Source organism: Euleptes europaea, chromosome 3 (genome assembly GCF_029931775.1).
Source record: "Euleptes europaea isolate rEulEur1 chromosome 3, rEulEur1.hap1, whole genome shotgun sequence".
In the NCBI taxonomy this organism is placed as follows: Eukaryota; Metazoa; Chordata; class Lepidosauria; order Squamata; family Sphaerodactylidae; genus Euleptes; species Euleptes europaea.
In genome coordinates, this window is record NC_079314.1 from 116822379 (window position 1) to 116966557 (window position 144179).

At 46.4% G+C, this 144179-nt stretch overlaps 1 protein-coding gene across 1 annotated transcript; it reads left to right on the top strand.

Moving 5' to 3' along the window:
• Nucleotides 1-40604: 40604 nt before the first annotated feature.
• On the top strand, nt 40605-106433 carry SFMBT2 (Scm like with four mbt domains 2). Its single transcript, XM_056846616.1, has 19 exons — nt 40605-40686; nt 42820-43060; nt 57368-57456; nt 59300-59546; nt 64024-64121; nt 74890-74991; nt 75159-75306; nt 78925-79007; nt 80742-80868; nt 84462-84575; nt 89246-89288; nt 90664-90734; nt 91952-92091; nt 96568-96677; nt 100091-100266; nt 100772-100950; nt 102651-102917; nt 104406-104531; nt 106290-106433. Exons 2-19 carry the CDS (start codon nt 42856-42858, stop codon nt 106428-106430), a joined length of 2466 nt encoding a protein of 821 aa, XP_056702594.1. The 5' UTR covers nt 40605-40686; nt 42820-42855; the 3' UTR covers nt 106431-106433.
• The last annotated feature ends 37746 nt before the right edge of the window (nt 106434-144179 follow it).

The window sequence follows — 144179 nt, forward strand, 5'->3', positions numbered from 1 at the left end:
CGAAAGGAAACATCTAAACCGAGATAACAGCCTGACAGTTTGTTTAGTTTGGAGAAGGTTGAGGGGTGACATGATAGCCATGTTTAAATATTTGAAGGGATGTCATGTTGAACTAGCTTGTTCTCTGTTGCTCCAGAGACTAGGACACGGAGTAATGGATTTAAACTAAGAGAAAAGCGATTCTACCTGAACATTAGTAAGAACGTTCTGACGGTGAGGGCTGTTCGACGGTGGAATGTGCTGCCTTGGAGGTTGGTGGAGGTCTTTGGAGGTCTTTAAGCAGAGGCTGGATGGCCATCTGTCGGGAGTGCTTTGATTATGGGATCCTGCATGGCAAGGGGAGGGTTGGAGTCACTGGGGGTGTGGGGGGAGGTAGTTGTTAATTTCCTGCATTGTGTAGGGGGTTGGACTAGATGACCCTGGTGGTCCCTTCCAACTCTATGATTCTATGACCCTATCTGGAGACCCTAACTGCAACAACTCCATCTAGGGTTTCCAGGCCTGCTGATTGTCGTAGAGGGAGAAAGTTGGGGGAGGGGTGTTGTATCCTAACCTAGAAGTGACATCACTTCCAAGCAACACTCTGAGAACCCCCATCCCAATCTCTATGGTAGAGACCACAGAGATTTGGGTTTATTCCTAGAGTGTCGCCCAATCCCTTTCTGACTTTCTACCACGTCGACAATCAGCCAGCAAGCTTCCATGGCTGAGCAGGGATTTGAACCTGGGTCTTCCCAGTCCTGGTGTTGTTGACACCCAAACCACTATGTTGCGCCAGCATAACTCTGAATAAAGCAGTTTCCTGTTCATTGAGTCTGTGCTTGTCGATCACACCACAGATCTCTAATGCTTGTCTGCCTAGGGTTGGCAATTTTGGGTTGGGAAATACCTGGAGATTTTGGGGGTGGAGCTTGAGGAGGGCGTGGTTTGGGGAAGGGAGGGACTTCAGTGTGGTATAATGCCTTAGAGGTCAGCCTCCAAAGCAGCCATTTTATTCCGGTGAACAGATCTCTGTCGCCTGGAGTAATCCTGGGAGATCTGCAGCCACCACCTGGAGGTTGGCAACCCTAAATTGGTGTCAGGCTGTTATCTCGGTTTAGATGTTTCTTTCGTTTCTCTGCTGAACCGTCCAGACTTCAAGGACGGCTTCACATACCAAAGCCTGGGAACGCCACTCCTGGGAAATAATGCTCTGTTTATGCTTTGTAATCTCCCGCCGTTTCTCTGCCTTATATTTCCAAATAACAGGCAAGACAACTCATAGCTGTCATCTTATCCTCAATGCACTGTATTGCCTATTTGACCAGTAAAGCCATCTGCTTGGATTCTGATTGTCTCTGTGGTGATTTCTGGTTCGATGGGTCAAGAGCTCACATTATGACAGCTAAAGAAGGCGGTGAGGGGTTCGTCCCCCTCACGGATACGGACGCGGTAGTAGGCTTCCACTAGGTCCAATTTGGAGAATATACGTCCCTCTTGCAGTTGTCCCAAAATATCTGAAATGAGCGGAATAGGATAGGCGTTGGCTTGAGTAACTGCATTGAGTTTTCGGAAGTTAATGCAGAGACGTAGGTCGCCCTCCTTTTTTCGGACGAAAAACGCGGGGGCTGAGTTGGGAGCATTCAACGGGTGAATAAACCCTCTGGCAAGGTTTTTGTCGAGAAAGTCCCGTAGTACAGTGCGCTCGGAAGTGCTCATAGGGTAGATCTTACTCTTGGTTAATGTGCAGTCTTTCACCACTTCAATTACTCTTGGTTAATGTGCAGTCTTTCACCAGTAAAGCCATCTGCTTGGATTCTGATTGTCTCTGTGGTGATTTCTGGTTCGATGGGTCAAGAGCTCACAATTGGCAGGAGGGAATCTAGAAGCAGGAGACAGCTGGGGCGGGGCTCCTCAAACATCTCTGGACTCTGGAAAATGCCCAATCCCGCCACACGCCAGAGATGGAGGAGATAAGCACCTGGCCAAGAAATGCAAGAGACAGTATGACTGAAATCCCCCGTCGATTTGACATAAACCAGGTCTTTGCCTCAACGCCTGCAGTCAGCCTTCGCTGCAAATGTAAAAACCGACATTTTAGCGTGCACTACGGTTGCCACCAGCAGGAAGTTTTTGGGGTTGAGCCTGAGGAGGGCAGGGTTTAGGGAGAGCCAGCGTGGTGTAGTGGTTAAGAGCGATGGTTTGGAGCGGTGGACTCTGATCTGGAGAACCGGGTTGGATTCCCCCACTCCTCCACATGAGCGACGGAGGCTCATCTGGTGAACTGGATTTGTTTCCACACTTCTACACACGAAGCCAGCTGCGTGACCTTGGGCTAGTCACAGCTCTCTCAGCCCCACCTACCTCACAGGGTGTCTCTTGTGGGGAGGGGAAGGGAAGGTGATTGTAAGCTGGTTTGAGTTTCCCTTAAGTGGTAGAGAAAGTCGGCATATAAAAACAAACTCCTCTTCTTCTTCTTCTTCTTCTTCTTCTTCTTCTTCTTCTTCTTCTTCTTCTTCTTCTTCTTCTTCTTCTTCTTCTTCTTCTATGCCATAGAGTCCAGTTGCCAAAGCGGCCATTTTCTCCAGGGGAACTACTCTATCAGCTGGAGATCAGCCGTAATAGCAGGAGATCTCTAGCTAGTACCTGGAGGTTGGCAACCCTAACATCCCCTCCCCAGTATGAGAAGTGAACGTCTCGTACAAACCATTTTCCCCACCTTTGCGTGGAGGTGGGACAAATGGCCGGCTTCCTTTCTGCGCAAACTTTCCTTTCCTTTTGGCTTGCACCATACTTGCAGCTGGTGTGGAGTGACCCTGGGAGAGAGATTAGTCAGCAAGGGGAAAAAAAACAAAGAAACCCTTAGCAGCCTTTAAAGGTTCCCCCAGCTGCTCCAGCTTCATTGTGGAAACGCAGGCTTGCTAATGATTTCCAGACCCGGCCACAATCTTGGATGTCGCTGATGAGATCCTTGTAACCACCCACCTGCCGCCGCCAACCGGTTCTCGACCTCGGAGCGCCCGCTGGGACCTGACAGGCTCATCCACGGTTCTCTCTCGCCACGATGGACCCTGTCAAGAAAAGCCAACTCTTCCCTGCCTCGTCGGAAAGATCTGGAGCTCCAAACTCCTCAAGAACGAGATGGATAAATGAATGGCGACTTGAAGGGCAGGTTTCTCCGAGGACGTGAACGCAGCAAGGGGAAAGTGAGGGTCGGGCCAAGCCGAGACCCTGAGTGAACATCGGCCAAAGGCTTTCTGGCTCTTGAAAACAGAGGTTATAAATGAAGTGTTTCTGGGGGAAAATACAGGCTTGCATCCAAGGAACTATGTACCCTAAGGCGACCTGGGTCTTGTGTTTCTGTAACAGCCTACACCAGTGGTGGCGAACCTATGGCACGGGTGCCAAAGGTGGCACTCAGAGCCCTCTCTGTGGGCACGCATGCCGTCGCCCCAGCACAGAGTTCGCCTGAGTTTGTTCCCCCGGCTGAGGAGGCTGGGGACCAGCGGTGCCTTCCCGGCTCCTCCGGGAAGCACTGGGCTCCTTCCCAGCGCCTTCTCCGCAGTTGCTGGCTGCGCGCTCCGGATGTGAAGACAATGACGAGCCTTCTGCCGAAGACTGGAAGAGGTGGAGCAGGGACGGGGCTGGACCGGGAGTGGGACGCCTGGGTGGCCATCTGTGGCAGGCTGGTTGGTGAATGCAGCGCGGGGGATTGGCGATGAGGGCCGAACGGGGGCCCGCCTGGCGCTTGTGCTGGAGCCGAGCCCTTTGCTTAGCTCGGATTTCCACTCTGCTCGTTCATGCAACCAAAGGTGCCTCTGAGCGTGTGCTGTGCCCACCATCAGCCCCCCACCCACATAACAGTCTTTTTAAATTCGTATGAAGATAACAGTTGGGAAAAGAACCAAACTGAAGGGGTGGGGGCTATGCTTCAGCTGCTTTCCTTCCCCCTCTCAGCCGCCCATGCAGGGTTGCCAACCTCCAGGTAGTGGGTAATCAAAAACTGGCTCCAAGTACACAAGGAAGGCAAGGAATCAAAATAATGCACTTGTATAGCTAACAATAAAAGCTCAGACTCAAACTGAAATGCAATTAGGTCTATTCAAAGGAACAACCTTAATTATAAGAATAAATACGTGCTCAAAGAGCAAAAGACAAAAATCAAACAAAATTCACAGTTACAGTATCCCAAAGTATCCCAAAGGTAAGTATAAGTATACTCTAAAAGGTAAGTCGAGGTATAATAGGCCAAAAGTCCAAACATCCAACTGGTAAGTATGCACAGGCAACGGAGTAGTTATAAACCGCAATGGGCTTCCGGTAAAGTCCCCATTTCATATTCTTTTTTCAAGCTTCAAATGTTTCCGTGTGCCAATAACCTAAAAGCTGTTGGCACTTTGCGATAAATAAGTGGGTTTTGGGTTGCAGTTTGGGTACTTGGTTGCCAGGTCCCTTTTCGCCACCGGTGGGAGGTTTTTGGGGCGGAGCCTGAGGAGGGGTGGGCTTGGGGAGGGGAGGGACTTCAATGCCATAGCGTCCAATTGCCAAAGCTATTTTCTCCGAGGCCCTTCCGAGGGCAAGGAAATGCTCAAGAGCCAGCGTGGTGTAGTGGTTAAGAGCGGTGGTTTGGAGCAGCGGAGTCTGATCTGGAGAACTAGGTTTGATTCCCCGCTCCTCCACGTGAGCGGCGGAGGCTAATCTGGTGAACTGGATTTGTTTGCCTGCTCCTACACACGAAGCCAGCTGGGTGACCATGGGCTAGTCACCGTTCTCTCAGCCTCACCTACCTCACAGGGTGTCTGTTGTGGGGAGGGGAAGGGAAGGAGATTGTAAGCCAGTTTGATTCTCCCTTAAGTGGCAGAGAAAGTTGGGATATAAAAACCAACTCTTCTTCTTCTTCTTTGAGAGAGAGGAGGGACTTCAATGACATAGAGTCCAATTGCCAGAGCGGCCATTTTCTCCAGGTGATCTGATCTCTATCAGCTGGAGATCAGTCGTCATAGCAGGAGATCTCCAGCTAGTACCTGGAGGTTGGCAGCCCTAGTTTAAGAGCGCCTCCCATTTTGATTCCAAAGAAAGTACACGTCATCCGTCTACAGGTTTAGAAAAACTCTGGGGTAAGTGTTAAGTTTCCCTGCCCCAAGAGAATCAGCTGTAAGTGTTTCTGGAGCCATTTTTAGCCCGGCTCAACTGCAATCTGTTGATTAACTTTTGACTGAATTATTTCTGGATGCAATGCAGAGAGATAATTCCAGAGGGAAAACACACACATGGAGAGGGAAGCTGACTCAGCAAATGGGTTCCAGTTTTTTAGCAGGGCTGCCTGTATTCTATATCCAGTTTACTCTTTTTTTGTTTTAAAAAAACTAAATGTACATCCCTTCGAAATCAGAGATGCCGTCTCATGCCAGAATCCAACCCATCCTGTTCCTTCAACTCGGCCAGGAGGATGCAGACATGTCAGAAGCTGGCTCCGGCTAAAAGGAAGCCCGAGGTAACGGCATGTTTTTCTCATTTGACAGACCGAGAGAGCCAAAAAAGGGTCACGGCTCCCCAAAGGTTGCACGTGCCTCAACCGGGAGCTTGCAAGACAGAAAGACAGAAGGTTGTTTAGCAACGAGGGCAAACTAGGAAGGGAATTGCAAGCAAGAGGCGGGACGGCTAGGGTTGCAGGTCCCTCTTCGACACCGGCGGGAGGTTTTTGGGGTGGAGCCCGAGGAGGGAAGGGTTTGGGAAAGGGAAGGACTTCAATGCCATAGAGTCCAATTGTCAAAGCGGCCATTTTCCCCAGGGGAAATTATCTCCATTGGCTGGAGATCACTTGTAATAACAGGAGATCTCCAGCTAGTACGTGGAGGTTGGCAACCCTAGAGACGGCCAAGGGGAGCTCAGGTTGCAAAATGCAGTCACTGCTTTAAGGTAGGCTAAAGAACAGAAGAATGTATGAAAAGCCACGCTGAATCAAACCAAGACCCATAAAGTCCAGCAGCCTGTTCACACAGTGGCCAACCAGGTGCCTCTAGGAAGCCCACAAACAAGACAGCTGCAGCAGCCATTCTCCTGCCTGTGTTCCACAGCACCTAATATAATAGACATGCTCCTCTGATACTTAGGATTGCCAACCTCCAGGTGGTAGCTGGAGATCTGCTGCTGTTACAACTGATCTCCAGCTGATAGAGATCAGTTCTCCTGGAGAAAATGGCCGTTTTGGCAATTGGACTCTATGGCATTGAAATCCCTCCCCTCTCCAAACCCCGCCCTCCTCAGGCTCCACCCCAAACCTCCTGCAGGTGGTGAAGAGGGACCTGGCAACTAGGGTTGCCAACTGCCAGTTACAAGCCAATTACTTGTAACTGTAACTGTAACAGTTACTGCCAATTACAAGTGATCTCCAGACGATAAAGATCAGTTCACCTGGAGAAAATAGCCGCTTGGGCAATTGAACTCTATGGCATTGAAGTCCCTCCCCAAACCCCGCCCTCCTCAAGCTCCACCCCTAAAACCTCCCACCGGTGGTGAGGAGGGACCTGGCAACCCTACTGGCAACCCTACAAAGAATCCACCCTCCAAAGCAGCCATTTTCTGCAAGGGAACTGATCTCTGTTGTCCAGAGATCAGCTGTAATTCCAGGAGATTTTCAGGCCCAGCTTGCTGGTCAGCAACCCTACATACAAGGAAGGCAGAGAAAGAGTTAGCATCATAAAATGATGAGGCAGAAATTTCATGCCATAGAGTCCAGTTGCCAAAGCGGCCATTTTCTCCAGGGGAACTGATCTTTATCAGCAGGAGATCAGTTGTAATAGCAGGAGCTCTCCAACTAGTACCTGGAGGTTAAGGCCCTTGAGTTTACCTATCAAAGACTTAAGTTCTACATCCACTGGTTTCAAGCTTACATTACGTCAGTTCTCCAATTGTTCTTCGAAACGTGTTGTTTATGGGATACTTTGCCCATGCAGAAAATTGTTTATTGGGAGCACCCTTAGAGCAATATGACTACATATTGGAGAACATCGATCAGGTATCCGGGCAAAAGTGTTTGGAAATGGGCCACAGTGAAGATGATTTCTCATTCTTTGTATTATGGCAGTACCTGGAAGTTGGCAACCCTAATTCTTTGACATTATACCACGGAAGTCCCTCTCTTCCCCAACCCCACCCTCCCCACGCTCCACCCCCAATCTCCAGGAATGTCCCAAACTGGTATTGGCAACCCTGCCCGTTTCTCAGACTCCAGCTTTGCAGGGCACGGAAGACTCTTGGCAGGCTGGGGAATCAAAATGCCTGAGAAGGGAGGGTGTTTTTGGCTCTGAGTGGCTCTTGTATACAGTGGGATTACTTTTAATCCATGCCAATTCCAATGTCCTGAGCTGGCAGAATCTCTCCCATATTACGGAAGCCGCGCAGAACATCACGTAACTCCCCAAACACACGCTGAGAAAGGACAGTGGCATTTTCGAGAGTGAACCAGAAGCCCAAAAATCCCGCGGTGGATAATTTCACTCGACTTCAGAAGCCTGGCTGAAAGTTCATTTCCATTTAAAGCGAAGATATTTTCCTTGACAATCCCCCCACAGGAAAAAAAAACGAAGGGGGAGGGAATGAAGAGAGTATGAGAGATTTATCACACCCTCCTTCTACATCACACACACACAGAGAGAGAGAGAGAAGGTGCACACGTTAACAAAGTAAAGGAATATTAATATCAGTATTAAACATTAAATCTCAGGAGGCTGAATGGATTAATCAGTCAATTAATTAAGTCTGAATATGTTTGCATATGGGTAAAAGAAAATAGCATCCATTTCTGTATTATCAAATCTACAGTGACCATGTCTTAGAAGAATTTCCCTCAGGGGCAGCAGGAGAAGAGGCCCCCCAACCCCACTGCAAAATATCGGCTAAGTAGGGGTGTTTTTTTGTTTTTTTTAAGCAAGAGGGAGACACACAAGATCTTTGCCAAGTTTGCAGATGACACCAAATTATTTTGGGTGGTTAAAACAAAACTGGGCTGTGAAGGATCTCTTCAGACTGGAGGAATGGGCATTAAAATGGCAAAAGAGATTCAATGTGAGCAAGTGTAAAGTGATGCATATTGGGGCAAAAAATCCCAAATTCACATATACACTCCTGGGATCTGTGCTGGCAGCGACAGACCAGGAAAGGGATCTTGGGGTGGTAGTGGATAGCTCGATGAAGATGTCAAGCCAGTGTGCGGCTGCTGTGAAAAAGGCAAATTCCATGCTGGCCATAATTAGACGAGAAATAGAGAATAAAACTGCTGCTATCATACTGCCCTTGTACAAATCTGTGGTGAGACCACACTTGGAATATTGTGTACGGTTCTGGTCACCACACCTAAAAAAGGATATTGCAGAGCTTGAGAAGGTGCAGAAAAGAGCAACCAAAAGGATCAGGGGACTAGAGCAACAGCCCTATGAGGAATGGTTAAAACCCTTAATTTGATTAACTCCAAAGTAAAAAAGGATCCTTCCTTTTGTTTACTGGGAATACCTAAAGATAAAATGGATAGAAGTGATAGAGTCATATGTCAATATAGTTTTGCAGCAGCAAGAATTATAATAGCTAAAACCTGGAAGCAAGTAAATAAACCTTCAATTATTGACTGGAGAGAGAAACTATGGATGTATATGCGGATGGCCAAATTAACAGATTCTTTACATGGAAAGGATATGGAAGAATTTAAGAAAACATAGTCAAAGGCCGTCGCATTTTGGACAAACTGGTGAAAATGAATTTTACTAATTTAGTAGTTAGTATACTAATTTTTAAAACTGTTATAACACTTCTCCGGAAGTTCACTGTGGTGATGGGACACTGTATTAAGGTGGGTGGTGGGTTTTCAGGGCGCTGTGAACTTTGTAATTTTTTACTATATTATGTAGTTTTAACAGATTTGTAAGTGCTCTTTTGTATTTTCTTTTTTATTTTTATTTGTTTGTTTTGTTTTTTACTATAAAAATAATAAAAATTTATTAAAAAAATAAAACCCTTAGGGCTGTTTAGAATCATAGAGTTGGGACCACCAGGGTCATCTAGTGCAACCCCCTGCACAATGCAGGAAATTCACAACTACCTCCCCCTCCACACCCCCAGTGACCCCTCCTCCATGCCCAGAAGATGACCAAGGTGCCCTCCCTCTCATCATCTGCCTAAGGTCATAGAATCAGCATTGCTGACAGATGGCCATCTAAACTCTTCTTAAAAACCTCCAGGGAAGGAAAACCCACCACCTCCCAAGGAAGCCTGTTCCACTGAGGAACCGCTCTGTCAGAAAGTTCTTCCTAATGTCTAGACGGAAACTCTTTTGATTAGCTTAGAAAGAAGGCAGTTAAGGGGAGACATGATAGAGGTCTATAAAATGATGCATGGTATGGAGAGTGGATAGGGAGAAGCTTTTCTCCCTCTCTCATAATACTAGAACGTGGGGTCATCTGCAGAAGCTGGAAGATGAGAGATTCAAAACAGACCAAAGGAAGTATTTCTTCACACCACGCATAGTTAAATTGTGGAACTCCCTGCCCCAGGATGTGGTGATGGCTGCCAACTTGGAAGGCTTTCAGAGGGGAGCGGACATGAAGGAGAGGGGTATTCACGGCTACTAGTCAAATGGATACTAGTCATGATGCATTCCTATTCTCTCCAGGCTCAAGAGCATGCCTACTATATTAGGTGCTGTGGATCACAGGCAGGATAATTCTGCTGCAGTCGTCTTGTTTGGGGGCTTCGTAGAGGCACCTGGTTGGCCATTGTGTGAACAGACTGCTGGAGTCGATGGGCCTGGTGTCACTTCTGGGGAAAACCCAGAAGTGACGTCATGCCTCTCTAAGAAATTGCCTTTCCAGTGAAACCGTAGCATTTTTGGCAATTTCTAGAGAGGTGTGGTGTCAGCCTGTTGGGCTTTTAAATTCTTTCCCCCCTCTCATCGTTGCTCTAAGCGACAGCAGGAAAGAGGAGCTGGAGGTGGGGCATTCCCTAGCTCCCCTAGCTGGAGCTAGCTCCCATTCCCTAGCTCCCTAGCTGGAGCTGGGGCATTCCCTAGCCCCACAGAGGGTCTGGCAACCCTATCAGTTCCCCTGGAGAAAAAGGCAGGTTCGGAGGGCGGACTCTATGGTATACCATAGCGTCTAGGACAGTGGTTCCCAGCCTTTTTTTGACCAGGGACCACTAGGACTTTTTTGTTTGGTGCAGGGACCCCAAGGTTCAAAATAAAAATTCAGAGAATTTGAAAATAAACTTTAATCATAACTGTTAGTTAAACATTAAACTTAGAATAATATTTGAATATGGTTTTTTTATAACAGAGAACTTTTAATTGAAAAGATTAATTTATTATGGGTTTATAACTTTGTTTCGCGGACCTTAATTTAGTTCTCGCGGACCCCTGGGGGTCCGTGGACCCCCGGTTGGCAACCAGTGGTCTAGGAGAAGCAGAAGACTCTCTCCAGGTACTGTCCCCATATCTTCAGGAATTTCCCTAGCCAGAGCTGGCAACCCTATCATTTTAATGTTTTGTTTCCACAGTGAGGCAAGTGCTTCCGTATCAGTGTTTCTCCACCAAGAAGGGAGTGGCAGCGCATTTTAGAAATCAAAACAAGGAGCTGCTCTGTCTGCTCCAAGAAATGGGGATGTTTGTGATGGAAATGTTTGGACCCCGCCATGACAACGAGGCCAGAAACCAACCCACACAGGGGACCTCGCTTAAAATTCAGCAGCTGACACAAAGAGTTTGTGTTCCCTGAAGCTAAGCTGGATCAGCCCACATGCAACTCGTCCACAGGACGTTCTGGGAAGTGTTTTTAATCCAAACCTAGGCAATGTTCTAGGGTTGCCAACTCTGGGTTGGGAAATACCTGGAGTTTGGGGGTGGAACCTGAGGAGGGCGGGGTTGGGTGAGGGGAGGGACTTCAATGGGGCGGGACTTCAATGCCATATGGGTGAGGGGAGGGACTTCAGTGCCATAGAGTCCACCTTCCAAAGCGGCCGTTTTCTCCAGGCGAATTGATCTCCGTTGCTTTTGTAATGGCTGAAGATCTCCAGCTACCGCCTGGAGGTTGAGTCCAGTTTTTTCAAATGCGACTGAAGAAAGATTATTTCATGAAATAAGAAATACCAGATTCCTCTCTCGCGGTGGACTGTTTGTGGCATATAGCCATCAGACTATTTTGACCACTCAGTGGTTTGGATTTGGATTTGTAGTTATGAACTGTTGAAAGCTTATATATAAGTAATATTGTAGTAGTTGTAGAGTGTATTTGGATTGCTTTGGTTGTAATAGGTATACAGTTTATTTGGATTGTTTGATTGAATATATTTTGATAGTGGAATTGTTTGGTCATAGTGCTGCTGTTTTGGTTAACCACCTGGAGGTTGGCAACCCTACTTCTGTAGCACCTGTCCCCACAACCACCAAACCTTAAGTTCCACTGAGTTGACACCTGGTTGGCTTTAAAAGCACAGTCGAATCGTTCTGAATCCGGCACAAAGTATCAGCATTTCCAGAGCAGGACAGTTTGCACGTATTTGTGCATCGCTCACCGTCAACGGAACGTATCTGAAGAAGTGAGCTGTGGCTCACGAAAGCTCATACCCTGCCGGAAATTTTGTTAGTCTTTAAGGTGCTACTGGACTCTTGCTCTTTTCGACTGCTAATGACAGACTAACACGGCTACCCATCGTGATCAGTCAACGGAATGGACTTGCCTCCTGCCACAGCAATAAAGACAGTTCTTAGTTTTCATTGGTTACAGAACAAGGTAGGTTTGTGGGTTTTTACCATCCTAGAATTTGGCCCAGTAGTGTGGGCTTTGCTCTGAAGCAACAGCGCCAACAGGCCCGGGGACTCCGAAAAGGCCCCGTCCCTTTAACCTAAGGCTTAATGTATGGAAATAGGCAGCTTTTCATGGCATGGAGGTCTAATATTAACCCCATGGTAAACCACTTGCTATTAAAACCTCCTTCTATGGAGGCTTTTAAGCAGAGGCTAGATGGTCATCTGATGATTCTGTGAACTTAGGCAGATCATGAGAGGGAGGACAGGAAGAGTTGTGTCAATGTTTGGCTCTCGTGGCCCTTTCTTACATGCCCAGGGTAATGCTGATCAAAACCTTGGGGTCAGGAAGCAACGTTCCTCCAGGCCAGACTGGCCAGGGATCCTGGAGGGGCTTTTTTGCCATCTTCGGGGCCTGGAGTAGGGGTCACTGAAAAAGCTTTTTTAGGTTTATCAACAAACAGAGAATCATGTTTTTCTGAGTTTTTGGGACGCACCATTTATTTGATACCAGGCAAAACTCATACTTTGGTAGCAATTTTTCAGCATTTGGTAGGCACGACTGCCCCCTTGTGGAACTACGCATGGAAAACAGATTTTCAGATTCCCAAGACATGATGGAGGTTCACGGTTCTCTGTCAGTCAATAAAAAGTAAATCTTACTCATGTCCAGCTGTGATTTGGACTGAATAACAATTAAGGGGTGTGTGTCAGGTACTAATGTGTGAAACAAACCACAATGGTTCCACATTAACATACCACACCCTCATTAGCACATTATCTTGATACTTACAGGACAATGGTTAGCACTTTACCTTTGATACTTTTTGCAGGACAATGATTCAGCTCAACCCAACCCCTTTCTGACTATATATTACTCTTCCAACACACTTGGCACTGAGAGACACTGTCCTTCAGTGTTACTCCTCTGAAGATGCCTGCCACAGCTGCCGGAGAAACGTCATGAAAGAAAATACCAAGACCACGGTCACACAGCCCGGATAACCTACAAGAACCAATAAACCATATATCAGCTGGTACTAGGGTTGCCAATCTCCAGGTACTAATCAAAGAAATCACCAATATTGAACAGTGGGTCAACAAAAATACCAGTATAAGACTCAGAATAATGTATAAATAACAATTCATTCACTGATAGTGAAAATATTACAAAGCTAATTTACTAATAAACCACAGCTGACAAACACAATGTAGACCACAATGAGCAAACAATATACAATAATGATGTGAAACATACAAGAAGAGCCTTCTTCAAAGGTAAGTCCAAAATGAGTTCATATCAAATTGATATTTCAAAAAGTTCTCTGCTTTGTCTACTTTTTTGTTTCTTTTCTTTTTTGTAGATATCTCCGTGGATTACGACATGCTGACAGACAATATCTTCATCAAGTTAGGCGTGGTAATATGGAAATTTTCTCCGGATTAATACTCACGCTTTCACCACTAAAGTGACTTCTTCAGCCAAAAAACTTTTATGCTATGAAAAGGAGGTTCCACGGGAACGCAGTCTGAGGAGGGTGGGGTTTGGGGAGGGGAGGGACTTCAATGCCATAGAGTCCAATGGCCAAAGCGGCCATTTTGTCCAGGTGAACTGATCTCTATCAGCTGGAGGTCCGTTGTAATAGCAGGAGATCTCCAGCAAGTACCTGGAGGTTGGCTACCCTAGTTGTAATAGTGTGCAGTTCTGGTCACTGTATCTCAAAAAGAACATTGCAGAACTGGGAGAAGAACAGAAGAAGGTAACCAAGATGATTAGGGGGTTGCAGCACGTTCCCTATGAAGAAAGACTGAAGAGAGTGTGTCTTCGTACCCCCCTAAGGTCACTCTTCTCCTTGAGCCCTGCCCTTCCCAGCTCCACCCCCAAATCTCCAGAAATTTCCCAACCTGGACTTGGCAACTCTACCCCTCCCTCTTCTCCAGGCGAAACACGTTGAGTTTGGTCATCCTTGCCCTGTAGGTCTGTTTTTCCAGATTCCTGACTGTATTCACGGCTCTCCTCTGAAGAGTGCCAATTTTTCTACATCCTTCTTAAAACGCACCGCCAAAATGAGATCCGGTATTCCAGACAGGCGTGCAACCGAGTACAATTATTCTTTCTTGCCACTTGGATTAATGTAGCCTCACAGGTACAGATCTAACATTCCCCGTTACATTCTAGGTCAACCCAAATGAAACAGACCCATCCCTGTGGCGGGGAGCGGGGGAAGCCTGGGTAATCTTGTTCCCAGCTCTCCTCTTCAGATCGGTCCCTGAATTAATGCCCTATTAAGTAGTTAATTATCTCCCTATCACGCTGGCTTTTATCTCTTAATACAGCCCTTTTACTGCCTGTGATAATTGCCCTGTCTCTGATAACTCCCTTAAATCTAATGAGGCTTGACAAGGCCTACTTGACAACAACTCTTCACATCATTAAGCTTTTCCCCTTTTTAAGTTGTCATCACACTCGCCAACTGTGGGTCTAGCTTCAGCAGCTCAGGGCCCATAATGTGTCATTTTCCATTGAGCGATAATAAAAAATTATCCACAGATCACCTGTCAAGTCAAAACTTGTCTGCTTCCCTTACAGGCAGAAGAAGCAGAAGAAGAAGGAGAAGAAGGAGAAGAAGAAGAAGAAGAAGAAGAAGAAGAAGAAGAAGAAGAGTTGGTTTTTATATGCTGATTATCTCAATCTTTTAAGGAGAATCAAACCAGCTTACAGTCTCTTTCCCTTCCTCTTCCTAAAACATACACCTTGTGCAGTAGGTGAGTCTAAGAGAGTTTGGAGAGAACTGTGACTAGCCCAAGGTCACCCAGCTGGCTTCATGTATAGGAGTGGGGAAACCAACCCGGTTCGCCAGATTAGAGTCCGCAGTCCGCTGCTCATATGGAGGAGTGGAGAATCAAAAAAGAAGAAGAAGAAGAGCTGGTTTTTATATGCCGATTTGAAATGTCTTCCTTGTTGTTATTGGCAAGAGGCTGGTCAGTAGGACAGGTTGCCATGGTTTCTTCCAGAAAAATAAGATGTCTCCATTTAGTTTGGGGCACAAAGCAAGCATTTATTATTTACTTCATTTCTCCCCAGTGGGGACTCTGAGTAGCTTATATCATACTCCTCTCCTTAGGTTTGCCTGCCTCCAGGTAGGAGCTGGAGCTTTCTTGGGATTACAAAATTATTTCTTGGGATGGCTGCATTGGAAGGTGAACTCTATGGCATTATACCCCATTAAAGCCCCTCCCCTCCCCAAACCCCGTCCTCTTCTGGCTCCACCTCCAAAATCTCCAGGTATTTCCCAACCCAGAGCTGGCAACCCTACCTCTCTTCTATCTTATCCTCTCAACAACCTTGTGAGGTAGGTTAGTCTGAGGTAGGGTTGCCAGGTCCCTTTTCACCACCGGTGGGAGGTTTTTGGGGCGGAGCCTGAGGAGGGCAGGGTTTGGGGAGGGGAATTCAATGCCATAGAGTCCAATTGCCAAAGCGGCCATTTTCTCCAGGTGAACTGATCTCAATCTCCTGGACATCAGTTGTAATAGCAGGAGATCTCCAGCTAGTACATGGAGATTGCCAAATAAATAATCAGCCTGCTGTAATGTTAGTTACAAACTTATAAACACAGCAGCATAAGACAACAAAACACATAAATCATACTATGCAAAGAGTGCTATATTCTATGTACAGTAGTCAAATACAGTGAATAAATATATACAGTGATGTTAGCTAAACAAACAGAACTATATAGGAGAACTTTGAGTTCCCTCTACCATAAGAGCAGACATATTAACTGCCTTGAACATATTCTGATATATTCTGATGAAGACCTCGGGTCGAAACTGGGGGTTAATCCGGACCCCTGTAATACACCTTGGACTGTGACATTTGTATGACCCCAGCTTCATATTGTCAGTGCAATCAACAGGATACAACTCCGTAATGCACTTCCAAATGTGGCAACCTTGAAAGGATTACTGATGGACAATGACTCCAAAGACACTGGTTCTAAAAAAGAACGTTTAACTTTTGTATATAGTTCTATTTGTTTAGCTAACATCACTGTATATATTTATTCACTGTATTTGACTACTGCACATAGAATATAGCACTCTTTGCATAGTATGATTTATGTGTTTTGTTGTCTTATGCTGCTGTGTTTATAAGTTAATACCTGGAGATTGGCAAGTCCAGTTTGAAGCCATGTGACTGGCCTGAGGTCACCCAGCAAGCTTCCATACCAGAGTGGGGATTTGAACCTGGGTTTATTTATATACTTCATTTATAGTGTAATGCCTTATTAACTTAATTTATGGGGAAAACATATATTCTTTCACACACATCTATATTTATGCTTATGTACAGATCTAGAATCACTATGCATGATGGGTAAAGTAGCAATCTTTGGTCAAAGAGATTCACTATTGTGAGGCCTAGGTCAGGTTGACCCAGCAAGCAGTTTGCAAGTCAGCTGATCTCACTTGGTACAGGCAGGTTCCCAAATTAAGCCTGGAGCTTTGATTTAAGACAAGAAGTGTCATCCTGGAATGTAAACTTGTGTTTCCTCATTAACCATTAGGGAACGCCTTGAAGAGCATTTTCTATTGGATATGCAAATAGTTGCTTATACGTCTATAAGGGTTTATTGGGCAGTTGAGTCTTACGTGTGTATTATGCCTCTGTAACCACCCATTACCAAAGTCTATATTCATGCGTGCAACCCTTTGATGTGGTGTGAATTGCCCGCGCTTTAGGCAATTTTCACCAGGCTTTTTGTATATTGGCCAAATAAACAAACTGCTTTGAATCATCAACTTCCGACTGTTTTATTGTGATTGAATATTGATACGATGAGACAGGCTTATCATTTTGGCGCCCAGCGTGTGTTTCTCAGGGCAACGGTCTCCTGGCCGGATCCCGCCAGAACTTTTAGCTTGTCTTTCTCCCCATTAGGGATCTTAAGCAGATCATCGCTTTCTTCTGCCCTCCTCCATTTTCTCCTCACAACAAACTTGTGAGGCAGGTTAGGCTGAGAGTGTATGTGACTGGCCCAAAGTCCCCCAGCAAGCCAGTGTGGTGTAGTGGTTAAGAGCGGTGGTTTGGAGCGGTGGCCTCTGTCCTGGAGAACTGGGTTTGATTCCCCACTCCTCCACATGAGCGGCGGATAGGGTTGCCAGGTCCCTCTTTGCAACCAGCGGGAGATTTTGGGGGTGGAGTCTGAAGAGGGCAGGGTTTGAGGAGTGGAGGGACTTCAATGCCATAGAGTTCAATTGCCAAAGTGGCCATTTTTCTCCAGGTGATCAGATGATCTCTTTCGGCTGGAGATCAGTTGAATTAGCAGGAGACCTCCTGCTACTACCAGGCAGTTGGCAACCCTAGCAGCGGAGGCTAATCTGGTGAACCGGATGTGTTTCCTCACTCCTCCACACAAAGCCAGCTGGGTGACCTTGGGCTAGTCACAGCTCTCTTGGAGCTCTCTCAGCCCCACCTACCTCACAGGGTGTCTGTTGTGGGGAGGGGAAGGGAAGATGATTGTAAGCTGGTTTGAGTCTCCCTTAAGTGGTAGCGAAAGTTGGCATATAAAGGTTCCACTCTCAAATCACCCAGAACTTCCCAACTCACAGTTGGCAACCCAAACTCAGAAGGAAATTTTATTGAGTTCCATAGGACTTCCTCCCTAGGACGTAGGGTTGCCAGGTCCCTCTTTGCCACCGGTGGGAGGCTTTTGGGGCGGAGCATGAGGAGGACAGAGTTTGGGGAGGGGAGGGACTTCAATGCCATAGAGTCCAATTGCCAAAGCGGCCATTTTCTCCAGGGGAACTGATCTCTATCGGCTGGAGATCAGTTGTAATAGCAGGAGATCTCCAGCTAGTACCTGGAGGTTGGCAACCCTACTAGAACGTGTATTTAGGGTGGCCGCAGACTTAATTTGACAGGATGGCTTGGATCTGTGTTGCCAGACTCCAATCTCTAGTTGATAGGGTTGCCAACCTCCAGGTGGTAAGCCAAAATCAACACCTCTGCACTAATACCAAAGGTAAGGAAGGTAGTGCAGGAATCTTAGGCAATAACTAATATAACACAGACTGGTGAAACATCAAGGTGTATTCAGTGCATATACAAGTGAAAGAGGACTAACAAATAAACAATTATGTACAAAAATATTCTAATAGTCCACAATGGTACACACAATAATGTTCCAATAGTCCACAAAGGTACACTGATCCAAAGAAGACTAATACCGGTAACTGGTTGTGAGAACTCAGCAGATATGTAGAAAATAATTATAAAAAGGAAGACGATCGTTTCTTTCTTCATCAGTTCCATTCCTATGTCAAAAATCATTTCATTAAAATAATGCTAGTATGCATAATGGATCAATACATTGAAAAATACATATACTTACCATTCATGTAATTCAATATGCACACAATGTGTTCAAAAATTCATTTCTTCCCATTTGGGATAGATCCTTCAACTATATCCATTTACAATTGCAGCATTCCATGTGGATTATAATATATAGAGGATATAGTTAAAATAAACAGACGTCGTTGCAAAAGTAGCCGTTCCCCAACCTCCAGGTGGTGGCTGGACATCTCCTGCTATTACAACTGATCTCCAGGTGAGAGAAATTAGTTCCCCTGAAGAAAATGGCTGTTTGGCAATTGGACTCTATGGCATTGAAGTTCCTCCCCTCTCCAAACCTCACCCTCTTCAGACTCCACCTACAAAATCTCCAGGTATTTCCCAACCCGGAGCTAGCAACCCTACCATGAAATATCATGATACTGCATACCAATAAGAAGAGCAGTTTATTTATAACTTCTCTGTATAAGCTTACAAGAAATTTATAGATCTGCTTATGAAAATACTGTTGAAAGCAGTAAGTAATTGCCTGTTATGGGGATATTAAATATTGCCTCATTTTATCCTGGCAGATCTAGATCTAGCCATCCTTCCACAAATCTCAGTTTTTCATAATCGGCATTTCTTTGGAAACCATTTCTTCAATCTGGTCTTCTCATAAGGTTTTGGGAGTGAATGTATGTGTGTGTTTGGGGAGGGGAGGGTCTTCAATGCCATACAGTCCAATTGCCAAAGCAGCCATTTTCTCCAGGGGAAATAGGAGAACCCTATTAGAAGGCCTGAATGATGAAAAGCTGGAGAACTCTCATTTCTGGTTATTTACAGAACATCTCTTTTCCAAATGTAAGGAAAGCATTGACAGAACTGAGATTCTAACAGCTACCTGCATCACATTTGGAGGGCAGATATCAGAATATTCCTACTAAAGGAAGACTGAGTATATGTCACAGTGGTTGTATCGAACTTCTAGTCCATTATTTATTGTACAGCCAACTGTATGATTCCCCCCCAAGAGGGAAATCTTTTGTCTTTTCATCTTTCGCAAAGTATTCATCATCACGGGATAGAATTATTTATCTGTTGTCTGATAACGATAAAAGTGCATCATATCATAAGACAGCCAGCGTGGTGTAGTGGTCAAGGTGTCTGACTAGGATCTGGGAAACCCAGGTTCGAATCCCCACTCTGCCATGGACGCTTGCTGGGTGACATTGGGCCAGCCACACACTCTCAGCCTGGACCCCGGGTAGTATTTGGATGGGAGACCTCCAAGGAATACCAGGGTCAAGATGCAGAGGCAGGCAATGGCAAATCACCTCTGAATGTTTCTTGTCTTGAAATCTCTATGGGGTTGCCAGAAGTCAGCTGTGACTTGACAGCAATATATATATATATATATATATATATATTGACAGCAACGCATCACATCATATCTGCCATCGCACCAAAGAAAACTGGAGCGAGATATGCATTTGTGTGTTAAGGGCCATGAAGTTGCTCTCAACGTCATAGAATCACAGAATCATAGGATTGGAAGGGACCACCAGGGTCATCTAGTCCAACCCCCTGCACAATGCAGGAAACTCACAACTACCTCCCACACACACACCCAGTGACCCCTACTCCACGCCCAGAAGATGGCCAAGGTGCCCTCCCTCTCATGAACTGCCTAAGATCATAGAATCAGAATTGCTGACAGATGGCCATCTAGCCTCTGCTTAAAACCCCCCAGCAAAGGAGCACTTACCACCTCCCGAGGAAGCCTGTTCCACTGAGGAACCACTCTGTTAGAAAATTCTTCCTAATGTTTAGATGCAAACTCTTTTGATCTAATTTCAACCCATTGGTTCTGGTCTGACCTTCTGGAGCAACAGAAACAACTCGGCACCCTCCTCTCTATGACAGCCCTTCAAGTACTTGAAGATGGTTATCATATCACCTCTCATTCTTCTCCTCTTCAGGCTAAACATACCCAGCTCCTTCAACCTTCCCTCATAGGACTTGGTCTCCAGACCCCTCACCATCTTTGTTGCCCTCCTCTGGACACGGTTCAGCTTGTCTACATCCTTCTTAAATTGTGGTGGCCCAAACTGAACACAATACTGTAGGTGAAGTCTAAACAAAGCAGAATAAAGCAATTGACTTAGGGCGACCCTATGAATTAACAACCTCCAGAATGTCTTATCACTGACAGCTTTGCTCAGATCTTGCAAACGGCAGTCTGCAGCAAGATGCAGATATCTAAAAATACAGGTTGTAAGTGATCTCTTTTGACTGATATGTTAGACTGTATTTTATGATATTACAAACACCGTTTGAGCCAGCCCAGACAAGGTCAATTTTCTCATGATTTTTAAAAAAATGAATGTAAAGTTGAGCTGGATAGCTCCAGGCTAGCCCGATCTCGTCAGATCTCGGAAGTTAAGCAGGGTTGGCCCTGGCTAGTATTTGGATGGGAGATCTCCAAGGAATACCAGGGTCGTGATGCAGAGGCAGGCAATAGCAAACAACCTCTGAACATCTCTTGCCCTGAAAAACCTACGGGGTTACCATTAGTCAGCTGTGACTTGACTGCAAAAAAAAAATTGCTATCTTTTCCACTAAGTTTTAGGCCCCAGGATTTTTTTAAAAAAATCATTCTCGACTTTTAATAAGATACTTCTTCTGCATCTGTATGTATACATGGCTGGTTTATTTCACTCCTCGGATCCCTCAGGTTTTATTGCTGTGAAATTAATGGCATGTTTATTTATCTCCTGCTGTTTTATCTGCTGCCATACTGCAGCCTTTTAAAATATTAACCGGTATTTTAATTTTGCATTTGCAATTGATTTTATTCGACAGTGGCTGTATGGATTTATTTACCCTAGTATGCTGCTTCGAGATATTTATGGGTTGCCAGGTGGCCTGTAGATGATTCGGATAAAGAAACACCTGAGCCTCGAGTGCCTCCTGAGCATGTGAAGAGTGCATTTCCCTTTTAGGCTGGTGCTATAAACCTGCAATCCTACATCCCTCCTTATCACTATACCACCCACATCTCCATCTTCTTTCCATTTGTCAAGGTCCCATGATAGAATGCTCATTGATATCTCAAAGCAAAAAACCTAAGCAGTTCTCCTCAGCAACCTACTTAGGCTTATTCAATGGGCCTTACTCCCAGGAAAGTGTCCTTAGGATCGCACTGTTACAGTGCAATCCGGGGAGGGGGGAAGGCCTTTGGAGGCGGCGTGACTGATCCCTGCCCTGGCATAAGTGCTACTTGTGCCCTCCATATGGGCACTTACGCTGGCACCAGGGAGCAGTGCACGGCACGGGTGCCGGCACAACCTCAGCAGCAGTGTTCCTCCGGCACGAGGGCTCAGTGGTAAAGCCTTGGCATGCAGAAGGTCTCAGGTTCAATCCCCGGCATCTCCAGTTAAAGGGAATAGGCAGGTTGGTGATGTGAAAGACCCCAGCCTGAGACTCTGGAGAGCCATGGAGAGGGGCCGTGGCTCAGTGGCAGAGCATCAGCTTGGCATGCAGAAGGTCCCAGGTTCAATCCCCGGCATCTCCAGTTAAAGGGACTAGGCAGGTTGGTGATAGGAAAGACCTCTGCCTGAGACCCTGGAGATCTGCTGCTGGTCTGAACAGACAACACTGACTTTGATGGACCAAGGGTCTGGTTCAGTATAAGGCAGCTTCATGTGTTCAGCAGGGTGTTCCCGGGGGGCAGGGCTGGCTATAGTCAGCTCCCTGAGCCCTCTTGCCCCGGGAAGGCCCCCTTTTGCTGGCGCAAACTTGCACCTGCAGAAATTGTGGCGCAGCCACATTAAACTTTATGAGAAGTTTCACAGGTTTTGGAGAAAATTCAATTTTCGGCTTTCTGCACTGGACCCGCATGCCACTCAGGAGGTGACTCAGCTGCGCCTTCCCTGGTGAGCCTCAACTACCACCCCTTTAGGATTGCCTGTTAGTCATGCAAACTCCCACCCTGGCTTGCCAGCTCATAGACCTTAAAGATAGATAAACAGTTGTGGTCTAAAGATTCTACTCTAAATCACAGTTTCAGAGGGTGGCCGTGTTGGTCGGCAGTAGAGCCAGCGAGATGTAGTAGTTAAGATCAACGGACTCTAATCTGGAGAACCGGGTTCGATTCCCTACTCCTCCACATGAGTAGCGGACGCTAATGTGGTGAACCGGGTTGGTTTCCCCGCTTCTCCCCATGAAGTCAGCTGGGTGACCTTGAGCTAGTCACAGTTCTCTATGAACCCTCTCAGCCCCACTGACCTCACAAGGTGCCTGTTGTGCAGAGAGGAAGGGAAGGCGATGGTGAGCCGGTTTGAGACTCCTTAATGTAGAGAAAATCGGGGTATTAAAAACCACTTCTTCTTCGTCCAGTAGCACCTTAGAGACCCACAAGAATTTCAGGGTATAATCTTTCGAGAGTCAAAGCTCATGTCTGACGAAGGGAACTTTAACTCTCGAAAGCTTATACCCTGAAACTCTTGTTGGTCTCTCAGGCGCTGCACGACTCGAATCTAACCACTCTGCAGTAGAACAGTTAGGGTCCAGTAGCACTATTGCCCACTATTCTCAGCCCCTATGCCATCAAAGCCCCCAGTTATGTACGAGATGCTCCAGACTTTCTTTGGTCTCTGTGGTACTACTGGACCAAAATCTAACTCCTCTAAATCAGAAGCTTCTTCCAGAAGGTGGCACTGTAATGTCAGCAATTGAAGGACAGGTCTGCTCTCTCTCTCTCTCTCTCTCTCTCTGGATTTAGGTTTGATGACTGTGCTGGTCATTGACTGTAATAAAATTTCTATTCTAGGTTCGATGAGGCCCTAAGCTATTGAAGGTAATGGGGCCCTTTCTATGTCCAGCTGTCCTTTGTCAACCACAAATTGTCGCTGTTTTTTTGTGTTGAATATACGCTATATGGTAATTGATGGACCTAATAGGTCTCTAAAGCCTATTTGCACACAACAAGATATGTATTTTATCAAAGTAATTGTTGAACTGAAATACAATTAAGAAGAAGTATATTAATAGTGAAATAATTATTAAGCTCTAACTTAAAGTGATTTTTTTAATTCATAACAAACTTAATAATGCAAACACATTGGCATTTGGCAAAAACAAATTTTGGAAATGTACATCCAGTTTTTTTTTCCTTTAAATTTTTTTGGGGGGCCCAAGAGAGTGTGGCCCTAAGCTATAGCTTGTTTAGCTTACACGTAAATCCGGCACTGCTCTCTCTCTGTCTCTCCATCCACTGTTTAAGACACTGGTTCCCAACCAGGGGTCCATGGACCACCAGGGGTCCGCGAGAACTAAATTAAGGTCCGCAAAACAAAGTTCTAAACCCATAATAAATTAATATTTTCAATTAAAAGTTCTCTATTATAAAAATATATATATTCAAATATTATTCTAAGTTTAATGTTTAACTAACAGTTATGATTAAAGTTTATTTTCAAATTGTTGGAATTTTTATTTTGAACCTTGGGGTCCCTGCACCGAACAAAAAAGTCCTAGTGGTCCCTGGTCAAAAAAAGGTTGGGAACCACTGGTTTAAGAAATGAAGAAGATTCCACAAAATAGGGGTTTGGAAACTGCCCTGGTTCCCAGCAGCAATTGAATTGCACTCTCTGTAGCACAGGGTGAAAAGGACTCACGATAATGGGTTTAAATTGCGGGCGGAAAGGTACCTGCTGGATATTCGGTGGGGTATAAATGAATGAAATAAAATAAGGAAGGGAAACCTCAAATTAGCCTTGTGCAGAGCTGACTTCTTCTGCAAGCTCACAGAATTGTTCGCGTTTTCCTTTCACTGTACATTTAAAAATATGTTTAAACATTGCACAAGAATTCATCCCCATATGCACGCACATATACAATTAAAACACATTATCCTTATCACACCATTATTCTCATTAGCCCGTTTCTTTTAAAGTTAAACGATTATGGTATGGATCATTCCCCCTACAATTATAATAAGATGAATCACTATAATAGTCTATAATCATGTTTATATCTGTGAAGCTGTGTTTAATGTGGGCTTTGCCCTATTCTAAAAAAAATAAGTGTTTTCTTTAATTTCCCATTTTGGGAAAAAACGGTTTGTACCCTGAGCCCAGACCAGTACTGCGTATGTCTGTAACTAATTTCTATGCCACCTCCCCAGGGGGAAATTAAGGCTGTAATTAACATCTGCGAATGTTTAGGCTGTGTTCATTGATTCGATCCATATGTAAGTATGCTTGAAATGTTTTGCTACACTGCTTTTGGGTGTATTGTAGTGTTGTACGTATGTATAATTTAAAATCACAAATATTCGGGATAAAACAAAAAATTCAAATATTTAAAACCATAGACATTACTAAAATAATCAATACAGAAAAAATTGCATAGGGTTAATACAAAATAACAATCTATAAGGTTCCAACCAATATTCATCCCATACTTCCATAGCTATTGTATAGATTTGATCCAGCTCTGTCTTATTTTTATTGCTAACCTGGCAAATCTAGCAACTCCGTTGGTTAAAACCTCACTTGTATCTGACAGTAATAATTTAAGGTGCTATATTGTATGGAGCATCCTGACCTGGATGGGCCAGGCTAGCCCAATCTTGTCAGATCCTTGCTGCAGGGTCCGCCCTGTGAATTTGGGTGGGAGACCCCCAAGTAGGGTTGCCAACTGCCAGGTAGTAGCAGGAGATCTCCTGCTAATTCAACTGATCTCCAGTCGATAGAGATCAGATCACCTGGAGAAAAATGGCCGCTTTGGCAATTGAACTCTATGGCATTGAAGCCCCTCCCCTCCACAAACCCCACCCTCTTCAGGCTCCACCCCCAAAATCTCCTGCCAGTTGTGAAGAGGGACCTGGTAACCCTACCCCCAAGGAAGTCCAGAGTCGGAGGCCTTTTATGCATGGCTGTTTCCCTCGCGGTCACCCTTCTGACAACCTTCGGGTCTTTGTTTTATGCATGCCGTTTCCAACCGTCAGAGGTCACCTCGCTCTCCCCCTGCGCCTACCCTCGTCTGGCCCGTGATTTCAGATACCTGTTTTATCTTGAATTTGAAAACGCAGGGAAAACACGGGAAAACGCAGGGGGAAAGCGAGGCGACCTCTGACAGTCGGAAATGACATGCATAATCAAAAGGAGGACCTGAAGTCGTCCGAGGGGGTGACCACAAGGGAAACAGCCAAGCATAAGAGGATGGAGAGGTAGGCAATGGCAAACTATCTCTGAACGTCTTTTTCCTTGAAATCCCTATAGGGTCGGAGGAAGAGGAAGAAGAGGAGGAGGAGGAGGAGGAAGAGGAAGAAGAGAAGAAGAAGAAGAATTGGTTTTTATATGCCGACTTTCTCTACCACTTAAGGGAGACTCAAACCAGCTTACAATCCCCTTTCCCTCCCCACAACAGATACCCTGTGAGGTAGGTGTGGCTGAGAGAGCTCTAAGAGAGCTGTGACTAGCCCAAGGTCACCCAGCTGGCTTGGTGTGTAGGCGTGGGGAAACAAATCGAGTTCACCAGATTAGCCTCCGCTGCTCATGTGGAGGAGTGGGGAGGGGCCGTGGCATGCAGAAGGCCCCAGTTCCAATCCCCGGCATCTCCCGTTAAAGGGACTGGGCAAGTAGGTGATGTGAACGACCTCTGCCTGAGACCCTGGAGAGCCACTGCCAGTCAGAGTGGAGAATACTGACTTTGACGGACCGAGGGTCTGATTCAGTATAAGGCAGCTTCATGTGCTCAGTTCAGTACTCTAAGAGGTCTGCAGAAAACTGTGGATGGATGATAAGAATCAAACCCGGTTCTCCAGATCAGACTCCACCGCTCCAAACCACCGCTCTTAACCACTACACCCCATTGGCCGTGACTTGACAGCACTTTCCAGCAGTTTCCCCCTACCTCCCCAGGCCTAAAACACAACCCCAACCACTGCACCACACGGAATTTACTGTCTGCCCTGACCTTAGGGTTGCTAACCTCCAGGTGGCACCTGGAGATCTCCCGCTATTACACCTGATCTCCAGGCAGCCAAGATCAGTTCCCCTGGAGAAAATGGCTGCTTTGGAGGGTGGATACAATGGCATTCTATCCTGCTGAGGTCCTTCCTCTCCCCAAACCCCACCCTCCCTGTATCCTTCCTTCATAGAGAGCAGCTTATAAGGTCCCTTCTCTCTTTCACCCACACAACAACCCTGCAAGGTAAGTTGAGAGAGAAAGAGAGAGAGAGAGACCGTCCAACGGTCTCCCAGTGATCTTCATGGAAGAGTGGGGATTTGAATCCCTAATCTGTCCAGTACTCTAACCACTATACGGCACCATCTCATTTGAATGCCACTTCTGAATTCAAAAATAGCTTCCCGTACCATAATGGCTCACCAGACACAGAATCCTCTCCGCTAAGTACCAGAAAACCTCTGGGATCTCTCCCGGATCTTGTTGCGTAAGATTACGCCAGGGTCACCTGTTGAAGCTGGACGGTGACAGATTCAAAATAGATAAAAGGAAGTATTTCTTCACACAACACATCGTTAAATTGTGGAACTCCCTGCCCCAGGATGTGGTGACGGCTGCCAACTTGGAAGGCTTGAAGAGGGGAGTGGACACGTTCATGGAGGAGAGGGCTATCCATGGCTACTAGCCAAAATGGATACTTGTCCTGATGCACACCTATTCTTTCCAGGATCAGAGGAGCAGGCCTATTATATTATGTTCTTATGACCTTCTGAATGCAAAGCATGTGCACTCTCCCTGACCAATGGGGTCTTCCTGCCATAACAGAGCCTTGATTTTTGGAAAGGATCCTGAAAAACATTCAAATATATTTGGGCTATGTGACAGTTCCATCCATTGTCAATTACTGAATTTTTAGACTTCATCTCAACGGTTATTTTTAAGTAAAATATATTCAGCTTTGGGAAGTAAATTCTCATTGAGCTCAGTGGATTCTACTTGGCCATAAACACATCGACAATTTCACAAACACAAATATCAGCCATGTTTATTCAGAGATTTAGTGGATTTAGGTGGGATTTACTACTTAGGCTGATATACATTCTTGGAAGCAGCTCGAATGTAATTACTTTTATTACCATCCACTACATATCACGGGCAAAGTTTAGACTGCCATAGAACTCTTCTTCAGGCTGAACGCTCACCACGGAACACAGAAGAAGGGCGGTGGCTCAGGGGAAGAGCATCAGCTTCGCATGCAGAAGGTCCCAGGTTCAATCCCCGGCATCTCCCGTTAAAAGGATCAGGTCGTAGGTGATGTGGAAGTCTTCAGCCGGAGACCGTTGTAGAGTCACTGCCGGTCGAAGTAGAAAAGACCAACTTTGATAGACCAAGGGGCTGACTCAGGATAAGACAGCTTTGTGTGAATGGGTGCTGAAAACAAAAACCCAGAGGAGGGGAGGGGAGCGCAAACACCAAGAGTATAGCTGGTGCTGGGTGCAAATTAGGGTTGCCAACTCTGGGATGGGAAATTCCTGGAGATTTGGGGGTTGAGCTTTGGGAAGGCTGGGTTTGGGAAGGGGAGGAAACGCAGCATGGTATAGTGCCATGGAGTCCACCCACCAAAACATACATTTTCTCCAGGGGAACTGATCTCTCTGAAGACCAGTTGTAATTCTGGGAGATCTCCAGGCCGCACTTGGAAGTTAGCAAAAAAAAAAAAAACAGGCACTGATAGTAATGATAGTTTATGGAAAGCAATAAAGTAGGCAAAGCAGAACGACAAAAATACTTGGAAGTTGGCAACCCTAGTGCAAAACAGGGCTTCAAGTTTTATTATCATTACTACAGCTACTACTACTATCAAGCCTGAACTCTTCCTAGAAGCTGAAATGACTAAACGAAGGCTATCGTACTTTGGTCACATTATGAGAAGACAGGAGTCACTGGGAAAGACAATAATGCTAGGAAAAGTTGAAGGCAGCAGGAAAAGAGGAAGACCCAACATGAGATGGATTGACTCAAGCAAGGAAGCCATGGGCCTCAGTTTGCAAGACCTGAGCAAGGCTGTTAAAGAGAGGATGTTTTGGAGGACATTAATTCATAGGGTCGCCATAAGTCAGAAGCAACTTGACTACACATACACACACTACTACTATTATGTTGTGTGTGTGTGCTGTCAAGTCACAGCTGACTTATGGCGATCCCGTAGGGTTTTCAAGGCAAGAGATGCCAAAGGTGGTTTGCTGTTGCTTGCCTCCGCGTGGGCTGAGAGAGTTTGGAGAGAACTGTGACTGGCCCAGGGTCACCCATCAGGCTTCATGTGGATGAGTGGGGAATCGAACCCGGTTCTCCAGATTAGAGTCCGCCGCTCTTAATCACTACACCATGCTGGTTCTTGTGCTGAAACTTTACTGTGTGTATGTGTGGTTTGCCAGCGTGGTGTTTTATTTTTCTATGAATTTACACACTTGATACTGTTACATTGACCGTTGTTCACAATTGTAGGCTTGTTACAATATTGTTTTCATACTGTGGGTTCAGGTAATGTCTTTTTTATAGGGTTGCCAGCCTCCAGATGGGTCATGGAGATCTGGAATCTCCAGACAGCAGAGATTGGTTCCCCTGGAGAAAATGGCTGCTTTGGGCGGGGGGTGGACTCGATGGTGATATACCCCACTGCGGTCCCTCCTCTCCCAAAATCCTGCCCTTCTCAGGGTCCCCCCCACAACCTCCAGGAATTTCCCAACTGGGAGTTGGCAACGCTAATGTACACCCCTGTTTTTGATATACCTTCTTGTCCCTGCGTCATTGGCTTTTGAAGACCTATGGATACCATCCTGGGATTTAAGAAAATGCACACAACATAAAAAAACTGCTAGGGTAAACTCAATGGGGGCTCGTGAACAACCATGTCTGGGGGCAGCAATATGGTTGCCAGCTCTGGGTTGGGAAACACCTGGAGAATTTGGGGGTGGAACCTGGGGGTTGGGGTTGGGGAGGGACTTCAGCAGGGTACAATGCCATAGGGTCCACCCTCCAAGGAAGCCATTTTCTGCAGGGAACTCATTTAGGTCATCTGGGGATTGCCAGCGGCAACCCTGTGTGCTGTAGGGGGGCTAACCTCCAGGTGGCAATGGAAATCACAGGCACTTATGGCAAAAAATGCAGACTCAATATGCTGTTACAAGAAATGTAATGTGAACATAACATGAACACATGCAAACAAAAACATCCGGTTAATACAATCCGGTTGAAACTATAAACATGATAATACATGTATAAAATCCATCTGGAATTGCAGAAACAGTCCTTTCAGCTTAGAATCCTGAAAGCTGTATAGTGAACGCCAAAATAGGTCTCCGGTAAGTGTCCTATTTCGCTAATGCTTTGTCATCATTGGCAGTCCACAAGAACAATTTCCTCCCTGTAGTAGTGGATGGCGTATCTGCGTCATCTCAAGTCTCAAAAGTCTCAAAAGTACATCTATGAGTAGTCTTCATAGAAGAATGACATATTTGGATACTTGTACCTTCATGGGACTATTTATTACATTCCCTTGTCATTCTTCTATGAAGACTACTGATAGATGTACTTTTGAGACTTGTACCCTTTAGGATTGTTAACATAGGATTGTATATAGATTTGTGTGTTGTTTGTCTTTCACTGCACCTAATACACTTTGTTATAATTTTGTGATTGATTATAGATTGTGATTGACTTGAGATCGTTAGCCTTTCTTGTACTCAGTACCTGGAGGTTGGCAGCCCCATTTATATGATGTGATCTGCCCTGAACCTGGCTTTGGCCAGGATAGAGAGGGGGATAAATAAATATATATAATTTCAAAAACAAAACAAAAATAAATAAAATAAACGGGAATAGCAGGGGATCTCCAGGTGCCACCAGGAGCCTGGCAACGCTAGGAACCCCCCAAGCTCGTTCTTAAGGGCTGGGATCCTTTCTTGGAAGTCAGCTGCATTGCACTGGGGGGGGGGGTCCTCAGCGCTCCTAGCGCGAGAGCGTTTCACAAGTGCGGGTGGGGGGAGCACAGACTTTTCAAGACTTTTTTCTTTTTTCTTTCCTTTATATGATATTATTAACTATTAATCTTTTTTCCCTTTGAAAAATATAAATGTCAAAGAGATCGACAAATATTAACAACAGTATCAGGATTAGAATTCTGTGCAAAAGCGATTACTAATGTATCACAAGATGAAGGGAGGTGCAGGGGAAGTCAATAATTCTTGATTATATATAAATATTTGTTAACAATGTTACCTATTTGTTTTTACTTTTTACTGTTGATGTTATTGTTAAACTATGTGATTAATAATTTTGGAAAAATAATATATATATATATATATATAATTTTTCCAAAATTATTAATTTTATATATATATATATAAAGACTTTTCAAGGAGGCGAGACACCCGCGCACGCATACACACCCAGCCAGAAAGAGAAGAGGGAGAGGAAGAGAAAGTAAAAAATTGAGAGTCGGGCATGCGCACTGGGAGGATGCCATATTGGAACGAGTGTGCCTGTAGTCAGCGAGCCGGAGACAGAAGAGAGGCGAGAGGGTCGCCGGTTCGCGGCCGGACTCGGCGCTTTCGACGCGGGGGAGGGGAAAGGGGGCGAATCCGGGCAGGTAAGAGAGGGCGCGCGCGCCTGGCAGCCTTGGCGGCCAGCGGTTCGAGCCCCGGGCTGGGCGAGGGTGGGGTGGGGTTTTTTTTTTCCCCCTCGCGGGGTGGGATGGAGAGATCGGGGGTCCCTTCCCCCGCTCTCTTTTTTTGGGCGGGGGCAGGTTTAGCCGCAGGCGGAGGGGTGGGGAGCCCTTGTGCGTTTTTCGCAACAACAACCCCTCTCCCCCCCCACCCAAAAAAAATTGCAAGTTTATTGCCAAGTGTTTTCCGCCTGCGCGCTCTCCGCGGCTCCCTCGCGCGCCCCGCCGCCCGATCCCCCCCCCCGGCGCGTGTTACACGGGAGTAAGCCGCACCGAGCGGAACGGGGCTGGCCGCGGATCTGGAGCCGCGGGCGCGCAGCCTGATCCTGGCCACGCGCCTCCTCGGAAGTAAGACTGCTGCGGCTTTCCTCCCCGTAAGGAGCGCCTGCAAAATATTATTATTATTATTATTATTATTATTATTATTATTGCTATTGCTATTGCTATTGCTATTATTATTGCTATTATTATTGCTATTATTATTGCTATTACTATTGCTACTATTGCTATTGCTATTGCTATTATTATTGCTGTTGTTATTATTGCTGCTATTATTGCTGCTATTTTATTGCTATTGTTGCTATTATTGCTGCTATTATTATTTCTATGGTTGTTGTTGCTATTGTTGTTGCTGCTGTTATTATTATTATTGTTGTTGTTGCTAAATGATGGGGGCCAGAGGCGAGGCTCGCTCTGCGCGGGATCGCGGGCTGCGGACCGAGGCACGCTTACCCGCGAGGAAGCTCCGCGGAGCACAGCGGGGCTTGCTTCGGAGTAGAGGGGTTCACATGAGTGGGATCGGGGGGGGGGAGGTGTTGCCCGTTTGCACGCCTTGCGTTGGCTACTCCGAATTTACAAGAGGGGTGGGTGGGGGTGGGAATGCGCCGGGGGCCATTGATGCCTGGGAGGTTTGGCCTTGGATGCGCCGCTCTCTAGAGGCACCTTTCCCCCATCTGAATTCTCAAAACTCTGCATTGGGGGAGGGAGGTTATTTTTTTGAGTTTTGAGAATCCGGATGGGGAAAAGGTGCATCTAGAGAGCGGCGGATCCAAGGCCAAACCTCCCAGGCATCAATGGCCCCGCAGTAAAGAAGAGGCGCTTTTTTTTCTTTTCTTTTTTCTTTTCTTTTTTTTCTTTTCTTTTGGACGCGTCCCTCTTTTACATCATCTCATGTGATCGTGGTTCCGAATTGCAAAGGCTGATGTGTGCCTTTTGAAAGAGTTTACTGGAGTCGGGAGGGTGGCGAGAGATCTGGAGACGGCAAGCCACGCGCTTCCAGCAGCGCTTTAAAAGATGCTCCGACCCGCCCCGGCCGTCCCCTTTTAACTCCATTAAATTGCATTTCTTTAATTGGGGCCAATGGCTTATTTAAAGAGCTTGTCGGTTTCAACGGGGCGGGTTCTGGAGTCAGGGGAAATGAAACCCCCGGCGGAGCAGATCCGCGCGATCCTAAAGGCTTCCGCGCGCCGACTGGGAAGGAATGTCCCCCGCTGGAGATTTACTTGAGAGTAAGCACGTTTAGGATCGGGACGGGCGAAGCTGGAGGGCAGCTCTGCCATCCCAAAGCCCCCCCCCCCCCCAAAAAAAACAACCCTGCCTCCAGCATATTTACTGGGAGGTAAAAACCCCAGTAAGACTTCAATATAATTTACTCACAAGTAGTAAATAGGCTGGCGGAGGGAAGGAGAGGCAGCGGGGTTCCGAATAAGCCGTGCGCAGGATTTGATTCCAGGTCCCCATGCAAATACACGGGTGTGCGGCCCGGATGTTTACTCGGAAGTAAACCCTCTGTGTTCAGTCCGACTTCAGCGTTCGCAAGATTGCAGAAGCGGGATGCTGGGGGGAAGGTTAAAAATCAAATTTTCTTTTTCCGGGAGTGGATGTGGCTTACATGGGAAGGTTGCGATCCTGTGCGCTTTGGCTTAGGATGGGGGGGGGGAGCCGAGTAAATGTGGATTGCACATGCTTTTCTGCTGGATCTAACGCCCCAAAGCGGGTGCTGCCCTGTGCACAGCGGGGTTTTGTGGACTTCGGATCGCAAACGGCAAACCCGGATTGTGCAGAAATCATATTTGATGCGCTGGTTTTTGGTGCTTCTGGCAACTGCCAGCTGGAAAGATGCCAAGAGCAGGTGGTGGGATTTGGATCCAAGCATGCTTCCCCGCCCTCTGGTGCCTGCATTTGTCCGCCCAAGAGCCCTGTGCACACGGTCTGTTGAACACTGGTACTACTCGGGACCAGTACATGGATCAGTGTTGGGTTTCGATAGCTCGTTCAGCTGCACATGCCCTGAACATAAACGTGTGAATTAATCAAAATGTGTGTCGACTGTGAGGCCAGTTCACAAGTTACCGTGAATCCGCATATGTTCTGTGTCCCGTGTGCGCTTGATTTTTCTTGACAGGTGGATGGAGGAATTGTCATGTTATGATCCACGCATGTACAGGTGAACATGTGTACTGTTCCCGAGCTTCATTTGTACAGTGAACAGGTCTTGGCTCTTTCCAACAAACAGGTCGAATGTATGTTCAGTGTAACACATGAAGCTGCCTTATACTGAATCAGACCCTTGGTCCATGAAAGTCAGTATTGTCTACTCAGACGGGCAGCGACTCTCCAGGGTCTCAGGCAGAGGTCTTGCACAACACCTTCTTGCCTGGTCCCTTTAACTGGAGATGCCGGGGCTTGAACCTGGGCCCTTTTGCATACCAAGCAGATGCTCTACCACGGAGCCACAGCCCCTCCCCAATGTGTGGACAGGGGCTGCATGTACAGGTGGAGGTGTGAGAACACAGGGTGGGCAGCCCCATCGAAGAAGCTAGCCCGTGCCTCATATCACATTTAGATCTTGCCGTTTTCCTCCCGGGAGCTCAGGCCAGTGTGCATGGCTCTCTGCTACTCAAGAGTAAACGCTTCTGCATTCAAAGGGGTTTGCTTCCAGTTCAGCTGGTCCTATGATGACCGCCTTGCAGCGGGATCCTGATCCTAACTCAGTTGCAGGCCGACTCACGAGTCAACCCGATTTTTCTTCTGCTGCTGTAGTCCGATGCAAACGTGATGCCCTCCCACCAGAGAATGCGCTGGGCTTTCACAGCTAAGCGGAGCCCAGGCGTGGTTTTTACTTAGAAGGTAAAGGAGAAAAAAATGCCCTCTCCCTTTAAGGTAAAGGTAAAGGTCCCCTGTTCAAGCACCGGGTCATTCCTGACCCATGGGGTGACGTCACATCCCCACGTTTACTAGGCAGGCTTTGTTTAAGGGGTGGTTTGCCAGTGCCTTCCCCCAGTCATCTACATTTTACCGCCAGCAAGCTGGGTACTCGTTTTAGCGACCTCGGGAGGATGGAAGGCTGAGTCAACCTTGAGCAGGTCATTGGTAAATCCTGCTAGCTTCAGAGTGGCTTTCAAAGAAGCATTGCTGGGATCGGGCCTGCCCCTTTCCTGGGCGTCGGAGGGGCAGCCCCGCTTTGCACAAGGTTGCAAAGACTTTAGACACCCGCCTCCCTCCTTTGGCGTTCTTACGCACACTTACTTAGGACTAAGTAGTGACACATAGCGGGATTTTGGAAGTAAGCAGGCCTAGGAGAATAGGGATTAGGGGGCTGGCATTGGGAGGGCCTCGAAAGAGGTTCATTTTTCTATTTATTTTTTTGCAAGACTTCGAGAGGTGGGAGGTGGTCGTTGGAAAGGAACCTTTGCGCTTTCTGACCCGCGAATGGGTGCAAGACCGCTTGGGCCGTTTGCTTGTGAGAAAGCAGGCGGGAAGAGGGGATGGGGGGGGGAGGCTTATAGGTCTCCTTGGGGTGGAAAAGAGTCATAGGAACATAAGAAAAGCCCTGCTGGATCAGACCGAGGCCCATCAAGTCCAGCAGTCTGTTCACACAGGGGCCAACCAGGGGCCTCTAGGAAGCCCACAGACAAGACGACTGCAGCAGCACCTATGAATATTGTGTTTCAATAATAGCATTAAAAGGATGGTTTGATAAGCCCAACTGTCCATCATTTTGAAAAGAGGCCTCCAGAACTTCAAAAAGGATGTGGACAGAATAGAGTGGGGGCAGAGGAGAGCGATAAGGATAATCAGGGGCCTGGAGACCAAGGCCTACGAAGGGAGGGCGTAGGGATTTGGGATTGCTCAGTCTGGAAAAGAGAAGTTGAGGGGGGACGTGAGGGCTCTTTTTAAGTATTTGAAGGGCTGTCACTTAGAGGAGGGCAGGGAGCTGTTCCTGTTGGCAGCAGAGGGTAGGACTCGCAATAATGGGTTTAAATTGCGGGAGGAAAAGGTACCGGCTGGATATTAGGAAATGGATACTAGTAAAAAGTCATGATGCATACCTGTTCTCTCCAGGATCAGAGGAGCATACCTAGTATATTAGGTGCTGTGGCAGGACAGTGCTGCTGCAGTCGTCTTGTTTGTGGCTTCCTAGAGGCACCTGGTTGGCCACTGTGTGAACAGACTGCTGGAGTTGAGGGGCCTTGGTCTGATTGAGCATGGTCTTTCTTATATTCTTATGTTTGTGTGTTTTACGGTAAGAGTCGTTCAGCAGTGGAATTGGTTCCTAGGGAGGTGATGAGGCTCCCTGCCCCAGGATGTGGTGATGGCTGCCAACTTGGAGGGCTTTAAGAGGGGAGTGGACATGTTCATGGAGGAGAGGGGTATTCATGGCTACTAGTAAAAATGGATACTGGTCATGATGCATACCTATTCTCTCCAGGATCAGAGGAGCATGTCTGCTATGTTGGGTGCTTTGGAACACAGGCAGGATAATGCTGCTGCAGTTGTCTTGCTTGTGGGCTTCCAAGAGGTCCCCGGTTGGCCACCGTGTGAACAGACTGCTGGACATGATGGGCTTTAGTCTGATCCAGCAGGGCTTTTCTTATGTTCTTATGTTGAGTTTTACTGTATTTGATATCATGTTGCTAGCTGCCCCTGAGCCTGGCTTTGGCGAGAGATTGAGGGGTGGGAGGGTAGAAATATAAATACATAAACTTGCATGGAATCCCTGGGGTGCAATTTGTGGCTCCCTCTGGCTGATTCAGGTTGGGAAACCCCTGTGAGGGGAAGGGTTAAGCCCCCTGTCCCCATGGGCTACAGCGCCAATCTGAATCAGGCCTATGTTTGCCTGAGAATTAGGTTCTGAGCATGGAATTACCGGAGAACGACCGATTAACCTGATCTGTGGCAGCCACATGAAAGATAGGAAGACTTTGTAATGTGTGAATGGGCTTAGGAGCTGGACTGGGGGGGGGAGTGAGAGAGGAGCCAGTGCGGTGGTGTAGTGGTAAAGAGTGTCAGACGAGTATCTAGGAGACCAGGATTCGAATCCGCACTCGTGCCATCGGAACCCACTGGGTGACCTTCGGCCAGTCCTGCTCTCGCGTCCTGACCTGCCTCACAGGGGCGTTGTAAGGATAAAGTGGAGGAGAAAAGAACAATGTAATCCCCAATGGTGAGAAAGATGGGGTATAAATGAATTAAATAAATAAATGTTGCCTTGCGCCAGTAACTCAGGGCCTGTAGGGACTGTGACTCACATAGGCCAATTTCAGTCTACTTTGCTGCTGGATTTTCTTGTGGGAAACGGCAAAATCCCCTTGCAAACTATCACTAAAGTGCATTGAATTTGGACTGTAAAGGCATTAAGTAAAACAATGAAATAATTTTTGATAAAGCGCTTATTCATTTCTAAATATAGTTTAGCAGCACTTCCTTGATTACATCTTACTATGCATACCTGGGCGGATACTAAATGATTATATTTGTATTTGAAATTTTATATGTGCAAAATGTGTTATATTAGACCACTGAGGAAGGCCTGGGGGGCGAAATACGTTCGGGCATATGGTTTTAGTTATCAACCCTATATCCATTGCCATTTGGCCTTGTTTATAGTATATAGATGGTGAACTAAGCCTGGGCAGGATGAAGTCAGAGGATGCTCTGGTGGAGGTCAGTAGCGGTTAGGGTTGCCAGGTCCCTCTTCGCAACCAGCGGGAGGTTTTAGGGGTGGAGCCTGGGGAGGGCGGGGTTTGGGGAGGGGAGGGACTTCTATGCCATAGAGTCCGATTGCCAAAGGCGGCCATTTTCTCCAGGTGAACTGATCTCTATCAGCCGGAGATCAGTTGTAATGGCAGGAGATCTCCTGCTGCTACCTAGAGGTTACCACAAAAATAGGAACCTTGGTTGTTAAGGAGCTTACAATTAAACAAAATAAACAACCTGATATTTGCTTATGCCAATTATTTCTTATTCAACATCACTAAACATTCCTATAAAGTTCCTACAACATTCCTACAAGGTAACACACTCTGCAATATCTAAATATACATTCAAACTAATCTAAACAACCAAATATGAATTATACATTATACATATACCACATACAAACTTTGCCATTCCCTATGCATCTCCCAGTGGAGGAAGCGCCCCTGTATATTGTAGGTAAAGTCCGTGGCAGGTTGTCTTGTCTTTTCTCAAGATCAGGGTCCAAAGTCAACAAGTGTCAAATTGTGTTAATGTAGAGAGGACCATGTTTATCTCCTGAATGAAGAGTTCCTTCGAAACAGGAACAAACCGGCAGCCAGTAAAGAAACAAGAAAAAGATGAGAAAAGTTAAATACTACACATGGAATCCACCAACTACTACATGTTGACTATGGACACTTACCTTGAGAAAAGACATGACTGTCTTCTCCAGTGACTCTTGCCTTCTCATAATATGACCAAAATACGATAGTTTAGTCATTTTAGCTTCTAGGGTCAGTTCAGGCTTGATTTGATCTAGAACCCACTGATTTGTTTTTTGGGCAGTCCAGGGTATCCGTAACCATCTCCCCCAACACCACATTTCAAAGGAGTCTACTTTCTTCCTGTCAGCTTTCTTCATAGTCCAGCTTTCACACCCATACATAGTAATAGGGAATACGATGGCCTGAATTAACCTGATCTTGGTGGCCAGTGACACATCCTGACACTTCAGAATCTTTTCTAGCTCCTTCATGGCTGCCCTTCCCAGTCTGATTTCTTGGCTGCAGTCTCCCTTTTGGTTGATGGAGGAGCCAAGGAACAGAGTCTTCAACCATTTCAATTTCCTCATTGTCAACCTTAAAGTTGTGTAATTCTCCTGTAGTCATTACTTTTGTCTTCTTAATGTTCAGCTGCAGTCCTGCTTTGGCACTTTCTCTTTTAACTTTCAGCTAAACTTACAACTTTTATTATTAGTTGTATTAAGGTAAAGGTCCCCTGTGCAAGCACCGGGTCATTCCTGACCCATGGGGTGACGTCACATCCCGACGTTCCCTAGGCAGACTTTGTTTACGGCACTGGTTCTCTATTATAAAAATATATATTCAAATATTATTCTAAGTTTAATGTTTAACTAACAGTTATGATTAAGTTTATTTTCAAATTCTCAGAATTTTTATTTTGAACCTTGGGGTCCCTGCACCGAACAAAAAAGTCCTAGTGGTCCCTGGTCAAAAAAAGGTTGGGAACCACTGGTTTACGGGGTGGTTTACCAGTGCCTTCCCCAGTCATCTTCCCTTTACCCCCAGCAAGCTGGGTACCCATTTTACCGACCTCGGAAGGATGGAAGGCTGAGTCAACCTTGAGCCGGCTACCTGAAACCAACTTCCATCGGGATCGAACTCAGGTCGTGAGCAGAGCTTTTGACTGCAGTACTGCAGCTTACCACTCTGCGCCACGGGACTCTTCTTGTATTAGTTGCATTGGTGCACAGTAAATTGTCAATTTCATATATATGGCCAGTGTTGCTGTTCATTTGGGATTGTTTATAGAATATGCATGCTTTATAATAAATATATTTCCTTGTTTTATTTAGGCCTTGTTTCACCCAACCTTTTGGGTACCCAACTTTTGTTTTTAGGTTGGATCTTTTTTCTGCCTTTTTTTCCCTCCCTGTTTCATCTGAAAGTGCATTATTCAGCATGCATGTCTCAGATCTAAGGGATGTGAAAGAAAGCTGGAGGAACGTGTTCCCAGCAGTCAAAGAGTCTTCTCAGTTTCTTCTCTCTCCCTGCACAGGAAAATCTTTGTGCCCAAAGATGAATTAGGAAACGGAGAGCCTTTTCACTGCGTGATGGAGACCAGGGCGTCTGTGATCTTCAATGTGCGCGAAACTGAGCACCTTTCAGAGGAGAAGACTCCAAGCCCAGCCAACGGGAACGCAGAAGAGTTTGAATCAGGTGGGCAGAACATGGTGTCTGCTTGTGTTGTATATTCATAGAGTCACACAATCATAGAATCATAGAGTTGGAAGGGGCCATACAGGCCATCTAGTCCAACCCCCTGCTTAATGCAGGATCAGCCTAGAGCATCCCTGACAAGTGCTTGTCCAGCCTCTGCTTCAAGACTGCCAGTGAGGGTGAGCTCACCACCTCCCTAGGGAGCTGATTCCACTGTCGAACAACTCTGACTGTAAAAAAAAAAAAAATCCCCCCTAATATCCAGCCAGTACCTTTTCTCCCGCAATTTAAACCCATTGTTGCGAGTCCTATCCTCTGCTGCCAACAGGAACAGCCCCCTGCCCTCCTCTCAGTGACAGCCCTTCAAGTACTTTTAAGAGAGCAATCATGTCCCCCCTCAACCTCCTCTCCTCCAAGCTAAACGTTCCCAAGTCCCTCAGCCTTTCCTTGTAGGCTTTGGTCTCCAGGCCCCTGATCGTCCTCGTCACTCTCCTCTGCCCCCACTCTATTCTGTCCACATCCTTTTTGAAGTGAGTCCTCCAGAACAGCACACAATACTCCAGGCGTGGCCTGACCAATGCAGTGTACAGCAGAACTATGACATCTTGGGATTTGGATGTTATGCCTCTGTTGATGCACCCCAAGATTGCATTAGCCTTTTTTGTCACTGCATCACACTGGCTGCTCATATTTAACTTACGGTCCACCCATGCCCCAAGATCCACCCATGCCCCAAGATCATGTTCACGCACACTGCTGCTCAGAAGTGTATCCCCCAATCCAGTATGCATGTCCCTCATTTCTGTTACCCAGATGTAGAACTCGGCACTTACCCTTGTTGAATTGCATCCTGTTCACATCTGTCCACTTTTCCAGTGTGTTCTGATGTCGTTGAATTCTGTCTCTATCTTCTGGGGTGTTCGCTGCTCCTCCCAATTCGTGTCAACTATAACTGCTATGGTGCCATCCGAGGCAGAGTTATTCCAGTGTTTCAGTGAGTTTAATCTGGAATAACTGTGTAAGATTGCACGGGTTTTGGTCTGAGGTTATGATTCATGGAGGGGCCCATAACTTTGCTGTTTGTTTATTTATTTGTTTTGAATATTTATCAGCCACCTTTTTCCACCAAACACCCTCAAGATGCTTGATGTAAGGCATTTTATTTATTTATTTATTTTAAATGTATTCAGGTCTCTAGATACATTTAAAAAGCTTATTTGTAACAAAACCATCTAAAAGGAAACTGGGGGTAAAAACGCATGGTTGCTTTAGCTTCCTTTATTTCCTGTTTCAGCCAGGATTCAGCTAGGATCAAACACACATTCAGCGAAACGCATGCGTTCAATCCTGGCTGAACCCTGGCTGAAACAGGGAATAAAGGAGGCTAAAGCGACCGTGCGTTTTTGCCCTGGGTTGCACATATATGTCAACCACCAATCTTCCTGGGTCTTGAAAATGCAGAGAGAACCTTTTAGATGCAGCTGAGGACGGCGATTAAAATTTGCATTTTGGTCCTTAATGAGCATCGCTGCCTGGTACAGGAGACATAAATGCTTGCAGTATTGTCTGTTTTGTGTGGTTTTTAGACGCCAGCTCAAATTCCGAGGATGTTGATTTCAACTGGGATGAATACTTGGAAGAAACGGGATCTAGCGCCGCCCCTCACAATTCCTTTAAGCATGTATGTACTTTGCTGGGTTTTTTCACTATTCAAGAACAGAGTTTGAAAACTAAAAGGGCAGAGTGCGACAGAGGCTCAGAAAGGGAACCTGTTTGCTGTGGGGGGGGGTGAGGGTTTGGAAATTTGAGGAGGGGTAAATCTTGTTTTTTTTTTTCTTTTTCTGTTGAATCCAGAAGCTTTTTAAGTTGATGAGGGGTGGGTGGTGGAGTGATGAGAGTGTCACTAGGGCCTGGAGCGACCCAGGTTCAAGTCCCTACTTGGCCCTGAAACTCATCAGGTGACCTTCGACCGGTCAGTCTTTCTCTTAGCCAAATCCATTAACAGATGAGAGGGGCAAGGAAAATGAAACAGAAAATTTCAGGGAGTTATTTTCTTATCCCCCTGCCCCGGTCCCCTAAACACTTATGGTATAGTGGTTAAGAGTGTTGGACTAGTTATCTGGGAGAGCTGGGTTCAAATCCAAACTCGTGCCATGGAAGCTCACCGAGTGACCTTGGGCCAGTCTTACTCTCTCAGCCTTACCTACCTCACAGGGCTGTTATGAGGATAAATGGAGGACAGGATAAAGGTGTAAGCCACTTTGGGCCCCATGGGGGAGAAAGGCAGGGTGCAAATGAAATAAATTAATTAATTTTAAAATTCCAGTGCAGAAATGAAATTTTGGAGAGAGCGGAGAATAAAGCTCCTCTGAAATATTTTCTCTTTGAGAGTAAGCAAAATGTTTTTTTTGGGGGGGGGGGTTGAGGCTTGGTTTTACACACTCAAGATGTGTTATAGGAAGATTTTTATATAGGACACCCAGCGTTACAGAATGACAGTTCCTGTGTACACTTATGTTTGTGCACAACTCTCGAACTCAAGACGCCTGTTTTTGCATCTAGAGGGGCTTGACTGTGATTCTGAAGGCAGCAAATAATGCTTCTCATGCCTTTCTTTTGGGCTGATGTTTAAAACTAAGGTATGTGCTAAGGTCACTTATAAGGTGCTTGCAGTTTTCATCTGTCTATTATTGGGTGTATTTCCAGCTTTGCTTGCGGAAAACTAAGGCCTTTATACTTTAAAATTTCATAAATACGCCAAACGGTATAATTGTACGTGTGAATCCTGTTGCAAATGATGTCTTTTATGTTAAAGCAGTAAAATAAGTTGAGGGGTGATAATAAAAGTATTGCATATATTTCAGTTCCCGCCCCCTCCCGAAAAATTGTGTCGATTCAGAAATTTTGAAACCATTCCCCCCCCCCCCCATTAAATCATATTTCTCTAAACCAGGGATCAGAAGCCTTGCTGGGCAAAAGCCCTACCTGGCCCCACCCTCTTCCTAAAAACATTTCACAGGTCCAGAAAAGATGTTGGTTGGCACCGCGTTGAGGATCCCTGCTCTGATCTCTTACTTCACACGGTGGTTGTAAAGAAAAAAGGGTGTGTGTGGTGGAGAACCATCTGAACGTAAGAAAGGCCCTGCTGGATCAGACCAAGGTCCATCAAGGTCCAGCAGTCTGTTCACACAGTGGCCAACCAGGTGCCTCTAGGATACCCACAAATAGGATGACTGCAGCAGCACCATCCTGCCTGTGTTCCTTTACAGCACCTCATATAATGGGCATGCTCCTCTGATACTGGAGAGAATAGGTATGCATCACGACTAGTAGCCATGGATAGCCCTCTCCATGAATATGTCCACTCCCCTCTTCAAGCCTTCCAAGTTGGCAGCCATCACCACATCCTGGGGTAGGGAGTTCCGCAATTTAACTATGTGTCGTGTGAAGAAATACTTTATCTGTTTTGAATCTCTCACCCTCCAGTTTTGGCAGATGACCCCACGTTCTAGTATTGTCAGAGAGGGAATAAAGCTTCTCCCTGTCCACTCTCTCCATACCATGTACATCATTCTGAGCTTCTTAGAGAAACGCCAGGATAAAAAAAAAAATACAACAGTTAACCTTAGCACAGAATCCGTGCCTGAGATCCCTCCACTCCCCAGTTTGACCCACTGGAGACGGGAGACCCAGCAGGGCCATCGCTTAGATTGGCCGCGTCCCATTTTCACCATGCTGTAGCCCCGCTCTTCCAAGGAGCTTCCATCCGGTTCCTTAACAGTAGTAATCCCCCATTCCTTTCTCGTTACCTAAGGTGGAAACCAGTCTCCAGAGCAGCTTCCAGCCAGGGATGAAGCTCGAGGTGGCCAACAAGCATCATCCGGACACCTACTGGGTGGCGACCATCATCACCACGTGTGGCCAGCTCTTGCTGTTGCGTTACTGTGGTTACGGGGACGACCGCCGGACCGATTTCTGGTGTGACGTGATGACAGCAGACCTCCACCCCGTGGGCTGGTGCACCCAGAATGGCAAAGGGTTGATGCCTCCTAATGGTGAGCGTGGCACTTCCTTCCGAAGTTGGGCCAAAGTCCTTGAGGTCTTTTGATTAGAGTTCAGTGACCTAATAGAGAACTGTGTAAGGAGCCAGCGTGGTGTAGTGGATAAGAGCAGTGGTTTGGACCGGTGGACTCTGGTCTGAAGAACCGGGTTTGATTCCCTACTCCTCCACATGAGTGGCAGACTCTAATCTGGTGAACCAGGTTGGTTTCCCCACTCCTGCACAAGAAGCCAGCTGGGTGACCTTGGACTAGTCACAGCTCTCTTAGAGCTCTCTCAGCCTCACCTACCTCACTTGGTGTCTGTTGTGGGGAAGGGAAGGTGATTGCAAGCCAGTTTGAGACTCCCTTAAGTGGTAGAGAAAGTGGTCATATAAAAGCCAACTCTTCTTCAAACAGGCTTTCTATGGCTGCTACTGAGCAATAAAAGCACGCAGGCGATTCAGTGAAGGATCTTGAACACACGAACCTGCCTTATATGGAGTGAGACCCTTGGTCCATCAAAGTCAGTGTTGTCTGCTCAGGCTGGCAGCAGCTCTCCAGGGTCTCAGGCTGAGGTCTTTCACATCACCTACTGGTTGGTCCTTTTAACTGGAGGTGTACACGTGACACTGCCTTCAACTGAACCAGACCCTTGGTCCATCAAAGTCAGTATTGTCTGACCAGCAGCGGCTCTCCAGGGTCTCAGGCAGAGGTCTTTCACATCTCCTGTTGCCTGGTCCTTTCAACTGGACATACCAGGGATTGAACCTGGGGCCTTCTGGATGCCAAGCAGATGCTCTGCCACTGAGACACGGCCCCTCCCCAATGTGTGCCATCTGCTTGGCTCTACGGAGTCATCTTGGCCAGCAACACAAATTCTTGGCAAGCCAATCCAAGATAGTAAAATCTTCCCTCTACCTCTGTTTCAGAGTGTGTTGTCAAGTCACAACTGACTTATGGCGAACCTGAAGGGTTTTCAAGGGAAGAGACATCCATGGGTGGTTTTGCCATTGCCTGCATCTGCGTGGGCTGAGAGAGTTCTGAGAGAATTGTGACTGACCCAAGGGCACCCAGCAAGCTTCATCTGGAAGACTGGGGAATTGAACCTGGTTCTCCAGATTAGAGTCCATCACTCTTAACCACTACACCTCACTGGCTCTCAGCTTTACAAAGCTAATATCAGAGAATCTCAAGAGCATAAGCATTGCTTTTCTGAAAAAGACCAATTGTCCATCTAGTCCAGCATCCTGTTTTGTACAGAGGCCAACTAAAGGCCTACAAGCAGGGCATTTAAGTCACCTTTGAACATCTCTTGCCTTGAAAACCCTACGGGGTCAATGTGACTTGAAGGCCAAAAAAAAATGTATGCGTCTTTTAGGTGCTACCAGAAGCGTGGCCGTTGTTGTACTTTGAATTCTCTTGGGAGTGGTCAATTGACCGTAATAAAGCACCAAGGCACTGTGTCTTTTAGGTAAAGGTAGTCCCCTGTGCAAGCACCGGGTCAATCCTGACCCATGGGGAGACATCACATCCCGACGTTTACTAGGCGAACTTTGTTTACGGAGTGGTTTGCCAGTGCCTTCCCCAGTCGTCTTCCCTTTACCCCCAGCAAGCTGGGTACTCATTTGACCGACCTCGGAAGGATGGAAGGCTGAGTCAACCTTTAGCCGGCTACCTGAAACCGACTTCCGTCGGGATCGAACTCAGGTCGTGAGCAGAGCTTTTGACTGCAGTACTGCACCTTACCACTCTGCGCCACGGGACTCTTCTTTTAACTTGGCTTTAATTGTTTGGATGATTTGTTTTTCTTTGGTTTCTTGGTTTTTAAGATGTGTGTTTATTTATGTTTTAAATCTGTTACATCCCTTGGTGGCACTAGTGAGGGCAGAAAAAGGACGGGGTATAAATTCTGTGAATTATTATTATTGAAATTCAGATGCAATCATGATAAATACAGAAACCATTCACAATTGGTGATAGTCCATTCTGTAGTTTTGCAAAGGTGCTTAACAGCCGTATGGGCTAACTAATTCCATGTCCTTGCAAAATGTAGTCCAATTTCTTGATGAATTTCACACTGGAGTCTTCCTTTGAGACTCTTTGGCCAAAGAATGGTTTTTATGGCATTTTATTAAGCCTCTGTGTTTGTGATATGTTTATATAACAGTTTCATGGAAGCAAAAGGGGAGGAAGCAAGTCCGTGAGCGTTACTGAAAGTGTGGGAGCCCTGTCAGTAATGAATTTGACTGCTTCATGTGGAGTTCAGATCTTTTTTTTTATTGGCCTCACAACCTAAGCTTTTATGATGTGGTTTCTAATTAATTCTCTCGAATGGAGAGGAAGGCTGAGTACCCGGGGATTACGCAGTGCCGTAAAGCGAACCATAAAACAGGGGGGTCAAAGGTCAAGAGATTTTGATCGAGTGCCGTAATAGAAACCAACAATTGGTTTATAGCTTGAGACTTCATGGAGATGCTGAGCTCTGCTTGGCTTCAGCTTGTGTGCGTATATGGAATACATGGCACTGCTTACAAACCATCAAATAGTCTTTCTCTCTCTCTCTCTCTCTCTCTCTCTCTCTCTCTCTCTCTCTCTCTCCCGCATATAGTCTCTTTATCTGCCTCTGTCTCTCTTTCTCTTTCTGTCTCTCTTTCTCTCTAGCATATAGTCTTTCTTTCTCTCTCTCTCTCTTTCTCTGTCTCTCTCTCTTTCTCTCTCTCGCTCCGGAGTATAGTCTCTCTCTCTTCCTCTCTCTCTCTCTCTTCCTCTCTCTCTCTCTCTTCCTCTCTCTCTCTTCCTCTCTCTCTTCCTCTCTCTCTCTCTCTCTCTTTCTCTCTCTCTAGCATATAGTCTCTCTCTTTCTCTCTCTATTTCTCCAGCGTATAGTCTCTCTCTCTAGCATATAGTCTCTGTCTCTCTATCTCTCTGTCTCTTTCTCTCTCTTTCTCTCTCCAGCGTATAGTCTCTCTCTCTCTAGCATATAGTCTCTTTCTCTCTGTCTCTCTTTCTCTGTCTCAATCATATAGTCTCTCTCTCTCTCTTTCTCCAGCATATAGTCTCTCTCTCTCTCTTTCTCTCTCTCTCTAGCATATAGTCTCTGTCTCTTTCCTTCTCTCTTTCCTTCTCTCTTTCCTTCTCTTTTGTTCTCTCTTTCCTTCTCTCTTTCTCTCTCTCTCTTCCTTTCTCTCTCTTTTTCTCTCTCTAGCATACAGTCTCTTTCTCTCTCTCTCTCTCTCTGTCTCCATTATATAGTCTCTCTCTCTCTCTTTCTCCAGCGTATAGTCTCTCTCTCTCTCTCTCTCTTTCTCTCTCTCTCTAGCATATAGTCTCTGTCTCTCTCTTTCCTTCTCTCTTTCCTTCTCTCTTTCCTTCTCTCTTTCTCTCTCTCTTCCTTTCTCTCTCTTTTTCTCTCTCCAGCGTATAGTGTCTCTCTCTTTCTCTCTCTCTCTAGCATATAGTCGCTGTCTCTCTTTCTCTTTCCTTCTCTCTTTCTCTCTCTTTCTTTCTTGTGGTGGTGGTGGTTCTAAAATAGTTAACACTGGAAAAATATTTGGCCAGTCAGCAGGCCGACCTTTACTTGTTTACAACACTCACACTTCCCATTTTAACCTTACAAAAGGTCCCCCAAGTAGCTACAGTCAGTTGAAACTACATGGTTGCAGAAGAAAATTAATTGCCACCCCATTAAAAGCCAAAATTGGCCAGGAAAAAAAAAAGAAAGAAGTCATCTGCGGAAAGAAGAGATAGCCCTGAGTTTGAAGTAATTGTCCAGTCCATATGCTCCCTGGAAATATTAGTGTTTTCCCTTATCTCCTAAACGCAGTGGGTAGGTTTGTCGAACTTCCTTTGGAACAGCTGCTCAATCATACCACCTCCCCTGTGAAATAAGTGGGTTGAGTGCCCACTCATACCGCCTAATTGTAGCTAATCTATCCTATTTAAAATATTAAAGTGCTACCGATAGCATAAATGCAGCACTGTAAATTGCATTAGAGGACGAGGTGGCCGGTGGGAGCAGGCCTGTGTGCCTGACTGAATCCCTGAAGCTTGATTTACTCTTCGGCTTCCAGGAGGCAGCTGCCAAGTAACGGAGTTATATGGTCCTGATAAAACATCTTGATTTAACTTGCTGGATGTTGTCATTGTGGAAGGTTGTGCCATTGGCTTGTAGCATCTGGAAACCCCACATCCTAATTGTAGAAAAAGAAGAAGAGGAAGAGTTGGTTTTTATATGCCGACTTTCTCTACCACTTAAGGGAGAATCAAACCGGTTTACAATCACCCAGCTGGCTTCATGTGTAGGAGTGGGGAAACCAACCCAGTTCACCAGATTAGCGTCCGTCGCTCATGTGGAGGAGTGGGGAATCAAACCTGGTTCACCAGATTAGCACCCGCCACTCATGTGGAGGAGTGGGGAAACCAACCCGGTTCACCAGATTAACCTCTTTGACAGAGGCAACGGCAAGGTCCCGCTGTTTTGAAGCAATTGCACCTCGCAGCTGTTGGGAGTCCAAATCAAATGTTGATGCATTTTACTTCGAATTGTACATATGCCTCTGCCTTATCTGTAGGTTTGCCAGGCCCCTCTTCACTACCGGCGGGAGGGTTTTGGGGTGGAGCCTGAGGAGGGCAGGGTTTGGGGAGGGGAGGGACTTCAATGCCATAGAGACCAATGGCCAAAGCGGCCATTTCCTCCAGGGGAACTGATCTCTATCGGCTGGAGATCAGTCATAACAGCAGGAGATCTCCAGCTAGTACCTGGAGGTTGGCAACCCTACTTATCTGGCAACTCTACCAATGCCCCCCAACAAGCTACATAAGCTATCAAAAATGGGTACACCCAAACAGGCAATTAAGTTTACATTCCTTCCCTTTGCAGCTGAAAAATCAGAGAGGAAAATGTGGTTCTCTCCTGTCTCTTCCGTAATGTTATACACATACACAACCATGTATATATACAGTTTCTTATTTGCAGATTGGTGTCATTTGAATTGCAAATGCGAGCCTTCAGCGCAAAATCAACTTTATTTAGATGAGGGAATATGCTCTTCATTTCCATGCACGGATCATAGCGCGAGCAGTGGTAAAATGAGAAGCCTTCCATCTGGCCTGGGTAGCCAGAAGTATCCCGGCTTTTCAGGCCGAAGAACTGGCTCCCAAGTTCTTCGTGATGTTGCCTCCTCTGGAGGGGGCAGGACAGGAAGTGATGACAGAATTTCTTTCTTCCCCCTTCGCTCCAGCACAGTCTCAAATAAGTCACAGGAACTATGCCTGGGTGCTCAGGATCATAAAGTTGGAAGGGACCACCAGGGTCATCTAGTCCAACCCCCTGCACAATACAGGAAATTAACAATTGCCTCCCCCCAAAACCCTAGTGACCCCTACTCCATGCCCAGAAGAAGGCCAAGATGCCCTCCCTCTCATCATCTGCCCAAGGTCATAGAATCAGCATTGCTGACAGGTGGCCATCTAACCTCTTCTTAAAAACCTTCAGGGAAGGTGAGCTCACCACCTCCCGAGGAAGCCTGTTCCACTGAGGAACCGCTCTAACTGTTAGAAAATTCTTCCTAATGTCTAGACAGAAACTCTTTTGATTTCATCTCAAACCGTTGGTTCGGATCCAACAGAATCATGGAATCAGAGAGTTGCAAGGGATCACCAGGGTCATCTAGTCCAACCCCCTTCACAATGCACGAAATTTACAACTGCCTCCCCCCCCCCCCACACACACACACCATGCTTTTTGGTTTCTTCAGACAGGTACACAAGATGCCAAGCAAGGGACTGTTACTCAGCTCCTTGGCTGGGTACTTTTCCACTGCTTCTGCAATTTGTTGCTTCCTAGCTGATGTCTTCGGGCCGGGCTTTCCTAGTGTAGTATCCCTCGATGTCCGCTTCAGAGCCTGTGGTCCAGCTTCTCCCCTTCAGCTCACGAGACTCTAGCACAGGGGTGTCGAACTCAATCGTTACAAGGGACGACTATGACATAAACATCACTTGCAAAAAACACACCTTACTATGCACAATTTGATGTAGTCCAAAATCACACAGCCTCTAATACAAATATACAATACAACCGTGGTTCAAAATTATTATCAAAGTGTGTTAATAGAAAGAAACCTAAGTGCATCACATATGAAATACCTACTACTCTACTTCCTAAAATGTCTCCTTACATGAGACTCAATCTTAACAAGTGCCAGTTATAGTCTTTGAAATATGTACAGAGTCAAGCACCTCAATCCGGGACATCCTTCTTAATCTTGGGGGCAAATTCCAAACATGGGCACAATACAACGTATATGCAGAGCAAAATGTTCTGAACGAAATATGGTACAATCCTCCAGAGGCAATCCAGCCGTTTCGTAATAAATACTTTTCCTTCTATCGGTATCTTCTGCCTTCTGTTGTATACATTTCACGTCTTATGCAATGTAGCACGCTGCTTACAAGGATCTAGCGTGTTTCCATGTTCACATCGGATACAACCTTGGCCGGGCCATGCCTCGCCAGGCCAAATCGGGATTGGGGGGCAGGGGGCGGCTGGCTCGCGGGGTGGATAAGCGCTCTCAAGGGCTTGGATCTGGCCCGCGGGCCTTATGTTTGGCGCCCATGCTCTACCGCATTAATCTGGCCGGTCACTCTCCTGGTCACAATGCCCATAATATGTGGTCTGCGCCAGCCATCCGCTGCAGCCCGTGAGGTACCCGGTATGCCCACTGTTAGAGGTGGGGTGGGGGGAGAGAAACTACCTAGCATACAGTTTAAATAAAAGAAAATCGTAGTGGCATATAATAGTAGAGAAATAGAGAGTGGGACTTTCTGGAAGGTGTAATGAATGGTTTTATTATTACTATTATTTTTATTATTGTTTTTGTCAACATGCTTCAGCAGTTGTGGATGAGTGGGGCAGACAGTGATTTAAAAAATAGCTGCCTTTGGAGGTTTCTTTAGGCTTTGGAATTAAACTAATTTAATCAGCTTCGGCAGTCATGCTTGATATTGGTTTATTTCTGTGTGCTGTACTACGTGCAAAGCTTTCTTGGGTTTTTCCTCCCCTCTCTCCTTGCTCTGATCGAAGGGCATTGAGGAAGGGGTTTTGTGTGTGTGTGTTTTGATTTTTTTTCTTGGCAAAACGGCACCTTATAATTATGTTTTCATGAGCGAGGACACTGTTTTCTTTACCGTCGCCAGCTTCCCCCATCCCGATCAATAGATGATTATATTGAAATGCTGATGACATTGATTGGCATTGCGGTACACTCCGGCCTGGCAAAAGGAAGCATTTCTTTATGTCGTTTTGATTAATTTGGGGAATTCCCTACCGCAAGGTTTGGAGAACTTCTAGAAGGGCTGAATGGAGCCTCCATGTTCAGAGGCAATATACCTGTGAATGGTAGTTGGTGAGGAGCTCTGGCCTCTGTGCCCCTGTTGTTAGCTGCTGGTTAGCCACTTTGGGAAGCAGGGTGTTGGACTAGATGGGCCATGGATAGGGTTGCCAGCTCTGGGTTTGGAAATACCTGGAGATTTTGGGGTGGAGTCAGGCAGGGTTAGGGTTTGGGGGTGGACCTCAGCAGGGTACAATGTCCACCCTCCAAAGCAGCCATTTTCTCCAAGGGAAATGATCTCTGTCGTCTGGAGATCAGTTGTAATAGTGGGAGCTCTCCAGGTACCGCCTGGAGGTTGGCAACTGTAGCCATGGATCTGATCCCGTAGGTTTAGATGTTTCCAACTATCCATCTCTCATTACCAAAGGCCTGTTTCTTCCTCCTCCTTTTCAAACACAATGTATGCAGGATATTGACTTTAATAGAAGGAAACCAATTAATCATAGTGGTTTCGAGACGTTGCTGCTAGCATCCGGGAAATCGCAGTCCAGACAGACGGATTTAGGGTTGTAGTAATGCTAGAGATTTGGCAACAAAATAGCCTGTTGTGTCTAGGGCAGTTGAGTGCATAGAAAATCCTGACACCCGTTGAACGAAGCCTTGATAAGAAGGTGCTATCTGTAGATTTTTAAGGACTGCAATACTGCCCAGGGAAAAGAGGCATTGTATTGGGTATCCTGTATATTGTTCCTGGTTTCCAGGGGAGGGGCTGTGGCTCAGTGGTAGAGCGTCTGCTTGGCATGCAGAAGGTCCCGGGTTCAATCCCTGGCATCTCCAGTTAAAGGGACCAGGCAAGGAGGTGATGTGAAAGACCTCTGCCTGAGACGCTGGAGAGCCCCTGCCGTTCTGAATAGACAATATTGACTTAATGGACCAAGGGTCTGATTCAGTAGAAGGCAGCTTCATGTGTTCAGGTGTTCCATATCTGAAAAGAGGAAAGCACTTTTAACATTCCCTTTGTTTCCTTTTTTGCACCCAGGGCAATACTTGACCCGGCAAGCACTGCAAATTGCCGAAAATGTCTCTGTGTCTGTTGCGCTCATTTACTGCGGCCGTCCATCCCGCACCGGTTTAAGAGGGCGTCTGTTCTTTTGGTTAATGATATGCTGGGGAAACCTCTGCCTTTTCATACGTTGCTCAGAGTTCAGAATGAAGCTCGCCAGCTGTAGCATGCTAAATAGCTGCAAGCATGCTGCTCAAGATCAATTGATCAAGGAGCTTCTAAGGGATAAAAGGAAGGAATAGCTGCAAGTAGGGCGGGGACGTGGCTCAGCGGCGGAGCGTCTGCTTGGCACGCGGAAGGTCCCAGGTTCAATCCCTGGCATCTCCAGTTAAGGATCCGGTAGTAGGTGATTGCCGGCGCTGACCAAATTCCAGGGTTGACAAAACAAAAAGGCCCAATGGAGGAACAAGAGCGCCTAGTCCCACCACGCGACGGGCGTTTTTAGATGGCCCTCGTGATCTTTTTAAATGGCCCAAGTTCGGCTCTAACACGGTATCGCCGTCCACGGGCTGGACCCCTGGGTGCCATCGCATCTAGTTTGGCCTTGAAACACAACTGATGAAGGAACTGGCATACGTGTCTCCAGCATCACCCTGCTTTCCCACCAGTCAGGGGTGGATGAATGTCTTTCGCAATTTCTGGGTCCAAGATTGTGATCCTGTTTGTTTTTGTGGGGAAGGGGAAGTTCCTTTTCCCATTAGAGGATCCGCTGCCATCTCTTCCCCAGATGTCGAGTTGTTCATAAGCCCGGGCCACTGCTTGCTTCTTGAGGTATGATGTCTCATTGGCCGTTGCCGTGGCACAGGTGCTCTGTCGATCTTGTGGTTTTCGTACAAACCTGAACTCTCTTAATGATAGAAGTTGGCAACCCTGGGTTTCAGGTACAGCTTTCTCCAGCGTGGTGTAGTGGTTAAGAGCGGTGGTTTGGAGTGATGGAGTCTGATCTGGAGAACTGGGTTTGATTCCCCGCTCCTCCACATGAGCGGCAGACTCTAATCTGGTGAACCGGGTTGGTTTCCCCACTCCTACACACGAAGCCAGCTGGGTGACCTTTGGCTAGTTACAGCTCTCTCAGCCCCACCTACCTCACAGGATGTCTGTTGTGGGGAGGGGAAGGGAAGGTGAATGTAAGCTGCTTTGATTTTTCCTTAAGTGGTAGAGAAAGTCGACATATAAAAACCAACTCTTCTTCTTCCTGGTAGACACTCTTCTTTATTCTGAAACGTCCTTCTGGCAGGATACATATGGACGGTGTCTGTAGTCAAACAAAGAGGGTGGGATTTATGGGACTGTAAAAATGACAAACTGTCACACTGGGATGTCGTGGAACATTTTGTAATGAAATGACCCCGAGCCGTGTTTGAGAAAATATCCCCTCCGCCTTTATTATGGCTGGGAAATTATTACGGAAGGAAGTGAAGGAAGAAAGGGCTTTTTCATGCTGTCAGCATAAGTGGGTTTCTTAGCAAGCAAAGATAAGGCACGTCCTGAGGAGCTTACAGCCTAAATCTTGGGGGAGATTACACACGTGAACACATAAAGCTGCTTTATACTGAATCAGACCCTTGGTCCATCATAGAATAATAGAGTTGGAAGGGACCACCTGGGTCATCTAGTCCAACCCCCTGCACAATGCGTGAAATTCACAACTACCTCCCCTGCACACCCCCACTGACCCCTACTCCATGCCCAGAAGATGACCAAGATGCCCTCCCTCTCATCATCTGCCTAAGGTAACAGAATCAGCATTAATGACATATGGCCATCTAAAAAAGGTAAAGGTTCCCTGTGCAAGCACCGGGTCATTCCTGACCCATGGGGAGATGTCACATCCTGACGTTTACTAGGCCGACTTTGTTTGTGGGGTGGTTTGCCAATGCCTTCCCCAGTTATTTTCCCTTTACCCTTAGCAAGCTTGGTACTCTGTCCATCTAGCCTCTCCTTAAAAACCTCCAGGGAAGGAGAGCTTCCTCCCGAGGAAGCCTGTTCCACTGAGGAACCGCTCTGTTAGAAACTTCTTCCTAATGTCTAGATGGAAACTCTTTTGATTTAATTTCAACTTTTGGTTCTGGTCTGACCTTTTGGGGCAACAGAAAACAACAACTCTTGCAAATATGGCTTCAGTTAACTTGTTGAGCAGATCAAGGGAGGGGCTGTGGCTCAATGGTAGAGCATCTGCTTGGCATGCAGAAGGTCCCAGGATCGATCCCTGGTATCTCCAGTTATAGGGACTAGGCAAGTAGGTGATGTGAAAGACTCCTGCCTGAGACCCTGGAGAGCCGCTGCCAGTCTGAGTAGACAATACTGACTTTGATGGACCAAGGGTCTGATTCAGTAGAAGGCAGCTTCATGTGTTCATGAGTTTTGGGTATATGAGAAACCCATTTATTTTTCTTAAACAGCAAAGTAAGTAGGCGGGCTTTGTGGAGATGGTGAGTCAGAATCTGTAGGGACGAGAAGAAATTGCTGTTTCTGCTCACAAACCCTCCGGCTAGTGCTGCACTTTATTATAAGGGCCATAAATTTGCTAATTCCTCCAGAGACGTTATTCAAAGATAGTGTAATGTAATACTTAGTGGGTAGTTATTTCATTTTTTTTTTACAAGCGACAGCTCAGTTGCCTTTTAATTTTGCTAGTTTAAATAGATTTGCGCAGAGCTATAAAAACCAGAAACGTGATAACGTGTGCGTTTAGGAGAAGGTGGATTTAAATCGGGTAGCGTTAGCGAGATCATAGCTTGGAGTCCAAACTGCATCGCGCACATGGTATGGTTGCCAACTTTGGGTTGGGAAATTCCTGGAGATTTGGGGCAGGGAGCCTGGGGAGGGCAGAGTGTGAGAAGAGGAGGGATGTTAGTATGATATAATGCCATAAAGTCCACTTTCCATATCAGCCATTTCATAGAATCGTAGAGTTGAATGGGGCCAGCCAGGCCATCTAGTCCAACCCCCTGCTTAATGCAGGATCAGCCTAGAGCATCCCTGACAAGTGTTTGTCCAGCCTCTGCTTAAAGACGGCCAGTGACGGGGAGCTCACCACCTCCCTAGGGAGCTGATTCCACAGTCGATCAACTCTGACTGTAAAACATTTTTTTCCTAATATCCAGCCGGTACCTTTTCCTCCCGCAATTTAAACCTGTGGCTTCCTTTATTGAGTCAATCCATCTCTTGTTGGGTCTTCCTCTTTTCCTGCTGCCCTCAACTTTTCCGAGCATGACTGTCTTTTCCAGTGACTCTTGTCGTCTCATGACGCGACCAAAATACCTGTGACAGTCCTTCAAATCCTTAAAGAGAGCAATCATGTCCCCCCCCCCACTCAACCTCCTCTTCTCCAGACTATTTCCTCCAGCAGAACTGATCTCTGTCTCCTGGAGATCAGTTATAATAGTGGGAGATCTTCAACCACGACATGGAGGTTGCCAGCCCTAACGCACACCTGTCCCTTTGTGGAAGCCACCGGTGGTGGAAGGGAACGTCGCCTCCTTCTCTCCGACAACCATCAAGGGGTCCTCTTGCCTTGAGGACGGTGAGTTAATTAAATAGCTAATTTATAGTAGTTACATTATGAAGCTTCATCAGGTCTTGCCATGCCCGGGTCCCCTCCTCCGCAGCGTGCAAATGATATGATCGATTGATCTTCTTTTTGCGGGTAGCGTTTTACGGTCTTTGACAACTGCCCTGTGGTTGATGGATTTGCTGGTAGCCGCTGGTGTCAGTTCTTGCTGGGGGTTGTAAATCTTCTTGTTATATATCTATATTTAAAAAAAAAACACCTTTCTCCCACCACATCTCCAGTGCTGCTTTCGAGGGACATCCGGTTTTAACATGCTTGCTGGTGAAGTCCGCCTGGATATCTGGAGAGCCAGTGTGGTATTGTGGTTAACAGTGTTGGACTAGTATCTTGGAGGAGCCTTACATCCAGAATCAGGCTCGTCGTCCTTTTGGGTAAATGCGGTAGTTTTAGTTCTAGGTGGCTGAAAACATAACTGTTCCCCAGGAGATCTGGGAATGAGTATTGACTGTGAAACGCTGGCCCACTGTGCTCAGAGGAAGAGTGGCAATCTGCCAGTGAGAGCCAGCATGGTGTAGTAGTGGTTTGAACTGGTAGAGAGATCACGGAAATGCTCTCTAGAAATGAAAAAGAGACGGTGTGGCGTAGTGGTTGTGTCTCCTTGGACATAGATAGATGAAAGACTTTCAAGTTTACAGATTTCCCATCCAGGTTTTTCCTCAGGCCTCCCTTTAGTAATGAATAAGATACTCACAGATTTAAAACAAAGGGACCATCTTGAACTTTGCGGTGATGCCAAACGGAAATGCGCACCCTCTTTCTGGGGATAGAGCACCCCATTTTTTTCCAGGGCTTCCAGATTATCTCGAATTCTTAACCATTTCCAGCCTTTCAAAGACTTTTCTTCTTGGCCAGACACTATGCCTTACCCCTCAATGAATTATTTGGCAGTTTCTTAGATAGTCCGATCAAACAAAGAGAAACACTTACCCATTTTTTATTCAGGTGTGATTTATACTCTTCTATAAGATCTTCTTTTATTACTTGATTGATTTCACACTTTCCTGTTTGTTCTTGCAACTATCATTTAATCTATCTGCAATCTGGTAAAGATGCTGTTACTCTATCTGTAGGTTATTGTTTAAGGGCTGCTTTGAAGATACACGGAAAATTACAATTGAGTTACACCTAAATGCTCATTTGCATACAGGTGCTCGTTTGCACTGGAACTGGTGTAGTGGTTAGAGCGTCGGGCTAGGATCTGGGAGACCCAGGTTCAAATCCCCACTCTGCCATGGAAGCTTGCTGGAAGACCTTGGGCCAGTCACACTCTCTCAGCCTAGCCTACCTGACAGGGTTGTTGTGATTATAATGTGGAGAAGAAGAGAATGACGGGTTCCCATTGGGGAGAAACTTGGGGTGGTATTATTATCATTGTTATTGTTAGTATTAGTATTATTCCGATTTATAACCCACTCTCTTCTCAGTCAAAATCTGGGCTCAGAGCAGCTAACAGTATTGTTCATAATTACATGATTTCATAAATACCATAGAACATAATGCAATTAAAACCCTAATAAAATTAGACAATGACCCAATAAAACCAGTTGGCGCATATGACAACTCACTGGGGCTATAGTGAGCCAGGGGGAACAAGCAATCCGGCCCCTCCAGAAATGATGGAACAAAAATAAGCACTGAAAGGTGGGCAGGGAGGCCAGCTATGATATCATATAAGTGTCCTCATTAAATTTAGGGGTACCCTTTGATGTTTACCAACCCTCTCAATATCTCTCCTGTGTGATCCATCCCAACGTAGAGATATCTCTCTGGCCAGATATGATGTTTTGCCATCTGCGGCACTCGAAGGCAGATTTTGGAAAATCCCTTTGTCTGACAGGCTGTGCCCTTTGTGCCAGTAATTGTACAGAAACAGTTGCTCACGTTTTATTTCATTGTAGTTTCTATACAGAATCTCGTAATGAACTACTAAGCCCCTGTTGGCAAGTAGACTGAATGTCTCCGATTCTGTTAACGTTCTCTATTTATTGAACCATCGTTCGCCCCAAATGTTGGAGACGGTGGCGCAGTTTTTAAACTTTGTTTTAAAAGCCCGCCAAACAGCTAATTAGGTGGCAGCAGGACCAACAAACTGCATTTCTCAGTGTAGCTGCCTTTTAACCATTTTATAAAGAGCACCGTTTAACTTTTCCATTCCTTTTGTAACCTTTTGAAGCATGTTTGTACGCCGATAAAGGGATGATGATGATGATGATATCATATAAGTGAAGTAAATCAAAAAAATTAAAGAGTCTCGTAAAATTTGAGAAGACAACATGTCGGCTGTGTCCTTGGATGTCACCGGTCAGCCGATTGGGTTCTTTGTCCTCAGCCAATTGTGTTTTTTTGTCTTGTTCCAGCTATCAAGGAGAAGTACACAGACTGGACGGACTTTCTCATACGTGAGTTGACGGGCTCCCGAACACCGCCTGCAAATTTACTGGAAGGCGTATGTATTCTGTTAACATCTTCTCCAGTTTGCTTGCAATATTTATGGTACAACCACTTATTTTTCAAAATAAGGCACTGAGAGGGCCCATGGATCTTTTGCATATCAAAATGTAAATGCACACATGTTTGCATGTCACCAGATTCCTAAGAAGTAATATTCGATGCTAATGGTAACGGAGACGTGGACCAGTTTGTTCCCTTTTGGTTCACATGATGACCCCTTTTAAGCATGGGTGCAAATTCTTTTCAAGAAGATGGGCTCTAGAGTAGCTAACCAGAGCTGGAAGGAATTGGGGAGTCTAGAAGAGTCACCGGCATGTGACATCTGGGCAATGCTTTAGGATTCGCCCCAAGCTCTATGGTTAAACCATAGAGTTTTGGGCAAATCCTAGAGTCACCCCAACATCATGGCATCTCTTCTAGTTTTGTGCCGAAAGTGACATCACGTGCTGACACACCTCCACATTCTCCCACATTGCCCCCAGTTTTCCCCACCAACTTATGAAATGCTGGTGAGGAACTAGGGGTAATTGCCAGGACAGCTGACCTCCCTGGGGGCTCCTTCCCACCCGAGAAAGAGTTCTGTACTCTAATCTGGAGAACCTGGTTCGATTCCCCACACCTCCACATGAGCAGTTGACTCTCATCTGGTGAACACATGAAGCTGCCTTATACTGAACCAGACCCTTGGTCCATCAAAGTCAGTATTGTCTGACCGGCAGCGGCTCTCCAGGGTCTCAGGCAGAGGTCTTTCACATCACCTACTTGCCTAGTCCCTTTAACTGGAAACGCCGGGGATTGAACCTGGGACCTTCTGCATGCCAAGTGGATTCTCTACCACTGAGCCGCAGCCCCTCCCCACGTTGGTTTCCCCACTACTCGACATGAAGCCTCTATCTGAACTCTCTGAGCCCCACCTACCTCACAGGGTGCCTGTTGTGGGGAAGGAGATTGTAAGCCGGTTTGAGGAGCAGTGGCTCAGTGGTAGAGCATCTGCTCGGCATGCAGAAGGTCCCAGGTTCAATCCCCAGCATCTCTAGTTAAAGGGACTAGGCAAGTAGGTGACGTGAAAGACCTCTTCCTGAGACCCTGTAGAGCCGCTGCCCATCTGAGTAGACAATACTGACTCTGATGGACCAAGGGTCTGATTCAGTATAAGGCAGCTTCTTGTTTTTATTTTCTTTAAAAAGTAGAGAAAATTGGGATATAAAAACCAACCTTCATTCAGAATAGTTGTTTGGGGGGGTGGGATTCTGGGACAGGTTAACCATTTCCTTGCTCTGCCCTCTCTGGAGAAGAGCAGAGATGGCTTCAGCCCCACATCAAGCCTATCACACCTGAGCAAATGAGTAACTTATGATTTGTGAATTACTCTGTGGCTAGCAAGTCAGATGCCAATCTGTACTAAAAACTCACACAATACAGATAATTTACTTGTTGGTTAGACCGTGAAAAGGACAATGGATTTGGCTGTTTCTTAAGGCCAAAGCATTATTCCCTTTTCTCACACTTTCCCCTACACTTAGGAAAAAGAGTGTTAATGTCCAGATTTGGGGATTTTTTTTAAAGACCCATTTTGCACAATTAACTTGTTGTTAAGAAATTCAGCGCCACTATTTATCTTCCTGTTGTTGTTTTGTTATCCTTTGCTTTTTTTTGCTTTTGAATGCATGCCCGGGTTAAAATTAGGAGGAAGGCGAGATGGCTGATCTAGCCGGGATGAAAGATGAAGAAGCCGACAGTTTTTTTTTTTTGTCTCCTTAACTCTGCTGCTGTCTCTGTTGCCGCAAGAAGACGTCAAGTAAAGTTTAAAATAAGGAGTTTTGCTTCTATTCAAACAGCCTCTGCGAGGGAAAAATCCTGTAGACCTCATTACAGTTGATTCCTTAATAGAGCTGCAGGATTGCCAGAATCCCTTTCAATACTGGATAGTTAGTGTTCTTGAAAATGTTGGAGGAAGATTACGTCTTCGCTATGTGGGAGTGGAGGAGGCTGAATCCTATGACCAGTGGTTGTTTTACTTGGATTACAGACTTCGACCAGTTGGTTGGTGTCAAGAGAATAAGTACAGACTGGCTCCACCTGCAGGTAAGGAGGGGAACTTCCAGAAACGGGTTTTTTCCCCCCGAATAGGGGGTACAGAAGGAAAAAAGAGGATAAGGGGATCCGTCTGCGGATAGAGTCTATTAAAAAAGGAAGTTACAACATAGTTACAGCATCTGATTTTCCGATTAATCAAGCAGACTATCTCTTGACAATGTCCTTTTGACTTTTCCGCTAGTAGATAACTTCACTATAAATTAACCTATGTTTATAACTAATCTACTATCATTATAGAGTTTCAACCGTCAGTTTCTATATATCTGTAAAACAATTTCCATTTTGACCGAGGGTCTCGTTGGTTGTTGTTGTTTTTTTTCAAGGGCATTTGCTTATGACTGATGCATTCTTTATTTCATTATTTTTAAAATGTTTGTGGTTGTGCTTTGCTGAATTTTTTTCTTTAGCCTGGTACAGGTAGAGTATCCCTTATCCAGACGTCCCATATCCATACTGATCCAAACACCGGACCCTTCAAGCCGGCGTGCAGGCAGATCCGTGCTGCCTGCTTTCCATGTTTCCTCTCACCTAAAAAAAATTAAATACAGTGTACATTGTATGTACTGAAGACTGAAAAGAGACTGAAAGCCTGCCGTTGTTAGTTTGTTTGTTGTTGCCGATACGGGTATTCTGGTAAGGTAATTCCAGCTTTGCTTTCTGACGGTTCAGTGTAGACGTTATTAAAAATGATGTTTACATTCAGGCTATATGTATAAAGTGTATATAAAACATAAAGGAATTTGGGTCCCATCCCCAAGATAACTCATTCTGTATATGCCAAAATCCCAAAATATTCCAATGTACGGAGAGATCTGGAATACGGACCACTTCTGGTCCCAAGCAGTCCGATTAAGGGATACTCCACCTTTACTACCCATTCAGTCTGGGTCAAAATGGGTTACAAGTACCCATTTTATATCTTTCCTGTTACCAACTGTGAGCAAGTATGGCGTAGTGCAGGGGTGTCAAACATACGGCCCGCAGACCGGATCCGGCCCCTTGAGAGCTCTTATCCGGTCCACGAACCAGCCGAGGCAGCCACACACACCCCACTCTCAATCTGGGCTGGGGAGGTATGGGTCGGCCTGACCAAATGATATTTATGTCATATCCGGCCCTCATAACAATTGAGTTCAACACCCTGGTGTGGTGGTTAGATATGCAAGATCCAGTCCAATAGCACCTTAGGGACTGGAGTGAGTTACTTCGGGTTAGCTGAGGAACCTCCTTATCAGAGGGGCCAGCGGCCCAGTGGTCACTTCTAATCTCTGTTGTGGAGCATTTGCTTTGATTTATTTATATCCTGTTTATTTATATCCTGTTTTCTCACTGCAACAACCATGTGAGGTAGGCCAGGCTGAAACAGGCCCAAGGTCAGTCAGCGAGCTTCCATGATATGAGTCGGGATTTGAACCCAGGATGCTTGTCCGCCGCTCTATCCACCACACCATACTGGCCCGTTAAAACGTGCTCTGAACAAGACAGCATAGCCTGCAAATAACTGCAAAAGTAGCCATGAAATGTGAATGTTCCCCTTTAAGTATGCACGAATTCCTATCCACCACCCTGACATCTTTGTCGTTGATGCAGCGGGAATGTATAAAAATGCCCTCTTTCAACCAGCAAGTCTGCAAATCCTCACTTCGCAAGGTCTTAAATCTGTTGAGATCGGCCTGTGAAATTGCCTTCTAGCATCAACGCAAAGGCAGCTGCAAGAGAGAGGGTCTTTCCCCCCCTCCCCTTCTCCCCACTTCCCAGAAACACGGAACAAACAGTGATAAATTCGCCCTGAGGGTTTCCCCCCTGAAATCTTTCCCAAGCAGCGAACGGCGGAGTTGCCTTTTAGGGCTTCTGTGAAGCAACATGCCGGATTTATCTGTTTGTAAAGCAATTGACTGGATTTCTTGCAACAGCTTGGAGCGCATATATTCTCTGTGGAAGAGGAGATACCAGTAACAAGGGTCACTGGTTACTATGCTTTGCGTGCAGCAGCAGATTCAGCCCAAGCCTCGTTCGCCAGTTGCACAGCAAAGCCGGCCCCGGCCTTCCCTTCCCTTTATCTCGTATGGTCAAAGCTCCAATTAAGCGCTTGTGTACGGAATTATTTTAAGAACATTGGAAAAGCCCTGCTGGATCAGACCCAGGCCCATCAAGTCCAGCAGTCTGTCGACACAGTGGCCAACCTGGTACCTCTAGGAAGCCCCCAAACAAGACGACTGCAGCAGCACCGTCCTGCCTGTGCTCCACAGCACCCAATATATTAGGCATGCTCCTCTGATCCTGGAGATAATAGGTATGCATCATGACCAGTATCCATTTTGACTAGTAGCCATGGATAGCCCTCTCCTCCGTGAACATGCCCACTCCCCTCTTAAAGCCTTCCAAGTTGGCAGCCGTTGCCACATCCTGAGGCAGGGAGTTCCACAATTTAACTATGCGTTTAGTGAAGAAATAGTTCCTTTTTTTTAATCTGATTTTTATTAAATTTTTAACAAAACATACAATATGTAAAAAAGAAAAAAAAAGAAAATATAAGAAAATACAATAAAAATTAAAAGAAAAAAAAGAAAATTATAAAAGGGTATTTATACATCGTATTCAGTACAAATCAGTGTTCAATACAAACATCATCAATCTAATACCCTTTCCCCCCACCCACCATAAAAAGAAAAAAGTGACCCATCACCAGACTTCCGAAGAAGTGTCTGGTAGTTTTATTTACCAGTTATGTAAAATTTAATTTTGTTTAAAAAAATTATTTTCTATAACTCACTAAATAATGTCGTGAAATCCATTTTTGCCATCTTAACCCAATATGAGGTGGCCTTAAACCATGTTTGTTTAAATTCTTCCATATCGTTTCCATGCAGAAATTCCGTTAGTCTGGCCAAAAAAATACTTCCTTTTATCTGTTTCGAATCTCTCACCCTCCAGCTTTAGCAGATGACCCCACGTTCTGATATAATGAGAGAGGGCGAAAAGCTTCTCCCTGTCCAGTCTCTCCATACCGTGCATAAATTTATAGAATTATTATAGAATACACAATGAGGTATCTTGGGGACGGGGCCCAAACTCACTTGTGTTTTATATACACTTTATACACATCGCCTGAATGTAATTTTAAACAATATGTTTAATAATTTTGCGTACAATTGTACTGTCAGAAAGCAAAGGGGGAAATATCTCACCAGAATACCTGTATCAGCTGTTAAACAAGAGCAACAACAAACAAGAAAACAACGGCAGGCTTTCAGTCTCCACCTACGATGCAGCGTACACTGTATTTCATTTTTTTTTTAGGTGAGAGGAAACATTGAAAGCAGGCAGCTCTGATCTGCCTGCGTGCCGGCTCGAAGGGTTCAGTTTTCGGAGCAGTCTGGATATGGGATGTCCAGATAAGGGACACTCTACCCAGATCGGTAGCAGCTCTACTCAGATTGGTAGCAGCTCTCCAAGGCCTTTCACTTCGCCTGGTCCGTTTAGCTAGAGATGCCGGGGATTGAACCCGCGACCTTCTGCAAGCCAAGCAGGAGTTCTTCCGCTGAGCCACAGCCTCTTTCCCCTCCTCAGGCTGGAGGCACCTTTCATGAAAATATTAAAGTTAGGGGAGGGGCAGGAAAAGGTATTTCCAAAGGGATTCATGGGGATGCATTTATGAGATTATAGCCCAGGATGCCAAAAAGATCACTGGAATGGCATTATAATGATGTTGACAAACCCAGCCTTTTAAGAAAAGGCCTCACCTAGAGTACTGTGTTCAGTTTTGGGCACCGCAATTTAAGAAAGATGTAGACAAGCTGGAGCGTGTCCAGAGGAGGGCAACAAAGACAGTGAGGGGTCTGGAGACCAAGTCCTATGAGGAAAGGTTGAAGGAGATGGGTATGTTTAGCCTGCATAGGAGAAGACTGAGAGGGGTACGATAACCATCTTCAAGTACTTGAAGGGCTGACATAGAGAGGATGGTACCAAGTTGTTTTCTGTTGCCCCAGAAGGTCGGACCAGAACCAAAGGGTTGAAATTAAATCAAAAGAGTTTCCATCCAGACATTAGGAAGAATTTTCTAACAGAGTGGTTCCTCAGTGGAACAGGCTTCCTCGGGAGGTGGTCAGCGCTCCTTCCCTGGAGGTTTTTAAGCAGAGGCTAGATGGCCATCTGTCAGCAATGCTGATTCTATGACCTTAGGCAGATGATGAGAGGGAGGGCATCTTGCCCACCTTCTGGGCATGGAGTAGGGGTCACTGGGTGTGTGTGGGGGAGATTTCCTGCATTGTGCAGGGAGTTGGGCTAGATGACCCTGGTGGTCCCTTTCAACTATATGATTCTATGATTCTAGCAGTGCGACGGCGTTAATATATGCCTGTGATCATTTTCTTTGGTGTCATAAAAATATCAAAATGTTATTCTCTTACTGGTGGATGTGTTCGTGTTTCTTAAACATCCTTGTCACTTTTGATGCTTCTTGTAGAACTCTGTTCTCTGAAGACCATGTCTCACTGGCAGTCGGCTCTGGAAAAATCCCTTGTTGAGGCCGCAAAGTTTCCTCTCCCAATGGAGGTGTTTAAGGTAACATCTACTTATCTTTTCTTCAGCTAAAGCCTACCTACATGAATATCTGATTGTGATCTAACTGGGCTGGGAGAAGGTGGCGGTCTTCATAGAGTGCTTTGCTTGATCCCCCTGGATGATCCACTGAGTCCCTTCCAACGTACCCTGCCGCCATTCTGAATGCTTGGTGGGTCTTTATTTCAAGAAGGATGTGGACAGAATTCGAGCGGGTGCAGAGGAGAGCAACGAGGATGATCAGGGGCCTGAAGACCAAGCCCTACAAGGAAAGGCTGAGGGAGTTGGGAATGTTCAGTCTGGAGAAGAGGAGGTTGAGGGGGGACATGGTTGCTCTCTTTTAAGTATTTGAAGGGCTGTCACTGAGAGGAGGGCAGGGAGCTGTTCCTGTTGGCAGCAGAGGATAGGACTCGCAAGAATGGGTTGAAATTGCGGGCGGAAAGGTACTGGCTGGATATTAGGGGGAATTTTTTTTACAGTAAGAATTGTTCAACAGTGGAATCGACCACCTAGGGAGGTGGTGAGCTCCCCCTCACTGGCAGTCTTTAAGCAGAGGCTGGACAAGCACTTGTCAGGGATGCTCTAGGCTGACCCTGCATTGAGCAGGAGGTTGGACTAGATGGCCTGTATGGCCCCTTTCAACTCTATGATTCTATGAATCATGACGAATCTCCTGAGCTGTTTGTTGACTCCATCTTTGCCGTTCTGTATTTTGAGTTAGAGTGGCGTGGTGGTTTCCATGTTTGATGCTGGTTTGTCATGGAGAGAAACAGAAAGCTGATCTCAATCCATGATCAGGGGCTCCATTTGCCTCAACATCATGTGCTAGAGGGAATGTATGAAACTGCCTTCTGCAGAGCCAGATCCATTGGCTCAATGCTTTCAATTCCAGCTGACAGTAGGGTTGCCAGATCGAGGGAAAATCTGGAAGTTATGGTGGTAGTTCTGGGAATTGCCAGAAACCCTATGGTAAAACCATATAGTCTTGAGGGGTTCCTAGAGCTACTGCTTTTGTTTCCGGGTTTCCTCCAGAAGTGACATTGTCATGCTTGTGACACTAGTGAGGATTTAAAAAAAAAAAATCCTTCTTCACCACTTGGAGTGATGGTGGGAAATGGGAATTCGGGGCGGAGGATTCCTCACCCCAACTGTGGGATTGGCAGGTCTGACTGGAAGGATACCTCCAAAGTTTAGGGCAAAGGTCTTTCCGTCCAAAATGCTTTAGATGGGCATTAAATCTGAGACTATCAACATGCAAAGTTTTCACATTAAAAAGGCTCCTTCCTCCGTGAAAAATATAACACTACACTGATGAAGACTGAGCACGCTCCGGGAGGCACAAAATGTTGAGTGCAGCGGAGAATCAGTTAAAGGGGGAAAGAGAAGCCCCCGAGAGTTGAGACAATCCTGAAGGAAACAATCCCAAAGGTGAACATAAGAAAATCCCTGTTGGTTCAGATCAAGGCCCATCAAGTCCAGCATTATCCTGCCTGTGTTCCACAGGACCTGAGAGAACAGGCATGCTCTTCTGATCCTGGAGAGAATAGGGATGCATCATGACTAGTATTCATACGATCATAAGAAAAGCCCTGCTGGATCAGACTGATCACACAGTGGCTAGCCAGGTGCCTCTAGGAAGCCCACAAACGAGACAACTAAAGCAGCATTATCCCGCCCGTGTTACAGAGCACCTCATATAATAGGCCTGCTCCTCTAATCCTGGAGAGAATAGGTATGCAGCATGACCAGTATTCATTTTGACTAGCAGCCATGGATAGCCCTCTCCTCCATGAACATGCCCATCCCCCTCTTAAAGCCTTCCAAGTTGGCAGCCATCACCACATCCTGGGGCAGGGAGTTCCACAATTTAAATAGGTGGGGATATTTCCAAATTGTGCCTCCCTCCTGTCATTCCTTGCAGTGCCTCTAGCTTGAAATCTTTAATTGAAAGTTCTTGTTGTTTGTATGGCTGTTGTGGAGGAGGCTAGTTCGGCTGACATAACCATTCCTTCAAAACCCATTGCGATTATCTGCTGTTTCTTTTATTGCTGATCCGTTTGCCTCTCGTTCAGCACGTTGCATTCTCTTTTTGTTGTAAAATTGACCGCTGCCTGGTGAAAGTGTTTTATCTCTGCAGTGTGGGATGTAAATGTTTGGAATGCAATAAATAAGACCCCTGCTAGACTTCTGAGGACGGGATGTATGAATCGGCAATGGTCTTGTAGCGATTCACTGTTCCTCATTTGAAGTTTTAGCTCTCTCTTTTCCCCCCATGAACGGTAAAAGTGGTCTTCTGATTGTGTTATTGCCTCTGTATTGATGTGAGCAGCTTTGAAGTCCCAGGAGACAGCAAAACAAAGTTTAAACAAATATTATCATTAAGAACATAAGAAAGGCCCTGCTGGATCAGACCAAGGTCCATCAAGTCCAGCAGTCTATTCACACTGTGGCCAACCAGGTGCCTCTAGGAAGCCCCCAAGCAAGACGACTGCAGCAGCACCTTCCTGCCTGTGTTCCACCGCCCCTAAGACAATAGGCATGCTCCTCTGATCCTGGAGAGAATAGGTATGCATCATGACTAGTATCCATTTTTAGTAGACTCAATCGAGGAAGCCAGGTCCCTCAGTTTTCAAGACCTGAGCAAGGCTGTCAGCGATGGGATGTTTTGGAGGACACTGATTCATAGGGTCGCCATAAGTCAGAAGCTCTTGACGGCCCTTAACATGCACATACACGGGTTGGATCTTGCAAATCCAGTCTGCTAGGGGAGATGTTTTCCTCTGGCCAACAGGTGTTTTGCATCAGGGGAAGTTCCCTGGTGGAGGGACTTCTGCAAGTGGAATGGATTGGGAGGATCCAGCCTCCTCCCGCTCTGTCCCTTCACAGGTGCTCAAAAATGGGAGTTCCATAAAGACTCATGGGAGAGGGGAAATCCCATTCTTCCCTCCACCTCCAGCACCGGCTGTTCACGGCGGAGGCCACCAACCGTGTGATCATTGGCGACTGAGGGCTACACTATCAGTCCAAAGCATCTGCTGAAGAGCCACCAGTACCCAAATTTCACCCCATGCTAATCCCAGACTATTTTATTTCTAGGGTTTGTGGTGGGATCGTGGGTTGCTAGGCAACCCCACCTGCAGCCTAATTCTTTTGTGTGGCATCTGCAACATCTGCGGATGATGAAGAAGAAGAGTTGGCTTTTATATGCAGGTTTTCTCTGCCTTTGAAGGAGAATCAAACCGGCTTACAATCACCTTCCCTTCCTCTCTCTACAACAGACCGTGGGCGAAAACGCACGGTCGCTTTAGCCTCCTTTATTCCCTGTTTCAGCTAGGATTCAGCCAGGATCGAACGTGTGCATTTCGCTGAACGTGCGTTCGATCCTGGCTGAATCCTGGCTGAAACAGGGAATAAAGGAGGCTAAAGCGACCGTGCGTTTTTGCCCCTTGTGAGGCAGGTGGGGCTGAGGGTGTTCTGAGAGAACTGTGGCTAGCCCAAGGTCGCCCAGCAGGCTTCATGTGGAGGAGTGGGGAAACCAACCCGGTTCACCAGATTAGAGCCCACTGAAGTTTTCTAAAACTTCACGAATTTGCTACTATGTCCAAACTGACCAGTTTGCTTCAAAGAATTTCAATAGAGGAGTACAAATCAAAATGGGCAACCATTTTTCGACAGATACACCTGAAGTAACAGTGTTGCACAGAGAGGGTCTAAACTAATGTAAACTAACCCCAACGTAACGGTGGAAAATTTAACGTTGTTTCTGTTTAATAGATATATTGTTTAGGAAGTATAGAATTAAGTGTAGTTTCCATTTAAAGATGTTAGTAAAAACAATTTTTTGGTAAACTTTGACAAAGCATAGAATAGTATAGAAGTATTAACCAGTTAACATCTGCTGAATATTGGGGTGATGGTATGTAGAAGGCCTATGCCGGGCACAGACACAGAATGATATGCAAAAATTCCCTTATTGTCTTACCACCCCTTTCTTTTTTCCTGTATCCTTTATAAAAATAAATTTAAAAAATTATATATATAAAAAAAGTTTAGTGTTTACTGCTTCTAACCACTACACCATGCTGGCTATTTTTGGTAATTTTTTTCTGATTTTTCCTGGTTCCTCCAGATTTGCTGAATTATGAATCCAGCCCTATTTATGTGGATTTTTTAAATCAGCATGGTGAAGCCATCCTTGGGGATTAGTTACATGATACAGATACCCCCCCCCCAATACCTTGAACCAGGGCAATATCCCCCAGTAAGTTCCCTTGACTTCCCCTCCTGAAATTTTAGTCTTCTGGCAGCTGTGTTTGCCAGAGCAGTAAATTCGCACTTTGTCGTCTCGCTTGTGAATTCTGGTTTCTCTGCAGTGGGGATATATCAGTATGGAAAACACTGCAGGTTTAATAAAAAGAGAAGGGGATGAATTGCAAACAAACCCAGAATATCTAACGTGTGTCCTGTGATGTAGTACACCGTGGGGATTTATTGTTGCCTGATCTCAAAAACATGCTTGAGCGAATGGTAGCTTTATTATCACAGTCTCTAAAGCACTGAAGAGCCCGGTGGCACGGAGTGGTAAGCTGCAGTACTGCAGTCAAAAGCTCTGCTCATGACCTGAGCTCGATCACAACGGACGTTGGTTTCAAGAATCACTTTCTCCTACTTGGGCCTGCCTGTCAATTAAGGCCAGCTTCTTTGTGTCCCCCTCCCCTCAAAAGTAAGGTATAATTTTATGTCAACGAGGGATAACCCAAAATTTTGATTCCAAAGTTACCCTTGTCATCCATTTCGGCTGACTTCGTTTGCATTGCTTTTTACACAGCTGATGCAAAAATAACATCGAATAATGCATTCATGGGAAAAACTTGATGCAAGGAACGGAAACCCAGCATGCAAAGAACTGCTTCTGTTCAGTGAACTGCTCATGCAGTTGAGCCCACAGTATAGGGTTGCCATCCTCCAGGTTCTAGCTGGAGATCTCCTTCTATTACAACCAATCTCCAGCCAATACAGATCAGTTTGCCTGGAGAAAACGGCCGCTTTGGCCATTGGACTCTATGGCATTGAAATCCCTCCCCTCCCCAAACCCCGCCCTCCTCAGGCTCTGCCCCAAAAACCTCCCGCCGGTGGCAACCCTACCGCAGTACAATTGCGGCGCAGAATCCTTGAGAATATTAGCTCTTCATTTTGGAAAGGGAGGCATGCTCTCATGGTCAAGACGGGCACCCAAGCTGCTCAATTTAGAAACACTGGGGTTGAAGTAGGATTGCCCGGCCTTTACCTAGAACCCCTGGTGGTTTCTGGAGGTGGGGCAAGGGGAGGGGGAGTGTTACGTGATGCGGAGATATCACTTCTGGGTGAAGATGATGAAGAAAGAAGATGATGATGAAGATGATGAAGAAAGATAAAGAAGAATTGGTTTTTATATGCCGACTTTCTCTACCACTTAAGGAAGAATCAATCTCCTTCCCTTCCCCACCACAGACACCCTGGGATGTAAGTGGGGCCAAGAGAGCTTTAAGAGAGCTGTGACTAGCCCAAGGTCACCCAGCTGGCTTCATGTGTAGGAGTGGGGAATCAAACCCGGTTCTCCAGATTAAGAGTCCACCGCTCCAAACCACGCTCTTAACCACTACACCACACTGGCTCTCTCTATACTTAGGATAGGGTATGCCCTGACCTGGACGGCCCCAGCTACCCTGATCTTGTCAGACCTCGGAAGCTAAGCAGGGTCAGCTGTGGTTAGTATTTGGATGGGAGACCACCAAGGGTCGCTGGGCAGAGGCAGGCAATGGCAGACCACCTCTGCTCGCCTCTTGCCTTGAAAACCCTAATGGTTTGCCGTAAGTCAGCTGCGACTTGATAGCACTTTCCACCGCCAGGATTTTCGTCGCCCTGATTTCACAGTGCCTCTCTATTCCACCACGCTGCCATCAATAAGATGGAAAGTATGGTAGTAACTCTTTTTCCCTCCTTCGTTATAGTTATTTTAAGTTTGTTGCAAGAGGGAACATTAAATAGGATACCATCGCATAAAATCCTAGGTCACCTTTAAAGAAAGAAACCTGATACCCTGATTAGCAAGAGTAAGCATTTTCTTTTCTTTTCTCCTTTTAAAAAATCCTGGCCCATCTCCCACCAGTGTGCGCAAAGGCATTAGGGAGCAATTCATCACAACAGTGTGTCAATTTGAGTCTAATACCAATTAAAAGCTTTCCTTTCACTCCGGTGGAAATTTTCCCTTAGAAGTTATGTAAATTAATTGGCGTCTTGAAGGGAAGCATGTGTTGGAATCTCCCAAATTCCCTCTGAACACAGGCAGCCGTTACATGGAAAGATGGAAAGGGGTTGGGGGGTTGTTTGGGGTTTCTTTGTGCGGATGTTTGCTTCCCAGCTCCTTCATCGCTCCGCCGAAACCTAATAGAGAGCTCTGGAAGACCCGAGTTTCAGATCCCTTGTTCTGCTGCGAACAGTCACACACCCTTGGCTTAGCCTGCCTTGCAGGGATGAGGTGAGGATTTGGGGATGTCTGTTGCCTATCCTTCAGTTGGCCCAACTCTGGTTGCCAGCAAGGGTTTCATAAGTCCTTAGCACAGAGAGGATGGGAGCTCTTGGCCACCTTTTTCTACCTCTTCCTGGTCTCCTTTGTAACCAGTGGAGACAGTGGGGTGAGGGGCTGTGGCTTAGTGGTAGAGCATCTGCTTGGCATGCAGAAGGTCCCAGGTTCAATCCCCGGCATCTCCAGTTAAAGGGTCCAGGCAAGTAGGTGATGTGAAAGACACCTCTGCCTGAGATCCTGGAGAGCCGCTGCTGGTCTGAGTAGACAATACTGACTTTGATGGACCCAGGGTCTGATTCACTATAAGTCAGCTTCATGTGTTCATGAGATCAGCCAAAGGGTGACTTTAGAGTTGCCACCCTCCAGGTGGGGCCTGGAGATCTTCCAGAATTACAAACAATTACTCTCCAGACGACAGAGATCAGTTCCCCCTGGAGAAAATGGCTGCTTTAGAGGGTGGACTGTATGTCAATATAATCTACTAAGGTCCCTAAACCCCCAAATCTCCAGGAATTTCCCCACCCAGAATTGGCAACCCTAATTGATGTCCTGGCCGATTTTAAAACTCCCTTGCAAATTGAATTACCAATCTCCTGGTGATGCTTGGAGATCTGAAATTTCAATGTTGGAATTTCCCAGGTTAGGAACAGCTGGGACGGAAACTCTAAGCAATCCTAAGTATTGTTAAAAATACATCTATTTGCCGTTAGGAAGCATTTGTTTGATTTCTTTTAACATTTACTTTACGAATGTTTCTAATTGTCGAATATATTTATACTTTTGGTAACCTTCTTGTATGTAATAAGAAAGGATATTAAAAATGCATTAGTTCCACTGAAATAAATCTGTTTCTCTTTCCAAGAGAAACTGTTAAATGTGGCGTACAAAGGCAGTTACAAGCCAAGGGGGATAAAAACCTAATGCAGAGTTTGGAATCCATACAAATAACCTTTGATCGAGAATCAATTTAAAAAAAACGGTCAGTGCCGGCGGGATATTCATTGACAGCTTGTAGTTAAAGAAATCAGAAGATTGAGACTGGGAAGGGCAGCCATGAAGGAGCTAGAAAAGATTCTTTTTTTTTTTTTTATAATAATTTTATTGGTTTTTATAATACAAATTTTCCATGATAGTAAACAACAATAAAAGCAATATGAAATTCAAAATCAAAATTCTAACTCTATGTTGTTATAATTTCTTGAATTCATAACAAAAAAAAACAAATTAGAGGAAAATTTATGACTTCCCCATCACCTCTCTCCGCCTCTTAATAAAATATTCATCCCATCGTAATTGGTCTGATCTGTTATAAATTCATTTAACTTTCATAAAACATTTTCTATTAATCTATATGATTATAACTCTTAATATTAATTGTATCTTCTAGATCAGATTAATAAGTATTCTTCCATTTTCCCCAGTTTTAATTCATATTCACAGTATTTCATCCAATCCTCCCATTCCCCTAAGAATCGAACTTTGTCTTTTTCATTTAAAATAGCTGTAAGTTTTGCCATTTCCACCAATTCGAACATTTTCCCAATCCAGTCTTTTTTCTCGAGAATTTCTGCCCCCTTCCATTTTGCTGCATAAAGCAGTCTCGCAGCTGTTGTAGCATAAATCAAAAAAGTTCTTTGTATTAGCAAGTCGTCAGGTATCATACTTAATAGCATCATTTCTGGTGTTTTGGGTATATTTTTTTGTACTATTAGTCTCAGTTCATTGTATATCATATCCCAAAAGTCTTTAGCTTTATCACAAGTCCACCACATATGGTGAAAGGAACCAATTTCCTTATTGCATTTCCAACATTTGGGGGATGTCACTTTATATATCTTTGCCATCTTCTTAGGTGTTAAATGCCATCTATACATCATTTTATAAATGTTTTCTCGAATTGATTGCGCATTTATTCCTTTCAAGTCTAGGAGCTAGAAAAGATTCTTAAGGGTAAGGATGTGTTACTGGCCACCAAGATCAAGTTAATTCATGCCGTCGTATTCCCTATTACCATGTATGGGTGTGAAAGCTGGACAGTGAAGAAAGCTGATAGGAAGAAAGTAGATGCCTTTGAAATGTGATGTTGGGGGAGAGGGTTACGGATACCCTGGACTGCCCAAAAAACAAATCAGTGGGTTCTAGATCAAATCAAGCCTGAACTGACCCTAAAAGCTAAAATGACTAAACTGAGACTATCGTATTTTGGTCACATTATGAGAAGACAATCATGCCAGGGAAATTGGTTCTTGTAGGTTATCCGGGCTGTGTAACCGTGGTCTTGGTATTTTCTTTCCTGACGTTTCTCCTCTGAAGATACCTGCCACAGCTGCTGGCGAAACGTCAGGAAAGAAAATACCAAGACCACGGTTACACAGCCCGGATAACCTACAAGAACCAATGAACTCTGACCGTGAAAGCCTTCGACAATATGCCAGGGAAAGTTGAGGGCAGAAGGAAAAGAGGAAGACCCAACAAGAGAGATGGATTGACTCAATAAAGGAAGCCACAGCCCTCAGTTTGCAAGACCTGAACAAGGCTGTCAAAGATAGGACATTTTGGAGGACATTGATTCATAGGGTCGCCATGAGTCTGAAGCGACTTGACGGCCCTTAACACACACACACATATGGTGGGCACAGCCATAAAATGGCTGCTGCAGGAGATGGAGTCAGCTACAGAATGGTTGCCCCAGTTTGCCTTCAGTCGCACCGTGCAGGAAACTTGTGCTGTGGTGGCAGCTTCAGCCAAAGCAATGTTTTTTGCACAGCCCATCAAATACCCAGTGGCCAATCACACACCTTGCAGGGAAAACGCCCTGCCTGACCCCACCCACTTTCTCAAAACACTTGGCCAGCGCCAGAAAAGGTGCTGGTGGGTGTCATGGCGCCCACAGGCACCAGCACGGGTGATCTGAGCATATCCGAATATGAAGCTGACTCCAGATATATCCTGAGGGCCAGTTTATCCTACCTAACAGGGTGGTTGTGAAGATCATATGGGGGGGGGGACAAGAACACTGATTGACTTCCTTGGAAAAAGAATGGGATCGTTATTGATTTACTTTTTTTATAACCAGGCTTTCTTGCCAAGGCTCAAGGAGGATTACAAACTATATTTGAAAAATGCAATCATCCGGTATAAAGCATCCATAAACAATGCCATAGGACTGAGAGTACAGAGCTAGAACACAATGCAAACAAAAAAATTGGGGCATGATGTACTGTAAACAATGCAGAAAGTGGATGAGGAATATAATATAAAGTGCAGGCAGTGGTACTGAGTTATGGGAAATTTAACTCACAGCCCCCTCTGTTTTTGTTTTAGGTTCTTAGATTTTTCTGCAACTCCGGGGGGGGGGTCCCCCAAGTTTGCAGAACTATCTGCTTTCTGTTAGCATGGCCCTGATCTGCAGATTTAAGTATCCACAGATGGGCCCACACTTGACTGTTAGATATTAACAATAAGGAAGTAATGGAGCACACAGATACCCAATTATGAGTTTGCTCGTGCAAATAGCAAGTCATATGATTGTTTTCATGTGATGTTGGGGTTGGAGCTCATGGTGTAGGAGGAGATCCAGCTAGGAATTTTGGAAGGGAGGCCCTTGGTGACTTTCTGTAGCCCTGGTGTGAGGAACATCCATGGTGTCTTTTGGGAGCATAATCATCCATACCACATAGAAGCCAAGCAGGGTGTAGATTTTTGTAAGTGCTTTGGCTCTCATTGATTCAGTCAGCTCGGACCCTTATGCTGCTGCTTCTTTTTCTGAAAATAAAAACCCTTAATTTTTTTCACAACATCCTTCCATAGGGTTGCCAACCTCCAGGTACTAGCTGGAGATCTCCTGCTATTACAACTGATCTCCAGCCGATAGAGATCAGTTCCCCTGGAGAAAATGGCCACTTTGGCAATTGGACTCTGTGGCGTTGAAGTCTCTCCCCTCCTCAGGCTCTGCCCCAAAAACCTCCCACCAGTGGCGAAGAGGGACCTGGCAACCCTATCCTTCGAGGCTGGTTGACAACAATGCTCATCGCATCCCTCTGGTGACGATCCTGTTTAGCCAGGAAAGCAGAGTTGCCCCTGGTCGTTCCAATGTAGCGAGAACTCGCTAACATGCAGTGCATTAACACAACGTTGGCGTTTCACATAACTTTTTTGAAGGCCCTCTATGACATTTGGTATGGCTCTTAATCTTTTGTTTCATAGGATCATGCGGACTTGAGGAACCACTCGTTCGCCGCGGGGATGAAGATGGAGGTGGTGGATGTAGAAGAACCCTACAGGATTTGCCCTGCAACAGTAACTAAGGTGAGAAATCAGAAAGTTGACTTCTTTTTTTAAAAAATTCCGGTTGGTTTTTCTAGCAAAGGGTAACTGAACCGGGTGCGGGGGGAGAGCTTAGAAACCTGAAGTTGTGTATGTAACTGCAGGAACTTACTCAAGCAATTAATGGCATGCAATTTGGTTCCCTTCAGGTTTTTAATAATCATTTTGTTCAAGTAACCATTGATGACCTCCTCCCCGAAGCTAGCAAAACGGCAATCTTGTGCCACACCGATTCCTTGGGGATCCTGCCGGTACAGTGGTGTCTGAAAAATGGAGTTCATCTCACACCTCCCAAAGGTCTGTTTTTCTTCGCATTCTTCAAAGTGCTATGTTGTTGGATATGGTTCCCCATCCGGGCCTTTGATCCCAATTTTAGGGTTTGGAAACCAGGACTGTAGACAGAGAGTGTTTAGGAAGTGGCAGAAAGAGACATTGGTCGTTTATGCGTGGGGTACCTTCACTCACGTTCGCCCCCGGTCTGTCTCGGTTGTTCCTTGGAGTTATGCATGAGTTTTCCCTCCATTAGAGATGACCTCGCTGCCAGCCCTCACAAATCCTGGGACTTCCCGTCCCTCTGTTAACCCGATTCTTCCATCTCCTTCCATCTCAGCCCAGGTGAAATCCCCGTGGGTAAAGTGAAGCGCGGGACACAGAAGCTTGCTTTCTCTCACAGCCAGTTACAAAGCAGCCTGTCAAGAGGCAGGGATTCAAATGCTTCCTGCTTCCTCAGAGCACTTTCTGAGCAGAAGAAAGGCTTTTTAAAAACGAGGCTTGGATTCCCCCCCCTTCCTTTCAGATTGCTACTTTTTTTGTTTTTTGTTCTTAAAATGCTTTTTTATGCAGCAGTTGGGTTGGGGGTAAATTTTCTCTCACAGTAAATACTACAATGCAAGCCAATTACAAAGCAGCATTTGAAGGGCAGGGGCTTGGTTTAAGCTTGGAGACTGCTGGTGCATAGATTCCCAACAGGAAAGTGTGGGTCCAGCGACCAACACACCTCAAGTAAAACTCCAATGCATAAGCGACCAGTGTTACCTGTGGGGTGTGCGCTCATTTCTTTTGTGCTGCCCAGACAACCAAACGCACCAAAGCCTCTGAGTCATACCATCTTAAATGCTTGGTTGGGGATCCAAAGGGTTGGGGATCCAAAGAACTTCGGCAAACAGGTCTTATGAGTTTCATAAAAGGAACCCCCACTCCGTGCCTTGCAGAAAACTCAAATAACTTTGTGAAGCAAATATTGTTTGTAACATGGTGTGTCTGACTGCAGATCAAAAGGGGGAAATTTTGAAAATTTCACTAGCGTAGCCTTTGGGATCCCAGACTCTGAAAAGCAATTATTATCTGTCTGAAATGCAGACTGGTTTTCTTCCTATTGTGGTTTTGTGTCTGGCGTCTATTGTACTTACCAAGCAAAAGGAGAGGCCTGAGAGGTACAGATATCCTTATTGTCTACATGAATAATGAAATTTCAAACTCATAAAATAAAACCTTTGAATCAAGGAATTTTAATAAAAACAGAACAGCTGCTACAGGTTGCAAAGTGTTTGAGGCTTCCGAAAGCCGGATAGGAGCCAGTGTAAGCCAAGAAATCCCTGGTAACGAAAGGGTGTTATGAACACAGATTAGTGTTATATGAAATGTGATGGTCCTTTGGCCAATAAAAGCATTCCTCTCCCTTAATAGCATGCAAAATAGCACTATTGCTGTGCCGATGAAGAAAAAAGGTCGATAAAAGCTAGTACTGGTGTCAAGTTTTGAGGCTTCTGAAAGCCTGGTAAGAGCCAGTGAACTCCAAGAAATCCCTGGTTTAAATATCACTTGAGCCATAAATGTCTACAGTCGTTTATGCATGGGTACCTGGACTCACGTTCACCCCCTGTCTGACTCAGTTGTTCTTTGGAGTTATGCATGAGTTTTCCGTCCATTAGAGATGACCTCGCTGCCAGCCCTCACAAATCCTGGGACTTCCCGTTCCTCTGTTAACCTGATTCTTCCCTCACCCCTGAGCTCAGCCCGGCAGAAATCTCTGTGCAGAAGGCAAAGCACTGGACACAGAAGCTTGCTTTCTCTCACAGCCAATCACAAAGCAATGTGTAAAGAGGTGGGGATCCAAATGCTTCCTGCTTCCTGAGCAAAAGAAAGGCTTTTTAAAACGAGGCTTGGATTTCTCCCCCGCTTTCTTTCAGATTGCCCTGGTTTTTGTTCTTAAAATGCTTTTTTATGTGGCAGTTGGGTTTGGAGGGGGATTTTCTCTCACAGGGAGCCCTGCGAAGTAAGCCAATTACAAAGCAGCATTTAAAGGGGCGGGGACTTGATTTGAGCTTGGAGACTGCTGGTGCACAGATTCCCAACTGGAAAGGGTGGGGTCCAGCCCGCAATGAACCTCAGGTAAAACTCCCATGCATAAATGACCTAAGTGTATTAACTATAGATGCTCAGACCACACAGGCACTATGTGCCTTTCCTTACCTTACCTTAGTACTTCCTGAAGCCTCTCTTTCCCACTCATTGAAGCCTGTGCATTAAGAGCTCGAGGAGGAGAGGGAGTCTCCGGCACAGGAGGCTGTTATGTTACCTTATAAGAAGTCAGATGATCGCCAAGTCCTCTTGGGAGTGACTCTCCCGTACCTAAGGCAGAAGGGTCTCTTGTTCTGCCACTGTATAAACGGGACCATGTGTGCTTTTAGTGGTTCCCTGGAGGTAAATATACACTGCCTGCAATACATAGAGATGGATCCGGACTAAATTTTCCACTCTGCAGTACGGAAGCCAAGGTGGAGCAAGACGTACATGTGGACAGAGCCAGCATGGTTAAGAGCAGTGGACTCTGATCTGGAGAACTGGGTTTGATTCCCCACTCCTCCACATGAGCGGCGGAGGCTAATCTGGTGAACTGGATTTGTTTCCCCACTCCTACACACGAAGCCAGCTGGGTGACCTTGGGCAAGTCACAGCTCTGTTAGAGCTCTCTCAGCCCCACCTACCTCACAGGGTGTCTGTTGTGGGGAGGGGAAGGGAAGGTGATTGTAAGCCAGTTTGAGTCTCCCTTAAGTAGAAGAGAAAGTCGGCATATAAAAACCAACTCTTCTCCTCCTCCTCCTTCTCCTCCTTCTCCTTCTCCTCCTCCTCTCTCTTTCAATTTCAAGTGGGTTTGTATGGGAGACATCAGAATGAAGCATTGGGGAGAAGTGGAATGTGCAAGTCCCCCAGACTCTTGATTGCTGCTTGGTGCCTGTCAGCAAATGAATATCAATTAACAGCTGCTATATATAAACTGGGAGAGGGCACTGTGTATATTTATACAGTTGGATTTATAGACCTCTTTCCTTAAGAGTAACGGCGGTTGTGCTATTTTGCACGCTGTTAAGGGGAGAGAATTCTTCCGTTTGCTGAAGGGCCGTCACGCATAATGCAACTTGCCGCCGTGGTCATGCACTCTTTGGCTTCAACGGGTGCCAACAGCTAAAAACTTACCCAGTCCGCGTAACAAAAGCGCAACATTAGTGGTGATATATTTACTTTTCAGCTGGTCTTTGACCTTAATAAGTAAATCGTTCATTTGTACAAAGTGCATGGTTTGGGGTTGCCGATATAGGGGCTACAGTAAAAATACGGACGTGGAAAAAAACGCCCTGCCAATGTTTTGAGCTTGGCCGCCATCCAAAGAAGCGACACGCGCACAGGTGGTAGGCAGATGGATGCACACAGCTGCCATTTGCCACCAGAGAAAAGCCGATGTTCTGTTTAAGTGAGACGATGGCAGCGAGGAAGATTCTGGCACGGACAGCATGGTGTAGTGGTTTGGAGCAGTGGACTCATCTGGAGAACTGGGTTTGAGGGTTTGATTCCCCACTGCTCCACATGAGCAGCAGACTCTAATCTGGTTGTTTGTGTTTGTGGGTATTACCGCAGGTTATCCAAGCCATGACTTTGACTGGGCGGATTACCAGAAGCAATGTGGAGCGGAAGCGGCTCCAGAGTTCTGCTTTAAAAATGTAAGGTTCTTCCCCCCCCCTTTTTAATATCCAATTTGTATCGGCGTTACCCGCGGCCGTCTTACTTTTGCAACTTCCTTCAACTTTTGCTTCTCAGTGCTAGAAAACTGGCAGCCAGGATTGCTTTACCACTGAAAAGGACAACATGATGTTAAAGAAAAATTGTGTTCTGATCAGATTGCCGCAGCCGGCTCATTGGCAGTCTTTAAGCAGAGGCTGGACGAACCCTTGTCAGGGATGCTCTAGGTTGATCCTGCGTTGAGCAGGGGGTTGAAGTAGATGGCCCGTATGGCCCCTTCCAACTCTATGATTCTATAATCCTTCTGCATGGTAGAGAAACACATGTAGAGGAAAGAAAAAGAAACAGATGCTCAAGAAGAGCACATTCATGTATTCTGTAAATACCTGAAACTGCTTCAAGGTAATTTGGGGCATTAGTCTGCCAGTTCGCAGAACTCTGACACACCTTAAATGCGAATGACATTTTTTTCCAGCTTAAATTTTCATGGGTGTGTGCGTTAAGTTATGTCAAGTCACTTCTGACTCACGCCGACCCTATGAATGAATGTCCTCCAAAACATCCTATCCTTAACATCCTTGCTCAGGTCTTGCAAACTGAGGGCCATGGCTTCCTTTAGAGAGTCAATCCATCTCATGTTGGGTCTTCCTCTTTTCCTGCTGCTTTCAACTTTTCCTAGCATGATTGTCTTTTTCAGTGACTCTTCTCATAATGTGACCAAAGTACGACAGCTTCAGTTTAGTCATCTTAGCTTCTTGGGAAAATTCCGGCTTGATTTGATCTAGAACCCACTGATTTGTCTTTCTGCTAGTCCACAGTATCCATAAAACTCTCCTCTAACACCACATTTTAAAGGAATCTACTTTCTTCACGGACTGGAGCAGTGGTTCCCAAACTCTTCGCCCCCTCTTGGTTCCACAAACTCAACCCCAGCGCCCCCTACCCTATCCAACAACACAGTTGAAGGGGCCCACCTCTAGCTACCCCCTGCTGCCCCCTTGCCTCTTAGTGCCCCCCTAGGTAATCTCACCGCACCCCACGGGGTGGTACTGCCCACTTGGGAACCACTGGACTAGAGTCCACTTTCTCAGATGCGGTGAATGGATCCTCACTATGCAGTCATTATATGTAAGAGGTTTGGGGGCAGGGGAAATGGTAAGGTCAGTGGGTAAATGTAGGAGGGTTTTTTGGGGGGGAACAGTAAGGTCAATAGGACGTGAAATACAAGGAATACAGAATGAACATGTAATTATGTAAAATTCCAGTCCAATCAGGAAGAAACAGAGACGGTTCAGTGTATACTAAGGTAATTAACACCAGTAATGGCGTTGGAGTAACACAGGTTCAAGTAGTTGTAGTTACATAGACATCTTCTGCTGCAGCTCCACGGAGAGGAAATGGTGGTGGAAAGTGCCACTAGGTTGCAGCCAACTTAATATTGACCCCTTGCGGTTTTCAAGGCAAGAGACAAACAGGGGTTGGCCATTGCCTGTCTCGGCGTAGCGACCCTGGACTTCCTTGGTGGTCTCCCTTCCAAGTTCTAACCTGGGCGAAAATGGGACCAGTATGCTCGCCATGAGCAGCAAACCTTTCTTTAAAACAACTTTCGATTCTTGTTTAAAAAAAAACCCAAAACTAACGTCTGAGAAAGGATACAAAGCTAAGCCTGGAGGTAACATGGGTCTTCATTACCGTTACTTTGCCTCTTATTTTAGGTCTCCTTCAGTCGCGGCTTCACGAAAAACATGAAGTTAGAGGCTGTGAACCCCAGGAATCCAGCCGAAATTTGTGTGGCTTCTGTCACCTCAGTGAAGGGGAGGCTAATGTGGCTTCACTTGGAAGGTAAGCTACAGTCATGACTGTATCACATGGAACTTATCATTTATGATTTGATATTTGGGGGTTTTAATTTCGTGAGGGAGTATTTCTTCACACGACGCATGGTTAAATTGTGGAACTCCCTGCCCCAAGATATGGTGATGGCTGCCAACTTGGAAGGCTTTAAGAGGGGACTGGACCTATTCATGGAGGAGAGGGCTATCCATGGCTACTAGTCAAAATGGATGCTAGTCATGATGCACACCTATTCTCTCCAGGATCAGAGGAACATGACTAATGTATCAGGTGCTGTGGAACACAGGCAGGATGGTGCTGCTGCAGTCGTCTTGTTTGTGGGCTTCCTAGAGGCACCTGGGTGGCTACTGTGTGAACAAACTGATGGACTTGCTGGACCCTGGTCTGATCCAGCAGGGCCTTTCTTATGAAATGATATGTTGAAGATTTCAGGCTTGCGTGTGCAAATACCTGAATCTTACCACATGCGTATTTCAACAACCCTTATGGTCCGCAAAGCCCAAACGAGTTTTTAAAAGATTGTTCCCCATGTTCAAACATCAGAACAGGCTCCAGAACAACATTTGAATAAAGCTTTTTGGCTTGGTTGGAGAGTAGAGGTGTCTGTGTGTCATGTCGGTGTGTCCGTTATTCCGAGGCTCCATGCTAGAGCTAGTAAATAAAGTATGAATCCCAAAGCATGTTGGACACAAAAATGGTTACATGCGACCAAACTGTTGGTATCATGGAAATTGCCTAGCGCTAGCTAGTCATGACCCACTAGCCATTTATTATAACATGCTCAGCATTTGAGCTGGCAGTGTGGTGTGTAGTGGTTAGTGCGTCAAACTAGGATCTGGGTTCACATATCCAGTTTGCCGTGAAGCTTCCTGGGTGATCTTTACCTCTCTGACTGTCCTATCTCACAGGGCCATTGTGAGTTTAAACTTAGGGATTCTGGGGGTGCAGGGACATGGAGGAGTGCCGTTGAGCGATGGGATTATGTCACTTTCAAGGGAAACCCAGAAGTGATGTCAAGCCACTCTAGGAAATGCCGGAACTCTATGGAAACCATAGGGTTTCTGGTGACTCCTAGAGTGGCATAACATCACTTCTAGGTTTTCCCAGGATGTGATAGAGCACTGTCACACCAACAGCAGTTTTTATTTTCTCTCTCACTGGAGCAGCGGCAGAAAACAGGAGTGGGGGGTGGGAGATCTCCCACCGGCAGTGGGTGAATAGTAGGTCTCCCCTCGACAGTCTTATCCAGAAGACGATTCTGGCTACTCTAGGTGCTCCTTACTCTGCATCGTGAATGTGATTGGCTTTTTCCTTGGCCTGACCAATACAATAATTAGCCAACGTGGTGTAGTGGTTAAGAACGGTGGTTTGGAGCTGTGGACTCTAATCGGGGGGACCGGGTTTCTATTCCGCACTCCTCCCCATGAGCGACGGAGGCTAATCTGGTGAACTGGATTTGTTTCCCCACTCCTCCACACGAAGTCGGCTGGGTGACCTTGGGCCAGTCACAGCTCTCTTCGAGCTCTCTCAGCCCCACCTGCCTCACAGGGTGTCTGTTGTGGGGAGGAGAAGGGAAGGTGATTGTAAGCCGGTTTGAGTCTCCCTTAACAGCCCATTCCTGAGGTGCGCCGGCGGGCATGGCCAAAGCCCTTAGGAGGCCAACGAAGGCCTCCACCAGTGCAGAGGCCCACAACGCCGGTGTCCGGAAGGCGCACGCCGGCGTGAGTGCCCCCAGCGCCGGCGTGCAGGCCCGGACGCTGGTCCCCGGCCACCGCCACAGCAGCGCTGGGCCCGGACACCGCCGCAGCCTCCTGCCAGCCTCTGGCCGCAGGCACAGGCCGCAGCAGCAAGCCGGGAGAGGTTCCTGGGGCGTTAACCCTGGCCGGTGCCAACATTAGTCGGCCTCCTGAGCCATTTCGGCTCAGGAACGCCCCCTTTTTTTGTTGTTGAGATACGCCCGCTTTTTGCTGGCATATCTCCCATGCAACCCCATGAGGGTTGCACTTTTTTTTGTGCCTGGTAGGTTGTTTCCTAAGGTTGCTTCCTAAGCCCGGCTCAGGCATTACTCTCAGGAATGCGCTGTAAGTGGTAGAGAAAGTCGGCATATAAAAACTAACTCTTCTTCTTCTTATAGTTGAAACAAATGGACGGGAATGAAGATTTCCTCTTCAATGTTCAGCTTTTGCACGTGGCAGTCTGATCATTTTTCTTTTGTTTCGCTTTGAAACCTTGCCAGATTATTATTTTTTGCATTGGTGCCAAATTAAATGAGGAAGGCGCATAATTACTTCTATTGTCCTGTCTTGTTTTGCTCTGTGGGCTGTCGGGGAACGGAGCTGTACGTTATCTTCTGTCATAGAAGGAGAGACTTACACACACACACACACACCAATCGTCACAACAGCGCCAACGGAGAGTAATAATTCAGTATAGAAAAACTAATGATACTTCAGTTCACTTCCAGCTCGTCTCTGCTAATAATCTCTTGGAAACGAGGAGTTGATGAGGCGCTTATGGGCCTCTCCAACGCTTAGCTGAGTAGATGTTTGTCATTAAGCCTACTTAGTTGAATGTGAGATTATCTTAAAGAGCGAGAGCATGTGTTGTGAGATTTGCCTGCGCCGTTTAGAATATGTCGGGGAATTTTTGTCCTGCCTCTTCTCCCCGCCCCGCCGCCAGCTATCTGGAGCGTAGCGTGGACGTCTCGCGATAGCGCTCCAGTCTCCATGTCGCCATCTTGCCGACTCCAGCTGACGCAGGCTGCGTTCTGTTGTTTTAAAAAAAATCGGTGTTAACAGGGGAGCTGGGATTTTGACGATATCCTCGGGTCAGTCAGGTCATAGATCACCATTTCCCCACTTGTTGTCATGCCTGTACTTACGTATTTTAACGCTCCAGGTGACTGTAGAAGCTTTTCTCCAGGTTAACTGATCTCTGTCGGCTGGAGATCAGTTGTAATAGCAGATCTCCAGCTATTACCTGGAGAGCCAGCGTGGTGTAGTGGTTAAGAGCGGTGATCTCTAATCGGGGGGACCGGGCTCGATTCCCCACTCCTCCACATGAGCGGCGGAGGCTAATCTGGTCAACTGGATTTGTTTCCCCACTCCTACGCATAAGGCCAGCTGGGTTAGTCACAGGTCTCTTAGAACTCTCTCAGCCCCACCTACCTCACAGGGTGTCTGTTGTGGGGAAGGGAAGGGAAGGAAGGTGATTGTAAGCCAGTTTGAGTCTCCCTTAAGTGGTAGAGAAAGTCGGCATATAAAAACGAACTCTTCTTCTTCTTAATTTTACAGTCTAATATCAGATTTTAGGGCTTTCATTTCTAAAGGGAATAACTTGTCCTTTTTTATGTGTACAACAAAGCTGGGTTAATTCAACATTGATTTAAAAAAATCACTGTTGTGTGTCTGTGTGTATGTGTTTCATACCTAAACACACATACATACAAGGGAACAAGAAGCAGAGGTGTACTTGCAGAGATTTTATTTCCATGTATCATTTTTTTTTTTAATTAATGCTTCTGCGTCTGCCAGAACTGCCATTCTAGTTTTAAAAATTGCCTTGTAAATTTGTTTTTATAGGGTTGCGGGAGCCCGCTTCAGAATACATAGTCGATGTAGACTCAATGGACATATTCCCGGTTGGCTGGTGCGAAGCGAACGCTTACAAGCTGTCAGCGCCACGTAAAGCAGTTTGTAAGTAACAAAAGAGCGGGCTTACATTTTTAATAGTGACTACGGTGTTCTAGCATATTAATCTTCACCTAATGGGAAGCCATGAAATTTTGTGAGGCTCCTAAAAGCCTCCTCTGGAGTGGTAAGATTCAGGACCTAGGTACCATTGGGCACATACAAGTAGGGGGGCTAGAAAACTTCTCATCCTTTATTGTTTTTTTTTTAATAATTCATTTTTGAACTATTTAGAACCCCAAGGATTTGCCCTATTATTTGGTCATAATAATGTAAACAGGTACCTATATTCTCTGGAACTAAGAGTTTCTGGAGAGATTGATTGAATGAATCTGAGCTAAGTGATGTTTTCATAATCCGTTCCCCTCTTTCATTCCAACTTCTCATGTTTGCAGCACCCAGATCCCCCAAATCGCCACCCCAAAGAGTATCAGGCTGTCCTCGACCAAAGCCAGAGCCTTTTCAGCTCTGGCCTCGGCCTGGCAGAACTCTCAGACCAAGGCCTTGCGGGATCTGATCCCCATTTTGGAACGATTAATGGGATGCTATACCTGTAATGATTAAGGGCTCCATTAGCATTCTAAGAATGTTGAATTGTTTTACCTGGAATATGTATGCTTTAAATTGTACACTATGTTGTGAGCCTCCCCAAGCCCGGCATTGCTGGGGAGGGACGGGATATAAATCGCATAGACTCATAGAGTTGGAAGGGACCACCAGGGTCATCTAGTCCAACCCCCTACACAATCCAGGAAATTCACAACCACCTCCCCCTTTCCAAATCCCCCTTTCCTTTTCATTTTTCCCTTCCACAAACTGTGCCCATAAGCCCTGATCTCTTTCTCATGTCAAATTTGCCAATGTTATTTGGTGCATTGGTAGGATTGCCAACCTCCAAGTGGTGGCTGGAGATCTCCTGCTATTACAACTGATCTCCAGCCAACAGAGATCAGTTCACCTGGAGAAAATTGCCGCTTTGACCTTTGGACTCTATGGCATTGCAGTCCCTCTCCTCCCCAAACCCCGCCCTCAGGCTTTGCCCAAAAAACCTCCCGCCAGTGGCAAAGAGGGACCTGGCAACCCTATGCATTGGTATATGTAAAGAATATATATTCCATGTAATATATTGCATATAAATGGTGAGAACCTCCTGTCAGTGACTTCCCACCCCCAAAATTGCTCAGGTTATTCAGTTTAAAGGTTTTATATACCCATCTTGCTCCTCACCAACTCAGGACCCTTTCACTGGACCGTGTCAACATTATTTTTAAAAAGTGGAGACCCACGAGTACCCAAGGGGAAGTGGAAATCCCATTCTGTCTTGCCGCTAGCCCCACTTCCTACTGGTTCCATTTCCACTGGCTCAGTTTTCTCCCCTACCTTCATAGCCTCCTGTCCATGCCACTGGTGCCTGGTACCACTTTCTCGATGTTGGGCACCATTTTGCATTGCCAAACTGTTGCCAGAATGCTATTCCTTCCCACCCACCCCCAATGTCTGCATATGTGCAAATACCACTCTTAGAGTGCATTCCTGAGGGTGGGAAAGTCGTTTGGAGGCAGCATGACCCTGCGCCAGCGAAAGTACCCACTTATCATGGTATAAGGGGCGTTTACGCTGGCACGGGGGGCATTCCCGACGGCGCCTTGGTGCTGCGGAGTTGCGCGGGGCTCCTATGCCGGTGCAGCTTCTCCAGGAACTAAATCCCAGAAGAGAATGCTGGTGGGGGGGGGGGATGCCCCTCTCTGCCGGGAATGCCCCTCACTGCCGCGGTGGGGCTACAACACCTTTTTTTGGTGTTGCAGCCCTGATGTTTTCAATGGGGGCATTTCCCACATTTTCGCCTTTTTATTTTTAAAAAAGGCTTTTTTATTGTGCGCGGCAGCCGGGAAGCCTCTGAGGAGGCTGTGTGGCTGCACCGCTCCTGGCTGCCGTGGATCCACCACCACCCCTCAGGAATGGGCTGTTAATATTTTGTGCTTCCCCTGTGTGTGTGTATATAAGAAATTGGATTTTTCTGCTAATCTGAGTATCTGGGTTAGCTGAACCCTACATTGTAGCCATGGCTGACCCCATTGTGCAGATTTTTTGATCCTCACGGGGGTCTTCCCTTTTCTGTTAGATATAAAAATCATCTGGAGAACCATTTTTCAGGGACGAAAAACGGGCACGCAGAGAGAAGGAACAGGCTGATCTCTTTGTGTTCCCGAGCTCTTTAATTTTTATGGTTCAGCTGACGAAGGTTGTTCTTCTGCTGCCTGCTGAATGTAAAACATCCCCAAAAAAATAGCACTGGGGGCGGGGAGGAGGGAGAATCACCTGTCTGTTTGCATTAACATCTGCAAGTCAGATGTGAAAGCACGCCGCTCCTTTTTACAAGAGCCAAATGTGCTTGATTTTAAAATCAGGGAGCCATGCCTAATTTCGGAGGGTGCAGCTAAAGTCTCCCTGCAAAGCTTCAGACAGTGGGGAAAGATGCTGGGGGGGGGGGGGGGGCAATCCGGCTTGCAAAATTTAATCAATAGTCGATAGCCCATAAAGTGTATTGTTTGCAGCCGAAGGCCGTTACAATCTGTCCTACGAAACCAAATCGCAAATGATAACATTAAAACAGTCAGACAAAAAAAAAATGCAAGTCGAATAAAAACATGGCCCTCGTTAAATATCGTTTTAGCCCAGATTTTCTTGGCTGCTGAGGCAAAGAGTGACACTCTGTAGGAAACAAAGGGGTAGATCTGAGAGGAGAAAGAGAAGCTTCTCTGAATCTGAAAAGAGATTTAAGTCATTTCAAAGCGCTGTAAGAAATTTAGTTCTGGGCTCTTTATAAAGAGGCAGAAGAAAATGTAATGCAGAAGGTCCTTTGGAACTGCAGCTGCACGAGACCAAGTCCTATGAGAAAAGGTTGAAGGATCTGGGAATGTTCAGCCTGAAGAGGAGAAGACTGAGAGGGGATATGATAGCCATCTTCAAGTATTTGAAGGGCTGTCATAGAGAGGAGGGTGCCGAGTTGTTTTCTGTTGCCCCAGAAGGTCGGACCAGAACCAACGGGTTGAAATTAAATCAAAAGAGTTTCCGTCTAGACATTAGGAAGAACTTTCTAACAGTTAGAGCGGTTCCTCAGTGGAACAGGCTTCCTCAGAAGGTGGTAAAGTCTCCTTCCTGGGAGGTTTTTAAGCAGAGGCTAGATGGCCATCCACGAGCAATTCTATGACCTTAGGCAGATCATGAGAGGGAGGGCACCTTGGCCATCTTCTGGGCATGAAGTATGGGGGTGTGGGGGGGAGGTGGTTCGGAGTTTCCTGCACTGTTGGACTAGATGACCCTGGTGGAACCTTCCAACTCTATGGTTCTACAGTTTTCTGATCCAGCATGGCTCTTCAGATGTTCTTATGAAGGCCTCGGCATCTATGGCCTGTTGTTGGGCCTCCAGGGGAACTGGTTGGCCACTGTGTGGGACAGGATGCTGGACTCGATGGACCACTGGTCTGATCTGTGTTCAGCAGCAGTGCACCTCAGACTACCAGAATCTGTGAGCAAACAGGGACAGCCATCCATCCACACCCTTCTTGTAAACTTACCAGAGGTTTTTTGCTGGCTGTGGTTGGCCAGCAAATGCCAAGCTGAATGCATGTTCAGTCCGATGCAATAAGGCACTTACGGAGTTCTTATGAAAAGGGAGAAGTTTTAATATAGTTTGCAGTTCCTATCCTGACAGGAGTCCAGTAGTACCTCAAAGACTAACAAAATTTCTGGCAGGGTAAGAGCTTTCGCGAGTCACAGCTCACTTCTTCAGATACAGCTAGAATGTGAGTCCATCTATCCTTAAGTAGAGAAGAGTGAATTCAAACAGCCGATGGCAATAGGATGTAAATGGCAAATCCAGATAAATGACATTAGCAGGCGTGATTGGATTGGGAGAACATTTTAGCCTTCCGGGACATTCAGTTGCTGATTTAAGAGTAGCTGATTTAAGAGTACAAAGGGATTTCAAAGGAAGATTAGAAAGAGAGACTGCTGAATTACAACTAATAATAAAGCTCAAGACAATGCATTCTCCTGGACTGGACAGAGACCTGGGATTCCTGTCTCATTACCAATGCTGATTTCTCCATGCCTACTACCCCTCTGCATATCACACCTAATCCAATCACGCCTACTATTGTCATTTGCCTGCTATTGACATTTACATGCTATTGCCATTGGGTGTCTGAATTTGCTCTTCTCTACTTAAGGATAAATGGACTCACTTTAGGGTTGCCAGCCTCCAGGTGGTGGCTGGAGATCTCCCACTATTACAACTGATCTCCAGGCGACAGAGGTCAGTTCCCCTGGAGAAATTGGCCGCTTTGACTCTATGGCATTGAAATCCCTCCCCTCTCCAAATCCTGCCCTCCTCTGGCTCCACCCCCCAAATCTCCAGGTATTTCCCAACCCAGAGCTGGCAACCCTAACTCACATTCTAGCTGTATCTAAAGAAGTGAGCTGCGGCTCAGGAAAGCTCATCCCCTGCCAGAAATGATGTTAGTCTTTAAGGTGCTACAGGACTCTTGCTCTTTTCTACTGCTACAGACAGACGAACACGGCTACCCATTGTGATCTATGCCGACAGGGAGACCCAAATGTATAAGACCTTTACAAACCTATATTACAAAACTCCATTCCTCTCATTTTTGCAGTACAAAGGACGAGAAAGATCGCAGTGGTGCAACCAGAAAAGCAGTAAGTAGGCACTTAAAATGTAAATAACAAAGCCGCATTAATATGTAAATAAATAAGATTTGCTCTCTAGGATGGAGTACAGCAGCTAAAATGAATAACTTGGTGTTCAGCAGCTTGCAATTTAGTATGTGCGCGGATACCTCCTTAAAATTATGTGCGCGCGTGGCTAGAATGCACATTGTCTGACTCAATGGCTTCATGTTTACCTCTGTAGATTTAAGGGACTGTCTCAAAATGTTTGATTCTCTTGTGTCAGGAATGGCAAAATTTGAATCCTTTCCCACTGTCCCTCAGCAGAGGCCCACATCGATTACAAGGATCCTCTGGGAACGATCCCAAAGGACGGGTTAACTGCAGCTGAAATGCCGATTTGCAAAAAGCTGCCAGCGTAGTAGATATTTAAATCTAAAACTCCTAGCTGGAAAGGATTTAGCTAACAGCAAAACCATCTAAACTAACTGAGATTGTCTGACTAAGTGAAGTAAAAGTAAAGAAGCCAGCTTTAAAAAATAAACCAAAAAAAAAAAACCTGGAAATCTTTTTCATGATTTCTGGTCCCTAGAGTTAAATCTGAGTATTGGCTGGTATAATTGTGTACTATTTTTTGAAGGCTTGGAAGGCTTTAAGAGGGGAGCGGACATGTTCATGGAGGAGAGGGCTATCCATGGCTACTAGTCAAACTGGATACTAGTCATGATGCATACCTATTCTCTCCAGGTTCAGAGGAGCATGCACATTATATCAGATGCCGTGGAACACAGGCAGGACAATGCTGCTGTCTTGTTTGTGGGCTTCCTAGAGGCACCTGGTTGGCCCCTTATGAACAGACTACTGGACTTGATGGGCCTTGGTCTGATCCAGCAGGGCTTTTCTTAGTTCTTATGTAGGATGGGGCTATCCATGGCTACTAGTCAAAATGGATACTAGTCATGATGCATACCTATTCTCTCCAGGACCAGAGGAGCATGCCTGTTATATTAGGTGCTGTGGAACACAGGCAGGATGGTGCTGCTGCAGTCGTCTTGTTTGTGGGCTTCCTAGATGCACCTGGTTGGCCACCGTGTCGACAGACTGCTGGACTTGATGGGCCTTGGTCTGATTCAGCAGGGCTTTTCTTATGTTCTTAACACAGGCAAGATAATGCTGCGGCGGTCGTCTTGCTTGGGGGCTTCCTAGAGGCACCTGGTTGGCCACTGTGTGAACAGACTACTGGACTTGATGGGCCTTGGTCTGATCCAGCGTGGCTTTTCTCATGTTCTTATGTTTCCAATGTAGGCAAAAATTTAGAGGCAGTAAACACATAGGAAGTTGTGTCTTCTTTCAAGTGTGTCTGAGCTTTCCCCTAAATGGCATACGTCATTCTGTTGTCATCTAGGCTGCTGACTGGAGTGCCCACGGAAAATATACTTCACAGCCCTTGCGTGATTCCTCAGCCGGACAGAATGGGTGAGTTTCATGGAGGGTTTTGTTTTGTTTGGGGAGTGCTTGGAAGCTCCTATAGCATTTAAAATTTTGCTGCTTTAATTAAAATGCCCTTTTTGGAGGGGGGGAATGATTTCTGTCATAGAATGCTAAACATGCCATTTGCGGAACCACCCAGACCAGCGTTTCTCAACCTTTTTACCCTTGCAGAACCCTTGACATAATATTCATGTCTCAGGGAACCCCTACATAGGATTTACATATGATTAGCCTATTCATCACTATTTCTCGCTGAACCCCTAGTGATTTCTCACAGAACCCTGGGGTTTGGGGGAACCTTGGTCGAGAAACCAGCTTAGCGACCTTGGTCATCACAGGAGAGCAGCCACGTGTGGTGACGGCTGTCATCTTGGAAGGCTTTAAGAGGGGAGTGGACATGTTCATGGAGGAGAGGGCTATCCATGGCTACGAATCAAAATGGATACTTGTCATGATGCTTGCCTATTCTCTCCAGGATCAGAGGAGCATGCCCATTATATTAGGTGCTGTGGAGCACAGGCAGGACAATGCTGCTGCAGTCGTCTTGTTTGTGGGCTTCCTAGAGGCACCTGGTGGGCCACTGTGTGAACAGACTGCTGGGCTTGATGGGCCTGGGTCTGATCCAGCATGGATTTTCTTATGTTCTTATGAGCATGCCTATTATATTAGGTGCTGCGGAACTCTCTTGGGGCTCAGAATAGATAGAATCATAGAGTTGGAAGGGAACACCAGGGTCATCTAGTCCACATCACCTACCTGCCTAGTCCCTTTAACTGGAGATGCCGGGGATTGAACCTGGGACCTTCTGCATGCCAAGCAGATGCTCTCCCACTGAGCCACGGCCCCTCCCCATAGACACAACTGCATCCGGTTTTTACCTTTTGTTTCAAAATGCTAGGAAGATTTCCTTTTGAAGACAGAAAGAGAGAAACGCTCAATTATGAACTGTATAAAATGTACCTTGGCCTGGATGGCCCAAGCTAGCCTGACCTTGTCAGGTCTTGGAAGTTAAGCAAGGTCGGCCCTGGTTGGTACTTGGATGGGAGACCAGCAAGGAAGTCCAGGATCGCTACGTGGAGGCAGGTGATGGCAAAACCACCTCTGAACGTCTTTTGCTTCAAAAACCCCACAAGGGGGTCACGCTTTCCAGCACCGCCATGAAACACGGGCCAGCGCAATCAGTCTTGTCCTCTCCCCTGCAGGTCCGATCAACGGGCGATACGGTTGCCCTGCCCTGTTCATCAATCACCGCTGCTTCTCGGGCCCCCATTTGAACAAAGGAAGATTGGCAGAGCTGCCACAGTCTGTGGGGCCCGGCAAGTGTGTGCTCGTTCTTAAAGAGGTGAGGATTGCTGAATGTGGAGGCTTACCAGCATGCGGCGGGCTTTCATGGAATCATGGTGTTTAAAGGGACCTCCAGGGTCATCTAGCACAACCCCGTGCACAATGCAGGAAATTCACAACAACCTCCCCCCCAACACACACACACAGTGACCCCTGCTTAATACCCAGAAGATGGCAAAAAATAACCTCCAGGATCCCTGGCCAATCTGGCCTGGACGAAAATTGCCTCCTGACCCCTAAGTGCCGATCATAGAATCATAGAATCAAAGAGTTAGAAGGGACCACCAGAGTCATCTAGTCAAACCCCCTGCACAATGCAGGGAATTCCCAACTACCTCCCCCCCACACACACCCAGTGACCCCTACCCCATGCCCAGAAGGTGGCCAAGATGTTCTCCCGCTCATCATCTGCTTAAGGTCATAGAATCGGCATTGCTGACAGGTGGCCATCTAACCTCTTCTTAAAACCTCCAGGGAAGGGAAGGCATTTCCCTGGGAATGTAAGAAAGGGCCATGACAGCCAAACATTGATGCAACCCTTCCTACCCTCGCTCTCGTGATCTGCCTAAGTTCACAAACTCAGCCTTGCTGTCCAATGGCCATCTAGTCTCTGCTTAAAAAACTCCAGAGAAAGAGAGCCCACCACCTCCCGAGGATGTGTGTTCCAGTGTGGTGTAGTGGTTAAGAGCGTCGGTTTGGAGCAGTGGACTCTGAACTGGAGAACTGGGTTTGATTCCCCACTTCTCCACATGAGTGGTGGAGGCTAATCTGGTGAACTAGATTTGTTTCCCCACTCCTATACATGAAGCCAGCTGGGTGACCTTGGGCCAGTCACACTCTCTCAGCCCCACCTACCTCACAGGACGTCTGTTGTGGGGAGGGGAAGGGAAGGTGATTGTAAGCCAGTTTGATCCTTCCTTAAGTGGTAGAGAAAGTCTTGATCAGGGCAACAGTTGAAGGTGGCAACAGAAGTGCTTTTGTGAAACAAAATACCTACATGCCTCCAAATGGCTGAGCATTTACAGGGAAACCCGCCCCCAGCTTTCTGTGGTCATTTACGCATGGTCACTGTAGCCTCCTTTATTCCCTATTTCAGCCAGGATCAAAGTAACCCGGGTTGGGTGACACTGTATGCATTGGCTGGAATGATCACGGATGAAACTGTGTGCTAATGGAGGCATGAATACAGAAAAGCAGTCTCCCAAGTTCAAATCAAGTCCCAAGGTTTTGTGCTAAAGTGCTGAGCTAGGAGCAGGAGAAAAGTTCACAACACAGGTCATTTATGCATGGTCGCTGTAGCCTCCTTTATTGCCCGTTTCAGCCAGGATCAAAGTAACCCGGGTTGGGGGAAACTGCATGCATTGGTTAAAATGATCAGGGATGAAACTGTGTGCAAAGGGAGGCATGAATACAGAAAAGCAGTCTCCCAAGTTCAAATCAAGTCCCTCCCCTTTAAATGCTGCTCTGTAATTGGCTGACTTCACAGTACTCACCCTGAGAAGATTCCCTTCCCCCTAGACCCAACTGCTGCATAAAAAAGCATTTTATGAACAAAAAATGGAGCAATCTGAAAGGGGGGGGGAGAGAGAAATCCAAGCCTCTTTTTTAAAAAAGCCTTTCTTTTGCTCAGAAAGAGCTCCGAGGTAGCAGGAAGCACTTGAATCCCTGCCTCTTTACACACTGCTTCGTGATTGGCTGTGAGAGAAGCCAGTCTTCTGTGCTTCCCCTGTGTGGCTATATGCATGCTGCCTTGAAGAGGGGTTTGGAAAAGGGTGGGGCGAAGCTCAACCCGAGAAAGTTGTACCCTCGCTCAGTGATTCCGGAAAGAGCCAGGAGGAATGGTTTAATTCGGGCCACAAGAGGAATGGGAAAAGTCGGGTTCATTTTGCATTGAAACAGGGTTGAGCCGACAAGGAATGAGATAGCGTGCGTTCAGAAAAAATTGATCCTGGCTGAAACAGGGAATAAAGGAGGCTACAGCAACCATGCGCAAATGACCCGTGTTGTGAACTTTTCTCCTGCTCCTAGCTCAGCACTTTAGCATGAAACCGAAAATTCAGAAGGTTGTTCCCGGAACTGTTGGTAAAGAGCTCACACCAATAGCTGTGTGCAGTTGTCTGTGTTTCCTCTCTGCTGTGAACATTGGCCAGGGTTGGGGACACATCAGTGTTAGATGTACGGAACACACACCACTGATTCCATCCCATCTTCCAAAGCCCTTTTGGAAATGTTCCCAGTTTCTCTCTACCCGGTTGGTCTCAAGTTTAACAAAACTGTGTTCCACTAAATGGGAATTCCAGTGGAGGTGTTAAACCCAATTAGATCTCCTTCTCCAGAGAATCCAAAGAGGGCGAGGGATTGGGGGTTTTTTTTATTCCTTTTCCTGCACGGTGTTTAACTGTGTGTGAAATTGTGAGAGGATGTCTTTGTGAGGAGAACATGGCTAAGGTGATAATGGACTCCCACGGGAGTCCAATGGCTTGAAGAAATAAGAGCCGGTGATATTGCCTCTTTGTTTTTCACCTTGATGAAGAAACAACCGTATTCTCAGAGCCCGCTTCTCAGATATGTGTCAAGATTAGTACAGGCCATATGGACAAACAAGCCAGTCAAGGGGGGGGGGGGGAAAGCTATATAATAGAGGAGGAAGAGAAACTTGGGAATTCCATACCTCAGACAGCATCATCAGAACAATATGATGACATCGGGCTATCAGTTATGTCTTGGTTTTTGGGTTCCCAGTAAAATCCTCCTTTTCTAGCTTATGTCTGGAAAGTGAGGGAATACTAGTGGTTAATGGGACATTGGGGCTACAATCAGCTGTCCTGACAAGCCTTTGTTGGTTTTGAGAGGGTAGCCATGTTGGTCTGCAGTAGAAGAGCAAGATTTTGAGTCCATTAGCACCTTATTTGATGAAGGTATCTGATGAAGGGGCTGTGGCTCAGTAGTAGAGCACCTGCTGGGCATGCCGAAGGTCCCAGGTTCAATCCCCAGCATCTCCAGTTAAAGGGACTAGTTGAGTAGGTTATGTGAAAAACCTCTGCCTGAGACCCTGGAGAGCCTCTGCCAGTCTGAGTAGACAATACTGGCCTTGAAGGACCAAGGGTCTGATTCAGTAGAAGGCAGCTTCATGTAGATATTCATGTATGTAACTGGTGGCCCAGTAGAATAATAGAATCATTGAGTTGGAGGGACTATCAGGATCATCTAGTCCAAACCCCTTACACAATGCAGGAAATTCAATGCAGTAGGAAGAGTGGTCATGGCTCAGCGGTAGAGCATCTGCTTGGCATGCAGAAGGTCCCAGGTTCAATCCCCAGCATCTCCAGTTAAAGGGACTAGGCATGTAGGTGATGTCAAAGTCCTCCGCCTGAGACCCTGGAGAGCCGGTCTGAGTAGACAGTACTGACTTTGTTGGACCAAGGGTCTGATTCAGTATCAGGCAGTTTCATGCGTTCATGTGAAGGGAGCTTTGACTCTCGAAAGTTTACACCCTGGCAATCTTGTCCATCTTTAAGGTGCCACCAGACTCAGATCTTGCTCCTCTGTTAGTTTGTGACAATTGTTTGCCATGCGCGTGGGATTGGAGACGTCCTAGTTCCAACCCTTCTGGCGTATGCACCAATTGGTTCATGGCATCCTTGCAACCAGTGATAAGGCCCTGAAGTCATTTGCTTATTTATTTATTAGATTTTCTAGTCACCGCTCACCCAGGGGGGGTCTCGCAGCGACTTACAACACTTAAAAAACCATCGTAATAGATACGTTGAAAAGCAATAAAACCAAATATTGCATATAAAATACTAAAATATATGACTCGGCACCATGCTACTATCAAACCAAGCCAGAGCCTCTGGTTAGCCATCAAAGGACAACCTGATCAGTTCAGCCTTGCGGAAATTAAGAAAGTCCTGCGTGGCATGGGTGTCATCAGAGAGTGGATTTCACAGGCTAGGGACCCTGACTGATAAAGCCCTTCACCTGGTACCAACTAATGAAACCAGCGTGGTGTAGTGTAAGAGTGGTGGTTTGGAATGGTGGACTCTGATCTGGAGAACCGGGCTTGATTCCCCACTCCTCCACAGGAGTGGCGGAGGCTAATCTGGTCAACTGGATTTGTTTCCCCACTCCTACGCACGAGTCCAGCTGGGTGACCTTGGGCAAGTCACAGCTCTGTTAGAGCTGTCTCAGCCCCACCTACCTCACAGGGTGTCTGCTGTGGGGAGGGGAAGGGAAGGTGATTGTAAGCCGGTTTGAGTCTCCCTTAAGTGGTAGAGAAAGTCGGCATATAAAAACCAACTCTGCTTGTTCTTCCTGGGGTAATTTGCTGGGACGTCATTGATTGAGCTGCCAAGGAAAGATCTCATCGGCAGCGGTCCTTTTATTGTTCCAGAATGCAGCCCGGAGCACCCCACGGATTCGAACACCAACCCGCCCAAACAAGCACCATTTTTCTTTTGCCATCTTCCCACAGGTCCTCAGTATGGTGATCAACTCGGCTTACAAACCCGGGAGTGTTTTGCGGGAGCTGCAGCTGGTGGAAGATCCCCAGTGGAACGTTCAGGAGGAGACGCTCAAAGCCAAGTAAGGGCTTCTTTGTTCAAGGGCTCACGAACACACAGAGAGCTGCCCTGTATTGAAGCAGACAGTTGGGTCATTCGAACGCAGTACTGTCGTCTCAGACTGGTGGAGGAGAAACTGTCCAGGGGCCAGCCACATTAGGAAGCTGAAGCGAGCCGCAAGAGAAATATACTTGCCATGCACTTAACTAGCAAGTTAGTTGCCGAGTAAGGTGAAGAAGGAATATTTTTTAACCCATATTAATGCTTTGCTGGAACATACTTACGTTAAAAAAAAAACAGTTTAGTGTGGGACAGACAACAGTGGGATTCTCAAAAGGTTTGAAGAAAATGTCTTAAGGTTCTTGAAAGAGGGAGTGAACGGTGTTCTCTGGCTTTCATTTGGTACAATGTTGACTTGTTCACCAGTAGTTGGACAAGGTGGAGCCAACATGGCGTAGTGGTTAAGGGTGGTGGTTTGGAGCAGTGGACTCTGATCTGGTGGACTGGATTTGTTTCCCCACTCCTACACACGAAGCCAGCTGGGTGACCTTGGGCTAGTCACACTGAGCTGTGGCTCAGTGGTAGTATCTTCCTGGCATGCAGAAAGTCCCAGGTTCAATCCCCTGCATCTCCAGGTAGACGGTGATGTAAAAGACCCCTGCCTGAGACCCTGGAGAGCATCTGCCAGTCTGAGTACTCAATACTGACTTTGATGGACCAAAGGTCTGATTCAGTATAAGGCAACTTCATGTGTTAGGGGAGGTTCTGTGGCTCAGTGGAGGAGCATCTGAGGTCCCAGGTTCAATCCCCGGCATCTCCAGTAAAAAGGATTAAGTAGCAGATGACGTGAAAGACCTCTGCCTGAAACCTCAGAGAGCTGCTGCCAGTCTGAGTGGGCAGTGCTCACTTTGATGGACCAAGGGTCTGATTGCCTTGAAACCCCTACTGGGTCACATGAACACATGAAGCTGCCTTATACTGAATCAAACCCTTGGTTCATCAAAGTCAGTATTATCTACTCAGGCCGGCAGCGGCTCTCCAGGGTCTCAGGCGGAGGTCTTTCACATCACCTACTTGCCTAGTCCCTTTAACTGGAGATGCCGGGGAATTCAACCTGGGACCTTCTGCGTGCCAAGCAGATGCTCTGCCACTGAGCCACGTCCCCTCCCCATAAGTCAGTAGCAACTTGACAGCACTTTCCACCACTGAGACTTGTGCTGTGTACAGAATTTTAAAAGGTCAGATTATGAACTCCATTCAAAAGCCAGACTTCCTCCATATTCTTGGATATCTAAGCTGTTTTTTTTCCCTTCAAAGTTCCCTTATGTGGGTCATTACTCTGGCGATCTTTGATCTCCATTCCCTTTAGCCTCGCTTGTAATACGTTTAATTGGAAAAGCAAAATCCATTTCAGCCGAGGATTCTTTAATGCTTCAATTGACACGGAGCCCAGTGAACCCTTAAGTCTTAACAGTGCTCCCAGCTAATAGGCCTGATGTCTTTTATTACTTCAAGATCGCTAACAAAATGAAAGGCTTTTTTGGAACGACAATTATGCTATTAATAACGTGAATATCTGAGCTGACGACATTCAGTTCCGTGGTCTTTTATTTTTATCGGGCATCTACCCAGGCAGCTTGTGGAAAATTGCAAAGTTGGGGGGGCTTTCCGGCTGTGTTCTGGAAAATCCTAAGATTCTTTGAAGGGCTTACCCAGGGATCGTAATGAGAACCAATAACGGCAGAGAAGCACATGCAAGCAAACTTGCTTGCTATTGAGGTGTCTGTTGTGGGGCGGGGAAGGGAACGAGTTTTTATGCCTCTTTGAGACTCCTTACAGGTAGACAAATCGGGGTATAAACACCAACTCTACTTCAGCGTGCTGTAGTGGTTAAGAGCTGCTGTTTTGAGCGGTGGACTCTGATCTGGAGAACCAGATTTGATTCCCCACTCCTCCACATAAGTGGCGGGGGCTAATCTGGTGAACTGGGTTTGTTTCCCCACTCCTACACACGAAGCCAGCTGGCTGACCTTGGGCTAGTTAGTCACAGCTCTCTCAGCCACGCCTACCTCACAGGGTGTCTGTTGTGTGGAGGGGAAGGGAAGGTGATTGTAAGCTGGTGTATGGGTGTGTGTGTGTTAAGTGCTGTCAAGTCGCCTCCGACTCATGGCGACCCCATGAATGAAAGTCCTCCAAAATGTCCTATCTTTGACAGCCTTGCTCACATCTTGCAAATTGAAGGCTGTGGCTTCCTTTATTGAGTCAATCCATCTCTTGTTGGGTCTTTCTCTTTTCCTGCTGCCCTCAACTTTTCCTAGCATGACTCTCTTTTCCAGTGACTCTTGTCATCTCATGACGTGACCAAAATACGATAGCCTCAGTTTAGTCATTTTAGCTTCTAGGATCAGTTCAGGCTTGATTTGATCTATAACCCACTGATTTGTTTTTTTGGCAGTCCAGGGAATCCGTAACACTCTCCTCCAACACACATTTCAAAGGAATCTATTTTCTTCCTATCAGCTTTCTTCACTGTCCAGCTTTCACACCCATACATAGTAATAGGGAATACGATGGCATCAATTAATTTAGTCTTGGTGGCCAGTGACACATACTTACACTTCAAAATCTTTTCTAGCTCCTTCATGGCTGCCCTTCCCAGTCTCAATCTCCTTCTGATTTCTTGGCTGCAGTCATCCTTTTGGTTGATGGTGGAGCCAAGGCATAGAAAGTCTTGAACAATTTCAATTTCCTCATTGTCAAACTTAAAGTTGTGTAATTTTCCTGTAGTCATTACTTTTGTTTTCTTGACGTTAAGCTGTAGTCCTGCTTTGGCACTTTCTCTTTTAACTTTCAGCAGTAGTCGTTTCAAATCTTCACTATTTTCTGCCAATAATGTAGTCATCAGCATATCTCAAATTATTAATGTTCCTCCCTCCAATTTTCACTCCACCTTCATCTAAATCTAATCCAGCTTTCCTAATTATATGGGGGGGAGGAGGAGGAGGAACTGGTTTGAGTCCCCCTTAAGTGGTCGAGAAAGTCAGCATATAAAAACCAACTACTACTACTCCTTCTTCCCCCCAGCCCAGATTGAGACTGGGGGAATGGCTGGATCGTAGGCCAGATAAGAGATCTCAAGGGGCCCGATCCCGCCCCCGGGCAACATGTTTGACACCTCTGGTGTGCACAGTAACTTAGACAGCACACATGAATATGCCTCATTGACACAATCCTTCCCCATTAAAAATATGGGGGAAACATGTTCTTTGGCTGTACACATGCATAGATGTATGCGCTTGGTGTCACAATAGGAGGCAAGAGTGCCCAGCATCAACAAACCCCGGTTCTCCTTTTCCCAAGAGGAGTACATTTTTTTAAAAATCTACCGAGTTCTTGACTGAGTAATGCTGACCAGGTTGCAACTTGCCGCGACAGGTACCGAGGGAAAACCTACAGGGCGACAGTCAAAATAGTCCGCACATCCGACCAAGTCCTGGATTTCTGCCGGAGGGTTTGCAGCAAGCTGGAATGCTGTCCGAATTTATTCAGCCCTGTGCCGGTGACTGAAGCCTGCCCGGAAAACTGCTCCGTCCACACGAAAACGAAATACAGTGAGTACAAGTGGGAACTAAGCACAGACATCTGCTCTGTATGATTGTGTTCAGGTGAGGGTGAGACGGCTACGCTTGTGCCCTGCTTCTGCTCTACCCACGTCAGTTTCAGCATGTATAATATTGTCTGTAGCGGGCTCTCGTCTCCTCCGATCAGCAGTTTAGCACTATAGCGCTGAGAAGCTATAGAGCTGCGCTCTCATTGTCTGAGGCTACTTGGGTGGGAAACCCACAAGATGGCTTTCTCTGTCACGGCCCCAAAATTATGGAATTCCCACCCCAGGAAGATCCCCCCTCTCTTCTGCCAGCAGATGAAGACTTTATCTGTTTCACCTGGTGCTCCATCTCTGATTGTTCTTCCCATGTATGTGTGTTTAATTGTTGTCTTTAGTTATTTTCATATAATGTATTTCATAGAATCATAGGGTTGGAAGGGGCCGCCAGGGTCATCTAGTCCAGCCCCCATGCACAATGCAGGAAATTCACAACGACGTTTTTATTCCAGCTTATTATTACGGGAAGAGGAGGAAAGTTGTTAAGCCTCCAGTCGGCGACACCCACAGCTATAGCTTGGACAGGAAACACAACAAGCCACCGAGGCGCGGGAAGAGGCGGAAACCCATCTTAGCACAAAAGAAAAGGCAGCTGTCTGGGACGGATCTGAACACAGCTGGATCAGCAGAGGTGAAGTGTGGATTTTGGATCTCTCTTGTCGAACCTTCCAGAACAGGGCTGTTCCTTTGAAAAACCATAGTGGTTCGAAAATAATTGCTAAAGCAGAGGTCTCCACTTTGGTGCCCATAGGCACTGTGGCACCTGTCGACAGTTTCCTAGGTGGAGTCAGGTGGGGCTCATGCCCAGCAGAGCTTCCAATTGGTCACTGGGAATCTGATTGTCAAAATAACATTGTTTCGGTGGCAGTGTTGGTTTTATTTTCTCTCACATCCTTCTTTTTCACAGCAGTTTTAAAATTACTCCTCTTGTCCCAGGGGATTGTGTGTGTGTGTGTCTTCCTCCCACAGTATTTATTTATTTTGTTTTATTCGATTTCTATCCTGCCCTCAATCCCCAGCCAAAGCCAGGCTCAGGGAAGGTAACAACAAAATTAACAACATACATATAATAAAACCATTAAAATACATTACATCTACATTAGAAGAAGAAAAAGAGTTGGTTTTTATATGCCGACTTTCTCTACCACTTAAGGGAAACTCAAACCAGCTTACAATCAGCTTCCCTTCCCCTCCCCACAACAGACACCCTGTGAGGTAGATAGGGCTGAGAGAGGTGTGACTAGCCCAAGATCACTCAGCTGGCTTCGTTTGTGGGAGTGGGGAAACAAATCCAGTTCACCAGATCAGCCTCCGCCGCTCATGTGGAGGGAGTGGGGAACCAAACCCGGTCCTCCAGATCAGACTCCACCGCTCCAAAACTCCGCTCTTAACCACTACACCACGCTGGCTCAAAAAATATCAACAAGTTAATCAGTACAACACATATAAAAAGATGGTGTTCGTTCAGAGCACACCAGATACTGAGAAGACTGATGGAGCAGTCAGTAGTTGTAGTTCCAGGAAATTGGGGGGGGGGCATAGGGAGGCCAGCACAGATAACAAACCGCAGCTGCCCTCAGTTGTAGGCCTGGTGGAACAACTCCGTGTTGAAGGCCCTGTAGAAGGGTTAGGGTTGCTATGCGGAGGCAGGCCATCTCTGCTCATCTCTTGCCTTAAAAACCACAAGCCGACCACAACATGATGGCACTTTCTACCACCGATAGCCAATGATAGCTGTAACTTCCATAAGTCTAGGGAATTACTGTCCACCCTGACCTGGATGGACCAGGCTAGCTCCATCTCATCATATCTCAGAAGCTAAGCAGGGTTGGCCCTGTTTAGTACTTGGATGAAAGACCACCAAGGAAGTCCAGGGTCGCTACGCAGAGGCAAGCAATGGCAAACCACCTGTCTGTCCTTTGGATTTACCTGGATGGGCCAGGCTAGCCTGATCTTGTCAGATCTCAGAAGCTAAGCAGGGTCAGTCCTGGTTGGGAGACCACCAAGGAATTCTGGGGTTGCTACACAGAGGCAGGCAATGGCAAACCACCTCTGTTTGTCTCTTGCCTTGAAAACCCTACGGGGTCATCATAAGCTGCCGGTGACTTGACATCGCGGGGAGAGCAAGGCAACCTCTGACGGTCGGGAAAGGCATGCATCATCAAAAGGAAGCCCCAGAGCAGTTGGCGGGATGACTGCGAGGGAAACAGCCCAGCATAAAAGGCCTGTGTGGTGGAATAGTGGACCACTGGTCTGTTCCAGCAGGCTCTTCTTATGTTCTTAATGTACTTTGTTCACCGTGGTTCACCTTTGCTGTGGGCCTCGTTCCAGGAGAGTGACGAAGAAGAACCAGAGGGCCTGGAAGACGAGGCGTGGAGCGAAGAGACCAGCCCAGAGATGCACGACGATCAGACGGACCTCTCTTCAGCAGAGGTGCCTCCAGCCAGGCCCACAAGCGCCATGAACTTGCGAAGCAGCGCCGAGTTGGGCCGAGCCGCTCGCACTGAGAGGGGAAGGCAGGCTCGGAAAGCTCTCTCTCTCTTATGCGCCAAAGGGGCGAAGCGGGCTCGGATAAAGCAAGTAAGGGCCTCCACGTCTGTCTGTATTTTTTCATGTGATCCTCATTGGGTCTGCAAGAAGGCGGTCTTGTTGTCCGTTCCCCGTGGCCGCCTTTGCAAGTGCCAAAACAGCTGTGGGGCGGCCATTTTAGCACTTGAAAGGGCACAAGAGGGGGGATGTGAGCACCTCAGTCCCCCATTCTGTGGGTCTGATCAGGATCAGGCCTTCACAGGATTTTTAAATAAATTTAGTATGGCAGCGGTGTACTTGTGCTGGCCACAAGGATACCATCTTGTTTCATTTGGCCCTGGAACAGGGCACGCCCGGGTTCACCTCTGTTCAGCTTTGAAACCATAAGAACATAAGAAAGGCCCTGCTGGATTAGATTAAGGCCCATCAAGTCCAGCAGTCAACCAGGTGCCTCCAGGAAGCTCACAAACAAGACGACTGCAGCAGCACCATGCCGCCTGTGTTCCACAGCACCTAAGACAGGGGTGGGGAACGTCCGGCCCGTGGGCCATTTACGGCCCGCAACATCATTGGCTGCGGCCCGCAGGACTCTCCCGCGGAAGCTGCAGCCATTGCTGCCGCAGGGCCACCCCTTTGTGTTGGGGGAAAACCCGCGGAGGCTCCTTCCCGCTTGCACCCGGCTGGTCGTGTATGGGGGGGGGGCGTGGAAGAAGCTTCGGAGGCTCCTTCCCGCTCGCGCCCAGCTGCTCCTGCAGCCGGGTGCATCCTTGTGTATGGGGGTGGGGGTGGAAGAAGCCGCAGAGGCTTCTACCCATTGTTCTTGCGTGTGTGTGAGTGTGTGCGGGGGAGAAGCCGGGGAGGTTTGCATGGGAAGGGAGCCAGGAACCCCTTCCTTTCTTTTTCTCTCTCTTTCTTTCTTTCCCTCTATTTCTTTCCTTCCTTCTTTCCCTCCCTCCCCTTTCTTCTCTGCATAGTTTCTCCTAGGGTTGCCAACCTCCACGTGGTGGCTGGTGACCTGGCAACCCTAGCCTCTCCCCTCTCCCCACCCCAGGAGATCTACACCTGGTATGGCCCCGAATGATATTACAAATACTCAAATGGCCCTTGGCCCCTGACCTAAGATAATAGGCATACTCCTCTGATCCTGGAAAGAATAGGGATGCATCATGACTAGTAGCCATTTTGACTAGTAGCCATGGAGAGCCCTCTCCTCCATGAACATGTCCACTCCCCTCTTAAAGCCTTCCAAGTTGGCAGCCGTCACCACATCCTGGGGCAGGGAGTTCCACAATTTAACTATGCATTGTATGAAGAAATATTTCCTTTCATCTGTTTTGAATCTCTCACCGTTCAGTTTCAGCAGATTAATGCTTTAGGTGAACGAGGGTCCATCATTCTCGTTCTCTCTCTCTCAGTTTAGCCTACCTGACAGGGCTGTTATGAGGATAAAAGGAGACAGGGAAAATCGTGTACGCTGTCCTGAGCTCCGTGGAGGGAAGACAGGGTTTTTAAAAGCCATAAATATATTTTAAAACTTCATTTTTGCCCTCCTAGGAGATTAAGCAAGAACCCGAAGAGAAACTCATCCTGGAGAGCAACCCACTGGAGTGGACGGTGACAGATGTCGTGAGGTTCATCAGGCTGACAGACTGTGCGCCACTTGCCAAAATATTTCAGGAACAGGTAGGCTGGTTTATTTTCATGCCTTTTCTGAGTCTGACGTGATTTAACCTAGAATCTAAGGCAATTGAGAAGGAGGTTCCTGGTTGAAATCCCACTTCTGCCACAATAGCTCCAGGCTTTCAGCAAGCTACATTTCCCCTTCGGCAAAATGGGAAATAGTAAATGAGGCCTACCTTACAGAGCTGTTATCAAGATTTCAAGAAGAGAGTCAGTATGGCGTAGTGGTTGGAATACTGGACTAGGTCAAGATGACCTTGGGAGAATCATTTTCTCTCAGCCCATCCCAGAGGTGTCAAACATAAGGCCCCTGGGCCAGATCTGGCCCCATGAGAGAGCTCTAATCTGGCCTGGGGGCCAGCCAAAGCAGCCACCCCTCCCTCTTAGGGACCTACCTCTCCACCCACATACTGTAAAGACTCTCAACGGCCATAATGAACTCCACGCTGAGAGCCAGGGTGGTGTAGTGGTTAAGAATGATGGTTTGGAGCGGTGGACGCTGATCTGGAGAACCAGGTTTGATTCCCCACTCCTCCACATGAGCAGCAGAGGCTAATCTGGTGGACTGGATTTCTTTCCCCAATCCTACACAGGAAGCCAGCTGGGTGTCCTTGGGCTAGTCACCGTTCTCTCAGCCTCACCTACCTCACAGGGTGTCTGTTGTGAGGAGGGGAAGGGAAGGTGATTGTAAGCCGGTTTGATTCTTCCTTAACTGGTAGAGAAAAGTCGGCATATAAAAACCAACTCTTCTTCTTCTATCCCGTCCCTTACCTTCTCTTTGAAGAAAATACTAGGATCCTGAAGGAAAAAACCTCCCGCTCTCTATGAATGGGGAGAGCACATTATTTCCCCTGGGTTGTCAGCTCTGGGTTGCAAAAAACATGGAGATTTTGGGGGTGGAGATTGAGGAGGGGCAAGACTTAAAAGATGCAGAACGCCACAGAGTCCACCTTCCAAAGTGGCCATTTTCTCCAGGGGAACTGATCTCCGTCGCCTGAAAATCAGTTGTAATTCCAGATCTCCAGCCACCATCCAGAGGTCAGCATGTAAAGAGGGGAGTGGGACCTGAACATAAGTCAGTAGAAACCAATACCACTATACAAACATGAGTCTATTTTATATAGATCATTAATGAATGTATATAAAATAGACTCATATTTGCATAGTGGTATTCTATTGATTTATGTTCAGGTACCACTCCCCTCTTTGTATATTGACCTCCAAGTGATGGCTAGAGATCTCCATTACACTTGAGCTTTTATACAATTATTATAACTTAAATACACAAGCTTTTGACAAGGAAAAATAATCGTGAAACCTTGTCAAAAGCTTATGCATTTATTGTATAATAATTGTATAAAAGCTCAAAGCTTATATATACGTAATGGAGTTTATCATTAATGACTGTTTGCATAGTGGTATTGGTTACCACCTGGAGGTTGGCCACCCTCATTGTCACCCTTCCTCTACAGCAGCCATTCCTGCCTCAGACAAATCTCTCAGCTCTGGGTTGCACAATATGTGGAGCTTGAAGAGGGGCAAGACTTAAATGAGGCATCATGCCATAGAGTCCACCTTCCAAAGCGGCCATTTTCTCCAGGAGAACTGATCTCTGTCACCTGGAGATCAGTTGTAATCCCAGGAGATCTCCAGCCACCGCCTGGAGGTCGGCCGCCCTAGTTGTCGCCCTTCCTCTACAACAGCCATTCCCGCCTCAGACAAATCTCTAGTGTCTTGCTGCTCTTTCCGTCTCTTCTGCAGGATATCGACGGCCAAGCTCTCCTCCTGCTGACCCTTCCGACGGTCCAGGAGTGCATGGACCTGAAGCTTGGCCCAGCCATCAAGTTGTGCCACCAGATCGAGCGGGTCAAGCTTGCTTTCTACGCCCAGTACGCCAACTGATGCCTCCGCTCTGCGCTCTGCCTTCCATTTCCTTCACCTCTTAAGATGGCACCAGGGTTGCCAACCTCCAGGTGTGGGGCCTGGAGATCTCCCAGAATTACAACTGATCTCCGGAGGACAGAGATGAACACATGAACACCTGGAGCTGCCTTATGATTGTTAGTAGTAGCAGTAGCTTCAAGAGACAGCCTCTGGAATGTTCTGCAATCAGCGTCCTGTGACTCTGGTTTTTACCAAGACAGAAACCCCATTACAACTGGCGAGTGGTTTGAAAGCAAAGCTAGAAACAAAATATTGCAGGAGTCTTACGTTTTACAGGATATGGGGAAATAATTATTAATTCTTCTGTACAAGATTGTATTCGGTATGTGTGCATATATATATGTATATGATTTCATGTAAATAATGGACAAAAAATCTATATTCAGAGTTATATTTTAATTTTTATTCAAAAAAAAGAAGAAAAGAAACAGCCCTCTTTTTACTTGAATAATTGTAAGCCAGGTTGTTAATAAAGTCATATGAAAGCTTTTGTTTCTGGCTTTAATACATTTCCGGTTTACATCCTTTTGACCTAAAAGCAGCTTTTAAGAAGACATTAGACAATTTCATCAAGGGTTATTGGCCACGAGAACCAAACACAGTCCCCGTATTCACAAACCTCTGAGGACTTGCTGAGGACGAACAGAAGAGCTGTCGTTCATCTTCTGTTTTTGAAGACATGAAGCTGCCATATACTAAATCAGACTTTCCAAGAACTGATTAGCAACATTCACACCCCAGTGACCTGCCCCAAAACTGAGCTCTACAGATAATAAACAGTCCACAAGTGAAGGCGGTCATATAGAGGAGGGTGCCGAGTTGTTTTCTGTTGCCCCAGAAGGTCGGACCAGAACCAACGGGTTGAAGTTAAATCAAAAGAGTTTCCGTCAAGACATTAGGAAGAATTGTCTAGCACTTGGAGCGGTTCCTCAGTGGAACAGGCTTCCTCAGGAGGTGGTGAGCTCTACTTCCCCAGAAATTTTTAAGCAGAGGCTAGATGGCCATCTGTCAGCAATGCTGATTCTATGACCTTAAGCTGATGATGACAGGGAGGGCATCTTGGCCATCTTCTGGGCATGGAGTAGAGGTCACTGGGGGTATGTGGGGGAGATTTCCTGCATTGTGCAGGGGGTTGGACTAGATGACCCCGGTGGTCCCTTCCAATTCTATGATTCTAGAACGTGGGATCATCTTCTGAAGCTGGAGGGTGAGAGATTCAAAACAGACAAAAGGAAGTATTTCTTCACACAACGCATTATCAAATTGTGGAGCTCCCTGCCTGTAAGGTCTGAGTTCACCTGTTGAATCCCAATCACCAAACGTCCAGACGGTATTCTAAGAGGCTGGTTTATTTGGGAAGTGTAAGGTGAGTAGCAGGAACTTACAGGGGAAGGTACGAGGACTCTACTGGGGGGGAATACCGACAGGTTGGAACATATATAGAAAACCAAAAGCACAGTTGGTTACCAAGCCGAGCCTGGTTCCCATGGTAGATTACAGTTATCACACAAACGGAGAGAAAGCAGACATAAACTTCTGAGAAACAGAACCTTGAAGGCCAGCTGCCTGGAGCTCACACTGCCCCAGGAGGTGATGATGGCTCCCAACTTGGAAAGTTTTAAGAGGGGAGTTCATGTTCATGGAGGAGAGGGCTATCCATGGCAACTAGTCAAGATGAATACTAGTTATGAGATGCACACCTTTCTCTCCAGGATCAGAGGAACATGCCTATTATATTAGTTGCTGTGGAACACAGGCAGGACAATGCTGCTGAAGTTGACTTGTTTGGGGGCTTCCTAGAGGCATCTGGTTGGCCACTGTATGAACAGACTGCTGGACTTGATGATGGGCCTTGGTCTGATCCAGCAGGGCCTTTCTTATGTTCTTGTTTCATTCTGCTGGTAATGGTCACAGGTTATGAGTATAAAATGGCCAGTCACAGAAGGTCTTCTCAGGCCCCGCCCTTGCCTCTAAAACAATGCCAGGTGTTGCTCATATGACATCTATCCCTACAGTCATAATAAATCAGAACCTTGATTTTGAGCAAAAATTAAGCAGGCATGCCCAGGATTTATGCATGGCTGTTTCCTCGCGGTCACCCCGCCGACTACTTGGGGGCTTTGCTTTGGTTATGCATGCCTCACTCCCTTCACGTTTTTTGGATTTGAGTTTAACCAGCATCCAGAAAACATCCAGCATCCAGGCGAAATGCGCAGAGAGAAAGGCGACCACTGACGGCCGGAAAATGCAAGTATAGTTAAAGCGAACCCCAAAGTATTCGACGGGGTGACCACGAGGAAACAGCTGCGCATAAATGGCCAGGGTCTCCACCCTGGGATAGGGAAAATGACAAGAAAGAACAGCTGGAAGAAGGGTAGAAAGCCATCAGAAGGGCCAAAGATGAGGGAGGAGTTTAAAAGCATGGTTGTGTAAGGAAGTCAAAGGGGTTCTCTATAACTGTTTCCTCCACGAGTCCTTCCTTTGGGTCTCTCCCATTCTGCCCAGGCGTCACCAGGTTGATACCTGCACACAAAATATACGAGAGACTTTTACTAACCAGTATTCCAACAAGAATCCAATATACCAGTTGTTTGAATAATGGAGAATAAACGTTACAACATATTCACTTGCCTGGTTGGGTTTTAAACTGTTTGTATTTGCATTTGTTTACATCATTGTATTTCTGAATATGTGTGCAGACTTAAGAAAAGGTTTTAACTAACCACTGATGAAGGCCCTAGAGGCCGAAACGCGTTTGGTTTGTGGTTACAGATATCAACCTCAAGATTTGCCATTGTGCTATTTTAACGCTTTTAAAGAATTTTAAATTTTGTATAGCGCTTCTAATAAATTATACTTGCAATATTTTTACATAGACCTACATAAATTTTCCTCTCACCTAACCTCGGGTACCCAGCTTTCGCCTCTAAATGTCCAGGAATTTCTCAAGCCAGAGCTGGCAACTGGATTTTTTATCATTTCCCTTTACTTAGGCTTTTCCATGATGGGCAGTTGTAGCATCCCACAGGTTAAGTAGGCTTCTGGGAGGGGGGGGCAGGGAGCATTTGAATACATGATGGAGCTCCATTGCAGAGGGTCTGCGGCTCAGTGGTAGAGCATCTGCTTGGCATGCAGAAAGTCCCAGGTTCAATCCCTGGCATCCCCAGTTAAAGGGACTAGGCAAGTAGGTGATGTGAAAGACCTCTGCCTGAGACCCTGGAGAGCTGCTGAGTGGACGGAATAGACAAGTAGTCTTAGTAGACAATACTGACTTTGATGGGCCAAGGCTCTGATTCAATATAAGGCAGCGTCATGTGTGTCCATACCTTGAGAATTTTATATTTGCTGTTACTAGTGTCTATTTATATGCTATCTTCCTCTCCTTTATGCAATCCTTTCTCCCCAAGATGAGAAAAGCGAAAGAAATTACAGATAAATAGTAGTTTCAACAGCGCTAATTGTCGGCTTTCACAAGTTTAATTATGTAGGATTTTTTCCATCTAGCATGTTAGTACTAATGAAATATAACAAGGTGCTATTACATGGTTCTGTGTTGAAATTCCCGAGATGTCGGTGATTTTCAAAGCTTCCCGGATCCCTTTCCTCCTCAGTTTGTCTGAAATACAAACGTGCGCTGTATTGAGTCAGAGACGCCATTGCATTCGACTGGTTCAGCACTGTTGTTTATTCTGGCAACGGCTCCCCAGGGTCTCAAGTACAGACGCTCGAGCACCTGCCAGTTTGAGTCACATACCGCTTGCTGGTCATGAGCAGGGAGCCGATTATTCGCTGAGCAATTCAGCTGTTCGCCAGCAGTTGAGCTGTGTTCATCGGGTTGCTTTTCGAGTATCAGAACAGTTCAGTGCCATTGCCAGTATTTCGCACATCTGCATTATCACTTGGCCTGATGGGAGTCCCAGTTTCATCCCTCTCCCACAAACTGGTCATCGCTGCTGTTCAGCAGCTGATCATATAAATAGTTAGCAAATTAGTTAACCAGGGATTATAAATAAACACCAGATAAACATTAGATAAGCACTAGATCCAAGTCCAGTACCACATAATGTGGTACCGCTTAATGTGGTACTTCATGTGGAGAAGTGGGGAAACCAACCCAGTTCACCAGATTAGAGTCCACCGCTCATGTGGAGGAGTGGAAGATCTTCACGCAACGCATAGTTAAATTGTGGAACTCCCTGCCCCAGGATGTGGTGATGGATGCCAACTTGGAAGGCTTGAAGAGGGGAGTGGACATGTTCATAGAGGGGAGGAGCATTTATGGCTACTAGTTAAAATAGATACTAGTCATGATGCATGCCTATTCTCTCCAGGATCAGAGGAGCATGCCGAATATATGAGGTGCTGTGGAACACAGGCAGGATGGTGCTGCTGCAGTTCTCTTGTTTGGGGGCTTCCTAGGGGCAGCTGCTTGGCCACTGTGAGATCAGACTGCTGGATTTGATGGGCCTTGGTCTGATCCAGCATGGGTTTTCTTATGTTCTTATGTAAACCCAATTCTCCAGATTAGAGTTCACCTCTCTTAAGCACTACACCACGCTGGCTCATAAGCTCTAAGACCTCCAGGCTCTGGGTCATAATGATGTGATCATCATTCTCCTCCCGTTAGGGCACAGAGGACCTCAACCCAGATCTAATTTGGAGGTGTTTCAGAGTACTTGGGGATTTGAACCTGGGTCTTCCAGGCCCTAAGAGCCCCGTGGCGCAGAGTGGTAAGCTGCAGTACTGCAGTCCAAGCTCTGCTCACGGACCTGAGTTCGATCCCAACGGAAGTTGGTTTCAGGTAGCCGGCTCAAGGTTGACTCAGCCTTCCATCCTTCCGAGATTGGTAAAATGAGTACCCAGCTTGCTGGGGGTAAAGGGAAGACGACTGGGGAAGGCACTGGTAAACCACCCCATAAACAAAGTCCGCCTAGGAAACGTTGGGATGTGACGTCACCCCATGGGTCAGGAATGACCCAGTGCTTCCACAGGGGACTACCTTTACCTTTACCTTTAACCTTCCAGGCCCTAGTCTGACATGCTAACCACTGCCCCACGCTTGCTGCCATCTCCCACTTGCCATCTGAAGTGATTTCCCTGTAGGGTTAGAGTTCCCTGTAGCTATAGCCAGCGTGGCGTAGTGGTTAAGAGTGGCGGGCTCAAATCGGGAGAACCAGGTTCAACTCCCCACTCCTCCACATGAAGCTTTCTGTGTGACCTTGGGCTAGTCACAGTTCTCTCTGAACTCTCTCAGCCCCACCTACCTCACAAGGTGCCTGATGTGGGGAGGGGAAGGGAAGGCAATTGTAAGCCGCTTTGAGACTCCTTAAAGGTAGAGAAAAGCGGGGTACAAAAACCAACTCTTCTTCTTCTTCTGAGGTTCTCTGGTGGTTCTCTTTGCAGTGCCACAATGGGGAACTGCGGGTGCATTGGGCAGCCAGCGTATATGCATTTCCCAATGTGGGACAGGGCAAAGGCTGTGAAAATGAACAGTCCAGCGTGGTATAGTGGTTAAGAGCGGTGGTTTGGAGAGGTGGACTCTGATCTGGAGAACCGGGTTTGATTCCCCATCCCCACTCCTCCACATGAGCGGCAGAGGCTAATCTGGTGAACTGGATTTGTTTCCCCGCTAGGGTTGCCAAGTGCCAGGTGGTGGCAGGCAAACCCCCACCAATCCACCTGGCCGCCCGCTGACCAGCTGAGGGTCGGCAGGCAATCTGTGCAGGCAGGGACAGGTTCACATCCGGAAGTGCTGCGTTGCAAAGGGCCGGTTTCCACTCAAACTCCCAGTTTGAGTGGTAAAGGCCTGTTGCGATGCGGCACTTCGGGTGTAAAACGCACCACAAGGGGCTATTTGAGTGGAAAACGGCCCCTTGTGGTGTGTTTTACAACCGGAAGTGCCGCATTGGGAGTTTGAGTGGAAACTGGCCCTTTGCAAAGCAATGCTTCCGGGAGCGTGGGACACCCCCCCCCCAACCACCACCTCCACTCCAAAAACCTCCCACCGAAGAAGAAGAGGGACCTGGTAAGCCTATTCCCCACTCCTACACACAAAGCCAGCTGGGAGACCTTGGGCTAGTCACAACTCTTTTCGAGTTCTCTCATCCCCACCTATCTCACAGGGTGTCTGTTGTGGGGAGGGGAGGGGAAAATGATTTTTTTTTTAGATTTTATTTTAAGTATATGGGATACAAAAAGGAAAAAAGGGGGGGCAAGGGTAGTGCGTCTGCAATAGACATGAAATATAGTCTTATCAGTTTGATAAATTCATAAAAACATTTAAAAAATCTTAATACAGTAAATGAACATCTGCAACAATAAACATTCATTATGATAGATATGCATTACTATGAAGATACACTTTCATATGGTTAATTCTGTAAACTAAATATATATTTTCTCACACTGTGTTGTATTTAACTATTGATTTAATGATCTATAATTATAAAACGGTTGCCATTTTTCATTGAACTGATCTATTGATTCATTTGTGTTAAAATTCGTCATAAAAGTCATTTTAGCCAAGTTTGCATAGTCAAGCATTTTGTCTTTCCATTGGGAAGGTGATTGTAAGCCGGTTTGATTCTGCTTTAAGTGGTAGAGAAAGTGGGCATAGAAAAACCAACTCGTCTTCTTCTTCAGCCGTCTCATTCTTTTGCATGGGTAGGCCCAGCCTCAAATGATAACCACAGCATGGCTTCGAATCCTGAAAAGCCCTGTTCGTTAGTACCGTATCCTATCAGCCTTCTGCAAAGCAATACCAACCAACTCGTTCACATGATATCTTAAGGAAATGGCAATTTTTAAGAGTTACCGTTCAATGTATGTGCAGCCCACATCAACGGTAATGGCTTTTTCTTCCGCATATGCCATTAGGGGAATAGACCCTCTTTTGGCAGCGCGGCTATCAGCGGGTCTGTCGGTAAACACGGCTAATAGGTTGAGATGTCAGGTAGTTACAGCTCCGCCAGTCAAATGGTGTAATTACTGAAAAGCCTTAATGACAAATAAATGGGCATACAGCTGCTTCCTTTTGTTGCGCCATATGCTTCACGTCTGGGAACGAGCCCACAGAGCGCGAGCAGAAGCGGCTGGGATCTTCTCAGGCACGAGCCACACCGAAATGCACAAGAGCTCCCCTTCCAATGTAGTGTAGTGGTTAAGAGCGGTGCGGAGGACTCTGATCTGGAGAACCGGGTTCGATTCCCCGCTCCTACACATGAGCGGCAAAGGCTAATCTGGTGAACCGGGTGGGTTTCCCCACTCCTCCACATGAAGCCAGCTGGGTGACCTTGGGCTAGTCACAGCTCTCTTAGAGCTCTCTCAGCCCCACCCACCTCACAGGGTGTCTGTGGTGGAGAGGGGAAGGGAAGGTGATTGTAAGTCGGTTTGATTCTTCCTTAAATGCTAGCGAAAGTCAGCATATAAAAACCAACTCTTCTTCTTCTTCTTCTTCTTCTTCCTTTACAGCAGCTCATACTAAAAAAGAGGCCAGTGCCTCGATCTCCCAAAGCGCATGGTGCTCAGAGGGGTCATTATACGATAAATGCATAAGCTTTTGACAAGGTTTCACGATTATTTTTCCTTGTCAAATCGCGAAGCCTTGTCAAACGCTTGTGCATTTATGTTATAATAATTGTATAAAATCTCAAAGCTTATATCACCTGGAGGTCAATATACAAAGAGGGGAGTGGTACCTGAACATAAATCAATAGAATACCACTATGCAAATATGAGTCTATTTTATATACGTTCATTAATGATCTATATAAAATAGACTCATGTTTGTATAGTGGTATTGGTTTCTATTGACTTATGTTCAGGTCCCACTCCCCTCTGTACATGCTGACCTCTGGGTGGTGGCTGGAGATCTGGAATTACAACTGATTTTCAGGCGACGGAGATCAGTTCCCCAGGAGAAAATGGCCACTTTGGAAGGTGGACCCTGTGGCGTTCTGCATCATTTAAGTCTTGCCCCTCCTCAATCTCCACCCCCAAAATCTCCATGTTTTTTGCAACCCAGAGCTGACAACCCAGGGGAAATAATGTGCTCTCCCCGTTCACAGAGAGCGGGAGGTTTTTTCCTTCAGGATCCTAGTATTTTCTTCAAAGAGAAGGGACGGGATAGAAGAAGAAGAGTTGGTTTTTATATGCCGACTTTTCTCTACCAGTTAAGGAAGAATCAAACCAGCTTACAATCACCTTCCCTTCCCCTCCCCACAACCGACACCCAGTGAGGTAGGTGGGGCTGAGAGAGCTCTAAGAGAGCTGTGACTAGCCCTTGGTCACCCAGCTGGCTTCATGTGCAGGAGTGGGGTGGGGAAACCAACACGGTTCACCAGATTAGCGTCCGCCGCTCACGTGGAGGAGTGGGGAATCAAACCCAGTTCCCCAGATCAGACTCTACTGCTCCAAACCACCGCTCTTAACCACTACACCTCACTGGAAGGGAAGGCGAATGTAAGCCAGTTTGAGACTCCTTAAAGGTAGAGAAAAGTGAGGTATAAAAACCAATTCTTCTAAATTAAAAGATTTGCTGTCATATGCAAAGCACATTCTGATAGCTAGCCTTTACACAGCACTCTCCTCCTCTGAGCCAGCCAGCCGGCGGATGGCCCAGTAACACAAAAGCAAGTCTGACTTTGTATCCCCCTAAGTAAATTAACTAGATAAACGTCCTTCAGTACATTGCCTCTAATTAACAGGTCAGTGACCTAATGAAGCATCGAGATTAAGTCAGGATATTAAAACAAACGCCGTTGAAGTGCTCTCGCACGCTGGCTTTGTGCGATCAGTGTACATTATGCCCTGACAAGGCGTGCATGAATCACTTATACAAATACACTGCTCTCCACGACGAAATGAAATGACTCAGCCCGGCGCTGGGTTTATGAGAAGTGACACCTTCCATTAGGCTGATTTGTGGAGCTGCCGTCGTGTGCGGGGCATAACACCCTTTATGCGCCACTCGCCACAACCCAGAGCCTTCGGTGTCCACATGATGTACCAGTCAATGTAGCCTTCCCAGTCTGGTTTATGCAAGGGGCACATGAAACTGCTTTTTTAATGGACTTGAGCTCCGAATGTGCATCAGTGTGCTAGATTGTATATGTGGCTTTGTCAAAAGGGATGAAAACCTGGTGTTGCTCAGTAGTGGAAAACCTCATGTGGCTTCCCACAATGAACTCAAGAAATCGCCTTTACCGAGTCCAACCATGGTCCCGTCAAGATTAGTACTGCCTCCTCTGAACAGCTGGGATTCTTCAGAATCTCCGATGAAGGTAGGGTTGCCAACCTCCAGGTGGTGGCTGGAGATCTCCCGATGTTACATCTGATCTCCAGGCAATAGAAATCAGTTCATCTGGAGAAAATGGTCACTTTGGAAGGTGGACTCCATGGCATTATACCCCATTGAAGTCCTTCCCCTCTCCAAACCCTGCACTCCTCAGGCTCCACCACCAAAATCTCCAGATAGATTTATGCTGGACTGGTCAACCAACTTCTACTTGCCATAGTGAGTAAAGGCAACCACCATATGCAGAAAAAGCAAGCCTCTGAAACCCAGTGCCAGGAGGCAATATCAGGCGAAAATGGGGTTACCAGGATCCTCTTTGCCACCGGCAGGAGGTTTTAGGGGTGGAGCCTGAGGAAAGTGGGGTTTGGGGAGGGGAGGGACTTCAATGACATAGAGTTAAATTGCCAAAGCGGCTATTTTCTCCAAGTGAACCGATCTCTATCAGCTGGTGATCAGTTGTAATAGCAGATATCCAGCTAGCACTTGGAAGTTGGCAACTCTATGTAAGAGGCTGAGACCTTATTTTTCTTTTCTTTTCTTTTTCCTTGTTTTTTTTATTGTAAGTGCCACAAACAAGCCCATCAAGAGCTTGCTCGCAGATCAGTAAAAAAGAGGAAAAAAGTCTTTTGACAAACACACACACACACACACACAAATACCCTACCTACGACGTGTCACGCAGAACTTCCTAGCAGCTTCTCATCACAAACTAACCACGGTTTGTTCAAGGTGTCTGAAAGCTGCCCCTGCCTTCCTCAAGCAACGGCCCTTTGAAAGAACGGTTGCCAACTCCAGGTTGGGAAATACCTGGAGATTTGGGGGGCAGAGCCTGAGGAGGGCGGGGTGGGGAAGGACTTCAATGCCATCAAGACCAATTGCCAAAGCGGCCATAGGTGAACTGATCTATATCGGCTGGAGATCAGTTGTTATAGCAGATCTCCAGCTGCTACCTGGAGGCTGGCAACCCTAGCTTCCTGCTTCTTTCTTTTCCAAGCCATTTGCCTCGTGATGGAGCTCATTCGAGCAGGCTAATGGTACGGAGGTGACAAGGCTAAGCGTATTTAAGTTATATGGCTTTTTACAAGCATTAAGCTACCCACTCCTGTAATAAACATCTCTGCCAGAGCTAATACTCAATAAACAGTATGGTTTATAAGCAATTAGGGACTTGGAATTACAAAATAGCACAGTTCCACACAACAGTGTTTTTCGATAGAGTAACGAGACCCTAACAATGCATCAGTCGGTAAGTGGGTTGTAAAAAAACTTTTAAAGACCTTTTCCTCTAAAAATCAATTAACGTTTTGGCACTTTTTGGTCCACCCTTGAGTGGTCACAGAGAGAAGAAGAAGAAGAAGAAGAAGAAGAAGAAGAAGAAGAAGAAGAAGAAGAAGAAGAAGAAGAAGAAGAAGAAGAAGAAGAAGAAGAAGAAGAAGAAGAAGAACCTTACAATCACCTTCCCTTCCCCTCCCCACAACAGACACCCTGGGAGGTAGGTGGGGCTGAGAGAGCTGTGACTAGCCCAAGGTCACCCAGCTGGCTTCATGTGTAGGAGTGGGGAAACAAACCCAGTTCACCAGATTAACCTCCGCCGCTCACGTGGAGGAGTGGGGAATCGAACCCGGTTCTCCAGATCAGAGTCCGCCGCTCCAGACCACCGCTCTTAACCACTACACCACGCTGGCTCTCTCATCACGCTGACTGGGCACTTCTTCCCATTTTCAATCGCTTCTCCTCCCTCCCCCGGCAACCCTAAGTATTTTTTGAGAGAGACCAAAAATGTAATTGTTTGAATTATTCGTCACACTAATATGCAGAAAGGTTCTGAGATGAATAAAAGGATTGTTCTTTTCTGCACTGGCAGGGAAATCGCCGTGAGCTACCATTTCCTGCGCGTTTCTGGAGGTGGTTTCCTTTTCCGTTTAGAAACCCGCTCTCCGGAAAAGTAAAAGGCTCTCTGAGACACTGATAGGGAATTCGGTTTTAAGTTCTCCTACAGAGCTGCAAACGCCATCAAACAGGCTGGCGGTGAACATAATGAAGTTGCCTTATAGCAAGTTGGACCGTTAGCGTGTGTTGCTCAGACTGGTCTACTCTGACTGGAAGTGGCTTTCTTGGTAGGGTAGCCAACCTCCAGGTAGCGGCTATACCATGTCAGAATTCGAAATGTGCTCACAGGCTGAAAAAAGGTGGGGACCCCGGCCTAGACGGCACTACTGTACAACTTAATGGGAGCCATGCAGCATCGACCCCACCCCTTTGTCCGCATAGCCTGGGTTCGGTTTCTTGCTTATGGTTGCCTACCTCCAGGTACTAGCTGGAGATCTCCTGCTATTACAACTGATCTCCAGCCGACAGAGATCAGTTCACCTGGAGAAAAGGGCCGCTTTGGCAATTGGACTCTATGGCATGGAAGTCCCTCCCCTCCCCAAACCCCACCCTCCTCAGTATCCGCCCCAAAAACCTCCCACCGGTGGTGAGGAGGGACCTGGCAACTCTATTCTTGCTCATGTGATAGAACTGGCTTTTTTCAGAGGACACAGAGACCCAATCTGCGTAGTCCATAATGTGTGAATCAGTAGGATCTATTAGAAGATGTTCTGAGAGTCAAGTCTAAGGTCATTTGTGCATGGGTACTTTGACTCACAATCTCTGCTGGAATGACTTGGTTCTTCATTGGGGTTATGCATGGCCTTTTATACAGGGCTATTTCCTTCGTGGTCACCCTGCTGACTGCTTTGGGGCTTCCTTTTGATTATGCATGCCTTCCTGACCGTCAGAGGTCACATTGCTTTCCCCGCACATTTCCATGCGTTTTACCCATGTTTTCCGCATGCCATTTTAGCCAGAATCTGGAAAATGCAAGCAAAATGAGCAGAAAAGTGGGGGGGGGGAGAAGAAGAAGAAGAAGAAGAAGAAGAAGAAGAAGAAGAAGAAGAAGAAGAAGAAGAAGAAGAAGAAGAAGAAGAAGAAGAAGAAGAAGAAGAGTTGGTTTTTATATGCCGACTTTCTCTACCACTAAAGGAAGAATCAAACTGGCTTACAATCACCTTCCCTTCCCCTCCCCACAACAGACACCTTGTGAGGTTGGTGGGGCTGAGAGAGCTGTGACTGGCCCAAGGTCACCCAGCTGGCTTCATGTGTAGGAGTGGGGAAACAAATCAAATTCACCAGATTAGCATCCACCGCTCATGCGGAGGAGTGGGGAAACAAACCTGGTTCTCCAGGTCAGAGTCCACCATTCCAAACCACCGCTCTTAACCACTATACCACACTGGCAAGGTGACCTTTGATGGTCGGGAAAAGTATGCATAATCAAACGGAGGCCCCAAAGCAGTCGGCGGGGGTGACCGCGGGGAAACGTCCCTCCATAAAAGGCCCCTGAGAATCTCAGCCTTATAATAAAATTGAGATGCAGCAGCACTAAAGTAAAGGGGAAGAATGGTTTCTTTAAACACTTCCAAGGGGGAAAGTTCCCTTTAGATTCTGACCTCCTGTCTGACACAACCATATCGCAGAGCCCCGTGACAAGCCCTTTTGCGCGTCAGTGTGTCTGATCCCCGCACAGTGACGTCCGTGTCTTCCGGGGCCCCTTTGCCAAAAGCTGCCTGCGGGAGTTCACAGAGGGGAGAAAACATCCATCACCCCATTGATTATAGATTAATACCCCATTACCCTCTCTGCCTGCCTGGCGTGAGTCCATTCGTTTTAAGTCCATGCTTGAAAGAGGGGCTAAAATTAGAAGTGCAGGGAAATCGGGTCGGCACGCTGTAAAATCACGTCTGCCGAACCAGTTCTCCCTCACTCTCTCTTCTTGCTCTGCCCAGAGCAACAGAATCATTGGCTTACGACGTGATAGAGGTCTATAAAATTATGGGGAGACATGATAGAGGCCTATAAAATTATGAGTGGTATGGAGAGAGTGGACAGGGAGAAGCTTTTCTCCCTCGCTCATAATACTAGAACATTGCTCAGTGGGAAAGCATCTGCTTGGCATATGGAAGATCCCAAGTTCAATCCCCGGCATCTCCAGTTAAAAAGGACCAGGCAGCAGGTGATGGGAAAGACCTCAGTGGCTCAGTGATAGAGCATCCACTTGAAATGCAGAAGGTCTCAGGTTCAATCCCTGGCATCTCCATTTAAAAAGCACCGGGCAGTAGGTGATGGGAAAGACCTCAGAGGCTCAGTGGGAGAACATCTGCTTTGAATGCGGAAGGTCCCAAATTCAATCCCCAGCATCTCCAGATAAAAAAGACCAGGCAGTAGGTGATAGGAAAGACCTCAGTGGCTCAGTGGTAGAGCATCTGCTTGGCATGTGGAAGATCCCACGTTCAGTCCCTGGCATCTCCAGTTAAAAGGACCAGGCAGCAGGTGATGGGAAAGACCTGTAAGAACCTGGAGAGTCACTGCCAGTCTGACTAGGCCGGACTGACCACAATGGACCAAGGGGTCTCATTCAGTATAAGGCAGCTTCTGGTACAATGTTAGCTGCTCTGAGCCTGGCTTTGGCAGGGGATTGAGGGTGGGGAGAAATCTAAATAAATAAACGAGTGGAACCAACAGGGTTAGGGCTGTTTAGCTTGGAAAGAAGGCGGCTGAGGGGAGACATGAGAGAGGTCTATAAAATTATGCATGGTTTGGAGAGAGTGGACAGAGAGAAGCTTTTCTCCCTCTCTCATAATACTAGAACGTGGGGTCATCTACTGAAGCTGGAGGGTGAGAGATTCCAAACTGATAAAAGGAAGTACTTCTTCACACAACACGTAGTTAAATTGTGGAACTCCCTGCCCCAGGTTGTGGTGATGGCAGCCAACTTGGAAGGCTTTAAGAGGGGAGTGGGTATGTTCATGGAGGAGAGGGCTATCTGGTCACAGAGGAGCAGGCCTATTACATTGGGTGCAGTGGAGCACAGGCAGGATAATGCTGCTGCCGTCGTCTTGTTTGTGGGCTTCCCAGAGGCACCATGTTGGCCACTGTGTGAACAGACTGCTGGGCTTGATGGGCCTTGGTCTGATCCAGCAGGGCCTTTCATATGTTCTTATGTTCTTATGACTGATCTCCAGGAGACAGAGATCGATTCCCTTGGAGAAAAATGGCTGCTTTTGTTGGCCAAAAGCAGTTTTAAACCAACAGGTCTGTCCCTTGGTTTCCCAGCCCAATAAGCATACCAAACAGGAGAAGGTTTAAAGTGTATTATTCAGCCGAGTAACAGGCTCTGGTCCAAAAGGGGAAGCAACTATTTTTAATTCAGCATAAGGTTATGTATTCTTCTGGCAGTCACTCATTGCGTACGTCATCTTTTCCCCACCTTATACATTGTCCCGTGACACCCACAACATACCTCTTTACATGTTGCATGTATACAAACTGGTGCAGATTCTTTCATTTGGGTGGCTAATTTACTATGCTTATAAGGTAACACTTCTATCTCTGTCCTTGGCCAAGCTTGCTACTTCATCTACAAGTTGCCGAAACAGTCTGTGCTTAGAGCAGGATATGTGGGAGACGACTGACACGTTAAGAAGAAGAAGAAGAAGAAGAAGAAGAAGAAGAAGAAGAAGAAGAAGAAGAAGAAGAAGAACAACAACAACAACAACAACAACAACAACAAGAGTTGGTTTTTATATGCTGACTTTCTCTACCACTTAAGGAAGACTCAAACCAGCTTACAATCACCTTCCCTTCCCCTCCCCACAACAGACACCCTGTGAGGTAGGTGGGGCTGTGAGAACTTGAAAAGAACTGTGACTAGCCCAAGGTCACCCAGCTGGCTATTCCAATGTTCAAACGTTCAAATTCAATGAACAATTTTCAATTAGACATCATACATAATAGCTGATGATAGTCCTATCTTGGGCTTCTCAGGCCACCCATTATAGCAAAAGGCCTCCCACTGGTAAGATCCATTGCCTGCTGCCACTGCTCAGAGAAAAACTTCGAAAAACTGTGATGTCATCAGCTTTACTACATCACTTCTGGGGACAACACGGAAGTGACAAAGGGTACCTCTAAGAATCACTGGGAAGTCTATGGTAAAACCATAGAGTTCTTGATGATTCCTGGAGTTACCGTCAAGGGCTTTCATGGTCAGAGTTCATCGGTTCTTGTAGGTTATCCGGGCTGTGTGACCATGGTCTTGGTATTTTCTTTCATGACGTTTCGCCAGCAGCTGTGGCAGGAAACGTCAGGAAAGAAAATACCAAGACCACGGTCACATAGCCCGAATAACCTACAAGAACCTGGAGTTACCCTTTGTTACTTCTGGGTACAACTCGGAGGTAGCGACATCCCCAATGTCGCATCCGCCAACCCATATGCCCACCCCAGTCCTCCCCCTGGTAGCTCAGCCTGGCAGCCCTTCCTCCCTTCTGTGTGTTGTCTAATCCCTTTTAAAAGCAGCCTTCAAAAGTGGCCACCACTACAAACTGTAGCAGTAAGTTCCACATGTTTATCAAGATTGTCTTTCATTTTTTTTTATTAAGTCAGCTTCATGTTTCTTAACGCACTGCAGTCCACGTACTTTCTTTAGATTGTAACATACTGGAGCAAGCGTTGACTGACTTTGTAAGCTGTCTTGAGTCGCTATTTACAATGAGAAAGGCAGGACGTACATTTTAATAAATCATGTAAATAAACAAATAATGCATTAATTTAGACTAAGGCACAAGGAAGGAAACTCTTTTTTATCTTGTGAACTGGGAAACATAACTTTTGGTACTGTTAAAATACTGTTTCTGATTGCAGAATGAACCTTTAAGCACATTCCTCTGGCTAAAGGTTTTTTTGGTCTTCTGTTTCCAAGGGAAATGGATTATTTTTGAGAGTGAGAAAGATCGATGGGTCGGATACTTGTAAGCTATGAACACTTCTGGGTAGTGTTATCCTACACAATCTAATAACAAAGTAATATGTGTTCACTCCAGAGTCTTCAGTGTGTGTAATAACTGTGGTGCGTTTGTGTGTGGAGTGGGGTGGCGGGAGTCGATATATCCATGTGTTGGATTAACCGGCACTCAGCATGATAAATGCACTGGTTAGAATTCTTCTAACGACCTTATGTCAGGATTATAAATACTATGTTTTTTTCACTAGAAAATGATAAAGATGCAGTTCTTGCAAGTAACCTACAGTTCGTAAAAATATTTTATAGACCGATCTAGCTCTTTAATAACAGGAAACCTGATCGACTTGCTTCCTAAACTCTCTGGCTTTGGCCTTTGCAGTGTTAAGACTGATCAATTCTCAGCACAGCCTTATCTGTGGATACATAAATCCAGAGATTGGGGCCATGGACAGAGAAGACAGATATTTCTACAAACATGAAAATAGCTCCAGGTTTGCGGAAAAATCCGAAATCTTAAAAATTGTGGTGTGTGTGTGTGTGTGGGAGTTAAAACCTTCCAAAATTATAGAAGCAGCATCTGTAGCTTTAAGAAAAGAATGCCCTCAGTTGCTGTTGCCAGGCAGCCACATCAGTATTGTCAGATTTTTAGACTTGGTTTTTGTCAGTAAAAGGCAAGAGGGAGGATAGGGCCCTTTCCAGGGCTCTTTTGGCCTTCGAGGGAAGACCTATTGGGGCCAGGCCTGCCAGCAACCACTAGGTGAGTTGCTACCACATGATTTTCATGACTCACTCAGGCCCAGCTTTGATACTGTTCAACAACAGCTACCCCTTGAAAGCAAGCATAGTATAGCATTTGATGGCATTAAGCACATTGCCTTGATACCACAGAATGTTCAGGAACATTCTAACTGATCATGATGAATGTGTCAGAACATGAAAAGATGGCACCTTAAGGAGAAGGCTTGGCTAAACTCATCTCTGTGACCTGTTTGCTTTCTACACGCAGGGGATATTTTTATGTTTGCAAGTGTTTAAAAAGCGAATATAGAAAAATTTTGCAAAATGTTTATACTTTAGACCAGGGGTAGGGAACCTTTTTGCCGCCAAGGGCCATTTGGATATTCGCGGGCCATACAAAATTATCAACTTAAAAATTAGCCGACCAATACGTTTCTCCATGGTTCGGGTGGGAAAGGGTTAACACAGTTTCTTGGGCGGCCCTAGCAGCTCCATAGCTAATGACTCTTCTGCAAGGGGGGAAAAAGGTTCCGTTTCTCGGCAAAACAAACTCACACCTGCCTTGAATAGAGGCTATTCCTGTCCGCGGGAGGGTGCACATCACCTCACTTAGATCCTTATGAGCTAGAGATCTGCCAGGACCCACGAAGGGCCAGACCAAATGATTTTGCGCGCCTTAAACGGCCCCGGGGCCTGACGTTCCCCACCCCTGCTTTAGACAAATCCAGGGTTGGGGGAGGATTGTTTGTGTGTGACTAATGTTTTGTGTGCACAGCCCTGGTCAGCTACCATTTGCCCACACATGGTGGGGAAACCCCCGCCCATCGCCCAATCACCCACCCTTGAGAAATGGGACAAAAATGACTAGAAAATGTCCTCCATAGTGACACTTTAGGAATTTCCCCATGCCTCTATAGAGATTAGAGGAAATTTCTAGAGCATCACCCAGAAATGTCTTCACATCCTCCCCAAACTCCCCAAACTCCAAACTCCCCAGGAAATACCCTCAAAATCTCCCATCATTTGCCAAGGCACTGCTGCCAATTCTAGCAACTAGATTTCCTGAAGGGACGTTTTCAGAAATGAATAAGGGGTGACCAGCCTTTCCAGTGAACTCCGTGATCTGCCAGCAAACTCTTTTTGATAACCAGTGTGGTGTAGCGGTTAGGGGCGCTGGACTCTAATCTGGAGAACCGGGTTCAATTCCCCACTCCTCCACATGAACGACGGACTCTAATCTGGAGAACCGGGTTGGTTCCGCCACTCCTCCACATGAAGCCTGCTGGATGACCTTGGGTCAGTCACAATTCTCTCTGAACTCCCTCACCCCCTCCTACCTCACAAGGTGTCTGTTATAGGGAGAGGAAGGGAAGGATATTGTAAACTGGTTTAATTCTCCTTAAAAAAAAAAGTAGAGAAAGTCGGCATATAAAAACCAACTCCTCCTCCTCCTCCTCCTCCTCCTCCTCCTCCTCCTCTTCTTCTTCTTCTTCTTCTTCTGCATCACTTTGCCTCCAGGTTAGCAACTAAAGGACCAAGCGCCATCTCTCTAGGGGGCACACTTTGTTTGTGGGCTTTCAGCTGCCGACCCTGCATGGTAGGATTGCCAGGTCCCTCTTCGCCACCAGCGGGAGGTTTTTGGGGCAGAACAGAACCTGTGGAGGGTGGGGTTTGAGGAGGGGAGGGACTTCAATGCCATAGAGTCCAATTGCCAAAGCGGCCATTTACTCCAGGAGAACTTATCTCTATCAGCTGGAGATCAGTTGTAATAGCAGGAGATCTCCAGCTAGTACCTAGAGGTTATAGAGAACACACAGCACAAGGCTTTATTATGGGAAACAACAATACCATCAAAAATGATGGCTTATTTTTAATATATAATCACAACTAGTATGATGGCATTACATTCATGCCAATAAACTGTAAATCTTAACTGGAAAGAACACTAACCTAAGCAAAAAAAGCTAAACAGAAAAGTGATCCTAAAGAAAAGAGCGTATGTTTTACAGTAGAAGATGCGCAAAAAAGATGCACAAAGTTCCAAGCGTTATAAAAGTTCAAACCGCAGAACTGTGCGCTGTATAGTGTGACACGCCACTGCTGGCAGCTTGGGTCGTTTCTCACACACTTATTGACCAGGAAAATCCAGAGTGGCTCGTGGAATAACAATGTAGGAAGGCAAGGACGTGGGGTCGATCCTGCGCATGTTTCAAATCAGTTCTCTCATCAGCTTGCCGTCTGTTTATCTCCCAAAGGGGATTGCCGCGTGGAGTACCTAGAGGTTGGCAGCCCTCCTCCACAGTGTCCCTGAGCTTGCAGTGGAAAGCAAGAAGTCAAGTTCTAGTATTTAAGACAGGTGAAAGCAGAGGATGCTTCCCATCTCCCATTTAATTTATTAGCAACTTGTGGGCAAGCCCTTGAAGAGGAACAGATGAGGGTGATAACATTTTTATGAGGAAGGCACTCCTGAAGTCTGCCTAATGACAGGTGCTTTATAGCCCTCCCTGATGTGAAAACTTGACACATGAGCCAAGCTCAGAGTTACTATCTTGGTTCCAGTTAGTAGCCTATTAAAAATAAGTTTATTACAGCTGGCCTGAGCAATAGCCCGGTCCTATTTTATGGCACGCCCTTCCCCTGATCGGTGGAAAGTCTCTGGGCAGATTTTCATGGCCACTTTCCTTTGGAGAAGAGAGCATTGGAGATTTAAGGTGACGACTAGGATTGCCAGGCCCCTCTTCGCAACTGGTGGGAGATTTTTGAGGCGGAGCCTGAGGAGGGCGGGGTTTGGGGAGGGACTTCAATGCCATAGAGTCCAATTGCCAAAGCAGCCATTTTTCTCCAGGTGATCTGATCTCTATCGGCTGGAGATCAGTTGAATTAGCAGATCTCCTGCTACTACCTGGCAGTTGGCAACCCTAGTGATGACTGGAGTAATTTCAAAAAAGAACTTGTAGGGAATTCTTCCGTAGTAACGCAAGCTCAGCTTTGCAACTTGACTAACATACAAATGAACAAATCAAATGTTTGTTAAGTCTTCTCTGCAACTTGATTTTTTTTGTCTGCCGTACTATTTTTACTCCGATGTTTATTATCTTTTTAATTCTCTTTTAGAATTTAGACTGGGCTGCATCAACAGAAGTATAGTGTCCAGATCACACGAAGTGATGGTATCGCTTTACTCTGCACTGGTTAGACCTCACCTAGAGTACTGTGTTCAGTTTTGGGCACCACAATTAAAGAAAGATGTAGACAAGCTGGAACGTGCCCAGAGGAGGGCAACAAAGATGGTGAGGGGTCTGGAGACCGAGTCCTATGAGGAAAGGTTGAAGGAGCTGGGTATGTTTAGCCTGAAGAGGACTGAGAGGGGATATGATAACCATGTTCAAGTATTTGAAGGGCTGTCATAGAGAGGGTGGTGTCGACTTGTTTTCTGTTGCCCAAGAAGGTCGGACCAGAACCAACAGGTTGAAATTAAATCAAAAGAGTTTCCGTCTAGACATTAGGAAGAATTTTCCAACAGTTAGAGTGGTTCTTCCATGGAACAGGCTTCCTCGGGAGGTGGTGAGCTCTCCTTCCAAGGAGGTTTTTAAGAAGAGTTTAGCTGGCCATCTGTCAGCAATGCTGATTCTGTGACCTTAGGCAGATGATGAGAGGGAGGGCATCTTGGCCCTCTTCTGGTCACTAGGGTTGTGGTTGGGGGAGGTAGTTGTGAATTTCCTGCATTGTGCAGGGGGTTGGACTTGATAACCTTGGTGGTCCCTTCCAACTCTATGATTCTATTATTCTATGACTGCTTCCAAAAAGTCCTCATTGTTCTAAAAATATTATATCTGTCTTTACGTCCAGATGGTATCTTACAATATCTGTTGATTATCAAATATGCCGGTTCTGTTTGTCCCCTAAGCAGATAAATAAACTGCTCTCCTTTTCCCATCTCTGGCCAAATTCAAATGCTTCTTTTAAAAAACTGGAACAAATTCCAAACAAAGGATAAGGAAATGTTTCTATTTAGTTTATTTTCTATTTATTTGTATTTTTGGGCGGGGGAGTCTTTTCTTTTTCTTTTTCTTTTTTTGCTGTTGGATTTGTAGATTTATTTGTATGGACATTGTATATTTTTATACCCAGTGCATATGGTGTTTTTATGTTCAATGTCATTTAGATAGATAGATAGATAGACAGACAGACTCAAATCTAACTGGAATTACAGTGGATCTCCAGATGACAGAGATCAGTTCCCCAGGAGGAAATGGCAGCTTCAGGGGTGGACTCTATGGCATTTAAGGTTGCCAACCTCCAGGGGGTGGCTGGAGATCTCCTGCTATTACAACTGATCTCCAGCCAATATAGATCAGATCACCTGGGAGAAAAAGGCCACTTTGGCAATTGGACTCTGTGGCACTGAAGTCCCTCCCCTCCCCAAACCCCTCCCTCCTCAGGCTCCACCCCCAAAACCTCCCACCGGTGGCAAAGAGGGACCTGGCAAGCCTAAGCTCAGCAGGGATGTAATGCAGTAAAGTTTGTGTTAGAGTAGTCCATTGAATCGAATGAAATTGATTTTATTAGGTTCCGCGTAAGATGCAGGAAATATGCAGTGCAATAAACGGAGCGGCAATCTTCTAAGCCCGCTGACTTCAATGGACTTTAAAAACATACAATCTAAAATAAAAAACAAACCACACATGGACCGTGTTCAGTGGTTCGGGTTTTCAGGAAAACTGGGCATGCGAATTAAGGGTATTAAGGGATGTGTGTCATCCGTGGGCCCTGAAATATGTCTTCTGAAGAGAATAAAAGGGAAAAGAGAAAGTTCTGATATGGAGCAGGCGATAAATCTTTTATACACCCCTCAGAGCAGCGTGGCAACTAATTGGAAAAATAAGGCTTGTATTCTCGATGACTGCCTAGGGAAGCCACGGGAAATGGCTGAGATGATGAAGTTATTAAACTCTATTAGAATAAGAGGCCATAAATAAACAGGCTCCTGTAAAACGGGGTTTTATGTGGACACTGTTGGAAGAAGAAAGGTAGTGACTACATGCAACCATTTTGTTGTCTCTTCATGAAAAAAGAATTGGGTTGGATTGGAAGCACATAGGTTAGGGACTTTAAAAGCTAGGGTTGCCAGGTCCCTCTTCGCCACCGATGGGAGGTTTTTGGGGCAGAGACTGAGGAGGGCGGGATTTGGGGAGGGACTTCAATGTAGGGCTGCCAACCACCAGGTACTAGCTGGAGATCTCCCGCTATTACAACTGATTTCCAGCCGATAGAGATCAGTTCACCCAGAGAAAATGACCACTTTGGCAATTGGACTCTATGGCATTGAAGTTCCCCCCTCCCTGAACCCCACCCTCTTCAGGCTGCGCCCCCAAAATCTCCAGGTATTTCCCAACCCAGAGCTGATGGGCACCGTGGTCCCGATCTGAACCAGGGCCTGACACACTTGGAAAACTAGTGTGTCCCGTCCCCCCCGCTAACGTCTGACTGTCAGTCAAAGGTGATTTGGGGGAACCCAAACCTTTGGTCCTAGATTGCATCATGCAGGGTGCTGCATTTGGACTGTGGAGGCTGGTTGCTGAGCACTACGGTATACCAAACATACCACTTCTTTGCCTCCCATCTCTCCCTCTCTCTGGTCTTTTATGCATGGCTGTTTCCCTCGCAGTCACCCTGCAGACGACTTCGGGTCTTTTTTTGGATTATGCATGTTGTTTCTGACCTTCAGAAGTCGCCTCGCTCTCCCCCTGCGTTTCCCCGCATTTTAAAATTCGAGATAAAACATGTCTCGGAAAACGTGGGGGGAAAAAACACAGGGAAACACGAGGGAGAGCGAGGCGATCTCTGACGGTCAGAAACGGCACACATAATCCACACAACGACCCTTTCCTTTTATTTCAAGCTCATCTGGCCAAAGATCTTGAGAGCAATATAGTGGGTTACCGCACTTGTATTCCCAGCAATGTATTAAGAGTTTGAAAATGTTATAAAATACTGTTCGCACTTTCTATGTATTCCCACCGATGTATTAAGAGTTTGAAAACGTTATAAAAAACACTGTTCGCACTTTGTTTGGCCCCTTTAGCTGTGAAGACGTCTTCCAACCATTTATAAGCCGTGGTATCCAAAACCCCTTTTAAAGCGATGTTTTTTACAACATTTTCAAACTCTTAATACATCGGTTCTTGTAGGTTATCCGGGCTGTGTGACCGTGGTCTTGGTATTTTCTTTCCTGACGTTTCGCCCGCAGCTGTGGCAGGCATCTTCAGAGGAGTAACGCTGAAGGACAGTGCCTCTCAGTGTCAAGTGTGTAGGAAGAGTAATATATAGTCAGAAAGGAGTTGGGTCTGAAGACGTCTGCCACAGCTGCCGGCGAAACGTCAGGAAAGAAAATGCCAAGACCACGGTCACACAGCCCGGATAACCTACAAGAACCAATGAACTCTGACCGTGAAAGCCTTAATACATCGCTGGGAATACAAAGTGCGGTAACCCCCATACATAAGATGAAAACAAATTTACACCATTGTAGGATGTTAAAATGTTATAGACAATATAGCCACACAACAACCTGTGGTCGTCGGAGGGGTGACCATGAGTGAAAAAGCCTTGGATAAAAGACACACACACCCCTCTCTCTCATTCTCTCTCTGTCTGGTACCCCCTCCCTTCCCATCATGTCGCTATGATGAACTAAGACATCAGTAGCTTCAGGTGAAGTGTACTTGCGTGGCACTCTGGGATAACTTGAATGCTCGGATTGATTTACACCTGATCCCCCCCCCCAAAAAAAGGAAGCAAACTGCGTCGGCGGGAGCCTTTCTTGTGGCTCAGGGCCCCTCGCAGGGCTGCTCATTAGTCTCCCCGGCTTTCTCTCCTAATAACGTGTTGTGCTTCAGATGTTTTCATAAGCTGCCTTCCTCTAATAAATGAAATTACACTCCAGTGGTAAAACGCTCCCATAAGCAATCATGAGGACGGCGTCTCCGCGAGCGAGTGACATCGAGGCCGTTGTCACATCGTCGAGATGTAATGGGAGAGCTGCTTATTAGTTTTCTCCGAGCCTGACGGTTTTGATGTTGGATTATCGAAGGGAGTCAAAATACACTACCGTAGGCACTGCAGTATATTAAAAAAAATAGGTTTAGAATAGAAGAGTTGGTTTCTATGCCCCACTTTTCTCTACTTTTAAGGAGTCTCAAAGTGGTTTACAATCACCTTCCCTTCCTCTCCCCACCACAGACACCCTATGAGGCAGGTGAGGCTGAGAGAGTTCCGAGAGAACTGTGACTAGCCCAAGGTCATCCAGTTGGCTTCATATGTAGAAGTGGGGAAACCAACCCGGTTCACCAGATTAGAGTCCGCCGCTCTTGTAAAGGAGCGGGGAATCAAACCCGGTTCTCCAGATTAGAGTCCACTGCTCTCAGCCACAACACCACACTGAGGGCTCTTTCACGCATGCCAAATAATGCACTTTCGATCCACTTTTGATCCACTTTGTAACTGGATTTTACTGTGCAAAGCGGCAAAATCCATTTATGAACAATCGTTGAAGTGGATTGAAAGTGCATTATTCAGTATATGTGTGAAAGTGCCCTGAAAGAACTGAGAACCTGCACATGCAGGTAAATGGAAGCCAAAGAGGATCACATTTTAGAGAGTTCCCTAGGGTTGCCAGGCCTCCCACCGGGGCAGGGGATCCCCTACCCTAGGACCCTTCTCCCTGCCGCCAATCAGCTGGCCAGCGGGAAGACTTCCTGGCAGCAAAGAGAGTCCTCGGCTAACATCACTGGCAATATGGTGATGCCACTTCCAGATGACATGGAGGTGACATCACAGCATCGCTGGGTATTTGGGTAAAATTTTGGGTCAAAATGACTTCTACCTTCATGTTTTCGCCCAAATACCAGAGTGTCCCCACATCGCCAGCCATGTGATGATGTCACTTCCGGTGTGCGCCGGAAGTGATGTCACTGCGTCGGTGGCAGTGCTAGCTTAAGCCTCTCTTCACTGCTGCACCTACCACTGCCAACTTAGAAGGCTTTGACTACCAATCATGGTGGATATCTAGGGTTTAATTTGACCTAACACACTGCTTGATGTATACACATCCTTAGAAGCCCAGAATGTAACAGAAGGTGAGACATGGACGCCATGTTCTAGTATATAAGGAATCGATAACTTTACAAGAAGCTTCATTATACTAGAAGGGCTTTTAAATACTGTATTTTTCCATCTATAAGACGCCCCCATGTATAAGACGACCCCTATTTTTTTAAAACCCCAAATTAAGAAAAAAAAATAGGGGTCGTCTTCCGTGTATAAGACAACCCCCAATTTGGGGGCAAATTTTTAAAGAAAAAAACATAGTCTTATGCATGGAAAAACACAATATTTTTCTACTGTGCATTATGACACTATTATATTATTAGGATGTTTACTAGATTACAATTCTATATCTGACCACTGAGGAAGGCCTTTTTAAGCCCGAAATGCGTTTGGTCCTTACTTTACATGGCATGTGGATGAGTCTGCATGTATTTATTGACTGTGAATATTATATTATATTATATTATATTATATTATATTATATTATATTATATTATATTATATTATATTATATTATATTATATTATATTATATGCCTTATGTTTTTAACTTTACTGTGCACCTTATTAAGATTTATATATTTGTAATTTTAGCATTTCTAGCTCAACCTCTTCAGTTTGGATATCTAGGGTTGCCATTTTGGGGTGGGGAAATACCTAGAGATTTGGGGGGTGGAGCTCGGGGAAGATGGGATTTAGGGAGGGGAGGGACATCAGAGGGCTACAATGCCATAGAGTCCACCCCCCCAAAAAAACAGCCATTTTCTCCAGGGGAACTGATCTCTGTCACCTGGAGATCAGTTGTAATAGCAGGAGATCTCGAGGCCCCACCTGGAGGTTGGCAACCGTATCCCATGCCAGAGGTAGTATGCCTGTCTAAATCAGTTGCCGGGGAGCAAAGGCGGGATGATGCTGATGCAATCTTCCTGTTTGTTGGCCCTCCAGAGGAATGGGTTGGCCACCAGGTGAACAGAATGCAAGACTAGATGAACCTTTGGTAGGGTTGCCAGCTCCAGGTTGGGAAATACATGTAGATTTGGGGGAGTGGAGCCTGAGGGGGGGTTCGGGAGGGGAGGGACTTCAATGCCATAGAGTCCACTTTCCAAAGTGGCCATTTTCTCCAGGTGAACTGACCTATGTTGCCTGGAGATCAGTTGTAATACATTTTCTGTCCTTTTGGAGACCTTGATACAAACCTTTGCGGTCCCTATGAGACGATACCTACTGAGGCACATATATATATATTTATTATGGATACAGGTCACCAAAGAAGCCATATGCGAAACGTGGTCCCGATCTAGACGACACGTCTGACATCTTTTTCCTGTGGCTTTGCTCCAATAACTGAAACCTAAAAATAATTTGAAAGAATCAAAGACTTTTACATCAAATGATATCCTAATTGGTCATACACTTGGATTTACCTGTTGAATTAGGATCCGTGATATCCTTTGGACAGTCATATTTATTGGATTGCTTTTTGTAAAATTTTGTATCTGGTTGGATTCCTATTTGTACATGTTGTATATATTTATTCACTTTAGCACTTTATAAAATTCACTTATTTGCATTTTATTGTTATAGTGCTGTTTTGGGTTGCTCCAACCACCTGGAGGCTGACAGCCCTAGCCATTGGTCTGATCCAGTGTGACTTATGTTCGTATTGTTTATACCAGACTACTCTAAGGCAAGGGAGCCCCGTGGCACAGAGTGGTAAGCTGCAGTACTGCAGTCCAACCTCTGCTCACGCCCTGAGTTCGATCCCTACGGAAGTGGGTTCCAGGTAGCCGGCTCAAGGTTGACTCAGCCTCCCATCCTTCCGAGGTCGGTCAAATGAGTACCCAGCTTGCTGGGGGTAAAGGGAAGATGACTGGGGAAGGCACTGGCAAACCACCCCGCAAACAAAGCCTGCCTAGTACATCACCCCATGGGTCAGGAATGATCTGGTGCTTGCACAGGGGACCTTTACCTTTACCTTTTAACTCATGTGTCCAATCGTGACTAGTCAAATAAAGAGGACATATTTCAGGGATTTAGCAAAACCTCGGGCAATCAGTCTTGCAGAACCACACTGGAGGGAGACTTCAGGCTTCATTCGACTCGCTCGGGCTCATTTTTCGCTGCTGAGTTATCAGCGAGGCTCCTGACACTTGCTCGGCGCTCTCTGCATTTTTGCAAAGGCTTTTCCTCCCTCCCACCCTCCTCCTTCCTTTACATTTGTGCGTGTGTAAAGTACATTTAGTCAGCATATAATGCTCTGTTATTTCAGGGTTGCGCTGTGTGTTCGGAATAGACTTCTATGCACAGCTGGCTGCCGTGTAGTAGCCTGCGTTTGTCCAGCGGCTGTGAAGAGATAAGCGCCCGAGACATGGTTGAATCAAGGCTAATCTGGTGAACTGGATTGGTTTCCCCGCTCCTCCACATGAAGCCAGCTGGGTGACCTTGGGCTAGTCACAGCTCTCTTAGGGCTCTCTCAGCCCCACCTACCTCACAGGGTGTCTGTTGTAGGGAGGGGAGGGGAAGGGGATTGTAAGCCGGCTTGATTCTTCCTAGTCTGAATTGACCCCCAACATCCTTGTACAACCTGCTGCTCAACCGGATTATAAGGACAGTTTGAAAGGAGCCTACAGTGTCAGACTAAGATAAGGGAAAAACAGGTTTGAATCCCCCCCTCTGCCATGGAGGCTTGCTGGGCGACCTTGGGCCCGTTGCACACTCTCAGCCTGACCTACCTCACAGGGCAGTTGTCAGGATAAAATGGAGGTGAGGAGAATGATGAAAGCAGCTTTGGTTCCCCTTTGGGGGAAAAGGTGGGATATAAACAAAGTATAAAGAGTGACCATGCTGTGTTATTTCTGGGTGAAACCCAGAGGTGATCTAAGGTAGCTCTGGGAATCACTGGAAAGTCTGTGGTTTTACCACAGACTTTCCAGTGATTCCTAGAGCTACCCTTTTTTTACTTGGAAGGGACGTAGCAATATCGCTGGCATCACACGCACACCCCACATCCGCGCCCCCAACATTTCCACTGGTTGCTGCCCTCCTTAGGCTCCACTCCTAAAATCTCCAGGTATTTCTCAACCCAGAGCTGGCAACCCTAAATAAATCTCAAGCAAGCAAGCAAGCAAGCAAGCAAGCAAGCAAGCAAGCAAGCAAGCAGGAAAGAAAGAAAGAAAGAAAGAAAGAAAGAAAGAAAGAAAGAAAGAAAGAAAGAAAGAAAGAAAGAAAGAAAGAAAGAAAGAAAGAAAGAAAGGAAGGAAGGAAGGAAGGAAGGAAGGAAGGAAGGAAGGAAGGAAGGAAGGAAGGAAGGAAGGAAGGTTGCTTTGGCAGCAGCTGCCAACACAGCACAAAGATCTGCACCGTGTTACTAAAGTTGAACTGTGGCAATCATTTTGTAGCTGGCCCCGCCTCTTGCGACAGCCATTTTGTGGCAGCCATTTTGTTGCTGCGCCCACTGTGCCTTGTCAGAATTCCAGATGTGCCCACAGGCCAACAAACAAAAAAACATGTAAAGTACAATAGTGAATTAATTTGCTTTCAGTGGCTCTTGGGAGGAAAAGTTGGGGATTACGCAGCCCTCTATGTGTTGCAAATTAAGATCCATGCATCTCAGGAGGGAACCAGGTGACAGGTGTGTACCGAGCTAATAGCTTTTTGGGGGAGAAAGCCAAATCTCGGAAGGGTTATATATTAGTTATTGTGAAATCTGCAAGAACAGACTGCTTGCCTGGAAACATCAGCTCTCTTGCTAACAAGGATTCCGCGCAATTCAGCCGTCACATAAATCAGGGCACGCCATTCCTTGCAAAGATGCTTCATGTTTATTTGCTGCCTCCTTCACACACCAGCTGGGCTTTCTAGACTTTCCTTGACACCTGTCGGCCCGAGAAAACAACGGTGAGCTAATTAAATTAACATGGGAGGGGCTGTCGTTTGGGGGTAAAGCACATGCGCGGCATACAGAAGATCCAAGTCTGGAAAAGTTGGCTTCTAGGGAGTGGGTGTAGTGGTTAAGAGTGGTAGTTTGGAGCGGTGGAGTCTGATCTGGAGAACCGGGTTTGATTCCCCCACTCCTCCACATGAGCGGCGGAGGCTAATCTGGTGAACTGGATTCATTTCACCACTCCTACGCACTCCGAATTCTCTCAGCCCCACCTACCTCACAGGGCGTCTGTTGTGGGGAGGGGAAGTAGGCTTGCCAGGTCCCTCTTCGCCACCGGCGGGAGGTTTTTTGGGGGGAGCTTGAGGAGGACGGGGTTTGGGGAGCGGAGGCACTTCAATGCCACAGAGTTCAATTGCCAAAGCGGCCATTTTCTCCAGGGGATCTCTATCGGCTGGAGATCAGCTGTAATAGCAGGAGATCTCCAGCTAGTACCTGGAGCTTGGCAACCCTAAGGGGAAAGGGAAGGTGAATGTAAGCCGGTTTGGTTCTTCCTTAAGTGGTAGAGAAAGTCGGCATATAAAAACCAACTCTTCTTCTTCCTCTAGCGCTCATCGGCGGACAAGGCTGTCTGCATTCATAGCCATTAGACCCCACGAAGATGCTGGACTCCAAAAGAACCAAAGCTTCGCCCTTTGTTTTCAATTAACAGCTGCGGCCCGAGTTAAAAAGCCTGTCCTTTTGCACCGTGCTCGCCAGGAACCATTGTTACGCCAGAGAACGATGGGAAAATGGAAGGCCTGGCAAAGTGTGAACAATTTAGCCATTAATCTCCTCCAGACGCTTTATGACGTGTGCCTCGTCTCTCCCCCAACGTGGCAGAAAACTAGCGCTGCAAAGGCCCTCTGCCCATCTTCCAGTCACTTTCAGCATCTCATCGTTGCTTCTCTAAAGACTGGTATGTTGCTTTTTTCCCTTGGTCGAAGGTTTGCTCTGTCTGCAGAGAGGGTTGTCTGCATGTTCCCGAGGCATCGCTAGATGCTAGTACCTCCAGGTATCTCCTGCTATTACAACTGATCTCCAGCCGATAGAGATCAGTTCACCTGGGGAAAATGGCCACTTTGGCCATTGGACTTTACAGCACTGAAGTCCCTCCCCTCCCCAAACCCTGCCCTCCTCAGGATCCACCCCAAAAACAGCCCGCCGGTGGCGAAGAGGGACCTGGCAACCCTAGGCATCGCCGATCCAAACACACCCGGGCTAGTAGCAAAAATTAGATAGTAAGGTCATTAAGATAAAAAACTCTGAAGGTTGAAAAATGATTCTGGCTTCTAAACCTTTCCCAAACCTAGAAGGGTGGGAGGAATAAAACTGTACAAGAGAAAGATATTATTATCTGGGGCTTCCCCCTACATTTGCAGATTTTTTTTACAACTGGGATTTAGTTTATGAAGAGGGAACCACTGGAGAATCTGAGATGCTCAAATAATAATAACGATTAAGTGATGTCAAGCGGCAACCAACTAACGGCGACCTTGTAGGGTTTTCAAGGCAAGAGAGGAACAGAGGTGGTTGGACATTGCCTGCCTCCGCATAGCGACCCTGGACTTCCTTGATAGTCTCCCCTCCAAGTACTAAGCAGGGCTGACCCTGCCTAGTTTTCGAGATCTGATGAGATTGGGCTGGTCTGAGCCATCCAGGCCAAGGCAAGAGACGTTCAGAGGTGGTTTGCCATTTCCTGCTTCTGCATAGCAACCCTGGTCTTCCTCGATTGTCTCCCATCCAAGTACTAAGCAGGGCTGACCCTGAGCTTCCAAACTGTGACAAGCTCAGGCTAAACCCATCCATAAATCATTGCAAAACACATAGCAAAGCTTATATTTAGCCAGGATAATGAATCTAAATGAAGGGTGCTGCTTAATGTTAAAAAGCGTTTCTTTTAATTATGGTATTATCAAGTCATCCGTCTCCAACATCCTAGAGAGGTTCTATAGGGTGAGGCTAGAATGACCAATTGATTATCTTTCTTCCCTCCCGTTCGATCCAGACGATTAGATTATTCTGTGATGTATCTTATTAACATGGAGAACTCTAATTTTATTGCTTCCCTCCAAAGAATACGTGGTGTACTTTGGCTGCTAAAGACGTGGTCACTCTGTAAGAATGCGCACAGAATCAAATGTAGCTTAAAAACTGGACTTTGTTGTGTGTTTTCTGCCCAGGAGGAACCCAGATTCCACCTGCCTTCCTTGTGGAAAGGAAGTGTATAGTGGTTAGAGTATCACACCAGGATCCAGGAGTCCTGGGTTCAGATCCCCACACTGCCATAAAGCTAGTTGGGTGATCCTGGGCCTGTCATTCTCAGCCTAACCTACTTTGCAGGGTTGTTGTGCAGAAGAGAGTACAATGCGCGACAGATGGAACTCTTTGGAGGAAGGAAAGGATCAAAATGTAGTAGACAGAAACATAGGTCTTTGGTTTCCTTGCTGATTGACTTCTCAGGTATACCATCTCCTCACACTTCAGCTGAGATACCCACCTTTTTTTTTTACTGTTAAAGCACTGTAGGTATGCTGTTGCTGTTTTGTTATTTATTAAAATATTTATCATATCCCACTGTTCTGTAGGAAACTCCCAAAGAGGCTTATATCATAATTTTTACAAAACCCTCAATTACAAACAAGGTATTAATAAAATAAGGAAGAAGAGGAGGAGGAGGAGGAGAACAAGAAGAAGAGGAGGAGGAGGAGGAGGAGGAGAACAAGAAGAAGAGGAGGAGGAGGAGGAGGAGGAGAAGGTTTTTATATGCCGACTTTCTCTACCACAAGGGAGAATCAAACTGGCTTACATTCACTTTCCCTTCCCCTCCCCACAACAGACACCCTGTGAAGTAGGTGGGGCTGAGAGAGCTCTTAATAGAACTGTGACTAGCCCAAGGTCACCGAGCTAGCTTCATGTGGAGGAGTGGGGAAACAAATCCAGTTCACCAGATTAGCCTCCGCCGCTCATGTGAAGGTGTGGGAAATCAAATTTTAAAAAAGATTTCTCTCCCTTTCAATAAAAATAACCAGACAATAATTACGCCCCCACCCCCAGCTCTTGCTAGAGCATTCCAGGAAGGATGGGGTTAGTGACACTGCTGGTTCGGACCAATCAGCACTTTCTCCCTAGCTTACAATGCCATACATCATTCTGCTCCCCTCCATTTTATCTTCACAACAACCCTATAAGGTAGGTTAGGCTGAGGGTGCGAGCCTGGCCCAAGGTCATCCAGCAAGCTTCCATGGCAGAGTGGAGATTTGAACCTGGGTCTCCCAGATCCTAGTTCAGCCCTCTAACCACTATACTAAACGGGCTCTCTGGGAGTGCCTGAGAAAACTTTCTTCTCATTTGGACTCCCCCTAGATCACTGGGTTTCCCTTACTGTAAAAGTGTTTTGTTCTGATTTTTGATCACTCGCCGAAAAGATGCCACGCAAACCTCCGAGTACCAAAGGAGCGCCATTCCAGCATGCCCAGACTCGGGCAGCTAAAATGCATCCCAATTTTTAAAGAACAACAGATTTGGACGGTGGAGCTAATATATTTTTAGCCTCGAACGGTTAAGTTGAAAGAGACCATTCCGGGAAACAGACAACGTTAAATGAGAACAGAGCTCCCAGAATTTTAATATGGTCCCTGCAGCGATTTTTAAAAAGCTGTCTGTTTTTTCCTCCCACCCATCTCATTAAATTGCTAGGATAGCTGTGGGCTAATGCACAAGCAACAAAAACAAACATCTGTTTGCACTGTGGAGATTCAGCTACAATGTTGTACATGGATTCCTGCAGTAGACGGGGACCCAATAAAGGATAGAGAAAATCACGTCGGCTGTAACTAGTTTTGCAGAAGTTCCCAGAAAGATGACATTTCCGGCGAAAGGGTCAGCCTAGAAGTCCAGATTTCTGTGCACTGTTTCACATGACAATGAACACACACGTGCATGTACCACATGCGTGCCACATGCATGTACGCGCCAGCCTCCAGGTGGGGCCTGGAGAGCGCTTGAAATTATAACTGATCTCCAGAATACAGAGATCAGACCCCCTTAGGGTTGCCAACTTTCAGGTAGTAGCTGGAGATCTCCCGCTATTACAACCGATCTCCAGCCTCACCTCAGGCCCCGCTCCCCAAATCCAGGCGCCACCTGGAGTAGGGTTGCCAGCTCCAGCTTGGGAAATACCTGGAGATTTAGGGGGTGGGGGCAGAGGAGGACGGGGTTTGGAGAGAGGAAGGAATTCAATGCCATAGAGTTCAATAGCCAATGTGGCCACATTCTCCAGGTAGGGTTGCCAGGTCCCTCTTCCTCTCCGGCGGGAGGTCTTGGGGGTGGCGCCTGAGGAGGGCAGGTTTGGGGAGGGGACTTCAATGCCAAAGGGTCCAATTGCCAAAGTGGCCATTTTTCTCCAGGGGAACTGATCTCTATCGGCTGGAGATCCGTTGTAATAGCAGGAGATCTCCAGCTAATACCTGGGGGTTGGAACTCAAAGCAGTACCAGCGAACAAAACGCCCAATGAGGCGACTTCTAACATACAATAAGGCGACTCCAATACACAGAATTAGAATGCTGAAGAGCATATTAGAGAACAAAAACCCCGTAGGGGTAATAAAGAAGCAATTCTCCGTAGAGAGCAACTCGGACAAAGCCCTGTATACAAACAAGGCACAAATGTTCACCATAAATAGTGTTTCATATAATACATCCAACAGGTAAGTGTGTCAAACAGTCACGGAAAATAATCTAAAGGCGCAATGGGTTCCCGGTGATATTCCCATTTCACAGGTTTTTTCAAGCTTCGAGTCAATCCGTAGACAGAAGAGCAACCATTTTAGGCACAAGGAATTTATCCTTTATAGTCCATGGACTATATGCTAATCTAGAAACCTGGAGGTTGGCAACCCTATCTCCAGGGGAACTGATCTCTGTCGCCTGGAGATGAGATGTAATAGCAGGAGATCTCCAGCCACCACCTGGAGGTTGGCAACCCCATCACCCAGTGAACCTCCATGGCCCGAGTAGGGAGTTGAACCCAGGTCTCCCAGATGCTAGCTGCCATTTTTAACTAGTACACCATACCGGATCACCTGCATTCGATCTGGCCAAAGGCACCCCGGGGCTTGAGTCGATGGGTGTGGCTGCCGGTTCCGGCCAAATTCAACACCCCGACACACGCACACAACCGAGCTTTAAACAACCAGGTTTTGTTCAGGAAAAATCCTGGAGTGCCCTGTGGGCTGTGTAATTTTGCAGCCATCAGCCAGCCAGCCAAAGGTTGCTGTTGCCATGGAAACTAACAAAAAGAAAGGTAAAGGAATTGGGTGTTTCGTGTTTGAGAGAAGATCTTTACTCACAGAGGGGGATCTGTGGGATGGGCGATTCATCTCCTGTGCCTCCCTATAGAGTGACTGCCTGGCGCTAGTGTTTAAGGGAGAAAAGTTTGGCATTTTCAATAAGGTAGGGAACACAATATTTACTTATCCTCCACCTTTCTCTTCGGTGAGGGTCCAAAGTATCATTTTTGCCCCTCCTTTTTGTCCTGACAACATCCCTATGAGGAAGGGGGTTTCGGTTAAGAGGCCACGACCATCCCAAAGTCACCCAGGAAGTTTTGAATGAAATTAATAGTTGATAAATTTAGGATCACAGGGAAGAAGAAGAAGAAGAAGAAGAAGAAGAAGAAGAAGAAGAATTGGTTTTTATATGCCGACTTTCTCTACCACTTAAGGAAGAATCAAACCGGCATACGATCACCTTCCCCTCCCCACAACAGACACCCTGTGCTGAGAGAGCTGTGACTAGCCCAAGGTCATCCAACTGGCTTCGTGTGTGGGAGTGGGGAAACAAATCCAGTTCACCAGATTAGCCTCCGCCGCTCATGTGGAGGAGTGGGGAGTCGAACCCAGTTCTCCAGATCAGAGTCCACCGCGCCAAACCACCGCTCTTAACCACTACACCACGCTGGCTCTCCAGTTAAAAGAACCAGGGAGTAGCTGATGTGAAAAACCTTGACCTGAGACCCTGGAGAGTTGCTGCCAGTCTGAGTAGACAATACTGATCTTGATGGGCCAAGGGCCTGATTCAGTGTAAGGCAGCTCGATGTGTTAATGTGCACAAATAATTTATCGGGGCAGCCAAACGAATGGTTGTGAGGGCCTGGTCCCCATGGGCCACCCCATATATATAGGTCAGCTGACTACAGCCTGACAAACATGTCCACAATAATTGTGTGTATGTGTGTGTGTGTGTTAAGTGCTGTCAAGTCGCTTCTTACTCATGGTGACCCTACGAATCAATGTCCTCCAAAACGTCCGATCTTTAACAGCCTTGCTCAGGTCTTGCAAAATGAGGGCCACGGCTTCCTTTGAATCAATCCATCTCTTGTCGGGTCTTCCTCTTTTCCTGCTGCCTTCCACTTTTCCTAGCTCTATTGTCTTTTCCAGTGACTCTTGTCTTCCCATAATGTGACCATAGTACGATAGCCTCCGTTTAGTTTAGTCATTCCTCAAAAATTAGTAGCCTACAAAAATATTTCTTAACCAAGCAGCTTCTATGTTCAAACACTGCAATCCTAAGAACTCCTGGGAGAAAGCCCCACTGAACAGACCAGAGTAGGCTTCTGAGTAGACGTGCTTAGGAGAAGGAACCATCTGCCTGGTCACTTGGGAATGATGGGGCATGGGATATAAATTGTGTAGTACATACATGCATGCATACACACACACATTCTTGAACACATGAAGCTGCCTTCTACTGAATCAGACCCTCGGTCCATCAAAGTCAGAATTGTCTACTCAGACCGGCAGCGGCTCTCCGGGGTCTCAGGTTGAGGTCTTTCCCATCACCTACTTGCCTGCTCCCTTTAACTGGAGATGCCCGGGGATTGAACCTGGGACCTTCTGCATGCCAAGCAGATGCTCTACCACTGAGCCACAGCTCCTCCCCTTCTTAGAGGAGATCTAAATGTTTAGCTGTCATTTAAAAAAAAATCTTTATCACCATGATTAGCTCAAGCTATCTGTGGGTCTCTGTACAGGTTAACAGCACATGGGTTCTAATTTTTGAACTTCTTTTGATTCTTGCCATTGCCAAATTTATTTTGAATGCAGAACGGTTGCTTCCTTGTTAAAGAACCCAGTCTCTCTCTCTCTATCTCTTTGATTATGACCAACATAATACTGAAGTCCCTAGAATTTCAGGATGTTCAGAGCCTTACAGGATTAGGTCCCTGGTTGCTAAGGCAACACTTTGTATGTGAGTTAAGTTTTCAGCGCTAAGGTTTTTTTCCCATGAGAGGCAGGAGCTGATAGAAGGAGCCGAGCCAAAAAAGTAATAAATGTTCTTCCCCCGTCAAAAGAATGAAAATACTCTGGCGAACGTATAATGCAGTGTGTGAAAATCTAACGCTTTTAAACTCGATCGTGTTCCGAGATGCTGCGAATAAATAACTCCACTCGCGGGGAGGGGAGAAAAATGAATAGAAACATCGTAATGGATGGGAAGGTTGCTTTCCAGAGGCAGGGGGAAGAGGAAAGAAAGAAGAGGCTGGTATCCTTGCTGTAATTGCTTTGCCAAACCATCAAAATGAATAGTGGGGGAGACGCGGCCAGGATTCCTCTTGCTTCACAGCAACACAAAGCCGTCCCTGTTTGTGCAATCGACAACAGAAATGATGCTTTTGTGCTATCGAAGAGTCTACTACATATCAAAGGAAGACAGAAATGATTATTGTCGCCAAATTTTGAACGCATGAAGTTGCCTTCTACTGAAACAGACCCTTGGTCCATCAAAGTCAGTATTGTCTACTCAGACCAGTAGCGGCTCTCCAGGGTCTCAGGCGGAGGTCTTTCACATCACCTACTTGCCTAGTCCCTTTAACTGGAGATGCCAGGGATAGGACCTGGGACCTCCTGCATACCAAGAAGATGCTCTACCACTCGGGGCTCATGAGGAGAAGACTGAGAGAGGATATGAGAAATATCTTCAAGTACTTGAAGGGCTGTCATATAGAGGATGGTGCCGAGTTGCTTTCTGTTGCCCCAGAAGGTCGGGCCAGAACCAACAGGTTAAAATTAAATCAAAAGAGTTTCCATCTAGACATTAGGAAGGATTTTTTTAACAGTTAGAGCAGTTCCTCAGTGGAACAGGCTTCCTCGGGAGGTGGTAAGTGCTCCTTCCCAGGAGGTTTTTAAGCAGAGGCTGGATGGCCATCTGTCAGCATTGCTGATTCTATGACCTTAGGCAGATGATGAGAGGGAGGGCATCTTGGCCATCTTCTGGGCATGGAGTAGGGGGTCACTGGGGGTGTGGGGGGGGGAGGTAGTTGTGAATTCCCTGCATTGTGCAGGGGGTTGGACTAGATTCTATGATTTCACTAATTGGATGGAATGCGGCTCCACTGTTCTCAGCCTTGGAGACCAGAGGGTAGTCGGGATAGAAACTGCCTCCTCCCAGCACCTGGACTCTTATCTCAGTTGCAAAAGATCACAGCTTGCTGAATCTTCAAGCGACAGCGCAGTTATTTTCCAACGCAAACCTTTCTGTTGTAGGCCTGAAGCCTGAACCAATGTGTAGGAGAACAAGAAACTGCACTAAGGGACTCCTTTTCTTGAAATAGACCAGTTGTGAGAGATCCCCCTCTCTGAGTTTGCTTCTCCAAATCAGTTGCTCAGACGTTGATACAGAAACAATAGATTTATTGAAGCCTTCAGGAGATGAGACAGACACAGGTAGAAAGTTGCAAGTGAGGGGCTATACGGGTTTACAGAATATATTGACTCCAGGGCACTGGGGCACTGGGGTTCA

Bases quoted from the DNA above. Each gene is read 5' to 3' on its own strand.
- SFMBT2 (XM_056846616.1), top strand. From the start codon at position 42,856: ATGAAGCTCGAGGTGGCCAACAAGCATCATCCGGACACCTACTGGGTG. The intron at 92,092-96,567 runs GTGAGGATTGCT...ATCTTCCCACAG, and splicing joins GTGTGCTCGTTCTTAAAGAG to GTCCTCAGTATGGTGATCAA. The intron at 100,267-100,771 runs GTGAGTACAAGT...TTTTTATTCCAG, and splicing joins CCACACGAAAACGAAATACA to CTTATTATTACGGGAAGAGG.